The sequence below is a fragment of the Leopardus geoffroyi genome, chromosome C1 (genome assembly GCF_018350155.1).
Source record: "Leopardus geoffroyi isolate Oge1 chromosome C1, O.geoffroyi_Oge1_pat1.0, whole genome shotgun sequence".
NCBI lineage: Eukaryota > Metazoa > Chordata > Mammalia > Carnivora > Felidae > Leopardus > Leopardus geoffroyi.
This window is the reverse complement of record NC_059328.1, coordinates 174,159,343-174,281,238: the sequence shown is the minus strand read 5'-3', so window position 1 is coordinate 174,281,238 and position 121,896 is coordinate 174,159,343. Positions and strand designations below refer to the sequence as shown.

At 37.5% G+C, this 121,896-nt stretch overlaps 1 protein-coding gene, 1 long non-coding RNA gene and 1 pseudogene across 2 annotated transcripts; 2 read left to right on the top strand and 1 right to left on the bottom strand.

The window, feature by feature from the left end:
• Positions 1-519: 519 nt before the first annotated feature.
• On the top strand, positions 520-5,197 carry LOC123596917 (annotated as a pseudogene).
• Positions 5,198-8,075: 2,878 nt separating this feature from the next.
• Positions 8,076-101,793, bottom strand: ITGAV (integrin subunit alpha V). Its single transcript, XM_045480447.1, has 30 exons — positions 101,310-101,793; positions 91,017-91,144; positions 64,746-64,837; positions 62,225-62,339; positions 56,956-57,017; positions 54,470-54,515; positions 51,059-51,184; positions 49,001-49,045; positions 48,168-48,211; positions 48,023-48,079; positions 45,642-45,694; positions 45,085-45,287; positions 40,069-40,260; positions 37,567-37,612; positions 36,108-36,215; positions 34,275-34,333; positions 32,616-32,770; positions 30,797-30,934; positions 26,683-26,750; positions 24,718-24,865; positions 24,096-24,188; positions 21,682-21,761; positions 21,226-21,306; positions 20,394-20,499; positions 19,612-19,770; positions 18,811-18,921; positions 13,499-13,612; positions 13,290-13,397; positions 12,571-12,693; positions 8,076-11,816 (listed from the first exon to the last, which is right to left on the bottom strand). The coding sequence occupies exons 1-30, from the start codon at positions 101,492-101,494 to the stop codon at positions 11,721-11,723; spliced, it is 3,141 nt and encodes a 1,046-aa protein (XP_045336403.1). The 5' UTR covers positions 101,495-101,793; the 3' UTR covers positions 8,076-11,720.
• Positions 51,489-58,771, top strand: LOC123599191. The gene is made up of 2 exons (XR_006713029.1): positions 51,489-51,816; positions 58,665-58,771. It is a non-coding gene; the product is annotated as an uncharacterized LOC123599191 (long non-coding RNA).
• Positions 101,794-121,896: the final 20,103 nt, after the last annotated feature.

The following is a 121,896-nucleotide window of genomic DNA, read 5'->3' as shown; positions in this document are numbered from 1 at the left end:
ATGGTAACTAATATGAAATGCTGTATTGTATATTTAAAAGTTGCTGAAGAGACCTTAAAAGTCCTTAAAATCTATATATTATGTAAGTAAAATATGTATATATTTATGTAAGTAAAATATATAATATTTATGTAAATTATATATATATATATATATATATATATACATATATATATATAGTAACTGTGTATGGTGACAGAAGTTAACTAGACTTAGTGTGATGATCATTTTGCAATATATACAAATATCCAATCATTATATTTTACACCTGAAACTAATATAATGTTAAATGTTAATTACACCATAATTAAAAAAATATATTTTTGAATGTTTATTTATTTTTGAGACAGAGAGTGAAGGGCAGAGAGGGAGACACAGAATCTGAAGCAGGCTCCAGGCTCTGAAGTGTCAGCACAGATGACTTCTTTGTAGAAATTGACACACTGATTCTAAAATTCATATGAAATTGCATGGGACCGCATATAGCCAAAACAATCTTGAAAAATAAGAACAAAGTAGATGGCCCTCACTGGTATCCCAGCTGGCTACTTCTCTGTAGAAAGCACAGATTTGGCCACAGCTAAGAAGGGTTTGCATAAACTTAATGGGATACTTCTCCAGGAGCCACACTTGCAAAACGTTTTAAACTAAACTATGCCACTTATGGGAAATAACCAGATAATAGTCCTGAGTACTCCCTTTTTTGAGGGCGGAGGGCTGACTCCAGATGTTGATTTTGGCAAGTTGTATGTATATGGTTGACTGTCAACATCTGCCCCTCCTGTTGAGGAGGCAAGGTGGTTTTGCACCAGGCAGGCAGGTGTGACTAAGGGTTTTGGTTTTATGGAATTCACAGATGAACTGGAACAGAAGCAAACCCTGATAGAATGCCAGGAAGCAGTGAGACTGGGGTCTAAACCAGTGCTTTTGAGCATGGCAATGGCTAAAGTGAGCCATATGAAGCCAGTGGAATATAATCAGATGTGCCTTCATAGCTATAGCCAGTGTTACTAGCAGTACCAGAATTACCATGCCTAGTGGAGCTATGACCAGAGAACACAGGCAACAACAGCTATAGTTACTCCCAATATGGCTACACCCAGAGCACCACACAGACCTATGAAGAAGTTGGAGATAGTGCACTGAATGATCCCTCACCATAGCTGGATGTGACTAAGGCCAACAAGGAGTTCATGGAGCAGAGGAAGGAGCTGTATGATGCACTAATGAACTGTCACTGGCAACCTCTGTACATAGTGTCTTCAGAGACCCCCCCTCCCATGACACAGCCAAGAGAAAGGAATAGCCAGAACGAACTATGTGAGGGAGAAGATAGAATATTTTGCTTATTTATTTTATTTTTTTTTCTTCCAAGATTTTATTTAAATTCAAGTTAGTTAACATATAGTGTAGTACTGGTTTCAGGAGCAGAATTTAGTGATTCATCACTTATATATAACACCCAGTGCTCATCCCAACAAGTGCCCTTCTTAATGCCCATCACCCATTTTAGCCCATCCCCCCATCCACCTCCTCTCCAGCCAACCCTCAGTTTGTTCTCTGTAGTTATGAGTCTCTCATGGCTTGCCTTCCTCTCTGTTTTTATCTTATTTTAATTTTCCTTCCCTTCCCCTATGTTCATCTCTTGTGTTTCTTAAATTCCACATAGGAGTGAAATCATATGGTATTTGTCTTTCTCTGACTTATTTCATTTAGCATAATGCACTCTAGTTCCATCCACATCACTGTAAAAGGCAAGATTTCATTGTTTTGATGGCTGAGTAATATATACATATTGTATTTGATGGCTGAGTAATATATACATATGTATATACATATACATATGTATATACATATATATATGTATATACATATATATATATATATATATATATATATATATATATATACACACATCACTTCTTTATCCATTCATCAGTCGATGAACATTTGGGCTCTTTCCATAATTTGGCTGTTGTTAATAGTGTGGCTATATACATTAGGGTGTATATGCCCCTTCAAATCAGTATTTTTGTATCCTTTAGATAAATGCCTACTAGTACAGTTTCTGGATCATAGGGTAGTTCTAGTTTCAACTTTGTGAGGAACCTCCATATTGTTTTTCCAGAGTGGCTGTACCAGTTTGCATTTCTATCTACATTGTTAAGAGTGTTCCCCTTTCTTCTCATCCTCACCAACATCTGTTGTTTCCTGAGTTGTTAATTTTAGTCATTCTGATGGGTGTGAAATGGTATCTCATTGTGGTTTTGATTTGTATTTCCCTGATATTGAGTGAAGTTGAACATTTTTTCATATGTCTGTTGGCCTTTTGTATGTTTTCTTTGGAGAAATGTCTGTTTATGTCTTCTGTCCATTTCTTCTTAACTGGATTATTTTTTTGGTGTTGAGTTTGAGAAGTTCTTTATAAATTCTGGATACTAACCCCTTATCTGATATGTCATTTACAAATATCTTCTCCTGTTCCCTAAGGTGTTTTTTAGTTTTGTTGATTGTTTCCTCTGCTGTGCAGAAGCTTTTTATTTTGATGAAGTCCCAATAGTTCATGTTTGCTTGTGTTTACTAGACGTGTCTAGTAAGAAGTTGCTACAGCCAAGGTCGAATAAGTTGTTTCTGTGTTATCCTCTAGGAATTTTTATGGTTTCCTGTCTCACATTTCAGTCATTCCTCCATTTTAAGTTTATTTTTGTGTATGTTGTAAAAAAATGGTTCAGTTTCATTTCTCTGCATGTCGCCATCCAGTTTTCCCAACACCATTTATTGAAGAGACTTTTTTCCATTGGATATTCTTTCCTGCTTTGTCAAAGATCAGTTGTAAATGTGGATTCATTTCTGGGTTTTCCATTCTGTTCCATTATTCTATGTGACTGTTTTTGTGTCAGTACCAAACTGTCTCAATGACTATAGACTTTTAAAATAGTTTGAAGTCCGGATAACTACAGGTTTGCTGTTCTTTTTTAAGATTGCTTTGGCTATTCAGGGTCTTTTCTGGTTCCATACAAACTTTAGAATTGTTTGTCCTAGCTCTGTGAAGAATGCTGGTGATATTTTGATAGGGATTGCATTAAATGTGTAGGTTGCTTTGGGTGGTATAGACATTTTAACAATATTTGTTCTTCCAGTCCATGAGTATAGAGTGTCTTTCCTTTTCTTTGTGTCATCTTCAATCTCCTTCATAAGTGTTCTACCATTTTCAGAGTACAGATCTTTTACTTCTTTGGTTAGATTTATTCCTAGGTATCTTATGGTTTTGGGTGCAGTTATAAATGGGATCAATTCTTTGATTCAGAAAGAATCCTTGGGTACCTGGGTGGCTCAGTCAGTTAAGTGTCCGACTGTTGGTTTCAGCTCAGGTCATGATCTCACGGTTCATGAGTTTGAGACCTACATCTGGCTCTATGCTAACAGCACGGAGCCTGCTTGAGATTCTCTGTTTCTCTCTCTGCTCCTCTCTTGCTCACTTATGCATGTGATCTCTCTCTCTCAAAATAAATAAATAAATTTAAAAAAATTTTAGTTAAAAAAGACAGAATCCCTTTTAAACAAATTATTGCAAGAACTTTTACTTTTGGAAATATGATTTTTAAGATTTAGTAATCGACTATTTCCTTACATTATGAATATTCCTGCAATACTGCTGTCTTCATTTGATGGTGAACCATTTCATTTGAGTTTTAAAATCAAGGGACCAACTGTTGAAGAGGGCTGAACAAGGTTAACATTTGTATTTCTTTGAACAAAAATCATTTACTCAGGTAGGTCTATCCACACTCCTGGAGATAAGGACAGTTTGGGATTATTAACCAAAGCGGATCATATGATTCAAACAGTTACTAAATCCCAGTTTTAGAGGTCTTCTTAGGTAACAGGCATGTAAGTCACTGAGATTATAGTCAGAATATGTAGATTACCTGCTGTAGGTCAAAGAGTGGGCAATTTCATCTATGGCATTTCAGGTAACCCTCTCCACCCAACAAAGTTTTCCCAAGTCTGGTGGCTAGGTAGAAGAGAATTCATTAGCCATTCTAGCTGGGATGGCCCAATGTGTGGTAGGAAGTGATGGAGCCAGATAAATATAGACCAAAGTCTTAAGATATGGAGTTTGTTAAAAGACCGGGTCCAGATTTTCAAAAGCCTGCATTGTTTTAGGGGCAAACCTGTTGAAGAGCATTACCGGCCATCTATGTGAAAGCGCTCCAACCTTAACCTTAATTATATAAATTCCATTAAATAGGTATACATTTTTTAAAAAGAGAACCCAGGAAACTAGGACCTTATGGTTTGGGAAATTAACATATCTAGATTGCAAAAGATGCAAAAATTAAGAGATTCACCGTCAAAAGAGTTTGCAGTAAGGAGAACAAAGAGATTGTGCAAACTTCTGCTAGTATCTCAGAAAGTTTTCTTTGAAGAGATTAAGCATGTGACTCATTGATCCCCTCAAACATCTCAAAAGTAGCCAAAAATAGAGATAGGATCATTCAGCGAAGATATGTAGAGTAGCATCTGGTATGATGGAGTGAGTCTTCTTGATGTACACAGGAGATCCACAAGGTTCTTGAAAATTTTACATCAGCAGAAGCACTGCCAGATTCGTCTAAAAGGGCTGAAGTACAGAGTGAAAAAACATATGGGGACCACAAAGTGTTCCCAGCAGAAATAGGCTGATAACAATACAGTACTCAGCTGCAAACATGTGCTACATTTCATGGTGGTGGTTGGAGGGTGGGGCAGGGGACAGTAAGGACCACTCAGGGTGTTGGGGCCATGAGCCACAGAGAATTATTCACAGACTTTGAAACCAAATGGAGTTTCCCAGCTGGATTTTTAAGTTGCTTGGGACCAGTGACTTCTTGTTTTTCCTTCTACTTTTTTTCTTTTTTGAACCAAAATATCTCTGTTAGATGCTTGTTCCACCATGATATGTTGGGAACAGATAACTTTATTTCCTTAGTTTCACAGGCCCACACATGGGAGAAATTGTATGCCAGGATGGACCATAACTCAAGCCTCATTCATACCTAATTTAGATGATTTAGATGACAAGATTCCGGACATTCAGGCTCATGAGATTAAGGAGGGATTGGGGACTTTGAGTTGCTGCTGTGCCAGTTTGGCTTTGGGTGACTTTGAGATGGGTTTAATGTATTTTGCATGTGAGACTGAAGTAAATCTTTGAGGGCCAGAGGTGGACTGTTGTAGACATAATGCAGCACTCCTCCCCACCACCCACAAAAGATGTCCGTGGCCTAATCCCTGGATGCTGTGGATATATTACCCTTCATGGCAGAAGGGCTTCACAGTAATTTAAAGCTAATTTATTGTCTAGGGCATGATAAAGGATTGATGTTCATCCAATGACCAAGATTGCATAGACCTATGAGAGGATACGGAGTGGGTAGGGTGAAGAACTAGATTTGGAAAATTAGAGGTGAGAAGAAGAGACCATCTCTCCCATGGTGTGCAAACCAGATTCACAGGTCTGTTATTGAACCACTGCTATACTGCATGCAGCTGCTTTATGGTTCTCTCGAGAGACTAGGACTGTCCAATGGGAATAAGGTGAAATTAGTTACTGCTATGTCATGTCTGTTACTAGGAGTCACTGAGTACCTGTGAGATGATTGAGAAAAGAGGTTCATTTTTTGCTAGTAATTTAACACCACTGGGTGGTGAAATGCTTGGCTTTGGTTCAGGGGTAAAGTCAAAATCAAAAAGTCAAAGCCAAAATTGGTATTACTACAAAGTAGGAAATTTGCATATTCTTTAATAAACTCTTCCCTTTCGTTCCCTCACTAAAGTACACTGAGAAGTTCAAACTCATTTACTTGTCTTCTAATTAGGTGATAATATCTCTGAATTTTGAAGGTGTTTGTGTCACTTTTAATCTCAAAAACAACTTTAACTGCACTGTTCAAAGATGAGAAAATTTATAAACCATCAACTTTTTATCTCTCATGGGAAATTTAGCACATATCCTACACAAGATCAAGAATAATTTCTATTACCCAGGTGGAGACCATAATTCTCCAAATTAAGTACTAATAATTATATACAGCATTTAGTACTTTTTATGAATAACTTTGTAGTAACTAATTAATATTCTAACTACAAAATTGGCTAAAAAGTAATCCCTAAAGATTCCATTTTGATACCCTAATTTCTGAGAACTGGAACAGAAGAACTTTGAAAGAAATTAGGGTTTTGTTTTGTTTTGTTTTTAGTAACATGAAGGTAAATTACTGAGTAAAGCTCAATTCCAAAATCTAAATGCTCCTTTTATTAAAACAACACCAATATATATTTGCTACTTTTCAGGAAATAGGGCTGATAAGGGAAGTGAAGCAGGGTGCAAAAGGAAATCTAACCATATAACTCTCTAGGCAATTCAGAACAGTTGAGAAAGTGAATAAAAATATTACTTGGAAAAGTATTGGTGTTGCACCAACTAAAATTTGGACATGAAATTCTACCCATACAACAGTAAAAATTTGGACATGAAATCAACTCTGGGCATCGTTAACAGTACGAAAGGGTGAGGTAAACCCACTCCAACTTGTGATTTTTAGCTGTTTGACCATGATGCACATAGTGTTTTTTTGTGATTGTACTGTTTGGGGTTCATTGAGCTTCCACACTGTAGGTTGCTACATTTCATCAAATTTGGCAACTTTTTGGTTTCAAGTTAGTCTACCCCATTTGCTCTCCTGACTCCTTTTCTTTTATCCCTAGATTGACTCACGGGTCAGGAAGGCTATTTATTTTGTAATCCCTCCTCCCACCCACTGTCCACCTGCAGTGCTTCAGTTTAGATGAATCCTATTCATCTCCAAATTCAAGGAGTCTTTCTTCTCTTTTGTCCACTTTTAATCCCCCTGATTAAAAAAATCCCCCTGAAATTCTGATCTCAGATATTGCATTTTTTAGTCCTAAGATTTCCACTTGAATCTCTCGTTAATTTCCAAATCTATTTTGAAATGCCCATAAACTTTCACGTTTTTCTAGTCTTTAACATATTTTTTATAGTTATTTAGTCATGTCTGCTAAACTGTTTGTGGGTCTCTTTCTACCGACCCATTTTTTTTTTCCTTCAAACCATGGGTACATTTTCCTTTCTTCTCATTTACACACACATGTGACATTGCAGATAAGACATGGCAGTCTTTATAGGTTATCTTCCTCTCAAAGAAAACTGCCTAAATGAGCAAATAACTCACAAGTGAGTCACCTCAAATTTGTGGAAGCTTGATTTTTATGCTTTGTTAGGGTCGGCCATTGGCTTTGCTCTTCCTCCTAGAGCCAATTAATCAATCTTGGGATGTAGTATTTATTCCTAAGGCATAGGAGTTTTCAATGGAAAGAATGGGTGTTTCAAAGCTCCTGTCACTGGGTAAGACATGAACACCAATCTTGTTTCTCCTACAGCAGACAGAGCTAAAATAACTGTGCAGCTCTTCCAACCTTTTGTTGTTTCCTTTTGGGCTCCTTGGAGTTTCACTAGAGCAGGGTCAGAGTCAGGGTTGGAAAAGGATTTGAAGCGTGGCTCCTTCTTTTCCTGGATTTCCCCCTGCACCTTTTAGCCATGATGGCAATACCATAATTGCAGGAAATGAGAGGGCCCTTTTCTGCTTGCATTCTACCCACACAACAGAAAGTAACTTCCAGGAAAAAGGTGGTTCCCCACGTTAAGAGTCAAATCCCCTTCACTTTCTGCCAGCATTTGGTAACTTCAGTGTTTTCAAAAAGTTTTTTTTTTTCCTTTTTCCTTTGTTCATCGTTTACCATTGTTATCTGATAAAAGCCACCCTGCCATTATTGGAATTTGAAACCCATTTTAAATGTTCAATGTCTATGATTCTGTGATCTGTAATAGGTGTCTTTTAACATTCAGTTCCTTTTGCTCTTTTGTGTTCCTTTTCTTCAAATAAATAGCACTCTTATAGAATTCAGACTTTTAGAGATGTACCTCTTTGACATCATCTTTTTAGTGCATTATTACTGGCTTATGTGATTAAAAAAACATCACAGAAGGAAAATATAAAGTCCATACACAAAAGTGGCACCATATGCTCAAGTTTATTGAACAGACACAAGTTACACATTGGAAACTAAGCAGAACACTGTACCAGTTTTCACTAACTCAAATCAAGTCAGCAAATGACAAATTTTAGAAGACGCTCATTTTATGTCTCACCCAATGTGGGTGATCATAAGAGAAGCTTAACAAAGAAAATTACATTCTATGTTATTAGATAGCAAGTTAATTTGATATACATAGCTTCCAAGTTACTTTGAGATATTTCAAAGAATTTCAAAACTAGTAGGGAATAGCTCATGCCCAGCTTGAAATAAAATGTAGAATGTACCTTTTAGGGGTAAATAACTTCATTTGTATATCCATAGCAGAATTACTCCTTCCTACTAATCAAAAAATTACTGAGTCTCTATTTAGATTAGGTTTACTAAATTAACAATGACTCTGAAATTATCTAGGTTTGGTTACATTGTTATATTGCACTTGAGATCAATAATTCAAAAATCCAGGACTTGGTACCTCTCCCAAGAAGTTCATTATCTATCAGAAATTACAATGAAATATACGCATATACGCATGTTACATGTCCATAGGTTCACTGTTCAACCTAGCCTACCAACAAGTTAAAAGGGATACTCTCCAAAAACCAGAGCGTTAAGTTATTTCATTGGCCATTTTTGATCCTTTATTCAATTTCTGAATTTTGCATTTTTTAATTTACCAAACTACCCCATATACACACTACCTAAGAGCACTTACAAAGTGGCATTAAGATTGGCAATGGTCCTACACATGTATTCCAAGAATGACTTATTCTTCTCCAAGCTTGGTGTTACACTCTGCAACACAGAAATCTCTATCAACTTACAGATCGTTTGCTTTATAAAAAGCAGCTGAGGAATTACATACTGTACTTTTGCCACTTACATCTCTCTTAGGGTCATCATTAACCTCAAAAATCGTCCACAGTCCTCTTAAGGAAGCCATTATAATAAGTATAGTCTCTTTTCCTAACACTTTACTTTTCTCTTTATATGAAGCATTGATGAGAATTTACTATGAAGTAGTAGTTTCATAACACAGGTAAAATTGTGGCACTAATGTTTTAATTGTTTTACACTTCAGAATTATTAAGAAATGTATCAGAATTATTACCATAATTCAGCACAAGAGAAAGGGAAAGGGGAAAAAAGGAAAGGGGAAAAGAAAAAAGGAAAGAATGTCCCCCACGCAAATGTTTCTCAAAGTATCAGTTCTAAAATAAATGCCTAAATAAGAAATCAACAACAGTATCAATATTTTTCACCAATATGAAATGCTTTAAATATCCTCTACCTCACTCATGTTTTTAAAAACTGATCAGATTATAAAAAATTTACACTCAAGATGGAAATCACAAACATAGCAGTATTTAAAATGTTTGCAAATTAAAACGGCTTTCATAGAACTACTGTTTGACACTTTAACCAAATACATTCACATGCTGCTTTAGGGTAAAAAGAATCCCAACATTTTCCCAAACATTTTCCTCGAAGAGTAAGCTTCCCAATTATACTTCTACCATATGTTTGTAAAGATATACATTTTCATTTTTTAAAATACTATTGCTTAAAACTACAATTCATAAAGGGAATTTAAAACATCATACTTCCAACAACATCCTTCAAGCTCCCATACCAGATTATACCTTGAGAAAGAGGCCATAAAAGGAGCAGAATGTGCAAAAGTAAACAGTAACATTTTTTTTTTTAGAGTGAATTTCTATCCAACATATACTTTCAGGGATGACTATTATAAGGTGGGAAAACAGGTAAAGTGAAAGTTGTCACAGACCAACTTAGTGACTGGTGGCAGACCCTAGGATAAAAATATTTTTTTTCTTAAAAAACTTTAGACTTACTGGCAATAAAAATACTTACTGAATATGACTATGACCTTTTAAGCTACTAATGAAATCTATACTACAAAACCTATTAATTTTGAAATTCATTAAAGCTAAATACAGGGTCTCGTCATGTTCTAACATATATAACTCACGTACCTCTGTTTTATGAATATATTCTGGCTTAGCCACTTGTGTAGGGAATTGAACACAAGATAGGGCAAAGTAAACCTCAATTATATTTAAAGCATAGAAAAATATTCAATTATTTAAGGGAAATATTTATCATTGCCTAATGAAGACAGCAGTTAAAAACTTATTAAACTCACAATTTCTAAAGCACAACATGATGTAATTGCACAAAATAGGTAAAATTAAGAGTCATTCCCAGACCTTGAGGAACTGTGAATAAATCACATATTCCTCTAGAAGAAATCATCACCCTAGAGGCATATAAAACTATAACATGCCACCTGTGCAGCTTTTATATAAAAATTCCTAGAAAAGTAATTTATGTTAATAAAACTACAAAAGTTTTAAAAGGCTCCCAATAACTTGAATTGCTTATAAAAGTAACTTTTAGAAGTCATTTCGATAGCGAAGACTGCTTTTACCCGTGATACCTTGCTTACATAAGGTAGTATCCACAGGAGTAGAATCATGCTGTTGCTAAAAGCGAACTAGTAAACTACTTTAAGAATTTCAACTCCAAGCGTTTCTCACGGGGTTGGGAGTTTAGATGCAGGTTCCTGCAAACTGTAAAAATCCCTCATTAATCTCAACCTATTCTTAGTAACAGTTTGGGAAATATAAGGAAAAATACATATATAGGAAGAAAATAAATTAATCCCAACTAAAAATTCTTGCTCTAAAAGCGTACCATTAATAAGTAACTCTACCAGAGAACTACAAACAGAATCTTATAATTTAAATGCTTTCTTTTGTTGTTGTATTGTAAATATCCAGGCATATACATTGGAACACATGTACTTTGGAAAGGATTCCCAACTGCATATGGCTTTAAGCATCATTAGATCAGGGACAATTAAACTATTACACAAAAGAGGCATTTTTGATTATAAACTTTTTAGTATAGATTGGCTTAAAGGATCTGAACTAGAACCTAAACTTCAACAAATTCAAATGTACTGAAATGGACTGTGGAATAAAACAAAAATAAAAATGTAATAGCATCTACCCAACTGTCATATTAAAATACTATACTTTTGCTATTCCAGGAAAGAATTTTGATGGATCTGCTTTTTTTTTTTATTAAAGTTTATCATGTAGGTTTAATATTTTAAAATCCAAGTTCATGCAGTTATAAAGTTAGAAGCTTAAAAACCTAACTGTAGTGTAATGTATATTATTCCTCCACAAAAGATGTGGATCCGAAGGTCCAAATATGGATTGCTTTGAAACAACAAAAACAACAACAAACAAAACCCAACATACAAAATCAGAAACAGTAATTGTAGGAGGTACTATTTTGTATAAAGTGGTAACTCAGGCACTACCTGTCTTATGTACACAGAAGAACTATCAATTGAAATTTTATTATTTAAATACCTAAAAAACGCAAGTCAGTGGATGTGCATTAAATGTATGTCTGAACTTAATTATTAGAAAAAGGTTGACAAATATTGCTCTTGTTTTGTGGTTAATACCAACAGGCACCATCAGCAGTACAGTCTTGGAATTTTATTCCTTGTGAAGGAAACTGAAACCTATGATGAAGGTGGTAACTCTCATGGGTCAGGATGTAGCATAACTTAAAAATCACAGTTAAGTTTCTGAGTTTCCTTCACCATTTTCATGAGGTTGAAGCTGTTCCCTTTCTTGCTCTTCCTGAGGTGGCCGGACACGTTTAAAAAAGCCCATCTGTCAGTTGAGGAAAAACTAACATTACTGCCACATCAGTGAAGAATATTACAAGTATTCTGAGTGACTATATTATCACCAAGAAAACTTAAATGGCACGTTGTACAACTTCCTTAAGATATGCGGTGCTCCTCTCAACAAGAGCCAAATTATGGAAAGAGCCTAAATATCCATCAACTGATGAATGGAGAAAGAAATTGTGGTTTATATACACAATGGAGTACCACATGGCAATGAGAAAGAACGAAATATGGCCCTTTGTAGCAATGTGGATGAACTGGAGAGTGTGATGCTAAGTGAAATAAGCCATACAGAGAAAGACAGATACCATATGTTTTCACTCTTATGTGGATCCTGAGAAACTTAACAGAAACCCATGGGGGAGGGGAAGGGAAAAAAAAAAAAAAAAAAAGAGGTTAGAGTGGGAGAGGTTAGAGTGGGAGAGAGCCAAAGCATAAGAGACTCTTAAAAAACTGAGAACTGAGGGTTGATGGGGGGTGGGAGGGTGGGGGGGGTGGGAGGGTGGGGAGGGTGGGTGATGGGTATTGAGGAGGGCACCTTTTGGGATGAGCACTGGGTGTTGTATGGAAACCAATTTGACAATAAATTTCATATATTGAAAAAAAAAAAAAAAGATATGTGGTGCTCCTTATGTATCATTAAAGTTCCTTCTCTATTCTTCCTTCTTTCCCTTCTCCCTTGCCCTTTTCTTCTGCTTCTCCCCGCTCCTGCTCTTCCTAAGTCCATTACTTACCCTGTACATTACAAACACCAAAACAGCCAGCAACAGCAATCCTGCTAACACTGCTAAAATGATCACCCACACAGGCACGGGCATGGGTGCGGGCTGAATGCCCCACGTGACGTTAGTGGTAACCTGGTGGGGGCAAAAAGGTTTTGAGTTTTAAAAATAATTCACCGAATCATTCAACAAATGTCTAAATGCCTACTACATTTTGTTTTAATGATACTCACATTATTTTCTTTTGTTGTATATGATAATTTGTGATTGATTACATATTTGGTATCAATAGCATGCACATACACACATAAAATTCCCAACAACAGGTTAACTTCAGAAGTGATAAAGTGATTTTTAAATAGTTAAATCCATCTTTGATATATTAGTCCCATTTTTAATCCTTAAATTAAAGACCTTTATAATCTTTAGCCTTCACCTATTATAGCTAATTTCCGACTTTCTAACTTTGTGGGGAAAAATTCCCCAAATTTCCACCCATGAGATTTGTATAAGCTAAGAATCTCTTACACAGGACAAGATGCTAAAGTAAAAGGTCGACCTTTAATATTCTGGGGTGAGGGAGTAAAATAATATTTAACTAGGTTATAGACCTATCAACCAACTTTTAAATCACCAAAACAGTGAAGGTGCCAATATTTAAAATAAAATAAAAAATATCTATGGCATTGGACTGGGTGCACTTATTGTATTTCCCCAAATCGATGACTTACTAATGTGGAGTTGAAGATATCCTCAATTGGAAGGTTCTTATAAGGAAACTCAATGACATTAAAAGAAGCAGATGACTTCAGAGAGTATGAATGATTCTGGTTTTCTTTCTGTATGGAAATAACAATGAAATGATTTCCTAGACGGGAGGCCTTTTTAACGTCTTTGAGAAAATGGATAAGCTGGCTGAATGCTGCATCTGTCCACTTACATTCATAAAGGTCTCAGTCCACAGCAGGGACTTTACATACAGGATTGCACTCTTTCCTCTGTCTAGTCGTCCAACCTGGCAGACAATCTTCAAGCACTCAGCAATTCCACAGCCCTGCCAAAACAATTTCTTTACTTATAAAAAATTGTCTATCATTTCTTCAGCATATGAAAATTGGACATTTTAGTTGTTTTATGTGAAAGCCAAAGAGATGATCCAGATTCTTTTGCATTACAAGAAAAATGTTTAAAATGCATAGGCTAATAGTGGAGTCTATGAATGCTTTTGCTAAAAGGGGTTGGTTTACGGGATGCCTGGGTGGCTTAGTCAGTTAAGCGACCAACTCTTGATTTCAGCTGAGGTCATGATCTCATGGTTTGTGAGTCTGAGCCCTGCATCGGTTTCTGTGCTGACAGCATGGAACCTGCTTGGGATTCTCCCTCTCCCTCTCTGTCTGTTCCTCCCCTGCTCCTTCTTGCTCTCTCTCTCCTTCTCAAAAATAAATAATAAACAAACAAACACAAACAAACAAACAAATACAGGGGTTGGTTTTAATGCGATGTGGTATAAAAGGATAAGACCTACAATATTAAAATATATATATTTTTATGGCTAGTATTCAACATCCTTTAGGTAAACCCAGAGCATGATCATTTTAGTAAGACATGAAAATCTGATTAACAATACACCTGTAGAAAAGAAAAAGAAACGGAATGAATCTTGAGCAGCTCTTCCACGTTTCTGCTACATTCAGTGTTTTTATCAGTAACTTGAAGGCAGGCAGTCAAAGATAGCAAATATTCACCACCTTCCATGTGCTGGTCAAATTGCATTAGTCACATGCATAGTCACAACGCTACCCAGCAAGTCAACTTGCAGTCTACGACAAGGAATAGCTTCTTTGACCTGAGGAAGGGCATCCGTGAAAAGCCTGTAACTCACATCACACTTAATGGGGAAAGAACAAATGCTTTCCCCTGAAGGTGACAAATAAGACAACAATGCCCACTCATTGACACTTTTATGAAAGTTGTTCAGAAGGTTCTAGCCAGTATAATTAAGCAAGAAAACAATCAAATAAAAGGCATCCAAATTGGAAAAAAAGAAGTAAACCTCTCTTTTTTCAAGATGACAGGATCTTGTATACAGAAAACACTAAAGAATTGACAATAAAACGATTATAGCTAATAAACAAGTACAGAAAAAGAACAGAATACAAGATTGACAAACAATTAAGTTGCATTTCTATATACCGGTAATGAAAAATCTTAAAATGAAATGAAGAAAACAATTTTATTCAAAAGACCACCCCAAAAGAATAAAATACACAAAATTAATTTAACCAGGAAAGTGCAACACTTAAACACTTACAAGTACAAAGTATTTTTGAAAGAAATTAAACACTTAACTAAATGGAAAGATATCTCATGTCCAAGAACTGAGAGACTTAATATTTTTAACATGGCAATACTCCTATATTGATACAGATCCAATAAAATTGCTGTCAAAATTCCAACTACCTTTTCTGTAGAAATGATCAAACTGATCTTAAAATTCATATGGAATTATAGAGGACCCTACATAGCTAAAACAATCTTGAAAAAGAAGAAAATGTTGGAGGGCTCACACTTTCCAATTTCAAAACTTACTGAAGAGCTATAATAAACAATTTGGTACCGGCATAAGAATATGTATACAGACCAATATTAAGAGTCAAGAGTAGGGGCGCCTGGGTGGCGCAGTCGGTTGAGCGTCCGACTTCAGCCAGGTCACGATCTCGCTGTCCGTGAGTTCGAGCCCCGCGTCAGGCTCTGGGGCTGATGGCTCAGAGCCTGGAGCCTGTTTCAGATTCTGTGTCTCCCTCTCTCTCTGCCCCTCCCCCGGTCATGCTCTGTCTCTCTCTGTCCCAAAAATAAATAAACGTTGAAAAAAAAAAATTAAAAAAAAAAAAAAAAAAGAGTCGAGAGTATAAAATTTAGAAAACCAAAAAACTTAGGTGTAAATTTTCAGGATGTCAGGTTTGGCAATGGTTTCTTGACTGTGACAGCAAAAGTACAGGTAATAAAAGAAGAAAGACTTGACAAATCTGAACTTCTTCAAATTTGAATACTTTTCACATCACAGGGATACTATCAAGAAAGTGAAAAGACAACTAACAGAACGAGAAAATATGTGCAATAACAGCTCTGAAAAGGGAAGTATCCTGAATATATAACGAACTCTTCATGACCTAACAACAAAGGCAAACAACCCAATTTAAAAACGGGCAAAGGATTTGAATAGACATCTCTCGAAAGAAGATATACAACAGAAAAGATGCTTGACATCATTAGTGATTATTGGGAAGTACAAATAAAACCACGATGAGATACCACTTCACATTGACAAGGATGACCATAAATAAAAAAAAAAAAAAAAAAAATTAAGGCAATAGTAAGTGATGGCAAACGTGGAGAAGTTGAAAAATTCATATGTTGCTGGTTGGGAATGTAAAATGGCACAACGACTTTGGAAAAGTTTGGTGGTTTCTGAAAAGTTAAACAGAGTGCCCATATGACCCAGTAATGGCATCTCTAGATTTATTCCCAAGAGAACTAAAAATATATGTTCACACAAAAATGTGTACAAGAATGTGCACAATGGCACTATTCAAAATAAACAAAAGGTAGAAATAATCTAAATGTTCATCAACTAATGAGGAAACAAACAAAATGCCATATACCCATAGAACGGAGTATTATTCAGGCATAAAAAATGACTGAAGTATTACTGCATGTTGTACCATGGCGAACCTTAAAAACATTATGCTGAGTCAAAGAAGCCAGACACCAAGGCCACATATTTTATGACTATCCAGAACAGACAAATCTTTAGACACAGAAAGCAGATTAGTGGTTTCCAAAGACTGATAGCAGGGAAGAATACGTAGTGACTGTATAATGGGTACAGTATTTCTTTCTGAAAGTGATGAAAATATTCTGGAATTAGATAATGGTGGTGGTTGCACAATGTTCTGAGTATACCAAAAATCACTCTGTTGCATACTTTTTTTTTTTTTTTTCAACGTTTATTTATTTTTGGGACAGAGAGAGACAGAGCATGAACGGGGGAGGGGCAGAGAGAGAGGGAGACACAGAATCGGAAACAGGCTCCAGGCTCTGAGCCATCAGCCCAGAGCCTGACGCGGGGCTCGAACTCACAGACCGCGAGATCGTGACCTGGCTGAAGTCGGACGCTTAACCAACTGCGCCACCCAGGCGCCCCTGTTGCATACTTTAAAATGGTTAAAATGGTGACTTTTATGTAAGTTTTATCATAAAGTTTTTTAATGTCGTTCTGTAGGAGGATAGAACACACAGGATCAAAAGTAGGGTGGGGGTTAAAAGTAATTTCTATTTCACATGGGTTGGTCAGGGAAGTCCTGTCATAATCTGACATTTAAAGACATAGAAGGAGATGGGGAAATAAGCCACAGGGAAATCTGGACAAGGAGCATTCCAGGAAGATGGGAGAACAATTTTCAAAGCTTGGATGTAGAAACATGCTTGGGGATGTCTATTCAATGAAAAGCAAGGTAGCAAAAACAGGAGGTAGAGAATAAGGAGAGGAAATGCAAATAGCAAGGTAGAAGGGCCTACATTTTGTTGGGCCTAAAGGCTTTGCATGCTCAGGCTTCCTCTCTGACTTAGCTGGGAAGGCACTGGAGTAACATGACCTGATCTCCATTTAAAAGGATCACTATAGGGGCGCCTGGGTGGCGCAGTCGGTTAAGCGTCCGACTTCAGCCAGGTCACGATCTCGCGGTCCATGAGTTCGAGCCCCGCGTCAGGCTCTGGGCTGATGGCTCAGAGCCTGGAGCCTGTTTCCGATTCTGTGTCTCCCTCTCTCTCTGCCCCTCCCCCGTTCATGCTCTGTCTCTCTCTGTCCCAAAAATAAATAAAAAACGTTGAAAAAAAATTAAAAAAAAAATAAAAGGATCACTATGACTCCTGCGTGGCTAACTGTAGTGGGGAAAAAGGCAGAAATATGGAGTCCAGCTAGAAGTTTAGCAACAGTCCACGTGAGACACAAAGGTGGCCTGGGTGAGGCTGTGGCAGAGGTAAAGTTGCTGAGAAGGGACCAAATTCAGGGTCTTTTGAAAATAGATACTGAAAGAATTTGCTGATACCCAGGATGTGAGGCTTGAGAGAAAAAGAGGAGTCAAGGTGTCCAGGTTTGGGACAAAGAAGGGAGTTGATACACTGTAGAAAGAGTAGAGTTGGGAAAACATTCTTAGAATTAAGTTTAAGATTCTTACTAAATATTTAAGAGAAATTCCAGTAGGCAGTTGGATAATGGAGCTTGGAGTTCAATGCACAGGATCAGCTTTGAAATGTAAATCAAAGTCATCCAGAGATAGTATTTATAGCCATGAGAGCGAATAACATCTCTCGTATAGCACTATCTGATTTGAACTTCCTACGATGATAGAAATGAGCAGTAATGGACATATCTCTACTTCCCAAAGTAGAGTAAAATGTGGCTGATGTCTATAATATTAGACAGCACAGATCTAATCAATGAATACATGCAGAGCAGGCAAGAAATTTGAGGTGTGAACCCTGGAATACTCTACAGAGGTAAAGGTCTGGAAACAGAGATTAGGAAGTAGCCAGTTGATGTAAGTGAAGTATTAAGAGAATAGAGTCCTAGAAGAGAATGAGGAGTGTTTCACAAAGGAGGAAGTGACAAATTATGCCAAAAGCCACTGAACAGTTGAGGCGGATGAGAACTAAGAAGAACTATGGAATTTGCTGATGTAAAAGTAACTGGTGTTCGCTAATGAACACAAACACTATACCCGGTTCTCTGCTAGTGGATGGTTTGAAGATCTGTTAAACTTCAAAAATTTAAATGATTAGCCTTTACAACCTTATAGTCATTACACTGGCTGACTCAACAAAAGTTAATCATAGCGCTAATTATTCTTGTAATATATTTTTGTTGATGCCTCCTAGGTTCTTCTTCCAATATTGCATGAAAGCCTCTGAGATCAGGATGAGGTCAAGAAGGAGGTCAGTTAAAGGAGTAAGCCAGAAAAATAAGCTGGAACATGAAATATTTTTATTAGCAATTTATAAAGATAGATCATTTGAAGAAACTCTGGTGTTAATTTGAATAGGAACATGGAAAGTAAGAGGAGTGAATAGTATAAAAATATATGTAGTTCTTCCAAGCACAGCTGTTGTTATTTTTGAAATGTTCTTTGGCATCAGTTCTATAATCACATATTTTTAAATGTTTAAAGTGCTTGTTGTTGAAATGGCGCTTACCAAAGTGTGAACATCTCCTTCACTGAGGGTGAGATCCCGCTTAGTGATGAGATGGTTCCGGTCACCTTGCCCAGCAATTGTGTCATTCTTTTCAGTTTGTGAACTTGAGATCTAGGGTTACAGAGAAACTAGTGGTACATAATATTGGAAAACACTCTGCACTGACATTTTGGCATAAACTGCTACATGTGATTAAAACATGATGACTGAAAATGTGGCATGACAAATTCACCACTTAATATATGGTGGAAAGTAAGCACAAAGAATAAAGATCAGAGATTCCCTAATATGTGGGAAAACGTTATCTCCACCGAGCAGTGATTTTCTCCCTTGCACAGCTAGAGGGGAAACTGATAAGACACATTGAAACAGCCTGAAATGTCACGGTACATATCTGTGATAAGTGTCAATCATGAGTATATATTTTTTTGTTCTGTTTTCTAGTTAAGAGCCAGGTTAAGTAAAATGTTAGATCTTTCTCCAAAGACAAAAATTTCAACAACAAAACACCCCTGACACAATATTGTATGTGGATAAACCACAGTGCAATGGAACCACAGTCAAATCAGGTCACTACATAAATAGATGACTCATTAGGACTTCACAGAGGAATGAATCAATCCTTTCCCATTATACAAATAAACAATTTAATCCTTAGTATACTGGTTATGAAGTAAATTATTTCTGTAGAGTAGGTGTGTGTATTAAAATGGTTGTTTTATTTCATGCATTTCTTTCACAGATTTAGAAAGGAAAGCTTTAAATATCATCATAATAAAGAGTTGCTATTAAGCACATTACCTTAATTCTCAAAGGGTTGATCTCCATATCTGAAGTACAGTTCATAGGTCCATCAATATCATATTGAAGGATGTATAACAGAGTGTTATTGTTATATTTGTAAGGCCACTGAAGATTTAGCATTGCCTTGCTGAATGAACTTGGACCATTGTTTCTCAGCTAATGGGGAAAAGAAAATGTAAATACTTTGAGCAAAAATCAATTCCATAATCCCCCTCCTACATCAACCTTAGGAATCATTAGTGATAGGATTTGAATAACGGCAGAATTTCCAGTTATTCAGACGTTACAACACGATCATTACGAGGCAAAGGAGATCAAACTCAACATTTATCTCTAGTGTAGTGCAGTATGTGTCAGAATGAAAATATAAACAAAAGAGGAACGTATGGAAAAGTTTTTGATCAAAGATGGCATAGAAAATCTTGATGATCTGCTACAGGCACTTTCAATTTTTAGGTAGAGCTGCAAACCGTCCATATGCAAATACTCAGCAATGACCTAACGGCTGTTATTCAAGTAGAACTAATTGGTTTTGGACAACAATTTGTATGAAGTGCATTCTTTAATCACTTGAAGCTACTTGTCTTAAAAAGAGGAACTTCTGAATAGGGAAAAAATTCAAATAAATCTCTGGTACATCCTTAAACTATGCAGAGTTTACATAAACACTAAACAAACTTGTTTTGTTTTGTTTTGTTTTGTGTTTTAACAAGTAGCCTATCTGTTCTTCTCTTTAAAGGCTCTCCACCAGGTACCAGTTAAAGTCAACAACCGCAAACCTCATAGATGTGCTGAACAACTGGCCCAACATCTTCTTCAGTCTCCGGATTCTCCTTATGCTCCCAGTTTGGAATTGGAAGAAAGATATGATCGGGACTTGAAACTCTAAACAATGACCAAAGAAAACCTACCATGAATACCAAAATGATATGGTCAGTTCATTTTCAAAAGTACCCTGTATCCACATGAATAAAATCAGAATTAACAAAATATATATATTTAAAAGGAAGAAAAAGCTACATGTATGTGAACACGCACATCCACCTACACATAAACTTCTCTGTATTGAATCTAATGTAACAGGTGTATTGATAAGTCAATCTGCATGAAAGTTCAATACACTTATTTTGTGCCTGCTGTTGCCATGTCTGATTTATTTCCAGAGGGTTACCAAGTAAATATTTGGAGCTTTGGAATAATACAGCTAGGTCCTTCTTTCTACAGAAGCTCCAGCTCTAGTAAAAGTATCATGAAATATGAGTGCTACTCCCCAAAAGAAGTTACTGGGTCTACTAGTTGCTTTTTAAAAGTAACTGCATTTTAAAGCAGTTTAGGGGCACCTGGGTGGCTAAGTCACTTAAGTGTCTGACTTCAGCTCAGGTCATGATCCCACAGTTCGGGGGTTTGAGCCTCGCATAGGGCTCTGTGCTGAGAGCTCAGAGCCAGGAGCCTTCTTCAGATTCTGTGTCTCTCACTCTCTCTGCCCCTCCCCTGCTGTGCTCTGTCTCTCTCTCTCTCTCTCTCTCTCAAAAAATAAATAAACATAAAAAAAAAATTAAGGCAGTTTAAATCTCATAAGAATGTGACACTCAACTTGGTAATCATACTGACCCTCTTATCTCAACAGCAGCTAAGACAGCGAGGTCAACCTTGTAAGATACAACTGGGCTTACTTTGTCAAAGAGATTGGAGCTGAAAAAGAAAAAATATATATTTAGGCCTGAACTGAGCATAATTTTCATCTAAGACGTACAGGGGCAAATGCAGTAAAACTAAAAATGAACAAATTAAAAGTAAGAAAGAAAAAAAACGTACAAAAATAATTTTCGTTAGCATTTAATTCCAAAAAGATGATCAAATTTTACTTCTTTTACTTTTGTTTCACAAGCTCAAAACTAACAAAATTATTCTTGTGATAGGAATATTTATTTAAAAAATGGTATAGTCAAGTACTGGAATTTTAGCCAGTTTTATTCCATAACATTTAGAATATCTTACATAATATATTTATGACAAAGAATATTTCCTCAATAGTTAATACGAACTGAAAACAAGTTGTTTTCATACCTTTGGATTTGTAAATCAAATTTCACAGAAGTATCCATCTCTGATTGCTGGTGTACATTGAAACGAAGACCAGCTAGGAGCTGGAGGGGGAGGAAGGGATAGTAACGTTAATCAAAACAATGTCTCATCAGTGAAATTTAAATTCCAATGTCCAAATCAACGAGTTATTCTAAAATAGGGTTTTTCTGAGCTTAAAATAAAACTGAAAGTACTCTAACAAAGATAATTAAATCTGATCTTCTATTAAATCTTTTATTTCATATACATGGGCCAATCCACAAAGGAGCCTATTAAACAATTATTAACATAATTCTATCTCCTCATAATACCGGATATTAACTTCATAAAAATGCCAAAGTAAATATCTGTTGATTCAGTGAAAATACACTGATTTGGTGACAGGAAGTTAACAACTGAACTTGTAATGGATCAGGAAGCAAGAAGTGAATGGGTTTTAAAGAGCAAGAAAACCTGGCCACCAAAGGCATGAGGGGCGGGGCCGGACCCAGAATTTCTCCACCTCTCTCACAACTCCATTGCAACCATTATCCTAAGTTTCGCAGGGGGGAAGCTGTCACCTTAAAGAAAACAACGGAGCTAATAAGGTAAGAAAAAGCAGACTTCTTAGGGAATCATTTATCATACATAAAAACAAGACTGGGGGACTTCCATCAAGCTGCCTTTCACTTTACAAAGCCTGACGCTGGCCACCTGAAATAACCTGAACTTATCCACACTGGATGAGCTGTGAGTGAGAAGGCCAGAGAGCGTGAGAACATAGAAAAATAAACACAGAAAGCACAGAAATAAACATAGAAAAATAAGCAAAGAAAAATAAAAAGCATTTCACTTGTTAAACATCATTATATATATGTGGAAAAATGCAACTCAGGGTACTTTGTTCAAGGCGTCTTCCCTAAGAGACCATATATTTAGAAATAATAATGACTTTTAATGTTAAATATTCTTAAAGAAATGTGGAACTTTTATTGAAATATATTTGACATATAACATTGTGTAAATGTAAGGTGTACAACATGTTGACTTGATACATTTATAAACTGTAATATGATTGCCACTGTAGCTATAGTTAGCATCTCTCCGTGTCCCATAATTCCCATTCCTATTTTATGGTTATAAGGATCTAGTCTCTTAGCAAGGTTGATGATTATAATACAATATTGGGTTTTTTGGTGTTTTTTTTTTTAATGTTTATTTATTTTTGAGAAAGAAAGTGAGTGCACGAGTTGGGGAGGGACAGAGAGAGGGAGACAGAGGACTGGAAGCAAGCTCTGCACTGACAGCAGAGAGCCCCATGCGGGGCTCGAACTCATGAACCTGCAAGATCAAGACCTGAGCCAAAGTTGGACACTTAACTGACTGAGCCACCCAGCATTGTTTATACAATATTGTTTATATTCGCTATGCTGTGCATTAGATCTCTAAGACTTATTTACCACTAGTTGCAAGTCTGTACCCTTAAACAACATCTCCTGTTAGATGTTGTTTAAGGATAAATATGGAATATGTAGCCCCATATTATCAGAGATCTTCAAATTACCAAAGTCTTCGTGCTATTAAAGTAAATCCTATTGAAAAAGTAACATGAAATACATTCCCATTTTCCTTTGATACTAAGAATTCTACAAGACACATTTTTGTTTACTTTTTAGAGCATTTGGGAAGCGACCCATTGAGCGCATCTTTTCAAGCTCCTGGGCTCCCTTCTCTACCACCTCAAGGGGACCCTGATCCAACACTAAGGGCCTCTTTGATTCTATTCAGTTCAAAGATATAGGCTTCCAAATTCATGAGATAATTCTATCTCACGTAATAATAAGAGCCTTAGTATTTGTCAGAGTAGTTCTAAAGATTCGTTAGGTTATGGGGGCGCCTGAGTGGCTCGGTCGGTTAAGCATCCAACTTCAGCTCAAGTCATGATCTGACAGTTCATGAGTTTGAGCCCTGCATCAGGCTCTGGGCTGACAGCTCAGAGCCTGGAGCCTGCTTCAGATTTTGTGTCTCCCTCTGTCTGCCCCTCTGTTGCTTGCACTCTGTCTCTTGCATTGTCTCAAAAATAAATAAACATTTAAAAAAAAAAAATTAAAGATCCGTTAGGTTAAAATACCAGAGTTACAATTTGAGTCCTTAGTTATTAACCCATGTTCTCATCCATTTAGGAAACTGAAGGCACCGTAAACACAGCTTACTGACTACAGTGTAGCAGCACAATCCATTATTTTATTATCTTACTCAAAACCCGACAAAACTCTGCTAATCATTACATTCTAAATCAAAACCAATTTAAAGATATTCTGAAATATTTATTAAAAATTTACTATGAACAAACCCATAGAAAATTTTGCTATTTTCTTTAAAGGAAAATAAAAATCCATTTAGCTAAATCATCTTACTTGAGTTCCAGCCTTCATTGGGTTTCCAAGGTCACATACCACCTGGCGGGTTTGGTTTTCTGTTTTAAATGCACAGGAAAGTCTAGCTAAGGCCTTTGATAGGTCAAAGAAAAAAAAAAAAAAAAGATTGGAAAGATTATAAATTAATGACCAAAACAAACAACAAAAAAAGCAGAAGCCATAGACTATGAAGTTCCTAGATGAGATCATACAATTGGATAGTTAAGTTTCTTGTTTCAAAAATATATCCATTTGAGCAAATGGGGGTGGGTATTGTGTACAATTGCCACAGATGAATGTAAAGATGTTTCTGAAGGATCCCTAGAGGATTTAGATACATAACCTTATTATCCCTAACAAATTATTTGATGAACAGTCTTAGACACTTTATCTATCTGACCTTGTTTCAGGCATTTCGCTAGCAATTCTAAAAATGTCCTATCAGTGCCTTATGCAAAGTATTGGGCTTGAAAGGAATTATGTAAGACAGGCACTCTATTGCCTAGCAATGTAGCCTTAAGTAGAATGGCTAAGCTCGTACTACACTAAATAGGGGAGTAACTTATTAATGTTAATGAGACCTATGAGTGCATTTCGATTTTTAAAGAGGCAGTTTGCTTACTTCACTATTACGGACAACCCCGATGAAATCAGCCTGGGGTGGGATGGAAACGATGAGCTCAGCTTCATAGGCACCTTCTCCTTGATTCTGAGCCTTAACAATCAATGTCAGAGGATTGTCGTCTCCAATATAGATCTTCTTTTGATCACTACAAGTTAATACAAATATAGACAATGAAAAAAGACTGCACGGGGAGAATATGATTGTTCCAAGAAACAAGAGAAACACAAGACAGCACTGACATGTTCAACAGTGTCTCAAGTTATTTTAAGCTTCTTTCACAGCTCAATAGGAAACTGGAAATAGCACATTGGGTGCAAATCCAATGCTTCTCTCAGTAAAAGAAAGCATTAATGTCACTAGCATATTGCTACCAGTCATATCTATTACTGAGGTAACTTTGTATCTCTTTGTAGTACTTTTTAATTCCCTGATTTTTTTTTCCTTAAAAGCTGAATAAGGGCCACTTGGATGGCTCAGTCAGCTAAGCATCCAATTCTTGATCTCCACCCAGGTCATGATCTCACGGTTCATGAGGTTGAACCCTGTGTTGGGCCTGAGCTGACAGCACAAAGCCTGTCTGGGATTCTCTTCCTCTCTCTCTGCCCCTCCTCAGCTCACTCACACACACTCTCTCAAAATAAATAAACTTTATAAATAAATAAATAAATAAAGCCGAATTAATCACTGTCATGATTCTCACAATATTCTTTAAAATTTTGGGGCGCCTGGGTGGCTCAGTCAGTTAAACGTCCGACTTTGGCTCAGGTCGTGATCTCGCGGTCTGTGAGTTGGAGCCCTGCGTCGGGCTCTGTGCTGACAGCTCAGAGCCTGGAGCCTGTTTCAAATTCTGTGTCTCCCTCTCTCTGACCCTCCCCTGTTCATGCTCTGTCTCTCTCTGTCTCAAAAATAAATAAACATTAAAAAAAAAATAAAAAAATAAAATAAAATTTATATATCATTGGGGTGCCTGGGTGGTTCATTCAGTTGGCCATCCGACTTCTGCTCAGGTCATGATCTCATAGCTTATGGGTTTGAGCCCCGCATCAGGCTCTGTGCTGACGGCTCAGGGCCTGGAGCTGCTTCAGATTCCATGTCTCCCTCTCTCTCTGCCCCTCTCCCACTTGCACTCTGTCTCTCTCAAAAATAAACATTAAAAAATTAAAATATAATAATAAAAAAATAAAATTTATATATCATTTAAAATACTAATCAGAGGGGCATCTGGGTGGCTCAGTTGGTTGAGCATCTGACTTCGGCTCAGGTAGATCTCACGGTTCGTGAGTTTGAACCCCGCATCAATTGGGCTCACTGCTGTCAGTGCAGAGCCTCCTCAGATCCTCTGTCCTCCTCTCTCTCTACCCCTCCCCTGCTCACACTCTCACTCTCTTTCTCTCTCTCTCTCAAAAATAAAATAAAACTTTTTTTTAATGTTTGTTTACTTTTGAGAGAGATACACAGAGTGCAAGTGGGGGAGGGGCAGAGAGAGGGAAGGAGATACAGAATCTGAAACAGGCTCCAGGCTCTGAGCTGTCAGTATGAACTGAGAGATCATGACCTGAGTTGAAGTCAGATGCTTAACCTACTGAGCCACCCAGGTGACCCCAAAATGAAATAAAACATTTAGAAACGTAATAATAATTTTTTTTTTACTAATAATCAGAATCCTTTAGTTAACAGGTTATTTACAATGAAATATATCTTTAAGAAGATATACTGCTACCTTGTAACACTTCTCATGCTGAATGGAAATACATCTGTCAACCAAGGCAAGTAGCAAAAACAGTGCATATCTTTTTAAAGTTCAATACTGATAGTTTTACTATTAAAGAAAATCACGAATTATCCTTCAACATAACTGTTCATGTTAAAATATAGAATAGGATATTCTATATTTGGATGGAAGAGTGTGTTCTTCCATTTAAATTTCTTGTTAGGCTCTTTATTGTTTGGAGTAACACTTACCTATCTACAGAAACTTCCAACTTGGGTTTGCAGACATTGTCTTCCCCACAGTCTAGCAAAATATGGGCCTAGAAAAAAGCATTTTATTTTTTCTATGTGAAAAAACACCAATACAGGATATATCTGCAGTGTAGATCAATATACGTGGATGCATGTGAATATACACATACACACATATATTTATATACACTCATCAAGTTATTTGCATAAAAGGTGTCATGGCTGCTTATTTTTAAACAGGTCGGTGTAGGTAGTCAAAAATGAAAAAGAAGAAAAACATTCATAGGATATAATACAATTAGTTGGAACCTTTCAGTTCTATCTCAACTTAAGCTGTTATGGTGTGGGAATGAAGTGTCGTGTAGAGAGAAAGTAACAGTCAAGAAGTGAGGATTCAAAAAAATGAGAAAAATGAAGATTCAGCGTGAACCTGCTGCTACTAGCTAACTTGTGTGATCGTGGGCAAAACAAATTTCCCTTTTAGAACTTCTTATTGCAGACTATGCCTCTGCCAGCATCCTGGAAATATGGGGGCAGAGTGTCAAAGAATAAGGAGCTACGGGTGCATGGCAGCAATTCTGACAGGCAGATCAAGGGGAACGGAAACTGGACAAAATGAGGCCAGAATATGTGTGGCCACTTGGAAGGAGGTGAAGGAGAAGGGACTAGAAGCACTGAAGCCAATCCAGGAGGGGTGACATAAGCAAAAGCTGAATTTTCTCCCTTCAGATCTGGCTGTGACAGTGTGGTAGAGCGGTACGGAACGGTACAGAACACCCAAAAGACAAAAACAGTGGGAAGTAGCAGAAGAGACTGAGTAGAGTGTGAATGAAGGAAATACAAAAACCGTAAAAAGAAGAAAGAGAAAAAGATGAAGCCATTCTTGGTTTGTCTAGTGTTAATATTCAAAGAGCTTCAAGCCCAGGGGCAGACAAAAAGAAGAGAGAAAGTGACTTAAAGGGGGAAAATAATGAGAGGCTTCCTCTTCCAAGTCACAAGGGATAAACAGCCACACAGAATAAAATTACATGATACAGATCTTAACTGCCAATTTAATTGGAATGAAACAACAATAGACGTGAATTAATTAAATGACATAGACATAAGCAACTGCTATGCGCTTCAACAAAGGGGAAAAGGGGGAAGGGCTGGGACTATTACAAGAACTTTGTGGTGATTCCATAAGTCATACCAGATACAGTCATTGCCAAACTCGTTTAGGAATAAAAAGTAGATTTTGTAGATAATAACAGTAACTAGTGATATGGTAAGTATTAAGAGACCCAGTCAAAATCATGAGTATGTTAGGTTTGGAATAAGAAATATGTATGAAATATTAATAATACTGTGGCAAAGGGATATCTGCCTAACTGCTACCATACACTGAAGAGAAAGGATTTAGCTGGCATTGGTGTAACCACAGTATTAAAGCTATTAGAAAAATAAGTTTCAGAAATGGAAAAGCACACAGCAATGCTTTCCATTCATAGGGAACTAAATCTCTCCATATTTAACATCTTGCACAGGGTAAGAACTTAATCTACATTTGCACAAATAAATGGAGGGCAGGAAAAAAAAGCCACTCTTCCTACAGAAAGCACTCTGGTCTCTTAACTGCAAAGGATTAGGCTACAGAGAGGGAAACTCAACAGCTGCCCTGTCCGTTACAATAGCCACCAGTGAGCCACATGTGGCCTCTGAGCACTTGAAAGGGGTCTCGGGGTAGCTGAGAATTGATTTTCAAATTTTATTCAATTTTAATTAATTTAAATTTAAATTTAAAAACTGATACTTAATCCCATTACTGGAAAACTGTTAGTATGTTACAACAACTTGGGTATGTGAATCTACTTCTTCAACTATAAACCATATGAATTCCAAATACAGAAAAAATATTTAGCATCTCAATTGAGATGTGCTATAATCATATAATACATTCTGGATTTTGAAGACAGCAAAAAATAGAATATAAAATATTTCACTAACAATTTTTAAATGGATTATGTGCTGGAATGACAATAACTTGGATATTGTTATGGGCTGATCTGTGTCCCCCCCCAAAATTCACATGCTGAAGTCCTGAATGTGATTTTACCTGGAGATACGGTATTTAAAGAGGTAATTAACATAAAATGATACCATCAGGGTGGACCCTAACGCAACACAATGTATAAGGAGATTGGGACAAGACACACGCAGAGGGAAGACCGTGTAAAGATGAAAGCAGAAGGTAACCATTTATAAGCTGATGAGAGAGGCCTCAGAAGAAACCAACCCTGCCAGACACCTTGGTCTCAGACTTTAAGCCTCTAGAACCATCAGAAAATAAATTTCTATTGTTTAAAACAAGCCACCCAATCTGTGGTTTTTCATGACAGCAGTGCTAGCAAACTTTATATTATTAAGTTTAACTGCACCTGTTTTCTACCTTAAGAAAATGTTGCCAACTAGCAAATTTAAAACCACAAATGTGGCTCATGTTAATATTTGTATGGAACAGCAGTACTCTATGGAGAAAGTGTGGTAAAACAAGTCTGTAATATGACCAGTGAAATGAAGGACCCATCTTAGAAAGAAGTAAATAATGGGAACAAAGGATGGATAATTAACATAGAAACAAGATTATATAATAAAGCTAAGCATGCATAGAGAGCATGCCTCTCTTGTATACACAGGCACTGTTGAAACATACGTAGGACGCCAAGGACACAACAATGAAGGAGAGCAGGAAGAGAAGGAAAGGAAGCTAACTATTATTATTAAAGTTATTATTTCTCTCCAAGGGTTTTCAAAAGTTATCCTACCTACTTGGGTAACTTTAAAACTGGATTGGTATTAAAGAGACTGGTGATCTCAGTAAGCTACTCAAAAGTAATGTTAATGCTAACAATTCTATAATTATAAAGAGAAAATAATCATAACTCCTATATCAAAACACATAATGTAAAAGGTCAAGTCACAACTTTTTCAAAAAGTATAAAACTGAATGACAGATCCTAAAAGGCTCAGATGTTCATTATTAAATTGTTAATTAACAAAATACTGTATATCCATTAAAAATAAGAAATATACACAATATGAACTAATAAAGAACTACATTTTCAAGTTCTATATTGCTGGTGGCAGAAAGTATATATATACATTATATATGATACAATGTGTACAAAGTAAAAAATATAAATTGTTAAAATATAAAAATAATTGTTAAAATATAAAATATAATAAAAAATAAATATAAATATATAAAAATTGTTAAATAATAAAGACTTAAAATATATTTTAATTCGCTTTATGTTGCCTTACACAGTCTTCTCAAATTACAAATAAAAAAAAAGCATGAGACCTTAGTAACTTAGACAAAGAAGATATAACAACCTAAATTTAGGGTAAAGTATTCTGTGGGAGTAGAACTATTAATCTAATAGTATAAACATGCAATAAAAAAGCGGAAGAAATAGGAAATGCAATATCTGAATACATGGGTTTTACACAGGACTTTCTTTTTTTTTTTTTTTTCTCAACGTTTATTTATTTTTGGGACAGAGAGAGACAGAGCATGAACGGGGGAGGGGCAGAGAGAGAGGGAGACACAGAATCGGAAACAGGCTCCAGGCTCTGAGCCATCAGCCCAGAGCCCGACGCGGGGCTCGAACTCACGGACCGCGAGATCGTGACCTACACAGGACTTTCTTAAAAATATTGTAATATAGTCTTTAAGAAATTTTGTTTGATTTGATGAAAAGAATGACTTCCATACTACATATACATATGTGTATACATATGCTATTTTTTACAATTAAAATGTAAATCAGAGAAAACATAGATATAAAACTTATTCAGCAAAATACTAAAATAGTATGTAAATACATTGGCACTTTGTTTTCCTTGAACTATTTTACTGTTTTATGAATATGACCCTGTCTTTCTCTACATATAACTAAGTTCTGAGTGGCTTCAAATATCTCTGACCTGAAAATTCAGATACCTTCCCCTCTGACTTTGACTAGAAACCAACATTTAAAAAGCAATCCCTTATGATATTTAAAAATATGAAGTGTAAGACTTTAAAAAAATTAATAAAATTAGTGATAAGTGGAGATAGTACATACAGTACCTGTCGACTAATGTTGGCAGGAGTGAACTGGTTAAGGATAGGTTGCAAGCCTGTCACATCAGCAGCTGTTCTGTAATCCAACCGATACTCCATAAAAACAGTAATCGGAGTGAGTTTGTCTCTAAATTCAGATTCATCCTACAAACAGAAAAGCGTCCAATCAATGATAACATCAGTCTACGACATCAAAGTATCTGGAAAAATCTGTAAGTGCACAGTACAAAGGCAGCCATGTTCGACCTTGATCCAATTCTACCAAAACTCTGAAAAACTACAATTATATAAGAGTAAAAATAGAATGTCCAAAAAGACTGGTTATTCAGCAAGGACGCTTAATCAATTTTTGTTTATAATACTTGATTCATACAAAAATATACAAGGGCATGTTAATAAAACAGGCACTCCACAGCCAATAGAATTAGAACATTACTAATAATTTTTCTAAGTTTATTTATTTATTTTGAGACAGAGAGGATGAGAAAGGAGGGAGAGAATCCCAGGCAGGCTCCACATGGCCAGTGCAGAGCCCAACACAGGGATCGAATCCATAAACCAGGAGATCATGACCTGAGCCGAAACGAAGGGTCGCATGCTTAACTGCCTGAGCCACTCAAGGTGCCCCAAATATTACCAATAATTTTTAAGTTACCCATGTACTCCCTTCTCATTTCTTCCCTCGGCCTTTCTTCTCAGAGGTAACCACCATTCTAAATTTTAAGTACACCATTCTCATTTATTTTCAGTAGTTTTACTACACTGTATATGCCCTTAAACAATATGTTCTTCTGTTGGCTTTTCCTTTTTTGTTCACTTAAAAGTGAGGTCATATGCATTTTTCTGTAACTTGCTTTCTTTTTAACAAAAATTTTTTAATGTTTTTATTTATTTTTGACAGAGAGAGAGAGACAGAGCATGATTGGGGGAGGAGCAGAGAGAGAAGGAGACACAGAATTCGAAGCAGGCTCCAGGCTCTGAGCTGTCAGCACAGAGCCCAACACGGGGCTTGAACTCACGAACCGTGAGATCATGACCTGGGCCGAAGTCGGACATTTAACCGACTGAGCCACCCAGGCGCCCCTCTGTAATGTGCTTTCTATTCAACATTCTTGTTAAGGTTTATCCATCCTATTGCAAGTAGCTGAGGTTAATTTTTACTATTGAGTAATATTCATCATATAATAATAAAACCATAATGTATTTATTCTCCTATCAAAGGTTATTTGGATTGTTTTTGTTTTTGCTTTTACCAAAAAAAACAATGAATATATATAGATATATTCACATATACGTGTGTGTGTGTGTGTGTGTGTGTGTGTATTCTTCTATATAATGGCAAGTAGGAGGCTCAAGTCAGACCCCTGACTTGCAAAAGTCCCAGATGAGTCTGAATTCCTGTGCCAGTGGCATCCGCAATTACTGTTCATCCTTCCCCAGACACTCTGGCTCACATATTTGCACACAAGTCACAAGTCAAATTTTGCCAATGTAGTTTTTTAAGTGATTTTTTATTTTTATTTTTTTGGACCGTGGAGATTTATTTTATGTTTTGAGAGTCTAGCAATATTTAAGAAATAGGTTTGTTATAATTTATTCAGTAGCAATGCCGCAGAAAGACCAGTTGAAATATCCAGTTTGTCAGGAACAAAAATCCATTACTCAGGTTTGATACATTAAAAAGCTAAACTTCCTCAAGTGTATTCTTCTGTGTTTTCCTTTTGATTTAATACCCAAAAATTCACACAAAGTGAGAGTCATTTAGATGAAAAGGAAAAAAATTAGTAAAAAGTAAAAGACGATGAAGGAGAAAAGTATCTCTTACCCGCAGATATGCTATTAGTTCCTCACACTGCATCTGTCCCCCCCTTGAAATAGTCATGTTCTTGGAGTGACCTGGGGACCGGTTATGGAGAAATAGGGCTCGTCGAATTGCTCCTTTTTGCTTGAGTTTATCCAAAAGAAGCTCCACCTGGAAATCTATACAAAGGATTTATAACTAATATAATCGTTATGAACACCTATCTGTCCTAGATAGCTAGAGTTTTCATGTAAACAAAGATATTTATTCCTTAAGAAGCAATTTCCTTGTAATTCACTAAAAATGTGTATACATTGTAGTGAGACTACAACATATTAATCCTGAATATTTGCTAATCAATAATTAATCCAACTATCCCCAAAGTAAAGCCACATATTAATTCATACAATAGATAATGATGGTAGTAAAATAACTATCAGATGCAAGGGGAATTTTTTCTTTTAATTTAGGCCAAGAGGAAGAAGTTCAGAGCACGAAATATATGTGAATTACGACTCCCGCCATTAACACAAGTAGCAGCAATTTCCCACTGACTGCGATTAATATTTACTAATATGCACCCATATTATTCTATTAAACACTATGACAAATAAACAGTTTGAATCACCTGCAACTACTACTTTTAATGAAGCTACCATATCAGACTGTCAGATAAATATGTCCCTCGTGAAGCAGGTGACCTAATATAGTTGACTAGATCAAGAATTCTATTAAAGCAAACATGCAACCAATAGTCTGAAGCACGGTGTTAGGGTGACTTCCTTCTAAGATTCGGCTCTTCTTTAAGTAGTTTCTTCAACGTTAAAACCAAGTTTCTAAGTTTCTCTAAATGTTGAACCTCATGTTAACTTTGGGTTAAAACGCAGGGTGATTTTGCTTCCAATTCTGTTCTACCCACCCACACCACTCTCCTTGTGTCTCTCAAACACACTAAGCATGCTCTTGCCTTCGGGCCTCTTGAAATTGCCATTTCCTCTGGGCAAAATACCCCTCCAGACATTCCCTACAGGTCTTTAGTCATCTTCCAGGGACCCCACCTTGCCACTCTATGTGAACTTCCATGCACACACACACCCAGCAAACTCAGTCCTCTTCCTCTGCTTTGCGGTGGCTTCTCAGCACTTGTCACTAACAATGACCAATCTTGGCTACAATTACTTAGCTCTCCTGCCTTGCTCTCTGGACCATATAAACCATATATTGGAAAGGAAGAGTCAAGTTAGGAATTTGCCGTGTGGGTAAATTGGATGGCCCGAATTTTTTCTCCGTCTTCCACTATATCTAAAGCATTTCTGCTGCTTAGATTGCTGGGGGTTTCTCTGAGACATAAAATATGAACTTTTCAGTAGATCATTTATTTATAAACAATGATACCTATTTCCCCTAGAATTCATTTATCTCTCATTGGTAAGTGTTTAACTTTCTGAAGGCCATCTTTACCATTCAATGGGCTATTCTGTTCACAATGTCAACAAATAAATATGTATTTATATCTGAATTAAGAGTCAACAAGGTAATCATGTTGCAATGCTAGGTGCCTTTAAGCATACATATTCAAATAAAGAACAATGATAACAACTATTTGAGTATTCAAATATCCTGAAACATTTTTAAGTGCTGTATATGCAGAATCATTCTGTAATTTTTCCATAGAATACTTACTAATTTTCGTAGGAAGTGCTCCTTTGCCATCTGCCTTTAAGCAGAACTTGACATTAAAACTGTAGAGAAATAAAAATATATACAAATCCTGTAATCCAGTTTAAACATATTGCTGAGTATCACCCCCAAATCTCATATTTCTAATGCACAGTTTATATAGTGAAGCCTTTTATATCTTTCTTCATGTCACAATGACATTCTTGAAACATGAAACACAAAATACACAGAATGTCCTAACTCATCCTTCAGTAATTTAAGCACCTTTCCTTTCATGGTATCTTCATTTCAAAAAAAAAAAAAAAAAAGAATCTCTGAACCTCCTCTCAAGTTTATAGAACCTGTTGATAAATCTAAGTGAGAGAAAGGATGGGCCAGACATAAAATAATCTCATTTTTTTTTTTTTTTAAAGCCCCCACCAAGCTTCCTTTAATTAGAAAACTCCTCTAGAACAGTGTTCTTCATGATTTCTTAATGGGTCATGAAATCAGTTCAGTGGGTTGTGTCAACCAATATCTTAAAAAAATAAATCAAATAAATAAAACTGACTGAAGGGTAAGATTTTATGGAACTTTTGTTTTAATTACACACATGTATTTACTGGATTATGATGCAAAATGTATTTCATACAATGTGCCATAACCAAAAAGATACAAAAGCTACTGCTCTGGTTAGTATATTCAAAGCTTTACAGTTATTAGCATACTTTTAAATACATTACTAGCAATTTCACAGGGGCAGGCAGGGTGACTGAAGGGAAGGCCATAAAACTTAAAGCTAAAATCTTGAAAACTTCACTGCCAATCAATATAAGATAAAATGTTACTAAATTTTTAATGCAATCCAATGAAAGAAATAAAATTTTGAAAAATGTTTTCTAATAACTATAACAATTTGAAGACAAAATCAGAATTATTTTTTCATTAGCCTCTTAGAAGTAAAATTTTCCCAGCTTCTAATCATTCCTCACTGCATCTGTAAAAGTTCTTTGATTTTTGAGTAACCAAGGAACTTAAAGAACAGTGTTCCCCAAAGTGAGGTACTCTTGGTGATTTTACTAGTATATGGGCCAAGGTTTTTCTTAATTTTATATTTATTTTGACATGTATGAGAAAGGTACTGGGGTTTCTCCATATTATTTTAAAATATTTTTAAGTAAAACATGAATTGATTTAAAGAAAAAAATTATTTTAATTATAAATACAGGTAGAATGAAAGTATAGCAAAAATCATACACTAGCAAAAAATAGCATACAAATAATGAAGATTTGAGAAACACTGGACTAGAGAAGAATTCCGATATTAAACTTACAAAAAATTATATTTTTCTTTAGAAACTAGTTAGGGGACAAGTAGAAGAACAAGAAGAACAAGAAGAATATTATATTGGTAATATACTACTTATAGATTTAATATTATTTAACATTTAATAATATTTCATAATAATAATTAAATAATGTATTTTTCATACAACTATTCACAGATATTAAATCTGGAAAAGATCATCTCCTTTAAAAATAAAAATGTTCATGGGTCCGTTTAGAATCAAATAATAAATGAGTTCTGAGATCTTATTAGCTTTTTCGTCTTTTTGAATATATTCATTGAGCATGCATCATTTTTTTTAGTGAAGTTTATAGTAGTTTGTAGCATATTTTTAGAGCCTTCTACATATCTACTCTGGAACAACATTTCTATAATCCCATCTATGAAAAAAGAGTAATACACATAGAAACTGTTCTGCAATATTTCAGCCCCCCCTTCATTTTCAATTGTTTTCATAATGACTGTACCAATAATCACAATAGTAAATATTATTAAACTAATGCCCTTACCAGGAAACTTTGAGATCTGTCCCAGGCAATGGGCAGGTTTTATTGTCTTGATTTAAAATGCTAGGGTACACTTCAAGGCCAGCATTTACAGTTATAACTGGTCTGGCCCTGGTTTAAAAAAAAAAAAGATTAAAGAAAGAAAAAGAAAAGAAAGCAAAAAGTTATTTACAATATTAGATTGATCTAAGCATTTTAGGTTTACATTTTTTGTATATATAACAACGTTTTCTAAAGCATTGTTTATAACAGCAAAAGGAATAAAAACAATCTAAACACAGAATGACAAACTGTCCCTGTTTGCTGAAGACCGTCCTGACTTTAGCACTGACAGTCCCACATCCTGGTAAATCCCGCAGTTCCAGGCAAAGCGGGACAAGTGGCCATCCTATCTGAACTCAGTCCACGAAAGCAGAATGGTTAACCACGTTGTGGGGTATCTACCTAACGCAATGCAATACAGTAGGGGAAATGAGTGACATAAATCCATCTGTGTGGATACGAGATGATCTCTAAGATATATCCAATATAATTTTTATATGACAGGAAAAAAACCCACCATGTACAAAGGATGCATACGCAAACACATACACATAATTTTTTAATGCACACAATAATTCTGGTAGGGTATACTCATAAACTAGTAACTGGCGTGAAAGGAAGTATGTTATTTTTGTTTATGTCCTTTCTGATTGAGTTTTTACTACATGCATTTTACTATATGTATTACCTTTTAATAGCAATTTTAAAAACTGAAATAATAAATTAAAATAGATTTCCAAAGTTCAGATGTACAGGTTTAAGCCCTGTATAAAAATATAGTAGGCTCACGGCACTGTGCCTACTCAGTCATGATAAATGATTGGGCACACGTGGCCCCAAGAGCCACAATCAAGTTGACCCAACATAAATTCCATTACACAGAACTCAGGTTAGTTATTCTGGCATGTATAAACATAGCCCATAAAAGTGTAAGCATCTTCATCTACTTGGGATGCCAGATGATAGTCTAAAGCATGAGGAATTGATTAAATATAGAGAATAACTGAGAATATGGATGAAGCTGAGAAATACAGGTTATGTGGATTTATATATATTGCTCTAATAAAAATATTGATTTGGGAAGTCATTACATACTGCCCTGTGGTCACAGAATGCTGTGGCATAAACATCAAGTTAACTTCTTGCCTTTTAGAGGAAAATGTAAACTCATATAAATTTTAAAGAGAGAATTAAAACACAGAAGAACATCTTTGAACATAAAGAACAAAGAGAGAAAATTCTGAATGCGTTTCTAAATAAAAAATCTACACCTTCTTCTGCTTTGGGATTTCCTTGTATAAATGCTGACTGAGCAAGGCTTGACTAGAAAGAACAAATTTTATCATTACTTCAAGAAAATTAAACTGAAATTCAAACAGTGGTAATATTCCTATATTACAGGATATGGAAACGTGCTCACCTGTATAATACAGCTCTATCTACACCAAAAGCTCCTACAATTAAGTCTTAAAAGAGAGTAGAAAAACATGTAAATAATAATAATAATAATTTTTTTAATTCATATACCATTCTATAAAACTTTCAGTGCATGTGATAAAGATTTAGACATAGTCTCAAAACTATTCTTCATTAAATGGTTGTAAGATAGTATCTCAAAGGCAAAAACACATGAAAACTCTAAATAAGGTATCAAATGGCATACACTCCACATAAAACTAATCTTTCATCCAGGGAGACAAGAATATTTTTAATGGATACTTTGTAAAGATGAGAATCTTTTTAAACGGTACTTTATAAAAATTAGCAATAATAAGGAAGTGTATATCACCCAAATGCATATACCCCTCAAAGGAAAAGTTTTATAAGTGCCTGTGGATTTTACAATTTCATTGCAAAATTTCATTACAAGTCTAAATTTCATTATAAATTTTTCCCTTTGTTACAAAAACAAAACAAAACAAAGCACATTACATATACATAGAATACTTAGAAGGACAGCAGATAGCATTCAAATTAACAAGAACAGAATGCATTAATTTTTATATGCAGCTGGTAAAATGGGTTCGTGATTAAGAAAATATGAAATAAGAGCTCTATTTCACAATATACCCAAGGTAAATCTGAGGAAACCCTTTCTAAGCAGACAAGTACATAAGGAACCATAAAGATGGGTATATTGGATTACCTAAAAATTAAGAACTTCTTTATGCCCAAAAAGCAAATACGACAAACTGAGATATATGTGTGTGTGTGTGTGTGTGTGTGTGTGTGTGTGTGTGTGTGTTAAGGGGTTACTATCCACAATATTTAAGACACTGTCCTAAGGAAAAAAAAAAAGAAAGGAAAACAACATCCCAATAGAAACAGAGCAAAAAAAAAAAAAAAGTAAAAAGGGAATTCACAAAAGTAAATACATATAAACAAAAATGCTTACCCTCTGATAATTAAAAACTATAAAGTAGAACAAAGTAACATTTCTATCATATAGTTTAATATTATTTTTACAAAAACAACAGATGACCCTCAGTGTAGGCACCCATGTGGGTAAATGATTGCTCATTCTGGTGAATGCTTAAAAAGAGCTGCAAGGGGCGCCTGGGTGGCGCAGTCGGTTAAGCGTCCGACTTCAGCCAGGTCACGATCTCGCGGTCCGGGAGTTCGAGCCCCACGTCAGGCTCTGGGCTGATGGCTCAGAGCCTGGAGCCTGTTTCCGATTCTCTGTCTCCCTCTCTCTGCCCCTCCCCCGTTCATGCTGTGTCTCTCTCTGTCCCAAAAATAAATAAAAACGTTGAAAAAAAAAAAAAGAGCTGCAAAACTTTCTTTTTGAGGGAATGGGATTATAATTTGATGACATGTATCAACAGATTTTTTTTTTAAAGTGCCGTATCTTTGACACAGCAATTCTAGAATTTTGTCCTAAGGAAATAATCAGAGGTATGCACCAGAATTATATGCAAGGATATAAATGCCCAAAAATAAACTTAAGTAAGATCTGATACAGACATTTGATAGAATGGGAAAAATATAATTCATATTTAGAAGAATAATTACCAATATGGGGAAACATTTCTGATACTTTGAGTGAATAAAAAAATATGCTATTAACAGTGCCTAAAGTATAATTCTGTTTTGTTAAAGAACTATATATGAATGCATTGAAAAAATTATTGAAAGATATGCTTTGCTGTATTTTCCAGAAGTTCTATAACAAATATATTGCATTTATAACCAAAAATCTCCTGAAATAACAGTAACAGACAAGAATCACATTCCTGTCCTATTTCCAAAAGCACTTCAACACACTTGTATATTGGGCTTATACGAACTGTTTCAATAATAAAGGTAAATCAAATCATCTGCATTATATCTCATTTAAAGAATGGACCCATTATGACCAGATCTGTTATAATACTCCAAAGTATATAATTGCTAGAAAAAGGCCTCTGTTCCTGTCCTGGTTCAAACCAAAAGGCAACCTCAGGCAAATTACCTTTCTCAATCTTTTCTCATCCATAAAAATGGCATAATAACAACATAAGCTAGCCTATATGCTTCACCAGCCTTACTGGGAGAATTAAATGAGATAATGTATCTTTTAACAATCACAATGATTAGTCAAGTCCATAAAAATGTTAGATGATTAAAAAATACAGGAGACATTTAAAATGCTAGAATGAACATTCAAAGTTTTGTCTGACATTTCATTACAGAGTTCAGGACAACAAAAGAAGAAACTCAGAGTATATGTTTTATATTGGAAGCTCCCAGGAAATACAGCTGTCTTTGTCTCATATCCCCTTCGGTGATGAGAACAGTGCCTTAAAGTACATAGCAGGGGTATGAACAATAACTGAAGTATTGAACTGAAATAACTTATGACGTAAATCCAGACAGCAGTAACAAACTACTCGCTATTAGGACTGAACAACCTAAGAAATTGTCTGTATTTCTAGGAAAGCACCTGGATATCCATTTCTGTCTATATCCGTGGCTCCTTTCATTGAATAGCCAAAGCTTGGTGGCATGCTTCGAGCAGCCCACTTCCCTTCAAGGATTTGAGATGGTACTGCATTCAAGCCTGTTAATCTTCCATTGAAAATATAAACAATTCCTTTTTTATCTTCGCCCCCATAGGGAGCAGCAATGGCAATATCTGTGGGGAGGAAGGAAGGGAGGGGGGAGTTTGGAGAGAAACAAGAAGGAAGAGAAGGAGGAGGAGGAGGAACGGAGAAGGAAAGGAGAGGAGGAGAACAAGGGCAGAGAGAGGGAAGTCTTAGTGTTACTATTTATATGGCAAAGATCTTAATGCAGTTATCTTCCTTTCAAAAGTTCCCCTTACAGCACTTTGCTTTTAGGGAAGACCTACATTAGTACCTGTTTTTGCTAACTGAAAAAAATCTGAAGAGGATTCGCTTTTACAAAGAAAAGCAAAACTAGCATTCAGCGTTTGTTTTACAATGAACTGTTCTAAGAGCTGCCTGCTCCCCGAGCAGCAGGAGAGGCACCCCGAGCTCCTTCCCTGGGAACCACAGCCAACTTCTCAGCATCAAGCTGCCTGTAGCGCTCAACGGTGCCTGTGAGCATCTATGCTTTATCTCAACTTATTCTTTGCATCCATTAGCAAGATGTGTCCTAAGGTATCACAAAACCCTGAGAGTGGTTACTTTTTGGGTCTGGGAAATTTGGGGGGGGTTTGGAAAAATTTTCCATATACATCACATTAATGATAATTGCTTCTTCGCTTGAATACCACTTCTGCTAATGAAAGTTTTCATGGGAAGGCTCCACTTTCAGACAGCAGGGCGAAACCTGTATTCATACAACCCACTTACCACAATAAATACTGATTCAAAGTTTAGCAGAATATTCTTTATTCCAAAGCAACGATCTAATTCAAGGAGATTCAAGCAAAACTATGTCGACATGACATTAACTTGGAGCCAGATATTCTGGGTATGACCTTGAACAAATCACTTAACCTTTCTGGACCTCAAAATACTTCATCCTTAAAATGGAAGGGAGGGGACATGTCAAAAGATTCATCTAAGGTTCATTCCAGCTCTCAAAACTCTAATTTAGGTGGGCATGGTTTTTGTTTTTTGGAACTGCAGTCTGGCTCAGAAATTTGAAAGTTATGACTTCATCTCCATCTTGCTCAACTTATATTAAGATAACACAAACAAATAAGAAGTTTGAAATTCTTCCAAAAAAGAAAAAAGAGAGAAAAATGGTCACTATAACCTTTTGAAACTCTGAAATACATTACAAATATGCTCACTTCCCTGTCTCTGCTGGTACCATCCTAGACAAGCCATTCTCATCCTTTCCCTGGAGCCCTAAAGCAGCCTGAGTGGCTCCCACTTCTGTTCTTGCCCCTAAAATCCACTCTCCCCAAAACGGCCAAAGGTTAATATGCCACCTTCGTTCTTAAAATCCTTCATTTCCCAAAGCATTTAAACACTACCTGATTTGTGTAGTCATTCCACCAGGGCTCCCCACCCTCCCCTACCACGCCAGTTCTAGCCCTCACTCACCCTTCCTATCAATCCTGACCTTTTCCTCTGTTCCTTAAACACACCAAGCTAGTACCCATCTTTGGATTTACACTTGCTGCTCCCTGTGCCTTAACAGCTCTTGCTCCAGGGCTTTTCAAGCTCTGCTCCTTCTGTTTATCCAAATCATAGATCAAATGTCATCGTATCAGAGAGGTTCTTTTTCCCTGACAACAAAGTCATGCACTCTCCCTTCTCACTTACACTGTCTAGGCACTATCACGTTAACCTGCCTTTTTTTGTTTTAACCCACAGCCTTTATCACTACCTGAATTTCCCCCATTATGTATTTACTTTGTGGGTCTTCCATGAAACATAGGCTTCACAAGAGCAAGGATGTGTCCATCTTGCCTGTGACAGCCACTGTGCGCCAGTCATTCCAAACTGCCTCAGTTATACCTTCCCATACACAAACTGCTTCCAGCCTCCGTGATGCTGCATCTCCTGAGACACCAGAGACCTTGATCACTTATCTTTAATGTAAGAGATTATGCCCAGCATTATCCCAAACACAGTGATGACTGCCTTCTAATGTTTACATAAAAGTTGCCCCTATTGATGCTAAATTCCTTAAGGACATGGATGGGCTCTAATTTATCCTGTCATTTTTAGCACTTGGAATAGGGCATGGTGTGCAGTAAGGACCAACTAAGAATTCGTTATTCTTCAAAAAAACAGTAGTATTTAAATTATATAAGAGTCCTTCTTTTCTCTTTTTTAAGTTTCAAAGGTAGGCATAACTTCCAAATTGACACAGGCATTAAGAACGCATTTATCAAAGCACCAGGGTGGCTCAGTTGGTTGAGCATCCGACTTTAGCTCAGGTCATGATCTCACGGCTTGTAAGTTCGAGCCCCGTGTTGGGCTCTGTGCTGACAACTCGGAGCCTGAAGCCTGCTTCAGATTCTGTGTCTCCCTCTCTCTCTCTGCCCTTCCCCACACATGCTCTGTCTCTGTCTCTCAAAAATGAGTAAAAGTCAAAAAAAATTTTTTTAAATATATATTTATCAAAATATAATTTCCCAACAGAAGACAACTCTAGTGTTGAAAAACCATTTAACAAAAATTATCTTTAACTTTTCCAAACTTCTCATTATTTTATATATCCTAATTATCTTCTTGTTTTCTTGGCTGGCATCTGTCCAGTCTGGAAAGCCCTACTTTTTCACACAACTGATTTCTTCCTCTAATCATTTTAGTTGCTCTTTTCTGTGTTTTCTTCCCCTCTTTCTGGAGGAGTATTGACAAAAACTGCACCTTATACATAACGTATACAAAACATAACTTCACTGTTTTGTTTTCAGTGTCCCTCTTAATGATACCTAAGGTTTTCATAGTGGGTGTAGGTAGAAATGGGGGAATATAGGATGAACAGCTTAACAAAGGGTTAATGTCATCTTTACACAAAGAAAAGATCCAGGTTATAACTAACAGTTCATATTATATATATAAAATATAGATACATATAAACTGTAAGTATATATAAATAGTTGCATAAATACAGATCAGATCATTTTCCACTCAAGATACCATCACTCACAAGCCACTATTTGAGGCAATAAGACTCCAGGAGAAACTTGGGGAGAACAAAATCATCCTTTCTGGTATCCATTTCTAGAAGTAAAATCTGTTTGTCAAACCTCTGTAAAACTTCATTATTTTTTATCTGTTGTTCATAATTATTGTATTCATTGGTAACACAGTTTGATAAAAATATAGAAAATGGAATGAGCTGTTGGCCAGATAATAATACTGAGGAAACTTCCTTTAAAGTGGCTGGAATACCCTTAAGACAAGGTGATGGCAAACATGCCAGGCTCTCCCCGAAACCCCAGAGACAGCGGCCCTGCTATAGCAAGGCAGACCCTCAAATTTGGCCCTGTGTTTTCTAAGTCGTTTTGTTATCAATAAGTAATAGCTTGCTCTGTTCTACAGTATTCTTTTCAAGTTCTATTTTAAACTTTATACCAGAGTTCCTTTGATTTAAGTTCTCTTGGTAGTACAAATCTTTAGGACTCTATTTTAGGCAGCGAGATGTTTCTGTGAACAGTTCTTACTAACACTGAAAACATCTAGAGCTAAGGTTAGAAATGACACTCCCAGTCATGACACAGAACTACTCATGAGGTAGGAGTAGAGTAGTCTTAAAGCCTAAAAGGTGTTTTCTTTTTCCACCACAACTTGGAAGATATAAAATTCAACTGTATTTTTGAAGTTTTCTCTTTAACTTATAACTTTAAATTTTAAGGGGCATATCCCTATATATGATCGATTATTCAAAAAACCAAAAGTTCAACTTTCTATTCTGAGAGTTTTGTACCTGTATTTCTTTTTTTAAGGGGCGCCTGAGTGGCTCAGTCAGTTAAGCTTCCAATTTCAGCTCAGGTCATGATCTCACAGTTTGTGAGTTTGAGCCCCATGTCGGGCTCTGGGCTGACAACTCAGAGCCTGGAGCCTGCTTCAGATTCTGGGTCTCCCTCTGTCTGCCCCTCTGCTGCTTGCACTCTGTCTCTCGCGTTTCTCAAAAATAAATAAAACATTAAAAAAAAATGTTTTTTAAATCTTGATTAATTATAATCTATATTTTACTCTAAGTTAAAAGCCACTTTGATTTTTAAAGATATCTACAGATATTGGAGTGCCTGGATGGCTCAGTTGGTTAAGCAACCAACTCTTGATTTCAGCTCAGGTCATGATCTCACGGTTTGTGAGATAGAGCCTTATTTTGGGCTCGGAGCTGACGGCGTGGAGCCTGCTTGGGATTCTTTCTCCCTCTCCCTCTTCCCCTGTCCCATTCTCACACACGCCCATGTGCACACATGTTCTCTCTATATATATAAATAAGCTTAAAAAAATAAAGAAATTATTAAATGGGACTATTATAAAACAATGAGCTTATATTTTTTACTTGCCCTCACGAAGGGAGTTATAACATCCTTCAGAACTCTCAGAACTTCTCAGATAGCCACAACAAAGTTATGGCTTTAAAAATATTAAAGGCAAATCGTACCTCTAAGGGATGCCATTAGAGTCAACATTGCCTTGACAATGTGCCTGGGTGCATTTTTTACATTTGTATCCAAATGGACAGTAGAGGGCACTGCTGCTAAGCAGGACAGAGACAACAAATCACCAGCTTACACTGGGCTCCTGGGAATGCAAATTTCCTTCAGAATTTAACCATTCCAAAATTCTAATTTGAGGCTGTATGAATAATAACTTATGAGAATAATTTTTTTTAAAGTTTGCTCAGATTTTTAAGGAAGAAGAGCAACTGTCATTTAACCTGGAGTCACTATCAATCCAGTGCTTCCTTCCAGGAGGGAGGTTTGCTCGTATGAACAACCACAGAGGAAGGTACAAGACTTTTCCAGGTAGACACAGAAAATTATGGACCCACAATTACTGAACTTTGTTGATCTTACCATTGAAGCCATCCTGGTCCAGATCCCCCAAAGGTGCTATGGCACTGCCGAACCTCGCAAAGACCTCAAACCCATTCAGCTTGGTCGTCTGGAAGTCTCCTGAAGGTCTTTGCAGGGACACTGAAACCTGTCCCACCTCTTGGAGTTTGCCATCTGAGCCACGATCCATGAAGAGAGGGGCTCCAATAAACACATCTGCGTAACTAAAAGAGCAGAACCTCTGTCACCAACGCAAGATCAAATTCCACCTGTTAATAAAAAACTCAATTTCCCTCTTTCCACATCTCTCATAACCAAACTGAAGCAAAAAATCATTTCAAATTCAAATCTTCCTTCAACTCTTTTAAGAAACTATGAGTAATTCATAAAAATTACTTTATTCCTTCATATCATAAAAGCTACTGAAAGAAATTATGAACATCATGGAGGTTTTCTCATATTCACGAGAAACAGACTAGAAAGGGGACAGAGAAACAGAAGAAAAAATGTTTAATTTTGGCAAAGCATTCATAAACATGAGAGGAAAACTGTTTCTGGAAACATCTTTTTAAACTTACTCATCCCCATTAATGTCAGTGGCAGCGACAGAAAATCCAAAATATGCAGCCATCTGGATAACAAAAAGAAAATGAAATGTTTACTTTCATCCAACTAGCTTTGGCAGTTAATATTTATTATATATTTAATCAAATGGAAAAGGTTTTTTTTTTCTCTGCACATAGTTTCAATCTAAATTTCTTCTCTTTTGGGGGCACCTGGGTGGCTCAGTCGGTTAAGCGTCTGACTTTGGCTCAGGTCATGACCTCACAGTTTGTGAGTTTGAGCCCAGTGTCCGGCTCTGTGCTGACAGCGTGGAGCCTGGAGCCTGCTTCGGATTCTGTGTCTTCCTCTCTCTGCCCCTCCTCTGCTCATGCGTGCACATGCACGCACTCTCTCTCTCTCTCTCTCTCTCAAAAGTAAACATTAAAAAAAAATTAAAAAATAAATAAGTAAATAAATAAATTTCTTCTCTTTTGTTTATTCTACCCTAAGTCTAAGCATAACTAATGCTCCTTCACAGGCCTAACCTATTATCACCCTTCTTCTCCACTGCCCCCAAAATGTCATACATACACCATCAGAAAGATAGTTACAGACAGAAGTTTTAATTGAGCCCAAGAAGTTATCAGTGGGAGTCTATGCAGTAAAGATAATAGATAATAATTATTAATAGATCATAACTGGCTCTCCCTATGTGACCACTGCTACTCTCAAGAAATTACTGTTTAGAAAGATATTGGAATGACTTTGTTCTTGTCTCACATCTCATCTGATTACTTGCCAATAGCTTTGCTTTTGAGTTATACACAGTACAACTAGTTTTGGGTTTATTACAGGATTATGTGAAGGGAGAAGGAATGTCCTTTCCTCCACTACAGAAGACTGCTAGACATCACAGACAGAGCAGACTGGCTGGAAATAAACCTGAAAAGAAAAGTTCTAAACACAGCCCAACATGCAAAGCAAAACTAGGAGAGATGACATTTTAAAGATGAACTAAGGTGAGGAATGAGTCAACAAACCACAGACAGGAAAGTTAGCAAAAGCTTCCAAATTTTGACTGGTGGAGATATCAGGAAGGAATGATATGGGAGATTCCTGCATCATCTATTTTGGGTTGACAGAGTATAAGTGAAGAAAATGAAAGGTGCAGTCTGTATCCAATTGCAAGACCAGAGCATGTGTAATAAAATGTATTGTATTTACAGTGCAACTTAAGAGAATACTATTTTGGGGTTTTAACCTTGCAAGGTGTTTGGCCTGAAAGTGTAAAGAAAGGGAATTTACTTAGACAAGTTTTTTCCTGGGCACTAGGATTAAAATGTTTTCATTTGATTTGTTACTACAACCCCATAAGAAAGTTACCAGTACCCCTATTTTTACAAATGACCCACCAGATTTACAGTGGCATATACCTTGTCCAATGCAGTTAAGACTGAGAATGAAGAGCCCAGGTCTGTCCTAAAGCAAAGCCCATGTTCCTCCCACCCCACAGCAATAAAGAAAGCATCATGGACCGCGTACGTCATCCAGAGACATACACAGGAATCTGACAGGAGAAGGTGCTTGAGGTCAAGAAGTCAAAACCTCACAAAGGGATAACCACCCCCTGCCATGACTCTAACGGGGTGTCAACTGCGGGCCGTTTGTTCCATGCTGTGAACCGACACTGACCGCTACACGTGGGATGAGGTTTCTGGGGGCTGAAAGTCTACTTCCTCATCCTATCAATCCTCTTGCAAAGCCCAAAAATCTCTACTGAATAAGAAGTGGGCTTGAATCCCAGATCTGCCACCTGGGATATAATTATTTTTTCTGTAGCTACTGATTTTTCCTTTGCCATTACTAACTGGGCATTTAATTCTCTGAGATATACGAAACAAAATGTTATAAAATGCCTGTACCTGCAGAGAATGTCTAGTGCCTAATAGTACTACTTTTTAACTGAAGAATGTTTTATTTCTTGAACTACAAATGAAGTTTACTGATGACATCTATAATATACACATCTGTGCCATGCTTCGTTTTGCATCCAAAAAAAAAAAAAAAAAAAAAAAATGAAAGGGCATAGATCATTCCTTAAAGGAGAATTTAATGTCATCAGCAAAGAAAAAGGAAGTTTTTGTGGTTTTGTGTTTTTGACATGTATGTGTGCAGTTTGTGGATTTCCTTAAAAAACAAGCCATCATGTGCAATTACAAAAGGCTTTGTTTACACAAATTACTCTGGTTGAAACAAAGGTGAATTCTTTAAAGCCTATTTTACATTTACAACATTGAATATTAAACCAATATTCATTACATATTCAATGTAAACCATTATGATACTTACAAGAAAAGTTTTAAGACATTGTTACAAAATGCTGATGTGGGGAAAAAAAAACATTTGAAAAGCATACCTGCTCACCAGTAAAATTGTGTAAGGAGGACATGTTTTTCCCATCATAAATATAAACCTGTGGAGGAAAAACAAAAGCATATGAAATATAGTAAAATATAAGATAACCTAGAGATTTTTTTTTAGATTCCTTTTAATTTTCCTACCATTCCCAAAGTCCTTGCTGCTCTTGGAACGCCTGAAACAAAGTCTGAAACAAAACAAAACAAAATAAAATATAATAACTCATATTCAAGACCAATACTGAAAACTGTAGGAGGAAATGGATATCTCAGAAAGCTTTAAGTTCTGTTTTGTTATTTCAGTAGAAAACAACAACAACAAAAATTCTTTAATGGTACTCCATAATAAATGACCATAGTGTTTTTTAACAAGATCAAATCCTTACAAAATACAGAAAGATTCTTGAGAACTCTCAAAGAAATGCATGTGTGCCCTCAGGAATTTGTAATCTTATTAAAAAGAGAACAGCTAAGATCAAGTGACCTAAGAACAGAGGAAAGGCAGTGACACCGAAATGTGGTCAAAATCAGGTGAAGTCTGTGATTCATAAATTGAGCTCTGAAGGGAGATGGATGGACAGACAGAGGATGAGGTAACAATCTTACATACAGAGCCCAGAAAGTTACAAGTTATGTCTACAGGAAGAAGGAACTAAGACCCTCCAAGAGGACCAAATCTGCTGAAAAGCAAGAAGGAAGGAGCTGAAGAAAAACTGAACCGCCAAGGGAGGGAAAGGAGTGGATGGGGGAAAACACAGGGGCACTCAGCAACTGGCTGGTTCAACTTTCAGCAGCTGCAGAGAAAGTTTAATGTAGACCAACCTTACATCAATGTACTAACATCTCCCCATTTCTGTTACATTCTATAACAATGGTTTCAAAACCCTTTAACTGCTGAGGTTTTTCAATGTTACCTGTTTTGAATGTTTAGTCTATATTTTTTAAGAAGGGGTAAATATAATTCAAGTGCATCATACCATCGATGCCATCACCATTGAAATCTCCGACAGCCACGGAATAACCTGAATAGGAAGAACAAAATGTGAAACTTCATCAAGGCACAGTCACCTACGGCATACTTGCTGAGTAGGCTTCCCTTGAAAATATTTTCAAGAAGGATTGACCCTTGAACAATGGGTTTGAGCTACACAGGTACACTAATACACAGGTTTTTTTCAATAAATATAGTGCAGTACTGTAAATGTATATTCTCTTCCTTATGGTTTTCTTAACATTTTCTTTTCTCTAGCTTACTTTGTTGTAAGAATACAGTATATAATACACATGACATACAAAATATGTCTTAATTCACTATGTCATTACTAAGGCTTCCAGTCAACAGTAGGCTATTAGATTTTGGGGGAGTCAAAAGTTATATGTGGGGCTCCTGAATGGCGCAGTTGGTTAAGCGTCTGACTCTTGGTTTCGGCTCAGGTCATGATCTCATGATTTGTGAGATCAAGCTCTACATCAAGCTCTGTGCTGACAACACGGAGCCTGTTTGGGATTCTCTCCTCCCCCGCCCCACGCTCCTCCCTTGGCTCGGTCTCACTCTCAAAATAAATAAATACATTAACATTTTTTAAAAAGTTACATGCAGATTTTCGACTGTGCAAGGGATTGGTGCACCTAAGTCATACACTGTTCAAGGGTCAACACAATTCCTTTAGTTATGCCGTATTTTGTTTTCTAGAGGTAACAGATGCATATGTACATGCTAAATGAATCTAAAGGAAATAGTTAAACCTAAAATAGTATTTTTCTATTAGAAAAATAAGACGTTAATCAACTTTACAAAGGAGTCAGTTAAAAATGGTAAATTTCGGGGCGCCTGGGTGGCGCAGTCGGTTGAGCGTCCGACTTCAGCCAGGTCACGATCTCGCGGTCCGTGAGTTCGAGCCCCGCGTCGGGCTCTGGGCTGATGGCTCAGAGCCTGGAGCCTGTTTCCGATTCTGTGTCTCCCTCTCTCTCTGCCCCTCCCCCGTTCATGCTCTGTCTCTCTCTGTCCCAAAAATAAATAAACGTTGAAAAAAAAAAAATTAAAAAAAAAAATGGTAAATTTCTCATAGATACAGAGTAGAGATTGGAGGTTAGCAGAGGCAGGGGATAAAAGGTGGGCAAAATGCATGAAGGTGGTCAAAAGGTACAAACGTGCACTTATAAATAAGTCATGTGATATAACCTAGAGGATGGTGACTGTAACTAATACAACTATGTTGTATATTGAAAGAGTAGAATTTAAACGTTCCCATTACAAGAAAAACATCTGTAGCTGTGTGTGATAATGAATATTAACTACACTTATTGTGAGCATCATTTCACAGTATATAAAAATATCAAATCATTATGTTGTATACCTGAAAGTAATATAATATTACAAGTCAACTGTATCTCAATTTTAGAAAAACAGGGTAAATCTGTAATTTATCTTAAAGGAGCAAAAAATAACATATTTTTTTTCAATCAGCAAAGTACTACTGCTGTCCTAAGTCCTTGGTTTAAAGAATAAGAGAAACCTAAAGGGAGAAAACAAAACTTAATAAACTTTAAAGACCAAAGTTTAACACAGTGAATAACACAGAGAATAGAAGCTTAGGAGTCAGACTGCCTGGGTTTGAATATTAGAACAGCAAGTTACTAAGTGAGTGACTTCAGGCAAGTTATTTTGCCTTTTTGTGCCTGAATTTCTTTACCTACAAAATAGGGATAATAGCAGTACACTGTCATAGACCTGTTGTAAGGATTAAATAAATTAATACAGATAAAGCATACTTAGAACAATGCCTAGAATACATAAGCATACTTTAAAAGTTATCTATTACTATTAATTGTTGTATAAATAATCACTCCTAAATTTCAACTACTGAAATATAACATAACCTAAGTATTCATTAACAATTTGAAGTTATGTTCCTGTTCCTTATATTTAAAAAAAATTCAACATAAAAGATTGTCCTGCTTAAAGCAGCATATGCAAATACAGGGCAAATACACTGCAACTCCATATAATGAATCCATATTTTGGTTTTACTTACCCAAGTAACTGTCATCAAAAATAGCTTGAGCAGTCCGAGTTGCCAACTGGTTATTATACTGGATGCTGTAAACTTTGGGGTCATATTTAGATACAATTTCTGCCACTTGATCCGAAATGAGCTGACCTGAAAAATATATATGTAATAACTTTCTAATGGGAATTTATGATGCAGATGATGGATGGCACCAGCACAAGAGTAAATAGCATTCAAGGGGTGCCCAGCTGGCTCAGTCGGTGGAGCATGTGACCGTTGGTCTCAGCGTCGTGAGTTTGAGCCCCACACTGGGTGTAGAGATTACTTAAAAATAAATATAAAATCTTTAAAAAAAGAGAGATTGGTATTTCTAATTATTAGCCTTAAATAACTCTCCATAATGCTCAATCTGAAAGTTGATGTTCTGTTCAAGCTAGTTCTTAAAATTAGTCACTGCTAGGAATGCCTGGGTGGCTCAGTGGGTTAAGCATCCAACTTCAGTTCAGGTCATAATCTCAAGGTCTGAGAGTTCAAGCTCAGCGTCAGGTTCTATGCTGACAGCTCAGAACTCGGAGCCTACTTCAGATTCTGTCTCCCTCTCTCTGCCCCTCCCCCACTCACCCTCTGTCTCTCTCTCTCAAAAATAAATAAACATTAAAAAAATTTTTTTAAAAAGAGTTTGAAAATCTACTTAAATAATTACCTTTACTGTTATAAGAAGAATGAATCGATTGTTTTTTTCCACAAATTATTTGGATACCTTTATGAAGAGGCCTGAATGGGTGAGTTCACTTTTCTTCACAACCTTAAGGTAGCCAAGAAATCTAAAGCACTACACAAAAATCAGATTGTTCCCGACCCCAAGAAAAGTTGGCTGACTTATCAAAATGCCATCTCCATACATGAAGAACATAATCTCCTCATTTCTGCTGTTTCAGAAAAAAAACCTCATAGCCAACATTTATCAGTCTGTTCCAATCTGTCCAGTCACAAAGGTTTAGTTTAAAGGTAGGAACACTTTCTGTTTGGGTCAATAATTTATCCTCTGTGCCTAAACAGACCTAACACATAGCAGGAATTCAACAAATATTTCTTGAAGCAAAGAACACAGGAAAATTCTATCATCTCTTTTGAGTAAAACATTACAATTTTCTCTATTCGTATAGAGAGAATTCTGAGATCTGTGGAAAAATTCATTCTGACATACCTATTAATTCAGGGTAAAACTGGATGATTTTAATCTCATTAGAACAAAATATTATCTGCCCAGCTGCTGAGTCTTTCAGTTACATTTCCTAGACCATTTACTAATAAAACTCAAATCAACATGGTATTGATTGTATCTGTCCTAATTTTTAAATAGGAATGAATACAGATACTGTATAGTACTCAAGGTATTAAAAAAACTCATCATTTAAACATGTTCACAGCTGTGTCTCTTAAAAAGGCAGAGATAACTATCAGTCCTGACTGAGAATTACAAAATCAGTCTTTGGTTCCCAGGCATCCCAGCAGACACTTCCCTCCCCTCCACCGAATTACATAACTAGCAATGGAGAAAAAAAATAATTCCATGTTTTTTCTCTTATTAGAAAGTATTAATCTCATATGCGATTAGAATTATTTTTGTGTTCATTTTAAAACTCGAAAACTCTGTTTTAATCTCATATGCGATTAGAATTATTTCTGTGTTCATTTTAAACCTCTAAAACTCGGGGCGCCTGGGTGGCGCAGTCGGTTAAGCGTCCGACTTCAGCCAGGTCACGATCTTGCGGTCCGTGAGTTCGAGCCCCGCGTCGGGCTCTGGGCTGATGGCTCAGAGCCTGGAGCCTGTTTCAGATTCTGTGTCTCCCTCTCTCTCTGCCCCTCCCCCGTTCATGCTCTGTCTCTCTCTGTCCCAAAAATAAATAAACGTTAAAAATGTTTAAAAAAAAAAAAATACTAAACCTCTAAAACTCAATTAGAATCTTCCTAAATCATTTCATTTTTCAATAAATGTATATAGTTCGCAGGAATCCAAATTGTTTCATTTAGTGTGTCTCACATGCTGATCCATCTTTCCCCGATTTTTCTCTTTTCTTCATTCCCTCCTTTGTCATCCCTTTCAACTTTTCATTTACTCCTATTTCTCATTCCTTCTTATTGTCTTTCTATCCTATTTTTCCCTTCAGTAAATCTCTTTCTTGAGTTTCCCTTTCTGTGAAACAAAAGCAAGTGTGGGTTTTCCTATGGAAAAGCAAGTAAGGAAAGCACAGTGTAGAATACAGAAGTAAAATTCAGAATTAGAAAGTAACTTGCACATCCATGCAGTCACAGGTTTTTCCAGTTCTTCCAAATACTGATAATGCTTAAATGTCAGAATGCCAAGAAACAAAAGTTCTGACTCTGTGAATAGCATTTATTAGCAGAAAACAAACGTGAATAAATTAAATATATAATTGTGTGTATATAATCATAAATGAAACATAAAGCAAGTAAGCAAATTTAGGTACCTGTTTTCAAACTTTGAGCAAATAATGATGTTATGCATTTGTTCAAATAGTAATTTTATTGGGCCTCCCAGAATGACTGAAGAAAGCAGTGTTTTATCTTTATATTGACACCAGTTTAATTACATTCTTTTGAAACTTCCTAAGACCCACTATTTTAAAAGCTCCCCAAAACGAAGAAGTCATTCATGATGTCAATGGTTAATGAGAAAATAACCATTTAAATATTCTAATGAACAAACTGGAAATACTTTAAAACCATGAGCTTTCAGAATACCACAATTTGCCTGCATAGATCAGTTCCACACACTTCCTAATGTTTACACTATAGACTCTAGAGTACAGAGACAAGAAAGCATGTATCACAAACAATAAAAATAAATTGTTTTAAATTACTTTGTAGATTTACTTTACAATTTACTTTAAAAATATTGTTTACTTTCTACTAAAAATATATATAATATATATTATGTATTATAATATGCCACAAATTTTCTATATATTATATTATATATAGGATGTTACAGTGCTTTTTTAAAAAAAATACTGTGAAACAGATAGCAATTACACATTTAAATTGTATTTCTCAATTTCTCTCTTTAAAATAATTCGAAAAATCGTATAGGCACATGGTAAGCCAAGCAAGCATTAAACACAATCATTACTGAGTAATTTAAAAATATTATCCTAAGGGTGCTTGGGTGGTTCAGTCGACTAAGCATATGACTCTTCACTACTGATTTCTGCTCAGGTCATGATCTCATGGTTAGTGAGATCGAGTCCCATGTAGGGCTCTGCATTGACCATATGGAGCCTGCTTGGGATGTTCTCTCTCCTCTCTCTCTGCCCCTCTCCCTACTCATGCTCGCTCCCTCTCTCTCTCTCTCTCTCTCTCTCCCTCTCTCTCAAAATAAATAAATAACTTTAAAAAAATATATCAACCTACCTTGCCAATAAAAGCTACCAGGACCACCAAGAAGTACTCTGTCAGCCTAGATTAAATCAAACAACAAAAAAATACATATTTAAAAATAGGTAGATTTAAAAACTGAAAGCAATGTAATACCCACAAAAGCCATATATATATATATATATATATATATATATATATATATATATATATGTGATATTTAATACACATAAAAGCTATATAAACATAAAACAAAATCACAAATCTCAAACTCTCCTAACTCATTTTCAGTAAATTTTCATTGTACTTTTCTAAAATACAATAAAAAATGTTTTAAAAGTTATGACTATTAATATATGAAAATATACAAATATATACACACATTGATTCTATAGATCTGGCTGGTTCGCAACTTGTTAGGAAGTACTACTATAAAATATTTTTGAGTTATAGTAAAACAAAAAGTCATTAATTTTGTATATTACATTTGTGACTATACAGGCAAATTTTCTTTCTAGTAATCATTAAAATTTTTTTTGGCTAGAGATGCCTCGGGAAGCTCAGTCAAGTATGTGACGCTTGGTTTTGGCTCGGGTCATGATCCCAGGGTTGTGGGATCGAGCACCATGTTGGGCTCTGTGCTGGGCATGGAGCCTGCTTGGGATTCTCAATCTCTTTCTCTCTCTCTCTCTCTCTCTTCCTCTGCCCTCCCCCGCTCACACACTCTCTCTCTCTAAAATAAAATTTAAAAAAAAAACTTTTTTAATGCTTTGAGAGCACCTGAGTGGCTCAGTCATTTAGGCATCTGACTCTTGATTTCGGCTCAGGTCATGATCTCACAGTTCATGAGTTCGAGCCTCGCATCCAGCTCCGTGCTGACAGTGTGGACCCTGCTTGGGATTCTCTCTCTCTCACTCTCTCTCTGCCCCTTCTCTCAAAATAAATAAACTTAAAAATAAATAAATAAATAAAAGAAAAAACTTTTAAATTCTTCGGCTAATGAAAAATTATTTTTAGTGTCTTGCAGATCTAAACAGGAATGAAGTTAGAAGGTAAATTTTTCAGGGTATATAATATATACAATTTACACTTGACTAGCATTTCTTGTATCTGTAACCAACTATAAGTATCTAATTCAAGATAACTGTATTTAGTGTTTAAGCATAATGTTTTGGACATTTCTTCCCCCCCTGGAGACAAAAAACGTAATTCTTCCCCTCCAAACATACATATAGCCCTTTCAAGCTTTCAACAGACAATTTCCTGTCCTGGCTATGTAAAAGGTACTTCTAAGTTGTCTGCTGTAAAATGACACCTTTTTTCCAGAAATGAGTTAAAGAAAGTAAATAACTAATTTAGTAGTGAATGGTTGCTATATGAGAATATTTCTGGGGTTATAGTTGCATAAGCATAGGTACAGAAAACATAGGGACTTTTTAAAATATAACACCTCTTTGAAAATATCACGGAAGTTTAACCTAATATTATTAATATACTTTACCTCTCTTTGTTTTGCTTCCTCAAATTTTGAATTATGAGTAATTATGAGTAAATTTTGAATTATGAGTTTCAAATTGAATGACTTAAATCAATTATGTAATAAGGAAAGTTAACTGTAATTATAGTCCCAGTCTAGAAAAAAATTTTTTTAAATAAAGATAAAATATAAATTAAAAAAAAACAAGAAAATGCTTTATTAATTTTCTGAATTACACGATTGTAGTTTATATCATTTTAATAAATTTATGGCATTTGTTGCTCACACTTTCTAAGAAAGCCATATTAAGCTTTCTAACGAAGCTCTATTTTTAATTAATATATTTGAGATTTCTATCTCAAATAGAGAAATTAATATTCTCAATTTGATATTCAATATTTTCACATACTCACCAAAAAAATCCCCACATACACAAAAGAAAATGACATAAGGAAAAGTATTTAAGAAAAATTTCCTTTGAAAACATAAACTGAATTGTTATTTCAGGAAAAACAGATAAAAACGGTCAACTCTGGAGAGCATGCTCGCTTAGTTAAAAATACAGAGTCACGCATCTGAGATGTTTCACGATAATTAAGCTGCTTCAGCTTTACTTGGTGCCTGTAGGCACATAATAGATGGCAAGCATGCATGTTTCTGAGCTTTTATGTAACTAAACTCTAATTCTGTAATCAAGCTCCCAGTGACAGCTTTTGTGAATTTCAATCAAAAAGACAAAACTTTAGTACTATATAAATTTATCTAATTAGAAATTTTAATATAAAGTCATAATAGTTATCTGTCATCTACTGAGATCTTTTAGTGTCCCCCACTCTCATTTTAATGTCTATTTCAAATAGGCAACGTCCACTAGAGAGAGAATATGAGGCAAAGAATATCAAAATGCATGGGACATTTTTATTAGGTGTTTTCATAGAACAGGTAATAATTATAAAGAAGCTGAAGTATTGAGCAAGTAATTTTTAACAATGGTTTAGATAATGAGGTAGATCTGAATCTCATTCAGTCTTAAATGAGAACTTACTTTGGTAAAATCAATGCTGAATCCTCCTTGACAAAATCCCTGTCCATCAGCATCAATATTTTCTAAAATAAAAAGATTGGAAATATACACAAACCCAAAAACAAACAAATGACATAAAACAAAACATGAGAAAAATCTGTATCACTGTAATCATAAGATAATGTATTGTTGAACTGGGAGTGTTCATTCAATGTGGCATTTAATGAGTTATTATCACACTCTAAAAAAGTTACTATGCATTTTTATCAGCACCATTTTCTCAGATAATGGCAATAGAGAGAGATCAATGTATCTGGAATGGTCACCAGGAAAGAGAAACATCACCTAAGATGGTAGATTTCAAACTTATTTTTAACCATAACCCACAGCAAGACTATATTTTATATCACAGTCCATATAACCCAACATGTATGTTATTGTATGTGTGTATAACAGATACATGAATAAGACAAAATTTCACAAAACTATCACTATTACCATGGACAATATATTCTGATACTTTCTATTTTATTTCACTCCTTTTAAAAAAGAATTACTGGTTATGATCCACTATTCTGATTTCATGAAACAAAGATGAGTTGTGATCTACAAGTAAAATTCCAGTTTGAATTTGAAATTCCAGTTAGCACTCTACAAATTTATTATGAATACCAGTAAAGACATACATACACTCCTAATACATACTGACTACACATACATTTTACAGCCAACAACAACAACAACAACAACAACAACAACAAATCTATTAAAAACGTACTTCAGGATTTTGGGAGAGGGCCAGACCCTAACTTAATATTCAGCAAAGAGCAAAATACAAAACTATCTTCACAACATATTTAGAACTGCAGTCTAATGAAAGTGAACATCTTTAAACACGACACTGATTATTTTCCAAATGATAACAGACTCAACAGTTTGACTCTTTTGTAGTTACCCTTTATTTTGTAGTTCTCACAAGGGGACAATTTCTGGACAAGTAGCCAGTTCATTTAGATTAACCCTAATCATGAGTAAAACTGGACCTAGAACACAGGTAAGGATGAATCTGAAGGCTCTCCCTTGTTTTATTTCGAGGATAACAAGGAACAATAAAAATACTATCTTTAGTTATCAAGCATTTCCTATAGACAATTACAATATGTAAGTAATTATGCTTTCGTATTACTAAACTTGCCACCCAAACACAGGAACCAAAAATATCTATTTTCAGTATAACTGAAAGGACAATTTCCAAATATTCCCATCAAAATTTTTGGACCCATTTTAAAACCTGGGAACTGCCCCAAGATTACACACTTAATAACTAAATTTAGAAGTTGTTTTATTAAAGGCCTCAAGAGTGTAATGCTGCCCCAATGTGAATTTTTTTTTAACAGGAGGGAATGGGAGAATGTGGGGCTGGGGTTTCCAGTGTCTAGTGAATCATACTGAGGAAGTCTGCTCCGACCTCAAGTTGGCTCTTTATTTCCTTTCTTCAAGTTATATTTAGGGAACTATTTCAGGCTATTTTTAGAGACATCCCTTTTTGATTATCATACTGTACAGTTATCTCCTTTATTTGGTTTCTCAGAACATCCCAGCAAGAAAACATGACTGTCCTTTAAAATTTTATTAACAGGTACATATTAAACTGAATGTTTATGACAATGTGAAGAATTTTATGTTAACTACAACTATTTCCGTGAAGGCTTTTGTTTTTATTTCTACAGATGAATAATATTTCTCCCATTCATCAAGCCTGACAGCATTATAAATAATATTACTGATTATGATAGTAAGAGCAGTTAATGTTCACAAAGCCCCTTCTGTGAGCCAGGTACTGTATGAAAGCATTTTCCAAGGTATGATCGTTTAAATCTTACAGCAATCCTATGAGGGATACTAGAATTATTCACAATTTACAGATAAGGAAACTAAGCCTTACAGAAACTTAAGTAACTTGACCACAGTCAACCAGCTAGTAAATAAGAAAGCAAGGATCTGAGCCCAGGTGTGTCCACACCACTAAACTGCACTATCTCAAATCAGCAATGTGCTTGTAATTTCCTGAGTTAACAATCAAGGGGAAAGAAAAGCCAGCTCATTATCATTACTGAGAAAAATCTATATACAAATGTCATCAGAAAGTGGAAGGAACAAAGGACTCAGTCTGATCACAGAATTAAGAGCATGTAAGTTAAATGATTTGTGGGTCAGGCACTTTTAGAACAGAAAGTCATCTGGCCTATTGTGTAAAGCCATTAGGTCACAGATAGTTATGAAAAGCCAAAGCAAACATAATCAGGAACAAGGACAATTTTTCACAGACAATGAAGTTTCATGTCCAGCGTGCCCACACAGGTCATGTTGAAAACAAAAGCAAACAAACAACAACCCCCCACAAACTACCACTACCAAAACAAGCAAAGTTATCAAGAAGTTAGCAACTTAGCCCTTCAAAACTGGCACCCCCATGCAAAATCAATCATTGGTTAAACAATCTATGGAAGCATGAAGAAGATACAAAATACAAAAACTCTATCTCTGAAGTCTTTTAACCAAATCAGTGTTCTACTAATAGTGAAAACAAAGGCCCAGAGTGGTTAAGTGTACCACCAATAGCTATTGCCAGGTTGCTGACAAAATGCTAGAATAAACCCAGGTTCTCAGATTCCCACTCCTGAGCATTTCTTCACCTCTGGTCAAGTTGCCCTTCGTAATTTGGGTCTGTACATAGCTTCATATTTCAAAGTTTGAGCCAAAAAACATGTACAGTAATCCATGGATACTGAAAGCTAGATTTATTAGGATGAAAGGCACTCACTTTGATGTTTGAGGTTATTCTTTTGCTTTTTCTAAGATTTTAGGTTTTATTATTTGATTAACGATCAGCAAACTTTCTGTGAAGGACCATATGGCAAATATTTCAGACTTAGGGGCCAGCCAGTCTCTGTGGCAACTATTTAATTCTCCCTTTATAAACAACATGTAAACAAATGGGTGTGGCTGCTGTCCAATAAAATTTTATTTACAAAAAGAGGCTCACAAGCCAGTTTGCTGACCTGATTTGGATGTTAAATAATTTAGAAAATAAGGGTTAAAATGAGTTTATAATTTTTGTGCCTATATTTACAATTTCTGTGCCTAAACCAAATAAGCAAAAACATTATGTAACAGATACATCATGCAAATACTGCCTTCATCCTTTAAATACATGTTGAGAAAAAAAAAAATGGTCATTACAGAAAAGGCAAAATGAAAAAACAACACTAGCCTAATCTAACAGTATATCCACATGAATGGATCATTTCTAGAATGCTTGCTTTCAGAAGGGTACCAAGTATTTCACACACCCAGAATTATCCAAACCTGTATTCGTGAAAGCACAATGTATTCTTTAAGGAAAAGCTGTGGTTAACACAGAGGCAATTGAAATGGAAAACATATTCCACTGTTAGTATTTACAAGGGAAGGGCTCCTTTGGAATAAGACAGAACTGGATTCAAGTCCTCATTAGATCACTCACTACTAAAAGATGTAGGAAAAAATTACTTCCAACAATCTGAATCTCAGTTCCCACATCTATCATGTGAGAATAGGGTGATTTTTACCTTCATGTCCATCACATAAATGGTAAGTTACAAACCTGGCGCGCAAGAGTTAGCTCATGCCTCATAGCTATAAAATTACCTTCTCACAATAGCAACATTTTTGCAATACAGAAATTGCAAACGCAAATTTAATCCTCACATCTTCCACATACCAAAAAGACGACAGGACTCTAACCCAAACAGCAACATAAAGGTGGTGATACAGATGGCATCGAACACGGAGTAGAAACCTGCCAGCCTCCTCTGTCCTGTGATGCGGTGTGCTTTCTGACCAATCCAAATAAACAATGCACTTCTAGGGAGGTATCAATCTTTTGATGTTTACTTCTCACAACATGCAGGGTCAAGTCGGTGGGTGAAGAAATAAGCGTTAATAAAACCATCTGCAGCTTCTTGGAAGTTCAACTGCTTAAAATTTTAAGGACTGAACAGTTCCTTTGGCCTGGTATCCCAAGTCACCTAACACGGATGAAAAGAATCTAGCAGTTAACAGTCTTACATGTTCTACTTCTGTTCCTGATTCTCTCTACTAAACTATCTGGTGACCAATAGAACATAAAAAAAGAAACAGCCTAAAAAGTGCTCTGGATATAAATACCATAAGGCACTTCAGTAAGCTATTTTTACATTTCTTGTATAAAGAGGATCTGGAGTGGTGGCCACTGAACAAAGATGGGAAGGCAAAAGAACTGGAATCTCCTTTGGAAAAGCACGATCAAAATTGTAAGGACTCAAAATCACCTTTAGTCACCACATGAATTTCATTTGAAATTTCAAATAGTGTTAGACAACAAAGTGAGATCTTTTGGATCATCAAAAGAAGAGTAAGGTTGATAACGGACTGACAAAGAAACCGACTTAAGAGGAGTGCCTGGCTGGCTCGGTTGGTGGAGTGTGTGACTCTTGATTTCAAGGCTGTGAGTTCAAGCCTCATGTTGGGTGTGGAGATTACTTAAAAATAAAATCTTAAAACAAAATTTTTTAATTAAAAAAATTGGGGCGCCTGGGTGGCGCAGTCGGTTAAGCGTCCGACTTCAGCCAGGTCACGATCTCGCGGTCCGTGAGTTCGAGCCCCGCGTCGGGCTCTGGGCTGATGGCTCGGAGCCTGGAGCTTGTTTCCGATTCTGTGTCTCCCTCTCTCTCTGCCCCTCCCCCGTTCATGCTCTGTCTCTCTCTGTCCCAAAAATAAATAAACGTTGAAAAAAAAAAAATAATAATAATAATAATAAAAGGAGGCAAATTCAGACTCAGAGTCCTGAGCTCAATGTTTTACCTTCCTATATAAACTCTAGCTCTTTAAGACATATATATGTCTTAAAGACATACACACACACACACACATATATATATATATATATATATATATATATATATATATATATTAAACATTATTAATATAAAGCTCTAGTTGTTAAACTCTGGTATCCATCAAATCGCCTTGAGGAGTTTTCCTAAAAATCCGGGTACACAGGCCTGAGGTAGACCTACTGCATCAGCTTCTTTTGTTTTAGGAAGTCCCGCATCTGTGTTAGAGAAGGTCAATGGAACATCTTTTGACTAACACAACATGTCTACAATTTTTAGACACACACACACACACACACACACACACACACACACTTTTAACAAATTAGGCTTCCCAACCCTCATTTAAAAGTTGGTACACTTCTTATACATACTTGATCTGCATGGAGCATACTCTACAGTCTTTGCTCCATCCTGAAGAAAGCATGTTCCAACTGGCTCTCTCTCCTGTTTCATTTCAGTCCTCCAGTGGTACAGTGGGGCACAGGCCTGAAATCAAAGGTGGTGGTCCACAACATAAAAATTCCCTGAAAAGATTAGTGTTTCAGACAATCTACACTACCCCAGAATTGAACAACACTTTCTAAGCATTAATAGAAAGTAACCACACCTATCCTATACTATGAATTCCAGATCACAACAGTGATAAGTACCTTTTTCACATATTTCATTTTCAAAATGGCAAAATTATTTCATGTAGCACTTTTTTTGATCAGCACTAAGCTGATCGAATCAACATTGTAACTAAATAACATTCTTACACCAGTAGACTACACCCTAAATTATAAAGCAAATAATTTATTATTAAGAAAAAAGTAAAAGACTTTGCAGTGCTCATTTGATCTACTTTCCAAATAAATTGTGACCCTTCTGTTTATAGAGTTATGGATTTTAACGCCATGCACGAGCAGTAGAATAATGCATGCTTTAATAACGTAGTAATCTACCAAAATGTAGCAGTTTAACTTGCTGGCAAAAAAGTTCAATGAACTTTCTGTAATACTTTTTGAAGCAAAACATTAACACAAATGCTGCAGACTTCAACAGTGGGTTACTCTATATTTACCCTGAAAAAAGTGAAAGGAGATGATTGTTGCTACTTCTCTATATGTACTTGATGTTTCGTGTATAAAGACTATTTGCACCTGCTTACTTCTGCTTCTTTGCTTTGTGCCTAGAATGACCCACTCTCAACCCCATCCTTGACCTCCAATTAGACACATCCTGTAGAGTTCCTTTGAAATTTCAGCTCCTAAACAAATTCTTCCCTAATGCCCCACCATCATATTTTAAAAAACAGCAATAAATACTATGCAGGTAATTACAAAAGGGAAGGGCTTTCTGGGGAAAAGAAATGAAAGCTGAAGTCAGAATGACAAGGAGCTAGCCAAGTGAAAATCAACAAGATGAGCATAAAACAGGGACAGGGAACAAACACACTAAGGTACTAACTGCAGTGACCTGGCACATGGAAGGGATGAAGATTAGTGTGGCTAAAGCCTGCAAGACGGAGTGAGATGATGCCAAAGAGACAAGAGCCAGTGACCTGGTTGTGGGGATGCTTATAAGCCAGGATAAGCGGGGATTTGAACTCTACGAGTGATGGAAAACCACCTGACGGTTTTAATTAAGAAGATGAAATGCTCTGGTTCACTTTGGGCCTCCTCTGGAAAAAGGATTGCAGAGGAGGAACCGCAGAGGATGGACTGCAGGACAGGAAGCAGAGAGAGGAGATGTGCCACTGCAGGAACCCAGGGAGGTTACAATAGTGGCTGGGTACAGGGTGGAAACAGTGCAGGTGATGATTTCTAGATGGATGTGGGCTACATTCTGGAGGCAGAATTGATAGGGCTTGCTGGTGGAGGGGATAGAGAGTCATGGCTGTAAACAGGCTGGGGAAGTTTTATATGGAGAGCATTATCTTTGTGTTTTTTCCTTTCTGATGAAGGGTAACAAGAGTTCTATTTTGGCTATGTTCATTTTGAGTAACGCAGGAGATATCCAAATGGAAATGCCATATAACTAGTTCGGAAACACTCTGAAAATCCAGGGAGAATTAAGAAATAGAGATATAGCTTTAGGGATTATGACATATACACTGTATTTACAGCCATGGGACAGGATAGGAACAGCCAGGTAAAAGGTGTAGTTAGAGAAGATGGTGGCCCAGAACCCAGCCTAGGACACTCAACACTTAGAAACTGAGCAGAAGAGGAGCTGCCCAAAAAGACAGTGAGGAATCAGGCAGGGAGATGGGAGAAAACCAAGAAAGTACAGTGTTCCAGAAGCCAAGGGAAGAAAAGCAGTTCAAAAAGAATGGGCTAACTGACCTTGCTGAATGGTGCTGAGTGGCAAGAAACATTCAACAAGTACCAGTGATTTCAGTGACCTGAAAGCCAAGGGTGACTTTAGCCATGCCTACCTGAGTTTGACTGTGGTTGGGAAAAGAACAGGCAGTGAAGAAGCAGAGGGGGTAACTGAAGAAAACACTGAAAAAGTTTCTGAAAAGAGGAGCAAGGAATGTGGCATAGCAGGGGAAAGAGGCAAAGGGAAGGCTGCTATGTTTTTAAAAAGAGGTATTAGTGCGTGTGATTAATCACAGGCACACTCATCCTGAACCAGGCTGGACAGAAACCCCCTGAGGGGAAGGATCAACAAGAGTGGAGAAGGTAACAAGGCAGGAATGAAGGTGGAAAGTATCAGAAAGCAAGTCTGTGAAGGGCAGGACACAGAAGATCTTTGATAGGATGGCCTTTGATCAGGGCTATCTTATCTCATCTTGTCCTGTACTCCTGAGCGCACTGAGTTTTACTACTAGCTTTCAAACAGAAACTTTACTGTGTTTCCACATAAATTGACAAAACTCACCTACAAGTAAATATCCAAAAGACTTACCAAAATTTTATCTTGTTTTGATCTCACAGATGCTCCAAACCACTGGTGGGACTTAAATTCCAATGGATCATCCTTGGCATAATCTCTGTTGCCTAAGAAAAAAATATATTCTTAGTATAACAGAGTTTATTTCAATCCAGACACACAAAGAGTATGCCTTTGATTAACCAAATTTGATTAATCAAATGCCACATTAGCTATTTATCTCGCGTACTTGATGAATATCAGGAACTTTCAACTAACCAAAGAAATAAAATACAGGATGACTAGAAGTGTCCCAGGGTTGTTATTAACCCCCATTAACTGTAATGCAGATGTGAAAAGGTAATACTAAGTAAAGTTTCCCAGTGGCTAAATTATAAGATAACTATTAAACACTTATAATTACCTACTGTGCTCCTGAAAGTTCTATGATATAAATATATTTATGAAAACAAAAGGCCTTTGTAAAACACAAGTAGTAAAAGACTAAAGTAAAAGACAAAGATAGCGCAAGTGGCATTATAACACAGGAGTTAGAATCTAGGAGACATGATCTGGCTGGTGGGAAAAAGAATCAGATTTGGTACACTACATGCAAATATTTATTTTCAGTTTACATTTTCGAGAAAATTATTCCCAATGTACTAGCCACTCATGTAAAGTATTGCAAATTAAAAAGAAAGAAAGAGAAGAGAAGAGAAGAGAAGAAAAGAGAAGAGAAGAGAAAAGAGAAAAGAAAAGAAAAGAAAAGAAAAGAAAAGAAAAGAAAAGAAAAGAAAAGAGAAGAAAAATCCTTTCCATGAGGGGTGCCTGGGTAGCTCAGTCAGTTAAACGTCTGACTCTTGATTTTGGCTCAGGTCATGATCTCACTGTCCACAACATTGAGTCCCACATCCAGCTCCATGCTGACAGCACAGAGCCTGCTTGGGATTCTCTCTCTACTTCTCTCTCTGCCTCTCCCTGCTCACACTCTCTTTCACATACACATCTATCTCTCTCTCTCTCTCTCTCTCTCTCTCTGTCTCTCTCTCTGTCTCTCTCTCAAAAATAAATAAATAAACATTAAAAAAAATCCTTTCCATGGAAAAGCTCTTAAATTGATCAAGGAAAGAATTATGGAAACATATCCATAAAGCATTTGGGGAAGGAGAGACTATTTTTCTTGAGAGACTAAAGTCTAGTATGTTCCTCTTAAAATCTATAACAATCATTCTTTACAAACATATCAAGAACTATACTGGACAAAATATAGCAGACAAGGATCAATTTTAAGACTGCCAGCCAATATGTAAATAGTCATCACAAGGTTCATGTTAAATCTATTTCCTAAATCTCACTCATCTAAGGTAGTACTTATGGTTATTCAGTTCCATTCTGAAGACTTAAGACCAACTGAAGATTGAGATTAACCTTGAGATTAATTGAGAATTTCAATAATTCTAGATGTAATACAGACAAGGTAAAGGATATAATACTGTTCACTATACTATTCTTCTTTTTCATTATTTTAAAAAAGTTTTCTTTAATGTGTGAATCTCCAAAGGCCTCTTTCTGTACTCTTAATACAGCTGATTTTTGTCAGTGGTCACAAAAACACATTTTTATAAGTAGGGGGAAGGAGAAATGGAACTTAGCCAGTATATGCCCTTCACCATGAAAGCCAAAGTTTCCCAACAGTATGGTTGGCTTGCCTCTGAAGCCTGTGTTCACCAAGCCATCATCACTGGGAACACTACATGTCAGTGACACACAGGTCACTAATCAGCCCATGGACTCACTTACATTTCCCATCCTCCCACAGTTACGTTAAAGCCACGTAACTAGTTCTTGCCACGAAGCTAAGAGCAAAAGTGGCAGATGTTGCTTCCTGTTCAAGTAAAAGTGGATATGAGCTCACTAATCACTAAGCAAATGCAAATCAAAACCACAATAAGATATCATCTCACACCAGTTAGGATGGCAATTATCCAAACAAAACAAAACAAAACCCCTAAGATAACAAGTGTTGGTAAGGATGTGGAGAAAAGGGAATCCCTGTACACTGTGGGTAGAAATGTAATTGATACAGCCATTAAATAGTATGGAGGTTACTCAAGAAATTAAATGTGGAACCACTGCATGACCCAGGAATCCAACTTCTGGGTATATATCCAAAGGAATGAAATTATTATCCTCTAAGGGGTATCTGCTCTCCCATGTTCACTGCAGCATTACTCATAATAGTCAAGACATGAAAGCAACCTAAATATCTATTGAAAGATGAATAAAAAAGAAAATGTGGCATATTCATACAATAGATTATTCAGCCATAAAAAAGAAGAAGATCCTGCCAGTTGAGACAACATGGATGGATCTAGAGACTTAGGCTAAGTAAAATAAGTTAAGACACAGAAAGACAAATACTTCGTTGTATCACTTATTTGTGCAATCTAAAATAATCAACTCATTAAAAAACAAAACAAAAAAATAGATATGGATACTCTGTGTTTTCTCTCTCTCATCCATAAGTCTGTAATGGATGGTGGAATCACATGATACAAAAAGCTTCAGCCAAAGGTTTTAAAATGTAAGAACAGCCAAATTCCCCATATTCAATGATGACATGAGCAAGAAATAGTCTTCTTTTTAAGTGAGTGAGATGTGGGATTTTGTTTATAAAGCATGTTGTTACTGAAGTATATAGCCTAGCACAGCTTGAGTAATATCCATTCTGCTATTTCCAAAAGGGCCTGACCAAAAACTACAAAGAAACTTAGCCTCTAGGCAGACTGGGTTCACCTGATAATTTTTCAAGGATTTAAACCATAAAATGTATGGTTACAAGTTACTTAATATAAACTTTTTATTCCACTGCAAGCTACCTGTTCTCTTACTGTGCTGCAGACTCTATTCTATTCCTTTCTACAAAGGAAATGAAGTCATTTTCCTCCTTATACTAATGAGGCAGGAGAAATACACTACAACTGTGAAAGAAACAGCTGGTGCTCAGAAAGATTCACTTCCACTCACTGTCCCTTGAGACCACAGATAAACTCAGGTAATCTTAGCCTAAGGGAATTGAGTTTATGAGCTAATAATGCATGTGAACTGAAAAGTGCAACATTCTCAGAACTGCTACTTCCTGCTTCTGCTTTCAGGTAAGACAAAGCCTTTTCAGCAAGACCCTAAACTATGTCCAACTAGAACCAAAGCTTTTCTTTTTTTATATATTTTGTTAATGTTTATTTATTTTTGAGAGACAGAGAGAGAGAGAGCACTTGAGCAAGGGAGAGGCAGAGAGAGAAGAAGACACAGAATCCAAAGCAGGCTCCAGGCTCTGAGCTGTCAGCACAGAGCCAGACACAGGGCTCAAACCCATGAAGTGGGAGATCATGACCTGAGCTAAAGCTGGATGCTTAACCAACTGAGCTACGCAGGTACCCCGCAAAGCTTTCCTTTATTAGAGGAAATCTTAGGCTGTACCACATCAGAAAGATTCAAATTAAGGCTCTATATAATTTCTCATAATCTTTAAAACTGACATTTACAAAAACAAAAATGATGCAGAACCAAAATCATGATATTCTTAATGCAGTTTTCCCTGCCTAAAAGACCTAATACAGATTCCTCAAAAATGTCAATGTCATAAAAGACAAAATAGTAGGGAAGATTCAATATTAAAAGAGAACAATGAGGGGCTAATTGCTAAATTAACATGATGAACCCTCCAGAAAATGGTGTGTAATATATATATCGATTATTTAGTTAGTTGGTAATCATGATCCTGAGATCAAGACCTATGCTGAGATCAAGAACCAGATGCTTAATCAACTGAACCACCCAGGGACCCCTAAGATATATTTATTTTTTATGTAAGAGTTCCCTTCCCCTCAGCCCCCAGTCTCTTGAACAAGTCACATTCATTCCCATTTACAAGCCTTTGTTACCATGGCCCCCTAACCTTAAAAACTTTTATTCCTGGGGCGCCTGGGTGGCGCAGTCGGTTAAGCGTCCGACTTCAGCCAGGTCACGATCTCGCGGTCCGTGAGTTCGAGCCCCGCGTCAGGCTCTGGGCTGATGGCTCAGAGCCTGGAGCCTGTTTCCGATTCTGTGTCTCCCACTCTCTCTCTGTCCCTCCCCCGTTCATGCTCTGTCTCTCTCTGTCCCCAAAATAAATAAACGTTAAAAAAAAAAATTAAAAAAAAAAAAAAAAAACTTTTATTCCTTTCACTATTGATTCAAACCCTTCAGTTGTGGGACTCCTGCATGGCTCAGTGGTTGAGCGTCCAACTTCAGCTTAGGTCATGATCTCACGGTTCGTGAGTTCAAGCCGTGTATCGGGCTCTGTGCTGACAGCTCCGAGCCTGGAACCTGCTTTGGATTCTGTGTCTCCCTCTCTCTCTGCCCCCCCCCCCCACCCCGCTAGGAGTGCTCTGTCTCTCTGTCAAACACAAATAAACATTAAAAATTAAAAATTTTAAATTAAAAAAAAAAAAAAAACCTTCAGTTGTAGCTGTCCATTCATGATGCTAAGGCATGATGAAACAGGGAGTCTGACCCTAAGGAAATATCTAACAAGGAGACAATCATAGGAACAAGCCCTTAAGGTAGAACAATGGCAGAGGAATGTGTGAAATGTTATGGGAAGAGGGTGGCAGAGTACAAGGAAGAGAAAGCTTTCTGGGCCAAGGGAAAATCTTGTGGCCAGAGATTAAAGAGTGGATATACTTGGATTTTTTACAGAACTGTGAGTTGTTGGCTATGACCAGAAAGAAGGGTCAGGAGGGGAGTGGTTGTCAAGAGCTTTGCTGCCATGCTAAGAACGGGCTGCATGGGGTTTTTGAATTGCCTTCTATGCCCAGCAATTGTTCTTTAACTGTATTCCTGAAGGCTGAAGAGAAGTTTCCTCTTTATATAGTATTATCCAGTTTTCCACTGAAAAACTGTCACCATGATTCCTTTTTTTCTGAAGAAATAGACTCTTCTCCAAATCTGCATGTGGTAGCAACATGGTAGGATACTGCTCTGCGCTAACACCATGTGCTTCTCATTCGCTACGTTTTTTTTTTTTTTTCAACGTTTATTTATTTTTGGGACAGAGAGAGACAGAGCATAAACGGGGGAGGGGCAGAGAGAGAGGGAGACACAGAAGCGGAAATAGGCTCCAGGCTCTGAGCCATCAGCCCAGAGCCCGACGCGGGGCTCGAACTCCCGGACCGCGAGATCGTGACCTGGCTGAAGTCGGACGCTTAACCGACTGCGCCACCCAGGCGCCCCACTCATTCGCTACGTTTTATTTCTTATTTTAAACAATCAAAAACATTCACTGCTATAATGATTAGGATACCTGCCTTTGCAGACAAACAGGTTTAGCTTAAGCTAGAAAAGGTCATGAAACAGAATTACAAATTTTACAATTTTCTGTTTTATTTTCATCATCACATATTGTGGAGCACAAAAATCCATAGCTCTCTCCATTTGGCAAGCTATGTCCCCCAATAGTTTTTAATGAGAGTGAAGGACCACCAATCAAATGTGAAAAAAACATCAGGCAATGCGGCTTTTTTTGATAACACAAAATGCATTTGAAACACCTGGAGCTTTACTAAAACTTTGGTACGGCCAAAAACCAAACAGCCATGTCTTAAGTAACATATGATTAAACGTGTTTTCATTTATATTACCAAACAAAAGGAGTAAAATATATTTGGTTATAATGCATTGGCATACATCGGCATCCAAAACTTAGGCAAGAGTCCTCAAGGAAACATGTATTACCCATTGCTTTAAGTGTCTTGAGTTTCAACAGGGTCACAACCTCAGATTACCCAATTTTTGAGAAGTTTCCTAAACAGGAAGTTTTCCTTTATCAATCTTAACTCTTTTCCCAGAGACCAAGTCTTAAAATGCTTGACTCAGGCAGAAGTTTTGCTCAGAGGAAGTGTGAACAAAGAAGGGGGTGAGGAGAAAAAAAAGAAAAGTGTGCTCTCTGAACTGACAAGGAGTTCATTCATAATCTGGCTAAAACTGGCAGCTATTCTGGGGCCTCAGTGAAGTAAACATTTTGAGTCACAGCCCTGAAGTCACCATTTCAAGTGATGCTGGAACATCACAGGCTGCTTGGCCCATGCCACCAACCTCGGAAGGGAAATTAGACCCAGACAACTACAGATACTGCAGTGATGAAAGAAATGTCTCCTCAGGCAACAGTCAAGAAAGCACAAAGATTTCTACCCATAGTTCTGTGAAATACCTTGGAAGACTAGCTTGCTCTCCCAAGTAAATCAAAGGGGAAAAGAGTGTCTCACACATAGTGAAAATGAGAAGAAACCACCCTGAATTAAATAAAGTGGCATGAAACTAACTCTCTATTAGTCACTTTCAAAAATACATAGGGGAAAATGTTGCAGAGAAACTTGACATTATTGAGCAAGTAAATCAGTAGAGGCTTGAAAATTTAATATCTTTTTTTGCCAGCTTTTAAATCTGTCAATGGCATTTTATCAGACTCCCGTGATTGAAGACTTGAGGACAGAAGCATATTGAGCAGAGCAAACTTTAGACTCTGTCCCCTGATTAATGGTCAGCTCTTCTCATTTCCTCTCATTCCCTCAGGGTGTTTCAGAAGACACTGTCAACATTCAGCTTGCTCTGGAGGGGATGCTTTTTTAAGACAAAGTTACCTTATCACCCTAGAGTCAATTTTGTTTTTTGTTTCTTCCTTTCACACCTAAAGAATACCCTTTGGAGCAACAAGATTATGTCATCTTTTGTGAAAAGGCCAAAGTGAAAAAGAAAGCCAAAGCATAAGAAAAGCAAGGCAATAAACCTCTATTTGGAAGTTACTTCTGTTTTTAATCATTTGGTTCCTATTTATAATTATAGGACTCTATGAATAATGAAATTATTTAGGTCCCTCAGAGAGCTTATTCTTTGCTCAAGAAAGTGACTATGAACACAACGTAACATATAGCATCATGGTGTCTATAGTTAATAATACTGTAGTGTACAGAAGTGCTGATCCATAGGGGCACATGTACCCCAATACTTATAGCAGCACTATCAACAATAGCCAAATTATGGAAAGAGCCAAAATGTCCATCAACTGATGAATAGATAAAGAAGATGTGGTTTATATATACAACGGAATACTACTTGGCAATGAGAAAGAATGAGATCTGGCCATTTGCGGAAACGTGGATGGAACTGGAGTGTATTATGCTAAGTGAAATAAGTCAGCAGAGAAACACAGATATCATATGTTTTCACTCATATGTGGATCTTGAGAAACTTAAGACCATGGAGGAAGGGAAGGGGGAAAAAATAGTTTTAAACAGAGAGGGAGGGAGGCAAAACCGTTAACAGACTCCTAAATACAGAGAACAAACTGAGGGTTGATGAGGGGCGGGGAGAGGGGAAAATGGGTGATGGGCACTGAGGAGGGCACTTGTTGGGATGAGCACTGGGTGTTGTATGTAAGCGGCAAATCATGGGAATCTACTCTAAAGCTAGGAGCACACTGTATACACTGCATGTTAGCTAACTTACATTAAAATAATAAATAAATAAATAAACAAATAAATAAATAAATAAATAAATAAATAAATAAAATAAAAATAAAATAATACTGTATTGTGTATTTTATTTTTTTTTAATTTTTTTTTAATGTTTATTTATTTTTGAGACAGAGAGAGACAGAGCATGAACAGGGGAGGGGCAGAGAGAGAGGGAGACACAGAATCTGAAATGGGCTCCAGGCTCTGAGCTGTCAGCACAGAGCCCGACGCAGGGCTCGAACTCACAGACCGTGAGATCATGACCTGAGCCAAAGTTGGACGCTTAACCGACTGAGCCACCCAGGCGCCCCTGTATTGTGTATTTTAAAGTTACTCAGAGAGTAGATCTTAAAAGCTCTCAGAATAAGAAAAAAAGGTTCTGTAACTATGTATGGTGACAGATGTTAATTAATCCTAATGCAGTGATCATTTTGCAATATATACATTATGTTGCATATATCATTATATTGTATACCTGAAACTAATATATCAATTATACTTCAATAAAAACAAAATGAAACAGTGCCACCCCCACTGTCATCCTTTAATAAAATAGACAATTTACAGGCTTCTTTAAGCAGCTTTTTACCTCAACCATCACTTTGTGCTCGGTTGTACTTCATGCAATAAATTTGCCTCAAAGAAAACTCTGCCAATATTGTTTGCTTATTTATGTGAAAATCAACAGGCCGGAGGAATAAATCTCTTTGATCATTCATTTAAAGAAATAGATCATGTACCTCTTATGTATACATGCAAGGAATATAGCAGTAAATGAGACAGATAAGGTCCCTGCTTTCAAGGAGAGACATAATAAACAAATAATTATATAAGATACTTCCAGAAAGTCACAAATGCTATAAAAGAAATCTGAGAGAAAACAATGAAGAGGTGGTCAGACAGTGCTGGTATTTGTAACCTAATGCTATTGTAAAATAATGTATTGTACTGATTTGGAACTGCAAATATTAAGATACGATTACCATCTTTGAAATCTGAGTGTGTATTATAGCCAATGGTGACTTAAAATGAGCAGTGTGTTTTAATAATACATATAGCACCGTTTAACATCAATGGTACATTTACATTTATAGTCAACTGATTTTTTTAAAGGTGCCAAGAAAGTTCAATGGGAAAGAAATAGTATTTTTCAACAAATGGTGCTGGGACAATTGGATAGCCTTATATAGGCAAAAAGATTCATGAGGAACCCTATCTTAAACCTTACCAAAGCAAAACAAACACAAATAGATCACAGACTTAAAGTAAGAGCCAAACCTATAAAATGCTATAAGAAAACAGGAATAAACCTTCAAATTTACATAAGGCAAGATCTAGAAAACCAAAGTCCAAGAGATAAAAGGTTGATAAATTAGACTTAACAAAATTTTAAACTTTTGACCTTCAAAAAATATCATACAGAAAAGTGAAAAGACAACCCACAGAATGAGAAAATATCAACAAAGCCTATTTTCAAAAGGAGACTTGTATCCACAATGAACACTCATACACACACACACACACACACACACACACAAACCCCTTCTCCTTGCAACTAAAGGTTTTTTTAAAAACCCAGTTAAAAATAGACAAGGAACCTGAATAGATATTTCTCCAAAGGAGATAAACAGATGCCCAACAAGTACCTGAAAAGATGTTCTACATCATTAGCTGTCAGGTCAACACAAATCAAAATCACAATGAAATGCCACTTTCATACTCACTAGGATGGCTGGAATTAAAAAAAGATAAAATAACACGTCCATAAGGATGTGGAGAAACTGGAATCCTCACACACTGCTAGCAGGAATGTAAAATTGGTGTGGTCAATTTTTGAAATAGTTTGGCAGTTTCTTGAAAAGTTAAACACAGAGTTACTATATGACCTAACAATTCCACTCATACGTATTCATCCCAGAGAAACAAAAACATATGCCCAAAGACTCATACGTGAATGTTCATAGAAGCATTGTTTACAGGAACCAAAAAGTAGAAACAACCCAAATGTACATTTACTGGTGACAGGATAAACAAGGAAGGGATCAAGGAATGCTTCCGGTCAATAAAACAGGAAAGGAGCATTTACACATGTGGATGAACCGCCAGACGCAAAAGACCACATAGTGTATCATTCTATTTATATGAAATATCCAGAGAAGGGATACATACAGACACAGAAAGTAGATTTGTGACTACTTAGGGTTAGGGGTGCAAATGGGAGAGTGGCTGATAATGAACATGAGGTGTTTCTTTTCAAGGTGAGATACATGCTCTGGAATTACATTGTATCTGTAAAACTATATAGTAAAATTCATTGAATTGTACACTTAAAAATGGTACACAGGTGAATTTTATGGTAAATTACATCTCAATAAAGCTGTTTTAAAAAGCAATGACGGGGGCACCTGGGTGGCTCAGTTGGTTAAGCATCTGGCTTCGGCTCAGGTCATGATCTCACAGTTTGTGAGTTCGAGCCCTGCATCAGGCTCTGTGCTGACAGCTTAGAGCCTGGAGCCTGCTTCGAATTCTGTGTCTCCTTCTCTCTCTGCTCCTACCCCATTCATGCTCTGTCTCTCTCTCTCTCTCCTTCAAAAATAAAAAAAAAAACATTTAAAATTTTTTTTTAAAAAAAGCAAATGACAAACTTGTCAAGTGCAAAGACAGCTGCAACACTAAGCAAAAATGTATATATAATAAAGACCTCTTTTCAAAATGGACAGAAATAAACAGATGCATTAGTCGGGTAACAGATCAAGAATAAGAACAGGGGAGACTGGGTGGTTCAGTCGGTTGAGCTACAGACCTCGGCTTAGGTCATGATCTCATGGCTCGTGGATTTGAGCACCACATCGGGCTGTGCTGACAGCTCACAGCCTGGAGCCTGCTTTGAATTCTGTATGTCCTTCTCTTTGCTCTTCCCCGACTCATACTCTCTCTCTCACAAAAATAAAAAATAAAAAAAAAAACATTAAAAAAATTATTTAAAAAAAGAGTAAGAACAAATACAAAAAAAAAAATACAAAGAGCTAATAAACATGAGGAAAGACTTAACCTCACTAGAAATCAGAAATATAAATTAAAACAAATGTTTCACCTGTGGGACTAAGAAAGCCTAGGAAAAACTGGTTCAGGGATAGGTTGTATCATTTTTTTTCCTACTTAGCAAATATGTATCAGAAGTATGTTAAAAAACACATTTCATTGGCTTCTAAGTCTCATTTCTAAAAATCCTAAATAAATAAAAATACGAACAAGCCTTAATAAGCATGTTTGCTTTGTTAACAATAGCTTTCAAAAACAGCAAAATGTCCAATAGTAGACTGACCAAGTTATAATTTTATGTATTTGTGTACACACACACACACACAAAGTATATACATAGGCCACAAGATACATACACAAACATGCTATACACACACATACAAATATATCTTATGGACACTAGTTTCCAGGGCGGTTGGGATTTTTTTACCTCTTGATGTTTTCTTAATTATTCAATCAATGAATATTAATTATTTGTATGTTTCAAAGGTGACGAAAAAAGTAGTGTGGATATATATCCACTAATCTTCACATATAAAGCTTTAGTTATGAGCTTCTACATCCCCTCCTAATCGACTTTATTATGGTCACACTTTCATCTCCCACACATTAAAGCAGTTTTAGCTCACAAAATTCAAGAAAATTTAGTAAACTGAATAAACATTACTATTCTTATTCCTCTATTCTGTTTTAGAGTCAAACTATAGAGCAGAATATTGCAAAATATAATTCATCAAAAAAAATAAAAATAAAAATTCTAGAAATTACTGAAGACCAAAATGGAGGTTAATGATTTGACTTAGTAACAAAATAGTTTCTTTTTTTTTTTAAAGCTTATTTATTTTTGGGGCGCCTGGGTGGCGCAGTCGGTTAAGCGTCCGACTTCAGCCAGGTCACGATCTCGCGGTCCGGGAGTTCGAGCCCCGTGTCAGGCTCTGGGCTGATGGCTCAGAGCCTGGAGCCTGTTTCCGCTTCTGTGTCTCCCTCTCTCTCTGCCCCTCCCCCGTTCATGCTCTGTCTCTCTCTGTCCCAAAAATAAATAAACATTGAAAAAAAAAATTAAAAAAAAAAAAAAAAAAGCTTATTTATTTTTGAGAGAGAGAGAGAAAGAGACAGAGTGCAAGTGGAGGAGGGCAGAGAGAGAGGGAGAAACAGAATCCAAAGCAGGCTCCAGGCGTCAATCTGTCAGCACAGAGCCTGACACGGGGCTGGAACTCAAGAACTGCAAAATCATGACCTGAGTCAAAGTCAGGTGCTTAACCAACTGAGCTACCCAGGTGTCCCCACAGTTTCTTAATTTAAGAAATTCTGATAGATAATATGTAGCAGTTAGATATTAGTATTAATGGAAGAGTGATTTGCTTTATAAACTTCAAAATGTCTTTAAAAGTCTCTAGAAGCATAATTGTATTGACTCAAAACACGAGAGAAAAATCCCTAACCTCAAAGTGTTTGGAGTTACAGACAACTGAAAAACTATTTGTGAACATAAAAATAAGTTCTGAAATCACAATCTATGAACATGAGAAACTGTTACTAATTCTAACACAGAGGTGTCGAGAAACATCTTTTGCATAAAATTAAATGTAATTGTTTTCCAAAAGCCAACAAGAAGAGAGTCAAAAGTAGAGCCAGAAGAAAACATGATGAAGCTTGTTTCTCTGGGGTTGGTATTTATTTATTTACTGAGTTATGACTACCACAAGGAACAGAGAATGAAAATCTCCTTCTCCTCCCATGAGTAATTCTGATGGCTCTGCTGGAGCCAGCACAAAGAATACAGGCCCTTTGAAAACATCCATTGCTTTATCAATGCTGGTTTGTTTTTTTCCTAGAGATGAGAAGGAATGATCCTGAAAGCATGTAACAGTTTTAAAAAAAAAGCCGAGTCAAGTTAAGTCTTAAAATAATGAGTCAGGTCAAAGCGAGCCAGGGAAAAGATGGATTTTAAGGGATCCTATGAATCTACTTTTGGTGAAACACTTAAAGTGTTACTAACTGCATGAGTATTAGTTGACTAGTAATAAAAGAATTAGATTAATTGATTTTTAGGTTGCCTCCCAGCTCTCCCATTAATAGAATTCTGCACCAAGGGATGACAGGTTATACCAAGAGAAAGAGTTTCATTCACGAAACACAAATTCCTGGGGGTGTCTGGCTGGCTTAGTGGGCACAGCATGTGACCCTTAATATTGGGGTCATGAGTTCAAGCCCCACGTTGGGCCTAGAGCCTACTTCTAAAAAAAAAAAAATTCCTTAGATTTATTTTGTATTAACAAAGGTAGGGACTCTATTTTTCTTTGTGTTTTTAACTTCCTAATCTGTAGTCCTGTCACAACTGTAGAAAGACCTAGACGCAACACTGAAAGAAAATGTACAAAGTCAAACTTAAGCTGTTTTTGAGACGGCCTGATTATTTTTATTGCAATGAATGCGAAATTGAATGGCACAGAGGCCAGAGAGCAGCTGAAAGTTTTCTATCTGCTATTAAATACAAAGTGTAGTAATAACATCTAGAAAATATTCCACAGCGTTTTCTTTACCAGAGAACCAGCAAGGCCAGTTTGTGGGTTTGCCCACAGCCTGCAGCCAGGCCCTTCTGGGAATAAGTGCTGAGTGTTCCAGCAAACTGTTTTGGGTAGACAGGGGAGTAACCTGACTTGTGACCTTCTCTCGGACAGATACTGTTAGTGAGAGGGGACACTCATTCACTGAATTTGGAACACAAATGTAGAAGCTTCTCCTGTTTTTAAGAGACATGTTTAACAATCATGCAGGGAAGCCGTATTTCTAAACAGAGACTTTGGCCAGGTTTTCCTGTCAGTGCTGATCATCAGTGCAATCTTTTCGGAAAAGACTCATCACTGAGGAAACGGGGCAGTAGTCAGTCCGTTCGTAACATCCGCTTCATAGAAAAGGAAAGCAAGAAGAGGATTTTCCCAAATGTCACCGTAACAGGTTAAAACGCAAACCCAGATATAACCCACTTAAGAATATCTACAATTATCTTTATTTCTTTCATTTTCCATAATTACTCACTTCCCCACAACTGTTGTCTGGGCACAATATAAACAACCTTTTCTTTACTTGTATACCTCTTCTTTCTTTAAAATACCTTCAGGCATCTCATTTGCTCTCCATGACAACCCTTAGGGGTAGGTATTACCCCTGGCAAACTTAAGTCACTTGCCCAAGGTCATATCTAATGAGTGTCAGAGCCAGACCCTGGGCTTACCTCTTCTAAGTCAAATTTGCATCCCTTATACCCACAGAGCCAACGCAAAAAAGGAGAAGAGGGAACAAGACCTACTTATGTAAGCATGCCCCTTGCCCCAAAGTAGCTTGCAGTGTAACCAGTATCAAACAACAAAATATATAAAAGGGCACTGTGGTAACAGAATAATGCTCCCATGCCCAAAGATGTCCGTGTCCTAATCCCCAGAACTTTACATATGAACGTGTCCTTGCATGGCAAAAGGGACTTTGCAGACGTGATTAAATTAAGGAACTCGGAAGTGGAAGATTACCCTGGATTATTTTAGCACGCCCGATGTAATCACAAGAGGAGGCAGAAGAGTCAGTGTCAGATGATGTAGCCTGAGAAAGACCAGATTAGCCACTGCTGGCATTTACGATGGAGGAAGGAACCACAAACCAAGGATGCAGGAGGCCTCTGGAAGCTAGAAAGGTACCAAAACAGATTCTTCCCTAGAGCCTCTAGAAGGAACGCAGCACTGATAAAAACACTGATTTAACGCAAATCCCATTTGGACATCTGACCTCCAGAACTAAAGATAATAAAATTGTGCTATTTTAAGCCACCAAGTTTAATGTAAGTTGTTACGACAACAAGAAATTAATTCAGGCATGAAGACAAAATGGAGAAAACAGACCACATCTATCCTGCTACATGAATATTCTTTTTTTTTTTTTTTTTTTTTTGGGACAGAGAGAGACAGAGCATGAACAGGGGAGGGGCAGAGAGAGAGGGAGACACAGAATCGGAAACAAGGCTCCAGGCTCTGAGCGGTCAGCACAGAGCCCGATGCGGGGCTCAAACTCACGGACCGCGAGATCGTGACCTGGCTGAAGTCGGACGCTTAACCGACTGCGCCACCCAGGCGCCCCATAGCTACATGAATATTCTTGATGTTGTTTTGCATCTCAATATAATACATTTTAGAATATTTTTACTTCTAAAATATATTAAAGTATACGTTAATTTTTTCTTAAGTCTTAGTTTTCCACATCCCTATTCAGATAAATTAACTGTGTTTTCTACGTTATCAGTCATCTTCATACCCTAAATGACCTTTTGTTTCATTAATTCCACAATGGTTCGAAGTTCATACTATTCTGTCAAATAGGGAAAAATCAGTTTCAGCCATTATGCAGACCTTGGTTAAAACCTACTAATGATGTGCAGTCACTAGATCAAAGGGTTTAAAAAATTCAAGAGGGCAGGGCGCCTGGGCGGCTTAGTCAGTTGAGCATCTGACTCTTGATTTTAGCTCAGACCCAGGGTTGGGGGATGGAGCCCCACATTGATCTTACACCCTGCTTAAGATTCGCTCTCTCTCTCCCTCTCCCCCTCTCCCCCAGCTTGTGTTCTGTCTCAAAAAAACAAACAAAAAAATTAGTTTAAAAAATCCAATTGAACTATTTCAATCACTACACAAGTATGTAAAATATTTGAAAGACACTAGGCTTTCCCTTTTACATTCTAGCCTTGGCTCCGTTTACATATAAAGTCAAGAAAACCAGCAGGAAAAAGAAAAACAAAAAGTCACACAAAAAAATACAACTAGAAATGAAATAAAGGTTATGTTTAAAGTTAACAACAACAACAAAAAGATGAGAAGCACAAGTCAATAGCTTGAAAGAAAGTCCTCAACAACATATGTGAGAGCAAAACTTCACAAATCTAAGAAATAAGAAATTTTAGACTCAGGGTTCCTTTTGTTCCTGCAGGCTCTGTAATACATAAATATCATTCAAAAATCAATTAAGCTTGCCACCTTGCACTGAATTTTCTACTAAATTAAACTTTTAATCACAGAACCCTCCATTTTCCCTTATTGTTTGAAAGGCATATGTATAATATTTTGAAGATATTCAGGGCAATATTCATTATTTCATATAACATAAAATTCTACTGAAAATAATGACTAGTAAAATTACTGAAAGTGTTATTTTCTAGGTAACGTTCATGTCAAGTGTACTTAGTTGGGCAAGGAACCAAGGTCTACCCACTGAGATCTAGATCTTTTCATTTTTAATACAGTGTTCTACGTGTGTTAGGCTTTACAGTCAATGGATTTGGGTTGACTGCTAGGGTACTTTTTTAAAGTTTTTGTATTTATTTTGAGAGAGAGAGGGAGCGAGGGGGAGGGACAGAGAGCATGGGAGAGAGAGAATCCCAAGCACGCTCCACACAGTCAGTGCGGAGCCCAATGCAGTGCTTGAACTCAAGAACCATGAGATCATGACCTGAACCAAAATCAGATGTTTAACTGACTGAGACACCCAGGTGCCCCTAGAGTGCCTTCATTTAGATGTCTCCTCAGCTTACTTCCACTTTCATTTCTCATCATGCCCTCAATGCCCTCACACTACACATAGAAACTTTATACTCACATACAGATTCCACGTATGTGGGTCACACAGAATGACTTCTCATTCATAAACATCTTTTACTAATCTATGCACATACTGTTTCCTCTACTTGGAACCCTCTTCTATATGTAGTGAATTCCATTTCCTTTTTCATTAGCTAGATCATATGTCACCAAGTGACCTGGGAAGCCTTCCTCAAAGGCACCAGGCAGAGTTCGATACTTCCCAGTTATGCCTTCTTTATTTCGGTATAAATGTATTTGTGTCTACCACTCAGAATTCAAATAAAATAAATGTAGATTGGTCTTCCAAAAATATTTTTGAAATCTTCCCTCCTCTCCACCTACCCAAAATCATGCCCTGGAGTAGGAAGGAAAGCACACTAAGCATATTTATCTTTTTGTTTAAGAGCTTCTTTAGTTTCTTTAAGTGCTATGCTGTCTTTAAGACAAAATCCAGACGTCCTTCCTTAGCTACTACTATGTGTCTTAATGTATGTGACCAGCTACAGTGAAATCACCTTCCAACAAATTTATACACTGTCTAAGCATCCAGTTACATCTTTGGTAAACACTGAAAATAAAATTAGCCCATAAATTATTTATCACTCAGTAATAGATACACCATGTATTCTTTAATTTATTTATTTTTTAATTTACATCCAAGTTAATTAGAATATAGTGCAACAGTGATTTCGGAAGTAGATTCCTTAATGCCCCTTACCCATTTAGCCCCTCCCCCTCCCACAACCCCTCCAACCACCCTCTGTTTGCTCTCCATATTTAAGAGTCTCTTAGATTTTTGTCCCCTTCCCTGTTTTTATATTATTTCTGCTTTCCTTCCTTTATACCCATCTGTTTTGTATCTTAAAGTCCTCATATGAGTGAAGTCATATGATATTTGTCTTTCTCTGACTAATTTCACTTAGCATAATACCCTCTAGTTCCATCCATGTAGTTGCAAATGGCAAGATTTCATTCTTTTGATTGCCGAGTAATATGTACACACACACACACACACACACACACACACACACACACACATATATACCACATCTTCTTTATCCATTCATCCATTGATGGACATTTGGGCTCTTTCCATACTTTGGCTATTGTTGATAGTACCGCTACAAACATTGGGGTGCATGTGCTCCTTCAAAACAGCATACTGGTATCCCTTAGATAAATACCTAGTAGTGCAATTGCTGGTTTGTAGGGTAGTTCTATTTTTAATTTTTTGAGGAACCTCCATACTGTTTTCCAGAGTGGCTGCACCAGTTTGCATTCCCACCAGCTGTGCAAAAGAGATCCTCTTTCTCCACATCCTCGCCAACATCTGTTGTTGTCTGACTTGTTACCGTTAGCCATTCTGACAGGTGTGAGATGGTACTGATTTGCATTTCCCTGATGATGAGTGATGTTGAACATTTTTTCCTGTGTCAGCTGGCCATTTAGATGTCTTCTTTGGAGAAGTGTCTATTCACGTCTTTTGCCCATTTCTTCACTGGATGATTTGTTTTTTGGGTGTTGAGTTTTGTAAGTTCTTTATAGATTTTGGATACTAACCTTTTATCTGATATGTCATTTGCAAGTATCTTCTCCCATTCTGTCGGTTGCCTTTTAGTTTTGCTGATGGTTTCCTTCACTGTGTAGAAGCTTTTCATCTTGATGAGAATCCAATAGTTCATTTTTGCTTTTGTTTCCTTGCCTCCGAAGACGTGTGGAGTAAGAAGTTGCTGTGGCCAACGTCAAAGAGGTTTCTTCCTGCTTTCTCCTCAAGGATTTTCATGGCTTCCTGTCTCACGTTTAGGTCTTTCATCCATTTTGAGTTTATTTTTGTGAAGATATACTATTTATTCTTAAACGATGTTTTCTTTCTATTACCTTATTTTCCAACCAAAAAGAAAAAAAGGCACCCTCTTGCTTCTATACTTTTTCTTCTTTTGAAGGACGCTAAGTTTTGTTTCCCGACACAAGCTTATAATCTATCTTTTCTTAGTTGTGTGAGAGAAGCCAGGCTTTTCCTGACTTTCACAGGCAGGAGACATAGACTCAGGCCTTCAGATACTACCACAAAAGCTTTGAATCTCTAGCAAGTGATGCATAGAGACAGGGATGTGTAAGAATTATTCTCCTGCTGCTGTTCCATGCTCAGCAACAGCGATTCCAGCAGCAGTAAAACACAGGACCAATGGTTCCTCTGCTAGCTTCTGTGGCCCATTTTTTAGAAAACTAGTGAGTTATCAATATCCTTCTAATAACTTCCTGTTCAGCTAAATTTAGCCAAAGTCAATTTTTATTGCTTTTCACAAAGAACCTAAACCTATATGCAAAATACACACACATGCATTCTACCATATATACCTGTATCTATATACCCTACCTCTCCATTCACTACTAGCATACAATGGTGAGCAGAAATAAATTTGTTCCCTGCTTTGAAGAGCATAGTCTAGCCAGGAAAACAAACACATCATAACATAACCAGGAAAAAAAATCAATGTAAATTTTAGCTCAATGAAGAAAAAGAGCTTCAGTTAGGGCACTAAGACTGTCTGTATAGCAGAACCTGATGAAACAGAGGAGGAGGGAAATTGGTAAAGGCTGTTCACAATATACTATTTAACACCAAGCATTTCTAGATCGGCAAAAGGCACCCTATTGTGGAGCTGGCTGAGGTCTGTTCTTTTTACAGGAAGGGCTAAAAGTCACTATTGTTTTCTTCAACAGTCCATGAAACAAAGGAGCCTAAAATACTTCATGCAGTTAGTTACCAACGTCAAATGTTGTGGCAAAAATCATCAGGGAGCCTTCTCAAGGCTCAACTGAAGTTTCAGACTCACAAAACTGCCAAAGGCCACACATAGCACCAGTCTATTTAGAGGATATAGGACAGAAGCAGACGTCCCTCCCTGATCAGAGTGCTTACGTGACTTTCCCCGTGCAGTAGTGCATACATACGGATATTCAGAGCTCTTCTCTTCGCCTCACTAGGTAACAGCTCACACAGGAAGAAACAAGATATGGTGGGCAGAGAGGACCTACCCCAGCTTCAAAGCTTCATGCCCCAAAGGAATGGTACCTCTTATACTAACTTCACAGCCATTGCTTTCAGAATTCCCACAGAGGACATGCCATTTATAAATCATTGTACTCAGGGAACCCTAGAGCTGCGAACAGCATCCCTATCATGTATTTTCAGTCTATTTACAATTTCTCCCAGTCTAAATGCAGTTTACTGACCCAGGACCATTTTTAGCATAAGCAATGATATCTAGTCACTTAACCACTCAGGACCCAGTAAAATAGAACAAAAAGACAAGATCAAATTGGCATGCAGATAGGAAAAGGTTTCAGTAACCATTTTCCAACAGCCAACTACTGATAACATTCAATGTCACTGTCCCTGTATGTATTAATTCAGTTAGGCTGCATTATGCTGTAATAACAAGCGTCCCTAAAATCCATTAGTTGAAAATAACAAAGAATTATTTTGTACATGTACATCATAGATTAGTAAAGCGTCTATGCTTCACGTCTTCCTCACTCAGCAACCCAGGCTGATGGAGGCTCTATCATTTAAACTATCACTACTTACTATGGCATCTGGTAAGAGGAGAGGAAGAATAACTCCTAATCCTTCTACCCACAATTGATACACTTCTACTCATGTTTAATTGGCTAGAAAAAAAGTCACATGGGCATATTTAAATTCAAGGTTTTCCCAGTTTTAGAAACACGATACTGATGGACAGTCGTGATATCTACCACATCATATAAACCAGATATAATTTAAAAAAATGATTTTATGAATTTTATTTCCAAAATATTAGAATCAGCATGGAGCCCTTTTAAGCATTAAAGTCTCTTCTGCACCCAGAAACACAATAAAGTAGCAGATAAACTACCTAATTTAAATTCTTCATGATCACCCCAGCAATGTATTACAGAATGTAGAAAGGTAGGTAATTTTCCCAACTAACATTGGAAAAATGACAAAGCTGGACAAGCCTGTCTGATTCCAAGGCCTATTTCCTTTTCAAGACATCACAATGTACAGCAAATATAAAGTCAGTGAAGAAAGAAGAGTCACAGGGCAAACTGTACCACAGCATCAAGAAGGTTAGGAACAATAAGGGGACATGAGAGTTCCAGTCAAAGAGCAGAGACTTTAAAATAAGGAAGGAATGGTCAGTGGAGCAAACTGTAAAAAGTCCAATAAGATGAGGGGTCCAAAGTGTCCACTGAAGTAGGTGGCTACTAACGATTTCAGTTAGAGCCACTGCTGAGTTGCCAGACTGAAGTGACTAAACATGGAAAGTGATAAAGTGGATTCAATTATCCTGGATGTGAAGAGACAGAGAAAGGAAAATGACTGAGAGGAGATAATGTTCAAGGGGAAGCTGTCTTGATTAGTTTTTCAGGTAGAAACAATTTAAACATGTTTGAAAGTCAGGGAAAGGAAAAGTCAGAGGAAGGGAAGGGAACAGAAGGGAGAAAAGAGAAGGAAAGAAAAGAAAAGGAAATGAAAGAAAAGGAAAGGAAAAAAGAAAAAAATAGGGGCGCCCAGGTGGCTAGGTCGGTTACGCATCTGATTCTTAGGCTCAGGTCATGATCTCACAGTTCAGGTTCATGAGATTAAGCCCTGCGTTGGGCTCTGTATTGACAGCAAGGACCCTTCTTGGGATTCTTTCTCTCTCTCTCTCTCTCTGTCCCTCCCCAGCTCGTACTTTCTCCCTCATTCTCTCTCTCTCAAGTAAATATTAAAAAATAAAAAGAGAAAGAGAGAGAGAATGAAAGAAAAAGGGCAAATGCAGAGCAGGGACAGAGAGAAATGAAAGAACAGGCAGTGTCCATGAGAAAGCAGAGGGAGTAAGTGGTAACAATACAAAGCAGCTTGTATTTACTGAGCCACCGCAATGTGTCAGTCCCTGTACTAAGCACATTACATGTCTGAACTCACACACATATCAACTCATTCAGCTGAACACATACCCAGGAGCAAGTCTGATGAGGACAATGCATCGGGCAGCTGGCAATAACAGACAGTGCAAGTTAAATAGCTGTTAAGTGCAGAACCAGGGTTTGAGCCCAGGTAGTTCGCCTCCACAAACCACACTAATATGCTCAGCTATTGTCTCCCTTAACATGTGACTGAGATGAGGGAAAGATAGACAGCAAAGCCACTACCTCCCTTGAGATGCTGAAAAAGATAAAAAAGATATTTGTGGTGCAGAGATGTTTATGTGTTTGGGCTTGGATGGAATGAGCTCCTCAGGAGAGGTGTAAGGCAAGTTTGGGGGGATGCTTAAACGTAAGCATTTCTTCCACAGTCAAGACACAGTCTGACAGTGTCTTTCTAGATACACGTTATTCTGGCTAGCTTATTGCAATCTATATTATCGTCTTTTCTTAAAAAACAAAACAAAACAAAACAAAAAAACCTATTTGGACAAAAATTCTAATTGTAAAAAATGAAGTCTTAATTTATATATTCCTTTTATGAGGGAAGTCTCAGAAGTTATACAACATGATTACAAAAATATCATCAGGAAAAAAGAGAACAGACCAAAAAATACTTATCTGTACACCTAGAACTAAAACTTTATTTCTTCACTATAGGAAAGGCTCTTATGATCCATTCATTCACTCACCTATTCAATTTGCTGAGCACCAACTTGTACTAGGCACCAGGCATTGCTGTAGGCCCTAGGGCTACAGCAGTGAACAAAACAGATTAAAACACACACACACACGCAACTGTTCTCATAGAACATACAAACTAATTGAAAGAAGGAGACATTAACTACCTTACATAAATGCCTTATGTAGCAATGTGAGTATTCCAGGGAAAAATAAAGCAGAAAAGAGGACAGAGCACAAAGTGGGAAAGGGGCAATTGCAATTTTAAATAAGATGGTCAGGGAATGACTGAGAAGATGGTATTTGAGCTATTCTTGAAGGTAGGGGTGGAGGGGGCACCCAATGGACATTTGAGAAAACAATGTTCCAGGCAGAGAGAAGAGCCCAAGCAAGGGTTAGGTGGAAATGTCTCTTTTGTTTATGAGCCACTGCAAAGAGACCCAATGAGGCTGGAAAAGAATGGAGAGGAGAATAGCAGAAGATGAAGTTAAAGATACAAATAGTGGACTGAAACTCAGGGGCCTCTCGGCTACTATAAGACAGATGGTAAGGTATTAGTGGAATATGAACAGGAGTGTTATAATCGGAATGTTTTAAAAGAATCACTCTGGCTGCTGTAGAGAACAGTCTGGGAGTATCCAGGGCAGAAGTGGGGAAAACAGTGACACATACCAGCTCTCTTCCAACTGCTCCTCCAGGTTTCCTATCCACCCTGCTCTTGGCCCAGGATGTTGACCAGGATGAACTCACGGACTGCCGTGTCCCCTGGCTCCCATGTGGATTCCACCAGTGGGGAGCACACACAGGATCAAAGGGAGGGAAGAGAGTGAGTCAGGGTGGTTTTTTTCCCCTGCTCCTCCCTTCCAGTTACTCTGGACTGGCTACTGCCCTTGGACAAAAGCCACAGCTCCTGTCCTGTGGCTTTCTCCACCTAATCCTCTGAATTCTAGTAACCACTCCCTTCCCGATCTACCTTCAGGCCAAGGGGCCCAATTGTAATGAGACCTTGCACAGTACTCTTTTAAAATAGTTCTTTTACTAAAAGCTCCTCAAACTATCCCAATTTAAGCATACCATCTCTTTCCTGGCAGTACCCTTGCTAACTCAGGAGTCCAGGGCAACAGTGCAGGTAGGTGGGAGACAATGGTGGCTTAGACCAGGATGTTAGCAGCAAAATGACAAGAAGCAGTTAGATTTTGATGTTCTGATAGATGTAATGTCACGCATAACTCCAGATTTTGACATAAGCAACTAAAAGGATAGAATGCCATCAACTGAAATTAATTTCTTAAAATCACAAATCAATAGAAAATATAAGTAAATATAGTAAATAGTGGTGTACAAGAAAAGGAATGCTATGGCTTACAAACAAATGCAAAGATGATTAATCTTACCATTAAAGGAATGTAAATTAACATAATCATATAAAATATACATAAATAGATACATAATATGGATAGGATAATTACAATATAAAGTTGACAAAGATAAATGTATGATGATAAATGGTGTTGTCATGGATGTCAGAAAAGGAGGAATTGTAAAATTCTTCCCATTGTAAAATTGGGGGAATATAAACCTCTGTGAAGAATAATTTGCCACACCTATCAAAACTTCAAATGTACATATTTAAAAATCCTCTGCTAGGACTTTATCCTACACACATACTCACACATTTGCATAAATACATACATATAAGATTTTTCACTACTGCAGTATTCATAATTACAAAAGATTAGAAACAATCTAAATGTCCAGCAACAGGAAATACAAGTTAAATAAATTAGGTTATATACACTAAAGAATAAATACCATCAGTATTTTGCAAAGAACAAGATAAACTCTTGCTTATATATACATATGGAAAGGAAAACTCTACAAAAGATTTATATTGTTGGGAGGGGTGGGGAGGAGTCAAGTGCTTAACAGAAATATTGAGTATATTCTTATTTGTGAGTCTTTTTTTTTTTTTTTAATTTTTTTTTTTTTAACATTTATCTATTTTTGAGACAGAGAGAGACAGAGCATGAACAGGGGAGGGGCAGAGAGAGGGGGAGACACAGAATCTGAAACAGGCTCCAGGCTCCGAGCGGTCAGCACAGAGCCCGACGCGGGGCTAGAACTCACGGACCGCGAGATCATGACCTGAGCCGAAGTCGGACACTTAACCGACCGAGCCACCCAGGCGCCCCTTGTGAGTCTTTTTTTTTAAGGATATACACATATGTGGGAGTAAGAAAATTCTAAAAAGATCAAAGAAATTGTTTAGAACAACTGCCTCTAAGCAGGTTGATGTGAGAGACTCCTTTTTTTTCATTGTATACCCTTTTTGGACTGTTTGAAAATTTTTTTTTACCAAGTGCATATATTAATTTGTTAATAAACAGAACAGTACATAAAGCTAAATTTAAAAAAAGCAATAAATAATCTTGTGTTCCATAAAAACCTATGGTGTTGAGTACAGAAATATGTCTGAAAAGCACAACCTATCAAAACTAAAGTATGGTTTCATTTTATTATTATCTTATTTTGTTAGAAGATATAAATGCCCTGACCCGTATTATTTTGAATCACTGGTGTTTCTCCATTTGTAGTCAAATAGAGCCTATTGACATACTCTTGGGGTTTTCCAAATGTCAGCCATATATGGAAAATACAACAGGGCTTAATGTAGATGATTTCAAATGGAAAAAAACAAATATGTGACCTGATTTCTATTAAGAGTTAACTTAATGACAGACACTCATTTTGGCACTGACCAGAATGCCGAATGGAACAGCCTACACCATGATTCCTGTTTCACTAATATTATAATTCCCAGAACTAATATATTTTAGAACTAGCAGGAAACAACAATATGGAAAAAAAATTAGTTGTCTTTAGGCTTATCTTAAAATATTCTCTCAAAGCCAGCAAATCAAAATTGTTAAAAAATTCTGTAAAACTATTTTACCAAAAGAATGCCACATTATTTCTTTGAAGATTCTCTAAGTTTGCACAAATGTAGACAAATATACCAATACAAATGTGTACAGGATTCTATATATTTTATTTCATTGATGTAAATGTAAAACTCAACTTTTTTCTTCCCATCTTCCTCATGCTATTTTTCTCCTTTCCACCACAGTCTTGTCTGACACAGAAATTTGTCCCTATAGATAAGATTTTAATGTTATCCAAACCATAATGCATAATTTATCCAAGAAATTCTGGGTAAGAATTTTTTTTTTAAGTCAACCAAATCTACTTGAATACAAAAATTCCTCAACTGGTTTTGGTAGCACCACTCAAGGTTTTAGATTATTTCATGATTAGGGACTTGATGTATAATTGTCAGTAAGTTGCACTTCAATTTTGCTGACAAAGAAAAAGACAAAAAGCCTTGTTCCTTCTTCTCAGAAGAGACAGAAAAACACTTTAATATATTTCCCCAGATTTCTGCAAATTCACACAGTTTGAAACTGAAGACATCCAAAGCAGTGAAAATACAATGTATTTTTAAATTTTTTTTTTTTTTCAACGTTTATTTATTTTTGGGACAGAGAGAGACAGAGCATGAACGGGGGAGGGGCAGAGAGAGAGGGAGACACAGAATCAGAAACAGGCTCCAGGCTCTGAGCCATCAGCCCAGAGCCTGACGCGGGGCTTGAACTCACGGACCGCGAGATCGTGACCTGGCTGAAGTCGGACGCTTAACCGACTGCGCCACCCAGGCGCCCCAAAACTTTTATACATATATGACAAAGTTGTAGGAAAAATGTTAAGTCTTTTGTCTTCACGTAACCTTCCTAGGGATCTGAAGTGCTTATATAAATTGTTTTATTAAGTTGTTACATTTAAGCTAAAGTAAGTTCTTTTAAAAATTAAATGATACTAAATAAATATCTAATGGGGGGAATGAAGGGGTTTCGGGACAGCACCCGTCCCCCCCCCCCCACCCTCTAATGTGCCATTTTGGCATATGGATTATTTTGAGCTGAAGGCACTTGAGATCCTGTGGACTCAAGAGACTTTTGTCGCTCCCTTAACCACACAGATGAAGCTAAATTGAGTATTTTTCTCAGAATACGGGTTATTAACAGAGACAAACTTTATCTGAGTGACCCATCTGTATGGCAGGGCAAACATCTAATTATCACACATCTGCTTCCCTTATTATCACTCCATGAAATGCATTCCTTTCCTCTGAAATCCCAGACCCCTACCCCCTTTCTCCTTAGTTCAGGATGACATACTATACCTCATTCTGCCTGTCTTCAGAATTTCCATGTCTATATGGATTCCCCATACATACATGCACCTATTAATTTTGATTTTCTCCTGTTATCTGTCTCCTGTCAACTTGATTCTTAGCCCAGCTAGAAAGGCCTTTAATGGAGACAGAAATTCTTGCTCCCCAACAGGAGGGAAGGGAAGAGAGGTAAAGGAAAAGAGGCCACTGTTGCAATATTTACCCGTGGCATCGAATTCGATTGGCTGGCACCCGCGGTGAGAAGACCAGTCACACTTGAGGACTTGCCCTCCTTCCACAATCCCAGGCTGGGTAGTGTTTGCTTTGGGTGCTCCCACCAGAAGAAACATCCTGGTAAAATACAAAAGGGAAGATAAGATTTTAAATGCCACAAAGCATAAACAGTAATCTATGATTTAGAAAGAACAATCATTCTCTTGCTATTATCCACAATTATTTTTAACCATTCACTGAGGGCATAATCTATCTTCTATATTCATTTGATGCTCTTACATACATACATTATTCAATACAGTTTATCCATGCTAATAACATCTTATAAGGCAACTTCAGAGTGACATGTCATTTAAAAATCTGTGCTGGTCAAACCGTACACTTTAAACATATACAGTTTATTATATATCAACTGCATCTCAAAAAAGCTGTTAAAAATGTGTGCTGGCTAGAATCTGGGACAGATGTTTTGATTTAGGGTTTTTTGGAATGGTTTTTTTGTGTGTGGTCTGCCATAGACTTTCTATATCCTGAATGCTAAGCAAAACTAAATAAATAAATAATTCTAAAGTATTGTAATTCTACATACTATCATTTTTTTCTTTTTGAAAACATATCTTGTTTTGGAACTACTGTACTTCAGTAATTTTTTTTTAATGACTAATAAATTTATCTTTTCAGAGGATTAATCTAGTCAATCCTGGCCAAAGAATAGGATTGCTATTCAATTTCTTATCAGGATAAAATGAGCAGGAGACAAAATAATACAGAGTCCAGTTTTTAAGCAAAAGAGACCTTTTCATTAGTTTTTTCTATTCATTCAGAAAAAGAAACAGCTTGAGTGTCTCGTCTACATAGAGCACAGTCCTGGGCACTGGGAACATCACCATGAATAAAACAACCTCGTTTCCTGCTCTCGGTGGTGTTTACATTCCCTTTGGGAAGAAATAGAGAACCTGACCAAGAAAATCAGTCATGCTTACAAATGCTGTGAAGGAAAAACTTCTTTACATAAAGGAAAGTAATCTTGAAGGAATGGAGGGGAAAGACCTACTTTACATAAGGAGAAGTCAAAGGAAGTTTTCTGTAAAGAAGGAAGAGGAAAGATCTCGTTTAGATAAAGTAGCAAGGAAACTTACTGCTAAATAAACCGAGATGTACAGGATTAGATGGTCACCAAGGAGTGTTTGTGTGTTGGGGTTGGGGGGAGGGCTTGGGGGGGGGGGAAGGCAAGGTGAGAAAGGTGGGATAAGGGTGTGGCATGAAGAAGTAGATGGGAGCACCCTGGGCAGAGAGACAAAGACCCTCAGCAAGAAAATGATCAGTGTCGGAGAGTTTCAAGAAAAAGGTGTGGCTGAGGCAAAAGAGCAAGCTAAGAGTGACACATGATAAAGGTGGGGAGCTTGGCAAGAACTAAATCAAGCAGGGCCGTTCAACTAATGTAATACTCTTGGATTTTATCATAAGGTCCATGTGAAGCCTTTGCATTTTTTTTAAGCAAAAGAATGACACAATCTAATAGAGAAAACTATATTTGGCGCCTTCTGGGGAAAGGATTGAGGAGGGAGGGGAACAAAATGGAACAAGGAAAGTAAGAGACTTTCAGCAGGGAAGGGAGGAGATAATAGTGACCTAGATTGGGAAGGCGGGTGGAGAAGGAGATGGGTGGGCAGACTTTGGAAATATCTGGAATAGAATGAACAGGAATAGCTGGTGGCTGTAATATGGGGGAAAGGGAAGATTAAAAAATGTTACCCAGGTTTCATTCTGAAGTGCATGGATGGGACAACAATTTACTGCACAAAAAGAAAAAAGCCTAAAGAGTAAGGAAGCAGAAGGCAGATTAAATATTTACAGGAAAACCAAGAATTCAGTTCTCAATGTTACTCTGAAGTATCTGTTAGACACCAATTGGTAGTCCGGAGCTCTGAGGAGAGTTTTGCCTCAGAGATCATGTATTGAGAATGTCAACTTAGGGTAGATGGGTTCATGCCGGGAAGCTTCAGAAAGAAGAGAGCCAAACAGTGAGCTCTGGGGAGCAAGAGCCTTTAGGAGTCAGGTAAAGAAAGAGGATATAGTAAAAGAGAATGAAAAGAAACTGATTGAAGTATAAAAGAAAACAGGATATAGTTATACACAGAAGGCCCTCAATAAATGCTACCACCATTATTATTTCACTTCCTCATTAAACATTTAGTCACTTAAATTGTAGCATAGAAAATACTTCACTGCCTTTCCTTTTTTTTAAAGTTATGAACAAAGCTACATTTTAATATGAAATGTGCTCATTTTAACTTTTACTTATCAATTTCAATTTCATTTCTTCCGGGTGGTATCTGCTAAATCATACTTGGACTCATCAAGAGCCGGCTGCATGACTGGCTGGCTGGTTTAACAGGAATCCTGCTTTCTGATATTCATCTTAAAACTCCATACTCAATAAAAAACAAAAAACAAAAAACAAAAAAAAACACTCCATACTCAAAATAAAGGCAAAACTCCCAACCGAACCACACCCTGTTTAATAAAGCTTTATGCAGTCATATTTGGCATCAGTAAAACATCAATGCTGGCTCCTTCTCATCACAACCAACCTAGTTTGCACTCAGCAGGAAAAAAAAAAGGCTATGAGTAGGAGAGGCTGTACCCCCATGAATAAGAGGGCACTCAATGTCATCCAGCCTCCTTTACTGCAGGGGAGCTGGTTAATAGCTAAGATATTTATGTAAATAAATATAATTTTATATTATAAATATAAATAAATATAAATAATTTTCCATTTCAAAAGGTCAAAAATTTGGCCATACACATCATAAAACTTCCCCTATTCATCTGGATTAAATGTTTTTTGGTTTTTTTTAAATTTTCTTTCAATGTTTATTTATTTTGAGAGAGAGAGAGAGAGAGAGAGAGCATGAGCGGGGCAGAGGCAGGAGAGAGGGAATCCCAAGCAGGCTCCACACTGTCAGCACAGAGCCCCACGCGGGGTTCCATCACATGTGCTCAAACTGTGAGACCATGATCTGAGCTGAAATCAAGTGTCAGACACTTAACCGACTAAGCCACCCAGGTGCCCCTGGATGCAATGAGTTTTGAGCACATGATAGGGAAAAGAACATTTCAGACAAGTATACTTTTCAGGGTCTACACCTGAAAAGGCTGGGGTCCAGTCCTGCAATAGTCCTAATAACCATAATACAATCACAGGTATACATATGATTTCAGTGCTGGGTAATAGCCAGGTTCCAGATGAGGACCAAGGAGGTGGTTCTCAGAATTTGCCTAGAAATTTCCAAGAAAAACTCATTTCCTGACCATCACCACATTGCACATTATAGAATCTTTTATAATTTTTTTTTTATCAAAGCTATTCTTCCTACCTTATAATAAACTGCTTCCTTGAGGGGTACCTGGGTGACTCAGTCGGTTAAGTGTCCGACTTCAGCTCAGGTCATGATCTCAGTTAGAGCCCCTCATCCGGCTCTGTGCTGACAGATTGTGTGTCTCCCTCTCTCTCTCTGCCTCTCCCCCAGCTCACACACTCCCTCTCTCTCTCTTTCTCTCTGTCTCTCTCTCTCTTTCTCTCTCAAAGGTAAATAAATATTAAAAATAATAAAAATAAATAAATAAATAAATAAATTGCTTCCTTGAAAGTAGGAGACTCTAATTTATCTTTGGGTCTGGCACATAACAAGCACTCAAGAAAAGTTTTTTTAACTGACAGGTAAGTAGCAAGTAAATTCGATAGTTACAGGCTTCAATCTTAAGAAAGCCCTATGTAAATAGCCATTTCCACTACCACCAAAAATCATCCTCTATTAAACATCCAATTATTTAAATTACCCTTACAACAATTTCTTTACATACATATTTCTTCTTAATTTTGGATTTCAGACACTTTCTTTACTTGGGCACTATGAGAGAGGGCTGGAAAGTTACTCGCAGTAAAGGACTTCAGCAAAGACACAAAAAAGGATGTGGTAGGAGGGTTCTGAAAGAAAACTGTACTCCACTGGCAGCACAAAGTTCGCATTCCTTGGATAAGACCATGAACATGGCTGCTGCTTCTCATCCAGCCATTTGCACATTGTAGGCATGAAATGATGGGTAATTAGATGTACTAACATGGGTGTTCATTAGGTTTTCCTAAGCATACTTTCATGTGCAGTCTTGCACATTGGTGAAATGCCACAGAAATGGTAGAATAATATAAAAGGAATGTGTGAGCACTGTTAATTTCTAAATGCTAGGTTAATGGGGGAGAAAAAAAAGCTGAGGAATAAAAGTACTTTGTCCAAAGTGTCAACATGATATTTACTTTTAAAGAATATTACAGAAAGTTTTTAAAAAAGAAAAATGGGGAGATGGAGAAAGTAAACTGCCTTAGACAAATGTTAAGTCCTAAGAAGGAGCTATATAAAGAGAAATTAAATATTTATAGAGAATAAAAAGTAAAGGATGATAAAAGATGATATTTGAGAAAATTAAGGAATATAAAAGCAACACAGACTACAGAAAACAAAAGCCCTGTTGATGTATTAGGAAGATGAATTTTACATCACGTATTTTTTTTACTAGAATAACAAAACAGCCTGCTAATGAAATGCTTTATAAGAATTAAGTAATTATTGAAGTTCATCTAAGAATGTCTAACTAATGTCTGCAACAGCTTAATTAGGGTAAGAGAAGTGACAGACCTGAAAAAATTTGGCAATATAAACAGCACTGTCTAATAAGCAGTTTGATACTACAGGTTACAATTACCTGATATAAGTCAACTGAGAAAGTCACTTGTTCAATATTTGAGCCTCAGCTTCCTGTATAACAATGCCCACTGTGATTACTTCTAAAAAGATTTCTGAATGTGGACAGTAGACAAAAACAAACTTAGAAAATCTGAAGGCATCATAAAAATATAAGATGATGGCCCCAGAATTAAAAACAATTAATAAATTATTCTCTCTAATAAAGTAGAACACATAAAAGTTAAAAGCTATTTTCAAAAAGGCTTTCCTTTCCTCAGTTTCCTCAAAGGATCATTAATTAACTTAAATGCAAGACCTCAAGAGGAAAAAAAAGGAAGAAGGGTACAAAGTAGGGGACTTGCAACACTTCCTGACAAGAGTGGGGAGCTGGGGAAGACACTTGGGGTTAGCTGGAGCTGACAGAGATTTCGCTGATTAGCAGTGAAAATCTGAAGCTGAGCAACTCCGTTTCACATGCCTGCCGCCTTCTGCAGGCAGACTCCATCTCCTCCCAAAAGTTTACCCAAGAACAGAATCAGGATCCTTATCCTCACTATTCTGGTCAAATGACTCAAGACATGTCCATCATTATGGTTTACATACACGGGCAGACTATTAATCAACATCATGCCACAAGAAATTCTGAAAGATAAAGAGCAGAGTGTGTCGGTGGGGGAGGAGGGGTAGAAGAAAAAGGGAGTGAGGAGAAAGTGCAGGAGAAGGGGGGTGGGGGAAGACAAGGATGGAAAACAAAAAAGGGGGAGGAGAGGTACAGGAGGAGTGGGGAGGAGAAAAAAAGAATAGATGGGGAGGGAGAAGGAAGAGGAAGCGAGAGGGAGACAAGAGGATCAGAGAAACCAACCAGGAGGATGCCTTTCGGATGCACTTCCTATCCAAAGTGGACTTTAAGGGCAGTTGCTTCAGGGAATGTGACCTTCACTACCAAGGAGAGGCAACCAGCCAAACAATGACAAGTACATTTTTTAAACCCTCCAAATGAACTAAGTTATTTGGCTGTTTCAGCACTGACTTCTCCAAGATAAAGCATGTCTAATATATCTGGCTGACTCCGGGCTGACCAGTGAATGAGCCTTCATCAAAAGCAACTTTCGAAAAATTACCACACCCGTATATAGAAAAAAATGTGTATAAAATAGCATGAATGTTTTTTCAGAGAGGTAATTCCAGTCTCAGATTTACTTTTCATTTAAAAAAAAGTGCTGCAGGGTCAATATTTATATGACATGAAACAAGCACAGTAACTATAAATTCTAGACATTTTCTCTTTTCTTTTATAATGTCCTATAAACCCCGGGGGGCTTAATCAGGAGTAATCAACACAGAGCTTGCCTTTTAAATTATAAGGGTATAGTCTATATATGTATATTATTTATGACAAGAATAAACAACCAATATAGCCAGAGCCACACAAAGTTCACAAAAATGAGCTGGCATCACTATGAGAAGGGTTATGAACATGGTTACAACGCTGAGGTGAGAAACTGTGCGTCAACACTGAAAAGTACATGCAAGTTGTGTCAGGAAAAGGGGCTTCATCCAGGTTAAGCAGTCTGGACTTTCTCTCTGGCCATGGACGTACTGTTGAGGAAATTTTAGTAGAGTACCAGATCAAAAAGATGCTTCAGAAAGATAAAACTATTAGAAACATGTAAGATCTAAGAGCCAAAGGATGGGGACAGGGATGAGGATCTGAGTGCCACAGACCACCCTTCTGACTAAGCTGAAATCAAGGAAGCTGAAGTCAGGTGCAGAGCAGAGATGAATGCAAGAAGTATTAACAAGGAAGAATTTCTAGGACCTTCTGTCTGGTGACTAATCACTGACTAATATTAGGGGGCTACAGTAGGAGAGACAAAGAAAAATAGAAAATGAGAGGGAGGAATATGAAATTATTTCCAGGGCAACAGAGAAAATGATGGCACCATTATTAGAAACAAAGGTGCAACTGACATCACCACTTGGTGAAAATGAGTGGAGGTAAGATGGGCTGGTCAAGGAGGAGAGATCCACAGGCTGTGGGATTATGAAGTTGAAGCTCTATTTTTAAATCCAAGATGCTGCCAGGGCAGCAGTTTTATTTTAAAAGTTTTCCAGGTGCTGCAAACAGGAAGTCAGAATTGAGAACTACTGAATGTGCTGTAGGACCTTCTGCGACCAGGGTGAACTCACCCACACCTCTTCCTTGGGGTCACAGGAACATGAAGCAACTGTAAACAAGGCTTCATTAGTATTTAACGGGGGGGGGGGGGGGGGGTTGGGGGGGGCAGGGGGGCAAGAATTCCAATCCAGTGTTGCTCATTATAGCATTATGTAAAAATAAATATATATGTAAAATGAGAACTGTATACTTTATATTTGAAGAATAAATAAGAAAATTGTCCAGTTACTTTCTTCTTAAAAATTTAAAATTTGTGGAACACCTAGGTGGTTCAGTTGGTTACACGTCTGACTTCCGCTCAGGTCATGATCTCAGGGTCCATGGGTTCGAGCTCCACATGAGGCTCTCTGTGGTCAGTGCACAGCCACCTTCAGATCCTCTGTCTCCCTCTCTCTGGTCCTCTCCCACTAGCACTTTCTCTCAAAAATAAGTAAACTTAAAACAAATTTTTTTTTTAATTTGAATCCTAAAATTAAATGGACTGTAATTTCATACCCTGTCTTTTGATCCCAACTTGCCCCCAACCTCACACCAATCCACTCTAACAAATAAAGACTGAAAACCTTTCTGGCCTCAGTGTCCTCATCTGTAGCAATGAGTTTATCTGCTTCCCTACTTCCCCTGGTGCTTTGTGCTATAGAGTGAAGTGAGATACCATAAGTAAAAGCGCTTTGTGAGTTATAAAATAGGCTAATCAACACACGATATCATTATCCTAATTAAACCTAAGGTGCAATTTTCAATTTCTCCAATTATTCCCCCAAGAAAAATGTGACTTTACTTCATGGCCTGTATATGACCTTTAAATTTTATGTAAGTTTGGCAATATAGTCACTGTAAATTAATGTATATAGGGGAAAAAATGCAGAATGCTGACTTATTATTTTTCACAATTTTAAATCACAATTTTTGTGACCTTTCACTTTAAACCTAGGACTCATGATTGAAGGGATTTCTTGAGGAGTCACCTTAATATTTGTCCTTAGTATTTTTCCTTTTCTTTAATAGTGACTCATTAGTTTTCACAACAATATGGAAATTGGCTCAGTAACAATTTTTTATAACAACAAAAATGAAACATAAAATAATTCTACAGCTTGCTGGGAGTATTTAGATACCAAAAGAAACTAGAAGCAAGGGAAAGAGACTTCATTACTGTTGCCTCCTCATTGATCGAGGGATTCTTCTTTTAGGAGAAAGGAGTCTTTAATAAACACTTTGTTATTTGTGGATTTTTTTTTATTTTAGAAGTTTATAATCACACCAAATAACAACAACAGTAAGTGCAGCTGTTAATATAAATCACATCCTCATGTACCTTGGATCCAATGCTTGCTAAAGTTAAAAGTATCTTTTACAAAATTAAGCATAATTTTACACTAAGCTTTGTTAAATCTGAAAAGCTAAGAAGAAGCCTTTGTTTGTATGTGTTTTTTTTTTTTTTTTAATCTCAAAATTGATGTCTGTTTACGGTAGACTACATCTAGAACTCACTAGTCTATCAGTAACAAAGTCACTGATGAAGATTTCAAAATATTATATGGAATCAAAGCAAGTTCAATTTTACCTTACCGTTGAAGGCCCACATGAGAGGTCATGCAACCTGTGTATTCATAAAATACTCAATAACTACAATGATTAGTCAAAGATTAGCCATCCAGCCTGGCAATCAAAGATGGTAAACCTCTCATGACAACAGTTCGATATTACTGCATTTTCCATAGTAACAACACTTAAAGTTTATCATCTTGTCATTATCTTTACACTGCTAAACTCAGACGGTTTCAACTTACACCATTTACAAAACATTCCATCAGCTCTGAAGTATTTAAGCGCTAACTCTTGCTAATTTAAGTACCTACTCTTGTCAAAAGACAATATATTTTCTCAAAACTACTAGAATTTCTGTACCAATTAAAGCTAAAAGAGCACCTCTGATGACAACTAAAATCGGTACTATCAAGGCATACCCTTGAAGCTATCTGGAAACAAAAGAACTTTCAAATAACAGATAAGGCTGACAGAATGATTAAATCAAATGAGGAGGGAGTAAATGTTGCCCAAACTTAGTGATCATTTTTTTTATCATTTTGGAAAATCTGTGCTTAGGTCTGGATAGATAGAAGGCGCTGAAACAGAAGACAACAAACAAAACTGAGTTCACCACATAAAACAATGCCTAGTTTCCACTAATTGCTTCCATACTATTTACTGCTGCAAGGTCGTCACCTTTGATGAATCAACACACAGACAATCATCAACACCTTTGATGATCAACACTCAGACAGTATGAATAAATCATTGAAAAATATTTAGATCACCCTCAAAGTAGGCACACATGAGTTGGAAAAATGGTCCTATCAAAGTACTGACCATCAAGATTATTCCCCTTCTACCGCCTCAAAAATAGTACCTTCAATACAGAAAAAAGAGAAGGGAAAAAATGTTAGAATTTCCAAGAGCCCTAAGAATAGTCTTCCTTCTTGAAAACAGGACTTAAACATCAGAAGGCATCCAGTGAACATCTATCAAATCAGCATTTCTAACGCTAATATGGGGGTGAGGCGGTGAGAACGATGATGTCAGGTTCGGTCAAGTCAGAGACAACTTTGAATCCAATGGTGACATTAACTCTGTTACAAATCCTGACGGCCTTTGCAACGCGAAAACGTTAGCAGTTTGAAAACATAACTGAATTCTTAAATACTGCAGTATTCAAATGACCCGCAGTGAATGAAAAGTCAGCAAACACCCTTGTTCTTTGTGAACAATGACCTAAATAATGAATCACTATAAAAAGAACACATGACACATTCAATTCGTCTGTTCGCCCTCAAATGTGCAAAGGTCTGACAGTATCAGAGATAAGACACATTGAGCTTACTACGACGGTATGGTCATTTTAGTCATCAGAATGTCTGGAAAAGGAGCGAACGAGAAACGGAATCAGCCCGCGAGGCGGAAAGTGTGGGGGAGGGCTTTTTAAGTCTGCGAAGCAGGCTACGGGGAAGGCGAACTGGTACCGGAGGAAAAAAGAAGTTCGGGAATAAGCCTGACCTAGCCCGAGACCCTAGCAGGGGCGGCGCGGAGTCCGGCGGGACCAGCCTTTGTTGCTTTCCCACTTGCCCCGAATTTGAAGCGCACGTCTGCTTCAAAGCTGTCCGTCCGGGGAGAGGCGAGGGGGGCACTGAGAGGAGGCGGTGGGTGCCGCGGAGGTTCGCCTCCCCCGACCGTCCATCCGCCCAGAACCTAAACCCCCGGTGGGGGTGGGGGGACGGACAGTCTCCCCCGGGGAACGCAGGGTGGGCGCGCGCGGTGGGGGAGGGGGCTGACTCCCCTTCCAAGTGCGGCCACTTACGAAGACGCGCTGGGCACGAAGAAATCCACCGCGAAGCCGAAGTAACTTCCTTCGGGGCCGGAGTACTCGGCAGGACTGTCCACGTCGAGGTTGAAGGCGCCGCAAAGAGGCAGCAGGAATCCGGGAAGAAGGAGCAGGAGGCGGCGCGGGCGAAGGCGCAGCCGCCGCCGCGGCGGAGAAGCCATCGCCGGAGCGCGCGCGGGGCGCCGAGGCCGGAGCCGCGGCCACCCCTCCCGGAGCGCACGGTGCCCGCGGCCCGCCGCCGCCTGCGCGCGCCGAAACTGGCCGGCCGCTCGCTTCGCGGCGAGTCCCCGACAGCGCCCGGGGAGGCGGGAGGGCTGAGCCACCGAGCGGCCGCCCGGGAAGTGGGGCGCAGGGCGCGCGGGGCGGGGACAGCGGCGCCGGCGGCCCCCGACCTCCCTCCCGCTCGGCCGCCCCGCGCCTGGGCTCCCGCTCGGGACTGCGCGGGTGAGCGCCGCACCCCCCGCCTGAGTGCTGCCGCGGGCGGTGGAAGGAGGTAGAGAAGGGGGAGGAGCCGGCCCGGGAGGCCTGGCAGCGGCGCTGGAGGAAGTGAAGGAGGAGGAGAGCCGTCCTCCGACTGGAGAGAGCCGGGTGCACTTCCGTGCGCGCGGTCGCCTCCCGTCCCGAGAGCGAGGTGCCAATGCCGAAGCCCCAGTCCCTCAGATCCCCAGGCCGCGGCAGTGCTGTTGGACGAGGGCCTCGGACCCAGCTCCAGGGGGACAGTGGTGCACGTAGTGATGGCCAAGGGTCCCAACCCGCCCGCGTCCAGGGGCACCCCACGCTCCCGGGTCCCGCCGGGAACTCCTGTGCTACTTTTGTTTAAAAATGAGGACAGCTTTATCCGCCTCTCGGTTTCTACTCCTAAAACCCTGGCAGGCTCTCACAAACGAAACTCTGTAATTAATGGTCGTTTTCCTCCCCTACTCTATCCCACACACACACTGAACTTAATTATAAACTTTCAGAATGCTAGCACAGCCCCTTCCAGGAGTCGTGTTAAAGCTGAACTTGAAGGATTGGCAGGGCAAAGAATTGGCAGTAATCGTTTCAAATCAAGTCAAACTAGTAGAAACCTTATTCCTAGTTTATTAGCTGAAGTTGGGTGATTGCGAATAATTAACGCATTGATTTAGGACGCGTGAGTAGAAATAGAATTTTAGAGTTGGAAGAAGGAATATACACCATTGAAGTAAGGCCTCTGTGAACCTGTTGCTGTTAGGGTTTCCACGGCCTCCAGGCTCCTGACAGTTCCCCGGACTTACTTGAGAACTGGAACCTTGACCTCTTTCTTTATATTCTGTAGTCTTACCACCTGGCCAGGCAGATAGTGAGAAATCGTTAAAATTTGGATGGAGATGAAATGATGAGTAAACTTTGTCCAGAGAGGGGACTTTCCTATATTGTGTATCATGTGTGAAGGAATTTGGTGAACAAGACTGAGTGTAAATGCACTGCATAGACCTTAAAAACCTACAAGTACTGGAACAGTAATTTTGGATTGTTTTCCCAAAGTAGGTATTAAAACTGAATCACAATGCACACTAATCTCCTAGCTTTTAATTAATCTTGTGAAGGAGCATGTATTTAAGTGGAAATGAAATGTCTAATTTGAATTTTTAGTACTTAATTGCACTATATATTTTGATTCTTAAATTTGACTCCAAGATATGTCCCCAAACCTTGGCCATCTTTCACACACCATGGCCCAGCACTTGTCTGAAGGAAATTACCTCGTGAGGCAGGTGATCCTGGACAAATACGTAGAAATACAAATGTTATCTTTCCCCTCACTCTGTTCCAGCTGCACTGAAGAGGCAAAAACTCAAAGGGTCTTTTATTCCTTAAAAGCCTGATAACCAATCCCTTTGGAAATCTGTCCAGCCAGGAATAGCAGAAGATTGTGGAGATTTAAACTCTAGCTGAAATCAGTAAGCCTTCCCACTCCCCAACTTCTGATCCAGGACAGAGATCCAGTAGGCCAGAGGAGGGAAGAACACCAGGAAAAGGAAGAATACAAAGCAATGGCAACACGTATGTGCCCACCGAAATTGAGTGAACTCAGGTCCCCATTTCTGTTAGGAGACCGTGAACCAGACTTAACCCAGTATCTTAAGGCACTCTTGAATAATAAATGCAGGCATCTTTGTAACAGTTATCATGCTTGAGCAGTCACCTACCCAACACCTTGCAAAGTCAGGGAGTTTATTATAGTATGTATCAATTCAGCCAGCACTTATTCGGAATCCACAGTGTACCAAGGCATTGTGTCCATGGGAGAGGGAGAAGCATATTTTATTCTATGGAAGAAAAGCTGTGCCTCTCACCCAGTCCAATGACGCTACTCTTCACATCGTAACAATTTCCCCACTTAAAAGAGCTGGATAATAATATATCTACATTAAGTACAATCACTTTCTTACAGAGGAAATAAAATATTAGATAGTAAAAGGAATTTTGACTTTGAATTTTACCCTCTGCCAAGGCTGTCCTTTAATTAGAATCTTGATTCCATTGGTTTCTATAAATTCAAATGCCTGAGTTCAATTGCTCAGTTCACCCAGTACTAGTTAATGACCCTGGTCAAATCACTTCAACCATTCTGTGCCTCGATTTTCTTATCTATAAAATGGGAAGGATGATAACACCTACTTATAGAATTGAACAGTACCTGTTGCCATCAATACTTTTACTACTGTTAGTTTAGTACAGTGGTAATAGTAAATTTGTATGACACGAAATTTGTATTATTATACTCTCTTAGTTCTAGTACCTATCCAACAGTTCCTTCAATAACCACAATCAAACTAGAACTCCACTTGGCTTTGTCTCTGCACACACAAAAGCACAGTCCAGTTACTCCAAAATAATTTAAGAAAAATTTCAAATTTTTATCTCTCAATACCAAGGTGGATTCAGTTCATAACTCATGGAAGCCCTTCTGCAACCCCCTTCTTCTACTCTCCATTTCTCTAGAGACTTTAATCCACTAAACTCAACCCTACAATGTTGCTGTTGCTTTTTTCGTCTGACTCTCTCCTGCCTCTCCTCTCCCAAGTATTAACGAGGGAGATTTACTTGGCCTCTCAGGCTTCATCCCCACTCCCAACCCCAGTGCTGTCTTTTCCTATCTGAAAAGATAAGAAAAGATGCCAAGCCAGCACCCGGTGCTCCTTGGGTGGCTGGGGAGGCAACAAAGGTAGAAAACTTCTCTCCTTTTTAGATTTGCTTCCTAATCTACCCCTACGATGTTAGGATTATTCAAGTGTCTGCCTTGGTTCACTGCACTTCTTGTTCTACACATCCCCTGCATGATCTTATTCATCACCACATTCTTGCCACGCCCCACCTCCCAAAGTGGCTTTAGCCATATTAAATTAATTACTTATAGATTCTACAGAATGACATCTTGGTTCACAGGGCTCTGTCTTCCTAGAAAACACTAGCCTTTCTCTTGGACCACTTCCCCCAGTCTTCTTCCTTCTGCCACATGCAAACATACACAAGGTCCTCTATCTAGCTATTTCCTACCCTTCTTTCAAAATGTGTATCAGGCATCATTTACATCCTCCATGAAGCCTTCTATAAAGAACCATGCCTTCTTGTTTTTGTATCCTTTGTGCTCACCACTGAGCTCAACAATGGAATTAATTCTACTCCCCAAAGACTTACTAATAACTAACAATTTTATTAAGCTTACTCATTATGTGCTAGACTCTGTGCGGAGCATTTTGATGTGTATTAAGTCATTTAATAATCATAAAATCCTATCAGATAGATTCTATTAGTAGCCCAAATTTAAAGGTGAAGAAACTGATTCTCTAGGAGATTGAATAATTTTTCCAAGGTCACATATCCTTGTGGGCAAGGAAGGGAGCTAGTAATGATCTCCAAGGCCTTCCCCATTCCTGAGAACCTGAGGCTTCAGTGACCTCCCCAGGCTATCTAGGATGGTTGTTCATAACACCCATGAAATGAACCCATCTGTTCTTGCTCAAATACTTTCCCCCTACACTAGGCAGAATAAAGATGCCTACTGAGGATAAACTGGCTTGTATCCACGAACACTGAAAATGAAAAGGGGAAATGTTTCTTGTCCTCATCTATATGTCTAACCCTCATCATAAAATTTTCATAACAGCAGGAACTCAATCATTTGTTGCCTTTAGATCAGACACTCCTTCCATATAATAGGAAAAGTTAGTTACAAACTTAAGGTTCAGATAAATGCTGGGGAAAATGTGGAAATATCTTAGTTCCCTTGTTAAAAGAACAAGACAAAGATAACTAGTCTTTCGAAGTTTCAAAAACAAATATGCAACTCTCCTGACTTGTTTTTGTTTTTGTCTTTAAACGGGTTTAACTTATATACATTACTGTTAAATTGAAATATTTGCTATGAAGGTAGTTCCTTTTGATTTTTCCCCTGAGGAATGAATATGTTGATAAGCCAAAGAAAATATATACTGTCTTTTCTCTCTATCTTGATGAATAGATAATATTTCACCATCTGAATATCTCTTTTCTCTCCAACACGCTTTCAGTTTACTCATTTCACCTGGTTTTTAAATGTTCATCTTTTCTCTTTAATACCAATGGACTTAATGGTCCAAACAGAAATAACCATATTGATTACTTTTGTATAAAAATCCTAAGAACGTGACATGTATACATGTAAATATTGAAACTTAATAATGATATCACTACATAACTTCAAGTGTGAAGAGAAAGTGGGTGGATTAAGAAATTATATATAAAATATTGCTTCCATTAAGTCAAACTTAGATTTTAAATATCGAGCCATATTTCCTCCTGGAGATGTATGATTATTGAGCACCTTCCTTGTGGTCCTATTGCCATGAGTCCTTTTTTAAACAGTCTTTCAGAGTTTGGATAACCCAGGATAGAAGATATCCTAGAAAACTGAGATTCAAAGACCAAATTAGAAATCACAACACAGAGTAACTTTAATAGCCATGAATAGAAAAAACAAGCACTTGGAATTCTGTGCCTCAAGGGAGCAGAGCACGGTGGGCAGGAAGCCTTAGTAAAAGTGTCTGTGTGGTCTCCTCACGTCTGCAAATCTGCTGTGCTCACCACTTCCTCTGTTCCTGAGGTTCTTTCTTTCTTTCTTTCCTTTCTTTCTTTCTTCTTCTTTCTTTCTTCTTTCTTTCTTTCTTTCTTTCTTTCTTTCTTTCTTTCTTTCTTTCTTTCTTTTCTTCTTTCTTTCTTCATTTCTTTTTCAATATGTAATATCTTCTTTCACCTGGTCTCCCACCCCAATTCCACCCAAACTTTAGCATTCAGTTCAAGACTCCTCTTTCCCAGAAAACATTACATAGTTTCAGTTTCTCCCTTCTCTTTAAAATGACTTGTGTTTCCAAGTCTAATCCACTCACAACTCAACATTTAATTGTTGTATTTATTTCCTGGAGTTTTTGACAGTATTTGAATAAAATTTTATCTAATATTAATTCTTGGTATTCCCAGGCATCTCAGGATTTTTTTCCTAGTGAAATTATCAGTTCCTTATAAATAGGAGCTATGTTTTCTAATTTATATATTCTCCCATAGCATTGAATACAGTGCTGAATTTATATTTCAAAAAATCACTAATAACTTATTGAAGAATGGGGTGCTTGGGTGGCTTAGGCAGTTAAGTGTCCGACTCTTGATTTGGGCTCCGGTCATGATCTCACAGTTTTCTCAGTTTGAGCATCATCAGGCTCTGCGCTGGCAGCAGGAAGCTGCTTGGGATTATTTCTCTCTCCTTCTCTCTCCTTCTCTCTCTGCCCTACCCCAGCTCACTCTGTCGCTGTCTCTCTTTAAATAAATAAACTCATGAGAGAAGCAAACATGTTGATCTCGAGGCCCCCAGCTTTACTGAGTCATAAGTGACAAGACTGTAGTGAACATGTTGCTCTTACTCATAATTAAATGTTCAGTGCCCAGCACAGAGAACTGTAGTAAAAGTGTCTGTGTGGTCTCTGAATATCAAGAAACTAAGAAGTATTTGCCGAAGGATAAATGGATGAACGTATGAATAAAAAAGCAATTGTTACTTTTATAAATTGAACACATGAAGTCAGTAACTCAAAAAACATTCTTGCATAAATGAATGAATGAATATATATTTTTCAAGAAGTAGAAAAGCCCAAGAATATCTCATAAATTCATTTTATAACTAGCAAAGAAATAGGATTAAACTACTCACTTTATCTAGAATAGTGTTTCTGAGCTTTGTAGCTGTTTTTCATTCCTGGTTGTAATTTGGGATTAGGTTTTGCGAATGAAGGAGATAAAAATTAATCACAAATGGCAAGAAATGTCCTGTGCATTCCTGGAGTTCTCTGCATCTCATTGTGAAAAACCACTCTGCTCTCAAGATAGGCATTTTTTTGTTTTAAGTTTATTTATTTAAGTAAGCTCTACACCCGACGTGGGGCTTGAACTCACAACCCTGCGATCAAGAGTTGCATGTTCTTCCAACTGAGCCAGTCAGGTGCCCCTAGGTATCCGTTACTTCAAGGACATGTCTGGTAGTTTTCAGAATTTCCCTTCAAATAACCAACATGTTGTAAAAATGTAAAAGGAAAATCGTGTATATTATTTTATTTAAAGTAATTAAAAATTACAGCATCCTCTTACACTACAACTACTTAAGAGGATTTAATTTGTTTTAAAGGCTTGGAGCGTTGATGTGTCCCAAGACATAGACCACATTTCTCAGTACAGCACTTATCATACAAAAAAAAAAAATCCATTTTTCAAAGAGGGTAATGCTGTCCAAATTACTGTTCTATCACTGAAAAGTCAAATTAGAGGCTTAGGTAAAGAAAGCAAAGTGTTTGTGGTATGTACAGAATTAGCAAACACATTTTTAAAAATAATCCATTGAAAAAATGGAATTTCAAAAGAACACTATGTTTTATTTATATCATGAGTCATAAAAGGAAGCATGATATAATTTAAAATGTCCCTGGCACTTGATAAATGATTGCTAATACTTTCCTCCTACTAATCATTTTGTATAAATGTAGCCTTGCTGTAACTGGAGACTATAACCCAAACTTCTAATTCCTTTTTCCTTCAGATTATGATAAACATAAAGTCATAATCAGAAGATCTTTAAGAACTATAATCTGCAATGTTTTACATATATTTATTTTTTCCCTGGAGAAAATGGCAAGAAAATGTGTCATTAATGACAAAACACACCATTTTTATATTGTACATGTATGTATATTATATGTGTATAGTTCTTGAAATCTTTTCCTTAGATACATGCTTTAATCCTACTATTGTTTAGTAATATGCCATCTATATTATTATTGAAATTTTTTTAGTCAATAAAAATAAACTCCATATTTCAAAAATACATAGCTAGACATGTCTACAGAACACAATTTTTCAGGAGAAATTTTAATATCAAGAACATAAGAAGGTGATATTATTGTAGCTATATAATACTATTATACTGTGCTACTATATAATACCTTATAGTATTATATACCAGTGAATGTTATTGAAGTTATATAACTTAGTGTACATTACATATGTATTCACTTTTTCATGCCCTATCATATAAAAAGAGCGATGTAAACCTATTTTTAACACAAATAAAACATAAATTTATTCACATGACTATTGAATTGTTTTTCTTTCCACTCACTCCTCCTAAACTGGTCTTATTAAAGAATATGTTACTGGGGCGCCTGGGTGGCGCAGTCGGTTAAGCGTCCGACTTCAGCCAGGTCACGATCTCGCGGTCCGGGAGTTCGAGCCCCGCGTCGGGCTCTGGGCTGATGGCTCAGAGCCTGGAGCCTGTTTCCGATTCTGTGTCTCCCTCTCTCTCTGCCCCTCCCCCGTTCATGCTCTGTCTCTCTCTGTCCCAAAAATAAATAAACGTTGAAAAAAAAAAAAAAAAGAATATGTTATTCATTTATTCATTGGATATTTATTATTAAGTGTCCTTTATATGCCCAACACTGCAATTAGAGCTTGAATTACCAAGACAAATCAGATATGACCCCTGCCAGGAACTTAAAAGTTTAATTAGACAAATATGTAAGTAAATAATGCTCATTTACATTTATTAAGGGACATATTTTACTATCACCAAGTGCTCTATTAAAATGCTGTATATGGATTATGCCTCTTCATAAAATACAATTACTGCATGTGGGTAATTTTAACCCATTTTACAGATGAGAACAATAAGTGTGGTACTGTTAAGATAAGTCCCCTTTGGAGGGTGCCTGGCTGGTTCAGTTGGTAGAGCATGTGACTCTTGATCTCAGGATCATGAGTTCAAACCCCATGTTATGTATGAAGCCTACTTTTAAGAAAATGTTTAAAATATTCTCCCTTCAATATGTGGAGCTAAATTCCTCACCTCTTGAGCTTGGACTGGATTTCATGAATGACTTTTAATGAATAGAAGAAGTGACTGCAATTTTGTTGACGAGGACATAAAAGGCACAGGGCTTCCTTTTGCTCTATCACATGGGAAGCCAGATGCCATCTGGTAAGAACATACAAGGTGCCCAGGAAGAGGCCCAAATGACAAAAACCTGAGGTCTCCTTCCAACAGCTACCTGAGTGAGTGGATTCTTCAAAGTGGATTCTTCTTCCCACTCTGGCCTTCAGATGATTGCAACTCTTGCCGACATTTAAACTCAAGAGAGAGTCTGAGCTAGAAACCATCCCTTTAAGCTGCTCTTTAACTACTAATGCACTGAAACTGTGACATAATAAATATTTGTTGCTTTGAGCCAATACATTCTGGGGATAATTTGTTATTGAGTAACAGATAACTAACACAATGAGTTTAGAGAAGTTATGTCATTTTTCATTAGGGTCACAGAGCTAGAAAGTGTTAGAGATTTTTACACACAGTCTATATCGCTAAAGTGACCATATAATTTATCGTCCAATTGGGCACTGTAGCGAGTAACAGGGATGTGGATAATAATTATACTGATACAACAGCTATAGTCAGGAACCATCTAGGGGAAACTGGAGCATAGGATCACTCTAATTACACCCTGCTTTTTATTGTTGCACTACTCTGTCTCCTATATAAGTAAGTGTATACAACGTGACTAGTCCAACACTGGAAATAAAAATACAAGGAAAGGATAATCCATCTGCTCTCACAAAGACTGCTAGCTACCTACCCAATATTCATTGTCCCCTTCTTGTTTGGTAATAAAATCCTTATATTGTGTGGTGGCAATAATATGTCTAGATGGAAAACAAAAACAAAAACCCCTGCATTTCCCAGCTCCCTTACAGATGACGAGAAGGTGTTGGTAGAAATTGTCAGGTAGAGCTACCAGCCTCTTAGAAGAGGGCTAGTTTAACTATCAGGAGCCCTTTTTCCTCGGCAATGTCTCTACAGCTGACGCCTGGGACACACATGTGATGGTTAGAGCTGAAGCAGCCTCTGTGAGAACATAAAGAAGCATACTTGGCAAAAGAGGGCATGGTCTAAGAATTACAGAGCAGAAAGTCTGGGTTTCTGAAAACCATGGACCTATCATTTTGGTCTTGGATAATAAACATGCAGATTATATTCTATCAGAAGAAAATATACCTCTGTTTAATCAGCTATTGCTAGAATTTTCAGTTACACCTTGACTACCCTAATCCTAACTGATATACCCACCTTAATTCCTCAAACAATAGCTTTAAATTTTTAGTACCAAACATTTATATTTTTACCCTATTTTAATAGAAGTTATTCTAGATATATTCACCACTCTTCCTACTTTTTCAAGTAGCTAGAACAGAAACATTGTATTACAGTTTTCTTAATGATATAAAGTTCTTATTTACAGAAAGCAGAATCAGTTCACTTATTAGTGTCTAATAGAGTTTAATTTGCTCTACGGAAGCTGTTTCAGTTGTTGGTGTTAAAGAAACAAATATGAGTTAAGTTCTTATGAGCCATACTCTTTTAGATCAGCTGGTGCCTTCATCAATTTTGTTCCTTTTAAATGATTCATTTGGGGGGTTTTCTAAACTCTCCACTCTTACTTCCTCTAAAAGCTTGAACACTAATTAAGGATTTCCACCTTTCAGTCATTATGGAAATGTGCCAGGGGATTTTCATGAAATGTTAAATATTTGGATTTAATAGAAAATGATTACATTCATAAAGGTGTTAGATACAGAGCTCTTAATCACATAATTGCATTAGGTCTAGCTCATAGGAACATAAAATAATTAAATAAAAGTCTTGGTTCATGTTCAGCATTTTTGTGAAGCCTAAAGGTATTTCTACAGTTAGTTTTCTTTTTCTTTTGAGTTTTAAAAAGATAATTACTATTATGGAGATGTTTACACTAATGCTACTCTTTAGGCATAAGTGAGATTCTTTAAGAAACCAAGTTAACTTTTTTACTCTAATTATTTCAAATTAGTTAATCTATTTCAGTTTAGAATACACTTATCATTAACAACATTTTTAAACAGTTATTGTAATAATGTGCTTCCTATAGAGAATAAATCATTTCATACATCTAAAAAATCTAGGATAAGGGTATAGAAGAAAACTTCAAGAACCATCTAACAATTATGTCTGACCCAAAACATAATGGTGAATAACATTGATTAAAAGTAATTTAGGGGCACCTGGGTGGCTCAGTCGGTTGAGTTTCCGACTTCGGCTCATGATCTCACAGTCTGTGAGTTCGAGCCCCGCGTCAGGCTGTTTGCTGACAGCTCGGAGCCTGGAGCCTTCTTTGGATTCTGTGTCTCCCTCTCTCTTTGACCCTCCCCCATTCATGCTCTGTCTCTCTCTGTCTCAAAAATAAACCTTAAAAAAAAAAAAGTAATTTAAACTGGGGCTCCTGGGAAGCTCAGTCAGTTAAGAGTCCAACTCTTGATTTTGGCTCATGTTATGATCTCACAGTTCATGAGTTCAAGCCCGTGTTGGGCTTTGCACTGAGAGTGGGGAGCCTGCTTGGGATTCTCTGTCTCCCCCACCCCTCTCTCAAAATAAATAAACTTTTTTAAAAAAGGAATTTAAACTAAGGCTGAATGATAGAGATGATTTGATAGAGATATGATAGATCCATGTTGTCTAATAGAACTTTCTGCAACAATGGAAATATTCTGTATCTATACTGTCTCAAATACTTGTATCAGCCACATGTGGCTATGGAGCACTTGAAATGTGGCTAGTGTGACTGAGAAATTAAATTTCAAATTCTATTTAATTTTAATTGCCATGTGTGGCTAGTGGCTAGATGGTATTCATACAGAGATGAAAGAATGAGATTTGTTGGGATTCTACAGTCTTTCCCAACTTCATATTACATTACCACAGCTACAAAAATGAGTGGTTAAACTTTATTTTCCCATGTTCTCTATTCTGCACATTTTCCCTGTTTCTAATACCTATAATTAAATCACTCATTAATTTAGTCATCACAGAACCACAATGTGTCAAGCACAGTAAAAACATCAAAATCTGTTCTGGCGTTAACATTTCTAACCTTTCTGATTTTCCCTCTTCCTGCCTTCATTAGCCCTTCTTCTCTGGGACAGATTTCTCATCTTCAACTGTGATAACTAGGTAGCAGGCTGTGAAGACCATACCCAAATACTGGACCTTTCAGGTTCACCAGAGATCTCTCTGCTTGGGTAGAGCAAAGCCATAGCAATTGATGGGGTCCTGCAGGAGCACTAAGGGTTCTGAGTCAGATTCCAGTTGCTTTTAAAGTAAATAATATGATTTAGTGGCACATCTGAGATGTGCTTCTGGTGGGTTGGAATTCCCACTCCTGCCAGCAACCTTCCTGATGATTCTCAGGATTCTCAAAGGGGCTTCAGCCTACATGGAGCTCTCCATCTCACTTGCACCTCACTTCTGCACCTGGTCTGTTCACTCAACACTGCACGTACCCTAGCTCAACCCAACACGGAACATGGTCCCTTTTACATAGAATCTACAAAGCAACCTAAATGCAAGGTAGTCACGTGTAACAGAATTCTGCAGAAAGTCTGAGGGCAGTGGTGGATAGGGTATGTTGCAGGTGAATATTAGACCTGTTCTTTTTTTTTTTTTAAGTTTGTTTGTTTGTTTATTTTGAGAGAGACAGAGAAAGAGAGAGAATGAGTTGGGGAGAGGCAGAGAGAGGGAGAGACAGAATCCAAAGCAGACTCCATGCTGTCAACACAGAGCTTGACTTAGGGCTTGGTCTCACAAACCGTGGGATCATGACCTGAGCAAAACCAAGAGTCCGATGCTTAACTGAGCCACCCAGGTGCTCCAATTGACCTGCTCTTTAAAGCCCTCCCCATTCCCTCTGTGGGAACCTCCCCTGCTTGTGACTCCTTCTCAGACTCCTAACTGCCCATCGCGTCGCATCCACCTCCAGCAGGCACTCTTGTCTCTTATCCTCACTCTCAAGCCCCCATTTCTCCTCTCTGGGCTGAGACTGTGTCTAAATCTCTTTAACTTTTATAACCTGAGCAATTCAGGCTTCTCTTTGCTTTGCCCTCAAAACCTTGGGACTTACATTGTCAGATTCCATTTTTCAAATAAAAAACTAAGTAAAATGTATCTTCTTACCCTAAAAAACATTCTGGTTCCAAATTTTGAAATAAAATTGTCTGTTTTTCATATAACTATATATGCTATATAACTACATATTACTCTAAAGTAGTTTCAGAGAAGGCTTGTTATAAAATTAATAAAGTGTTATGGGGACTGGAAGGCAGAACAGGCATTTATTTATGTTTCTATTTTAGTATAGCCACAACCAATATGGGTTACATAAGATTTTGTAAACATGTCTGAGAATCTTACAACCTACTTACAATATTGTCTTCAATAGGAAATATTTCATGAGCACTAGAAAATGGCATGACAGATACTTGAAAAACAAATCATGAAAATGGATTATTTTTTTTCTTGGAGTTGACTTACAGAAGCAAGTGGGCAATAATAATTATTTTGACAAAACTATGCCGCGTCACCTATAATACCTTTCAACAATGCATAAGATAGGTCCATGTATACTTTCACTAAGTGAAAACACTTACCGAGTCAGTACTACGTGTAAGATACCATGGCACTATGGCAGATCCTACAGGGCTTTCAAGAATGGAGCGTTTGTTAGGACTCTTTCAAAAGCACATGACAATAACCCAACTCACATTAGCTTAACCAAAAAGAGAATTTCCTGGTTTCACATAACCAGGAAACTCGGGGCTGGTTCTGGCTTCAAACACAGCCCAATACCCAAGGAATATAGTTCCCACCCTCATCCTCATTTTCCTGTCTTTTCCAGCTCTGTTTCCTTCTCTGGTTTAGTCTCACCCTCTCCTACTGCTTCAGATTCCTCAGTTGAACAGGGAAGATAGTTATCTACAATCTCAGGTTATTTGTCGTAGTTTAGCAATTCCATCCTAGCTGAAAAATCTATCTTCCTCTCAAATCAATATATCAATTCGAGGCAATGATTCTTACTGGCTCTATTTATAATAATTGCTTACCGTTGAACCAATTACTATGTTCAGAGGAGTGACATATTTTGATTGGTCGGTCATACCTCAGTCAGGTGATCACTCCTGTGGCACATTACTGTAGTAAATAGGATGCTCTTAACCACTCAGGATGGAGTAAAGATGAAGCCAGACATACAAACATAATATATGCCCACTGTGAATTGATAAGTAACATGCCTTGTCCTCAAGGACTTTTTCTTATATAAATCTTAGTAGTTACGGAGGACAAAAAATGCCCCATATGTGCCCAAAATTTCTAATTTCAGTATAAACCAGTTGTCTACATTATAAAACATTTAAATATCCCCAGCATCCTTCTTACTATTATGTAAATCTGGTTTTATTAATTTTAAACTAAGTGTGAAAACTATTTGATCATTAGCATAATATTTTTGTGGTTGAAATGCTATGTTGGCTTAGAACTTTTTCTGAATGATAAATTTATCTTTAAATATTGTGAAAACTATGTCAAATCTAATAAGTCATTTCCTCAGTTAACTCTGGTTTTGTGGCTATAATGGTTTGAAAATTGTTCCTTGGTTTAACCATACTTTGGTTGCTACCATATTTAGAGACAATTTATTTTAGGGTTGACAGAAAAAGCTATTATTTTTATAGGAATTTTATTGGGTAGAAAGTATAATTTGTGTTATTTTCTACTCATGCTGTCATGGTATATAGAAAGAATTTTAAAAACCTGATGTTTGCATCATATATTTTTACTAAATGTGTCTCACATGCAATTGAGTGAAATACAAGCTTTTGTTGCCCTAAGCCACTTAGATTTTTGAGTTAATTTTATACTCTAATATAATCCTAAGTAATCCTGACAAATATAGATGTGTTCAGTGGTAAGTTATCATAATTTATAAACGAAAAGATTCTCACCATAATTCTGTAAATATTGTAACTTTTCCCTTATTGCATTATGTACAATTTATATTCTAGGCAAAAACACACATACATTTGAATGATTCCCCTAACAGGGAATTATTTTCACCCTTTTCCCCAGAGAAGGGAAAAAAATCATAATTTGGGGAGTGTCAGAGATTCTTCAATGCCAACTATCTGTGCATACCGATGATTTTTTTTCTTACTCTATTTCAGCAACTAAACTTCCACAAACAGCTCCTGAAAAGGAAGGTTTCTGCGTAGAAGTTATACTACTACACGAGAAATCAGGGTTTTTATAAGTTATTTCACTTTCACTGTGGCAAAGAGAATTGACCTCACCAAACTACTTGGGGAGAGGCAACTATTGAGAGTTTTCTGAGTTCTCATCTCCTCCTGAGAGCAAACAGGAACCACGAGAAAACTAAATTTAACTTGTCATCTGCCACTGGGAAGTGGCCATCTCTGCTTCTAAAATACCACTATATCTTTCTCTTCAATTAAGTAACACTTCCTTCATGCTTTAACTCCCTCTCGTTCAAATGTTTCTTGGCAATGGAACCTTCTCTTCCAATGGCATATTAGCAGAATTCACATAAATAAAACAGATAAAAGCAGGACCCAGACACTTCAAGTAAGTATCACCACACAGCACAGCCAAGAGCCATGGTGTTACATTCTCAAACTGAATTAGTTATGACGCCCCAGCATGGGGATAGGAGCAAGGTGGACACATGAGTAAAAGCCCAAGTCATTTCTTTCTAGCAGATTCCCCTTAATCTTTCTATCATGACTTCAGGATATTCACCTGCAGTTCATATTGCTCTCCACTCAGCTAAACCTTCCCGGGGAATCTGCCTTCCCTGTTGGCCCTTCTCCTCCTTTCATGATGTTCAAGACAATCCACACACTCTTTTTCTGCTTCTGCCTCAACTCTGCCACATTTCTTATACCTGACCTCTTACTTCAAGACTCTAGCCATATCACGTTTCTAAATCTTTGTTTCCCCAGGAGGACTGTTACTGTTACTCCATTCAACCCCCTCCCCAGTGAACCCATATTAGAGGAAGAGGAGGAATAGGGACCTGGGATCTGCTTTATTTATTTTTTTAAATAATTTTTTAAGTTTATTTATTTTGAGAGAGAGAGATAGAGAGAGAGAGAGAGAGAGCACAAGTGGGGAAGGGGCAGAGAGAGAGGGAGAGAGCGAGAGAGACAGAGAGAGAGAGAGAGAGAGAGAGACAGGATCCCAAGAAGGCTCAGTGCTGCCAGCGCAGAGCCCGATGCGGGGGCTCAAACTCATGAACAGCAAGACCATGACCTGAGCTGAAACTAAGAGTCAGATCCTAAACTGATTGAGCCACCCAGGTGCCCCAGACCTGCTTTTCTAAAACAAACAAACAAACAAACAAACAAACAATTTCCTCTGGGGAGTTTTAGTTACCTATTGCTAAATAACAGTCCTCCCCCCACCCCTAAACCAAGTGGCTTAAAGCGATCTATTATTTCTCATGATTCTATGTGGGTTGACTAGCCGTTTCTCCTGGTCTCACTCAGGCAGCACCACTCTGGTGGACGCACAGCTGGAATGGAAGGTCCCAAATGGTCTCACTCACATATTTGACCATTAGCACTGGCTGTCAGCTCTCAGTGGGGTGCCTCAGTTCTCCTTTCTGTGACTTCTCACCTTCCATTTGACCCCTGAAACTAAGAGCAGCTTCCTTACATGGCATTCTCGAGGCAATGTTCTACAAAGGTGGAAGCTGCAAGTTCTCCTGAGGCCTAGGCTTTCCTGGCACAACATCATTTCTGCCACATTCTATTGATCAATAGCAAGTTACAAGAACAGACCAGGTCCAAAGTATGGGAAATAGACTGCATTTCTGGATAGTCAGTGGCAAAGCCTTTGTGGCTGTATTCCCCAACACACCATAGAGCATTGCTAAGTATATATTAGGTACTTAATACTTTTAGCCTTCATCATCATGTCTGCAGTGATTGAAGTGGTTATGAATCTCCTGGAATATGGGATTGGTGGGCTTTTATTTTTTCATGCCCAACGTGGGGCTTGAACTCATGACCCCAAGATCAAGAGCTGCATGTTCTACCAACTAAGCCAGCCAAGCGTCCCTTGTGGGCTTTGCTTTTAAATGGAAGTTTCTGCCTGTATTTGCTAGAAACAAGCTAATTTATTTTCAGGTCCTGAAAACAGGATTGCCAGTATCATGATTTTTTAAATAGAGGGGCCTGACCTCAGCAGACAAGATGTAGAAACTCAGAAAAAGAGTTGGTATCTACACTTCCATTTTCAACCTACTCAAAATCAACTATGGAATTATTTAAGGAAAGTCATTAATACACAAAATTGCAAATTTTTCGCAACTATTTTACTCAGATTTTTCTCTCTCTTTTTTAAGTTTTTAAATTTATTTTTAAGAAAGAGAGCAAGCGTGAGCAGGGGAGGAGAAGAGAGAGAGGGACACAGAATCCCAAGCAGACTCCACACTGTCAGCACAGAGCCCAAAGTGGGGCTGGAACTCACAAACCATGGGATCGTGATCTGAACCGAAATCAGAGGCTTAATCGACTGAACCACCCAGGCACCCCCAGATTTTTCTGATAAAATTTTCCAAGTTAAAAAAGTTCAGAATTGGCTAATGTAAATTTATTTTCCTCTTTTACCATAGCTTTATGCTTTAGTGATTTTGATAAAATGGTGAAACCGTAGGACAGAGCAAAGGATTGAAGCCAGCCTGAGAAGCGAGGTAGAAAGTTTAAGATTAAACAAACATTCTAGGAGAAAGGACTCAGAGATCAGATTGCTTGTTATTGCAAAGCTTGCTGTGAGTCAGTGACAAAGGGAGGGTGGCCATCCAATCTGCACCCACATCTCTGCTAAAAAATGTACTACTTTATTGCAAACTACATGCAGTATTGAGAAAATGGATCTAAAATGTATTTTTGGAAAGTGGCCTCTGAGGAACTTAAACAGCAGTAATTCTTAAGAAAAATGCCTCTGCGTGCAATGTGGAACAAACCGTGAAAACATCTTTTAGTCAACTTATAGAAAACATGTGATTATAAGCCCTTGTGTTTGCCTGCAGCCTCAGGTTATAGCATTTTATATATTGTACTATATCTAACATTTGCTTTGGAATTTTCTTTCTTTTGGTTTAGACTGAAGGAAAAGTTTACCAAGGTTTATGTCTTCCTGAGTCAGCAAGTAAATTTCCCATTACTCTCCCAGTTGGGTGAGTCACCAGCCTGGTTTAGGAAAGTCACAGAGGCCTGGCTGTCTGTGCCGGATGAGAAACTTTACAGTCAATCAGTCTAGACAGATTAGGGGACAGCCACTTGGCCATTTATGGTATCATTTCCTCTTTTTTACTGGGACAGCCTAGAGAGCAAAGAGACACTCCTGGGAATATAACCAGGGTTACTAGATTTCACAAATAAAAGTACAGGATGCCTGGTTAAATCTGGATTTCAGACAAACAATGAACTATTTTTAGCATACATATGCTCCATGCAATATTTCTGACACACTTTTACTTAAAAAAACAATCGCCGCTTATCTGAAATTCCCATTTAACTAGGCATCCTATATTCTATCTGGTACCCCTGAATATAAGGATCTTACTTCATATCATCCACCATTTATTACTCTGTGGAATGTCATAGAGGTGGAAGTCTGTTTCCTGAATTTCAGAGAACAAAAGTTGAGCTATTTTTTCTTTCATCTTTTATTAATCATGTAATTACAGTCCAACAGCAGAGAAAGACAAACTCATCAAAGACAAGAATTCTGTAGAGCAGTGATTCCCAGACTTTAATTGTACACATGTGATGCATTGGGTACTCGGCAAAACTGACATTCTAATAAGCACCCTGGGGTGGGGCCCGAGATTCTGCTTTTCTAACAAGCTCCCGGAGGATAGCGATGCTGCTGAACCGTGGACCACCCTTTTCAGTAACAAGGTTAGTGTTTCTCAATTCTTGGTTGCATATTAGAATCACCTGGGGAGCTCTGAAGACTCTTGATGCCCAAACTGCATCCCATCCAAATTAAATCCAAATTGCTAGAGGGGGGAGTCGGGTGTCAGCACTGTAAAAAGCTCCTCAGTTGCTTCCAGTGTACAATTAATGTGGAGAACTGCTGTCTTTGAGGAATCCACTTTGTGCTGGTTAATGTTTGCTATCACTTGGCTGGGAAGCAAAGCCTTTCAAAAAAATTGGCAGGGCAGTCATTCCACATGAACTGCAATCTTGAGAGATTGAAATGGGGAGAATTGCCACCACTGTCTTTTCTTTCTTTTTTTTTTTTTTTAAATTTTTTTTAAACTTTATTAATTTTTGAGAGAGAGAGAGAGAGAGAGCGCGCGAGCATGAGTCGGGGAGGAGCAGAGAGAGGGAGACACAGAATCGGAAACAGGCTCCAGGCTCTGAGCCATCAGCCCAGAGCCTGACGTGGGGCTCGAACTTACGGACCGCGAGATCGTGACCTGGCTGAAGTCGGACGCTTAACCGACTGCGCCACCCAGGCGCCCCACCACTGTCTTTTCAATGTGTCCACTTTCAGTTATACTTTCTAAGCAATTGAGGACAGCAATAGATTTTTATTATTTTAACCGTTAGATCACTAAATATTGTCCAAATTTGGAAACTTTATGTCTGTAACACACATTTTCCCGTGAGTCTCAAATAATTTATTTCTCTTAATGTTTCTAATAGAAACCAAGCTACCACCTCAGAGTGAGTCTGGCTTGGAAAACACTGGAATGTATCATCTGTTACTCTTTGTGAAGCTTGGCTAGAGTCAAGGAATGTGACTTATGGAAGACATTGAAATCTTTAAGGTCTTATTGTTTTTCACATAAAGATATGTCAACAAAAATAAAAGTGTGTCTCCAAAGCTACTGGTAAAAATATAGCATGTTTATAACACATATTCACACAAAACAAGTGCTAACATAAAGTTAGCTGTGGAAAAGTTCTACAAAAGCCCTCTTAGCCAAATACGTTCCTCCTTTTTCTTCTAGTTTTGTCACTTTAGTGTCATCCATTTTAGTGCCATCTCTCCTTAAATCACAATCTTTTCTGTAGTATTGTTTAGCTCAAAGAATGCTTTCTGGGTTTCCTGTACTTTGCACTCGTGTGTTATCTTACAGATTTGTTTTCTTCTTTTTAAACTTTATCTTGTTTTTTGCTTTGTTTTGTTTTTGTCCGTGTCATTCATCATGCATTCTCTTCTCATGCTCGTGCCTAGTCTCCATCACTTCCTTGCTCAATTCCCTACCTTGTGTCCAAACATTCTAGAATCGATGACTAGACTTTTCACTCACCAGCTTCCCTCACCAGCTCCAGGAGTTACCATACCCTGGGAAACAACCCTAAGAAGCTCACACATGCCCTGGACCCTGGGTGGCCCCAGCAGCAGGTTGAAAGGCTGCCAACATGAACAGTTGGCTCAGAAGAGGCACAACAAGACCATTAGGGGGTGGATGGCAAATTGTTCTGCAAACATTTAACTGTGGCTTCTCTCCTTGGTGTGCCCTTTCAGAGAACTTTTGCCCAGGGGAGAGCAGAGTGGAAAGTAGCACTTAGGCAACAGAAGTTTCCCACTTCTGGAGGAGGAAGTTAACCTGATCCCTCCTGCATACAAAGTAGTCACCTAGAAATGTGTTTGTTCTAAATAATGATGGTTTACTCTTCCTGTCATGAGAGGCTTAAAACTTAGCCCACAGTATAGCAGTGTACAATAAAATAAAACAGTAACTAAGCTAATATTTATCAAGCATTATGTGTTTTGATATGTATTAGACCTTTAAATCTTTGTAACAACACCAATTACTATGGCTACTCTGATTTTTTTTTTAATGTTTATTTATTTTTGAGGGTGGAGGGAGGGAGAGAGAGAGAGCACACATGCCAGTAGGGGAGGGGCAGAGAGAGAGGGGGACAGAGGATCCAAAGTGGGCACTGTGCTGTCAGTGCAGACAACTCGGGGCTTGAACTCATGAACCGTGAGATCATGACCTGAGCCAAAGTCAGACATTTAACCAACTGAGCCGCAGGTGCCCCAGCTACTGTGATTTTAAAGATGAAAAAACTGAAGGGCTGCCTGACTGGGTCAGTTAGTAGAGCATGTGACTCTTGA

Bases quoted from the DNA above. Each gene is read 5' to 3' on its own strand.
- ITGAV (XM_045480447.1), bottom strand. From the start codon at position 101,494: ATGGCTTCTCCGCCGCGGCGGCGGCTGCGCCTTCGCCCGCGCCGCCTC. The intron at 40,261-45,084 runs GTAAGATCAACA...TCCTCCCCACAG, and splicing joins GGACCAGGATGGCTTCAATG to ATATTGCCATTGCTGCTCCC. The intron at 36,216-37,566 runs GTGAGCACGTTT...TTTTTAAACCAG, and splicing joins GATAGAGCTGTATTATACAG to GGCCAGACCAGTTATAACTG.